General features: G+C 54.1%; 4 protein-coding genes across 6 annotated transcripts; 3 read left to right on the top strand and 1 right to left on the bottom strand.

Annotated features, from left to right (window-relative positions):
• Nucleotides 1-5,708: 5,708 nt before the first annotated feature.
• ACVR1C (activin A receptor type 1C) lies at nt 5,709-20,743 on the top strand (the record flags this gene model as incomplete). Of its 3 annotated transcripts, XM_080347256.1 has the most annotated exons (8): nt 5,709-5,937; nt 16,207-16,452; nt 17,171-17,401; nt 17,613-17,780; nt 18,345-18,501; nt 18,905-19,029; nt 19,291-19,421; nt 20,618-20,743. In XM_080347256.1, exons 1-8 carry the CDS (start codon nt 5,784-5,786, stop codon nt 20,741-20,743), a joined length of 1,338 nt encoding a protein of 445 aa, XP_080203382.1. In that variant the 5' UTR covers nt 5,709-5,783. The 3 variants fall into 3 exon arrangements, with proteins under 3 accessions (XP_080203382.1, XP_080203383.1, XP_080203384.1); XM_080347257.1 differs by lacking the exon at nt 16,207-16,452; XM_080347258.1 differs by lacking the exons at nt 16,207-16,452; nt 17,171-17,401.
• A 9,647-nt stretch (nt 20,744-30,390) lies between these two features.
• CYTIP (cytohesin 1 interacting protein) lies at nt 30,391-39,269 on the top strand. Its single transcript, XM_080347083.1, has 8 exons — nt 30,391-30,539; nt 32,278-32,327; nt 32,635-32,689; nt 35,224-35,326; nt 35,460-35,553; nt 35,823-35,892; nt 38,211-38,277; nt 38,794-39,269. Exons 1-8 carry the CDS (start codon nt 30,393-30,395, stop codon nt 39,261-39,263), a joined length of 1,056 nt encoding a protein of 351 aa, XP_080203209.1. The 5' UTR covers nt 30,391-30,392; the 3' UTR covers nt 39,264-39,269.
• A 6,304-nt stretch (nt 39,270-45,573) lies between these two features.
• ERMN (ermin) lies at nt 45,574-48,732 on the top strand (the record flags this gene model as incomplete). The annotated part of the gene is made up of 3 exons (XM_080346979.1): nt 45,574-45,817; nt 46,131-46,217; nt 48,296-48,732. The coding sequence occupies 3 exons, from the start codon at nt 45,574-45,576 to the stop codon at nt 48,730-48,732; spliced, it is 768 nt and encodes a 255-aa protein (XP_080203105.1).
• A 4,405-nt stretch (nt 48,733-53,137) lies between these two features.
• On the bottom strand, nt 53,138-68,765 carry GALNT5 (polypeptide N-acetylgalactosaminyltransferase 5; the record flags this gene model as incomplete). Its single annotated transcript, XM_080346866.1, has 10 exons — nt 53,138-53,278; nt 55,144-55,305; nt 55,989-56,069; nt 59,495-59,818; nt 60,015-60,132; nt 60,617-60,736; nt 61,085-61,220; nt 61,953-62,072; nt 63,515-63,681; nt 67,561-68,765. 10 exons carry the CDS (start codon nt 68,763-68,765, stop codon nt 53,138-53,140), a joined length of 2,574 nt encoding a protein of 857 aa, XP_080202992.1.
• Nucleotides 68,766-121,896: the final 53,131 nt, after the last annotated feature.

The following is a 121,896-nucleotide window of genomic DNA, read 5'->3' as shown; positions in this document are numbered from 1 at the left end:
GTTTTCAGTCTGTTCTCTTAGTCCCACAGCATTAGTCAGCTTATGCCAATTATGTGCTCAATTCTTTCCATTTAACTTTTAAGGTTGCACTATGTCTATCTATTTGTTTTAATTGTTAGCTGCTTTTGTTAAGCTGGTGTTTAAACTCATATTCTTCCGTCTGTTGTTCACATGTAGAATCATTCTTGTTCCGTAGTTATCTTGTGATTCATATATTTGAACCTGACATGAGGAGAAACTGAAGGAAGCATGAAAAAAAGTCTGTTGTGCACCTTTGTATTGATCTGTTGTGAACTGGATGCTGGCTCAGTTCTTCCTGCTATGTAAGTTAAGCGCACAGCGTGTTTTCCTGTGCTGTGGGTTTTATGGCTGTATTGAAAACTGAAAAGAAAAGAGTTGTTTTTTATGTAAGTCGGTCATGTTGATTGTCTTCTGCTCCAAAGAGCAAGTCATCCTGTCCTTAGGTCTGAGTGGGTCTCGTCCAGGAAATGGGTAGAGAGTCTCAGCTCCTATTGCGATAACAGCAGAAAAATAATCCGTGAAAACTACTCATATCTTCAAAGTGCTAAAATCTGGGAGCACCTGTTCCTTGCGGTCTCTGCACCCCCAAGCTGCTTTTCTTGTGCATCTGACTGTTTGTGGACCCGCTGCCCCGTCGCCTGGGTTGGCTGGTGGGTTCTCCTGTTGCTCGCAGGCTCAGCCCGAGCACCGTGCTGCTCTGGGGACAAGGACTGCTCACTGCTGCTGGGCCACACGCCGTTGTCACCGCTGTCCCCACCGAGGGGAGCCACGGCGTGTCCCCTCCTGCTGTCCCCACCGAGGGGAGCCACGGGTGTCCCCTCCTGCTGTCCCACCAGGGTCAGCCCACCGCGTGTCCCTCGTGCCCTGCCCCAGGCTGTGCAGCTGTCCCCGCAGGACGAGGTGTCACCCTCTGGGGGTGCGCGGCTTGGGGGAGCTCCGGGACGCATTAGCTGGAGGACTGCGTGCTGGAGAGCCGTAACCAGGGGTAACCACGTCTGGATGCCTCCCACAGTGCTCCCAGACCGCATATTGCAGTTGTTCACTTTCTCCTAGTTTCCCAACCAGAGAATGCAATGTTTTAAGGGAAATGTTGTCCTTGAGTAAAAAAAGGAGTCATGTTTGTTACTGGGCTGAAGAGTGCCTCATTTGGAAACTTCGGGAGCACGTTTTCCTCCTGCCTCTTTGATCCTTCTCCCTTTGACTCCTTCCCCATCGGCGCGTTCCCGCGGCGCGGGGCTGGCAGGGCTGGAGGGCTGGCGGGCGGTGTCTGCGGGGGGAACGAGCGCTTCCTCTCTGTGCAGGAATTGCAGAGTTTCGGTCGATGTTTGCACATTCCTCGTGGTGCCGTGGCAGGGCTCCCGCGGGGAGACGCGGGCATCGCGCTGTCCTCCCTCTGCCCTGGAAACCAGGGAAGGTCTCGGCAGCTTCTCTGGGGCAGCAAAGGGGTCACATTAGAGCAGAAACTGCGCGGATGTGTAATGTGAAAGCTTGAAATACATTGCCAGGCTGTAGAACTGTAAAGGGACAATGTTTTCCAGGATCCCTCTCCTGGTTGCACTGAGGTGAGGCGGCGGAAACAGCACAGCTGCAGGGAAATGGTATAATACTTTCACAGTTACAATTTAAGATCATCTTTCTGCTCTTTCAACAAAAGATTCTTGAGGTACACAGATGCTCTTGGAAACAGGATCGGGTATTTGTATCTGTTTTGAATGTTCTACCCTTTTTTCTAAATGAGAAATTAGCCAGTAGCACAGGCAGGTACACGGGGAACGTTGGGCTTCTGTTTTTGTAGAATTACATTTAAAAATGGTCTGTGTAAATCTGCTGGGAAGAGTCTCATCTTGCCATCAACCCAGACTCTGATCTTGTCTGTGAATAGATTTAGCTGCATTGCTTTTCTGCTTTTGTTTGTTTGTTTTCCTATGTAAGTACTCGACATTGGGCAGCATTAAACCTTGTGTGAGCGCTGAACCTGAGCGGACAGCCGAACGGGCTGGGCTGAAGGCTTCGCACCCACCGGGGCGGTGCTTTGCAGCTTTTTTAGAAGGAATGGTTAAAAAAGGCGACAATTCCAGTGCGGTAGGACAGACATACACTAGAAGTTTCTCAGGATGTAATGTTTTGGGTGTGCACGAGTTTTTCCTTCGTGTGCTCTCTTGCCTCTTCCAAACGGAACGCACTGTTCCCATCAGGAGCTCGCGTGCCTGTCTCTCTTGACTTCTGTGAGCTCAGTGTTTCCAAAGGGGAGAAGAATCATAGAATCATTCCTGTTGGAAAAGACCCTGAGAGTCCAACCATAACCCAACTCCAGCACTAAACCATGTCCCTAAGAACCTTGTCTATGTGCCTTTCAGACGCCCCCGGGGATGGTGACTCCACCACTGCCCCAGGCAGCCTCAGGCCCTTCCTTGGGCAGCAGGACAGGGAATGCCCGTTGGGCCATCTCGGTGTCCAGGACTTTCTAGTCTGCAGTGGGCATGAAAATTCTCTGGAAATATGGAGTTCAACATGCTCCTTTCTGTGGACTCGTGGCCAAATGCTTTTGCTCTCAGAAGCAATAATAATGTGGGTGGGTTGTATTGAGAATTTTGACCAAAACTTCGTTTCTTTTTGTTCTTTGCATAATGGCTTCTCGCAGAAGCAGCTCTGTGGGCAACAGCGTTGATTTCCGCAGCCCTGAGAACGTCCAGTTGCAGGCAGTAGGTTGGACAAGGCGGTTTCGAGGAAAAGACTCAGAACTAAAAGGAAAAATGAGATTAGAGTCTTTCTGTCCGTGATGTAGAACGAAAAAGGACGCCCAGCAGAGTGAAGTGCTGTCTGAGTCCTGCGGCAGGAAACGCGGCTCTGGGAGCGCAGCCCTTGCCGTCCCCGCGGGGCCGCCCGTCCCACCCGTGCCAGCCCGGCACCGCCGGGCACGTGGCGCGGGCATCGCGCGCTCTGGCCACGCGTGACCGGCCGAGCGAGGTGACAGACCAGCTGTCCCCTTCTCGCCCTGTGCTCGGGGGATACCCGGGAGCCGTCAGGACTTGCAGTGACGGGTTTGATCAGCCCCTCTCTCAAGCAATCAACCAAGTACCAGAGTATGGATGTAGCTGTCAGTTATGTACTGCAGATGATGTTGCAAAGGCTGTTTTCCATTTTATGCTCAGGCTGTGAGAAGGGGGGAAAAAAACAGTGCAATGACGTGTCTGAAACCCTGAAGACACTTGAGGCAGTCTTATATTCATTTCCTCAAGTAATGCTTTTATTTTGCAGTGTTGGTGACGATGTGGCTGTTTTTCTCCTACTAGATCTCTTATTTATTTGGACCTGATGAGTCTTGCTCCTGGCATCTCTTCTAGGACCGTGGTAATGTGTTTAAGGGAGAGATTTACCTGTTCTCTTGCTGGGTGATTGATTGTGCTCACTGCCGGTACCGAGAAGCGGCAGCGGCAGACAGCGATGGGGTCCTGGCGTACCTTGCATCCAGGACAAACACACATACGGTGCCAAGGAAGTTTGTTGTGGGCTGGGGCTGCAGATAAACACGACAAGCTGTTATTGCAGGTGGGTAGCACAGGATGAAGATTGTCATAAAGAGAACAAACAGTGTCACAGAAACAGAAATCAGGTTGGTGCTGACGTCTGGCAGGACTGCTCCCTCCTCTGGGTGCTGTTAGAGGTGAGTCGCCACTGCCGCAGCCCTCGGCCACCCTCCTCCTCCTCATCACGGGCACGGGGACAGTGCCTGGCACACAGAGCCAGGTGCTTTCCTGTAGACAAACCTCTCCTGGTCCCCAGCGTGGGGTGACATGGGCATGGGGACAGTGCGCAGGGTGCTCTGCTGGTCCCCAGCGTGGGGTGACATGGGCATGGGGACAGTGCGCAGGGTGCTCTGCTGGTCCCCAGCGTGGGATGCCATGGGCATGGGGACAGCGTGCAGGGTGCTCTGCTGGTCCCCAGCGTGGGGTGACATGGGCATGGGAACAGTGCGCAGGGTGCTCTGCTGGTCCCCAGCGTGGGGTGACATGGGCATGGGGACAGTGTGCAGGGTGCTCTGCTGGTCCCCAGCGTGGGATGCCATGGGCATGGGGACAGCGTGCAGGGTGCTCTGCTGGTCCCCAGCGTGGGTGGCCAGGGAGGGCATGGCGGGGCACAGGTGACAGCTGGGCGGCGCTGGCTCGTAGGGGCTGGCTGGTGGTCAGAACAGAGCTCTGCTGTTCTGGGGCCATCCCGGTCCTCATGGCTCAGCTTTTTGGATGTCCATTCTCTTTAAGAAAGAGCCTTCTCTTGCCCAGTTCCTATAGAAACAGAATGAATTTATACATCAAATTACTTCTTTTAATTTTTTTTAGTACCCTGGCTCCCCTAAGTAGAGCAGGGTTCAATCTTGCAGACGTAGAACTGACCTGAGAAGGTGTTCAGAATGTGTTTTGGGGACCCCATGATGGGATAAGAACTGTTCAAGTCAAAAGTTGAAGAGATAAGTCTCTCTGCTCTAAAAGGAGGTGGTGGATTGTTTTGATAGTTTGCTTGGGGGTTTTTGTGTGGTTTTGGTTGGTTGTTTTCACAGAAACAAAATAATCATATAAAGTGCACTTAAAGAAGGGCTGTCTGCAGAAATTGCTTTCAGCCCAAGGTGTCTTGGTTATCATATCACTGCTAACGTGGGCTCCTAAACTTGGCATGAAGCAAGCAAAAAACGTTATGAAGCGGGTGACGACAACAAGGAAGACAAAACCAGTTATTGTCACCAGCTGGCGTTTCACTGAGATTATGTGGCATTGGTTTCCCCCTCATCTTCCAAGAATCAATAAAGCCTGAAAAATGTAGTAGTTATTAAATGTTTCTAATTGATTTGGTGAAACATGAAGATATGGTTAAAAACATGCAAAGTTGAGAAGCCATCAGGCTTTTGCACCAAGAGAACTCGGGGGGCTGTTTGTGTGCCTGCAAAAGGTGCATCGTCTCAGGAGAGCAGGGGAGGAAAACTCCGTAGTTCCTGCCCGTGTCTGTCTGTCTGTAGGGTGATGTGTGCCGGGACTCGGCACCCTGGCGGTTCCTCAGGCTCATGGCCGTGGGCTGTGGCCCGGCGAGGACGTTGGGTCCTGGCTCCGGTGAGGACGTTGGGTCCTGGCTCCGGCGAGGACGTTGGGTGCTGGCTCCGGCGAGGACGTTGGGTGCTGGCTCCGGCGAGGACGTTGGGTGCTGGCTCCGGTGAGGGGCGGCTGCGGTTTGGGCAGTCAGCACCGCTGCCCGGAGAGCGGCTGCTGACAGTATTCACATTTCATACGTAATGAATGGAGCTGTGCCCAAGTATGCATCTTGGAATTGGGCACGAGCATGCATTTGTCCTGAGCCTCGTCTGAGGCGGTGTCTTGAGGCTGCGAGCTGGAGACTGGAACCTTCCGTCCACAGAAACCTCCTCTTGGGGCAGTCACTCTTCCCACCACACGAGAGCTGCTGTACACTTCCCTGTGACCAAGGGCCACCTGGTTTCAACACTCGTCACCTGTGGGTGTTGGGGACCTGTGCTGCCAGGTTCTCCTGTGACCGGGTCCCTGCGGCAGCCCAGGTCCCGCTGACCGGCGCGCGCCGGAGCTGCCGCGGGTGCCGTCGGTGAACCAGCCGCGGCCGACTGGCACGGCGCTGTGGGTCTGTCTGCCCGGGTCTCCTCATGAAAGCCGGAAACCTCTCTTTCAGGGCTGAAGTGCGTGTGCCAGCTGTGCGAGCACACCAACTTCACCTGCCAGACCGAGGGCGCCTGCTGGGCCTCCGTCATGCTGACCAACGGGCGCGAGGAGGTGGTCAAGTCCTGCGTCTCCCTGCCCGAGCTGAACGCCCAGGTCTTCTGCCACAGCTCCAAGAACATCACCAAGACCGAGTGCTGCTACACCGACTTCTGCAACAACATTACCCTGCGCCTGCCTGTCGGTAAGAGCCGCCCGAGCGCGGGGCTGTTCGAACGCTTGCGTGACCGCGTGGAGTGCCGCAGCACCGTGCCGAGGACACGGCCCAGAGCGCCGGGTCACGGGGTGTTAAAGGCTGGCGGTAAAGCAGTAGCTATTTTTTTCCCAACTTGTTTCAGACAGGAAGATCTAAACCACAGCTCTGTCTGGGGAAAAGTGAATTTCTTGCATCTCCTAAAGATGTTCCAAATGCTGTCTGTGATACCCTGCCAGGCATTAGCCGTGAAGACGAAAGGAAGTGTCCGAATCATAGAACAGTGAAGAAAACAGACTTGTAACCTCAGAGATTTTGTGGGCTGGAATATCGTAAGGGAGTTTGTGATTTAAATGGGCATTAATGCAGATGCAAGGACGATGAGGTTTGATGTACTGGGGACTTTCCATGGGGCATGGATCAGCAATGTATATCATGAGCATCAGCAATGTATAGCATGAGCAGTTGTGAGGGGCTGAGAGCTGTTAGCTGGTGTGTCACAAGGAAATAACGAAGACCTTGCTGAAGCTCTGGCTGAAGCTTTACAGTTGCAAACATCTGTACAGAATTCACAGACCCGCTTTAGACTGGGACTGGAGAGGTGTGGAAGGAGGGCTGGCCGTAGGTGCTGCTGTGAGCTGTGTCTGGGAAATGCCCCCGTGCTCCGGGACAGACAGGTGTTGGGGTTGGCGGTGAGGGTGGCCTGTGATGGGGCAGTCCTTGTCCTTGGCCAGTCTGTGTCACCGAGTGCACGTGTCTGCTCCAGGTCACTGAGCAGTTCCCACAGGTGACACTGGTGTGAGGGTGCGTGGGAGCCGGGGCTGCGGTGGCTCCGTGGCGGGCAGGACGGCAGAGGTGTCCCCTCTGCTGTGGTCACCCGGCCCGCAGGGTCTTCTGCCGGGGGTGAGGACAGCAGCGCATTGCTGGGGGTCTCTGCCCGATGCCGTTTCAGCAGTCCTCTTGGCCTGTGTTGAACTCTGGGGTTCTGCGGGTCGTTTTAGCAGCTTGTGAGGCAGCTTTTCCTGGGTGTTAGATTGTGCCATTGATTCCTGCCCAGCGGGGACGGGCAGGTGTAGGATTCCTGCTCCCAATTAGCGAGAGGGAGAAGATTTGCACTTCCAGGAGCTCTGTGTGTTGCGCAGCTGGTGCAGCGCTTGGCGCTGCCAGACTCAAAATTGGGTAATGAAGTTCATTCAGTGCTTCTTAAAATAAGTATTTATACTATTTTAAAGTTTAATTATTTGATTCTTCTTTCCAATTATTTGACTCTTCTTAAGCTGGGCTTTTTTGGAAAAGGTGTAAAATATACTACTCTACCAGATGGTACCTTTTTTATAACACATATACACTTATACTAGTGAGAGATGTTACAGGTAAAAAAGATGCAAATTAATACAGAATTTACAATTACTAATTGTGCTTAAGCTGCTATTGTATCGTATTGAAGAGCATTCAGAAGGCAGTTCCTGGGAGCACTTGCTCTCTCACCCAAGGCGCAGGAGGGCAGGCGGCGGCGGGGCTGCTGTGGTGGCCGTGGGGACTGTCACCTGCTGCCTGTCCCACCGGCCTGTCCGGGCAGCCAGCCGAGGCACCAGCCTTCCTTCGGCTGACAGCAGAAGCGAGGTACTAGTAGTTATCATGCTCTAGAAGTGTAGAAATAAAATACCATGCTTTTTTATTTTAAGTTGGGATGCAGGAATGTTGGGAGCAAAGGGGTGTTTGCAGAGAGGCGCTGGGGCACGTCTGCCATCCTGGCTCTTGAACTGGCGGTTGCAAACCCTCTGGTTTCATATTTCAGTACCAAAGAAAATTATTTAATTTTTGGCTTCAGCCCTTTGCTCTAAACATTTGGGGGAGTTCATGTTAGTCGGGTATTTAACAGTGCCGATGTCATTGCTTTGCTGGGACTCACTGTGCTTGGACGGTGCTGGTGTAAAGGTCTGTGTAACGTCACCTCTTGCCTGGTGTGTCACTGTTAATGTCACCTCTTCCCCCAGCGTGTCACCGTTAATTTCACTTCTTCCCCGGCATGTCCCTGTGTCCTGTTGTACGGCCTGGCTCTTGTCCCTGGTCCCCCAAGACAGGGAGCTAAACCACCGTGTCTGTTAGTGCCTCACCTAGCGCACTGGCTCTCCGGTCTTCAAAATACACTGGCTTTGTCAAGGTACTTATTTAAGCCAGCCCACCTCCAAGCACCCTCTCTGTTTAAAGAGTAATAATACATGTGGTTTGACGCTTGGTTCAGACGTCCTGATATGGAAGTTGAGCGTATCTCCATTCCGCAGATTCTAGTTTGGAAGCGGGGCATGCGGGATGAAAAGCTTGGCTTCAGGTGGGAGCGAATCCCGCAGCGGAGCAGGGGCCTGGGGCAGGTGCAGCGAGTGCCGGTCCCTGCCGGTCCCTGCGGCTGCAGCCGGGGGCACGAGCCCGTCCCGCCCGCTTCGGCTCCACCGTGTGCTGCTGACCAAGGGCTTGTGTTGTAGATGGGTCGGGGTGACTGGGCAGCAAAGTGGCTGGCGGCACAGGGACCTCTGAGCAGGAAGCGGTTGGTTTGTTTTCAGTGCCCGTGCGTGAATTTCCACAGTAAAGCTGTAGATGGCATCGCACGACTGCACGGCGGGGCCGGCAGCACCGCTCCTGGCTGCATCCGGGAGGCTGCTCTTGTTTTGAATTACGTTTGTTTTCTGTTTTCGTTGGTTTGTTTGTTTGCTTTTTACAATGTGTGAAAATATAAATATTTGTGGATGGATTAAACTTGGATATCTGCTTTTTCTGCACTAGTTGTTGGCAAGGATTTCATGACAGTATTTTGCATCAACAGGTGTCAAGTTTCAAAGTGCAGGACTAGTTTGCAGTAATTAGGGATTTTCTGTGCTACCCCGACTTTATTTGCAGGTTTCTGCTGCTTTCCCTGGGACACTTTCTGCCCAGCAGGTGACTCGAGGTGACCTTCCCCTGTCAGCGGGACGCCAGCTCCTCGGGGGACCTTTCTGTGAATCTCTGTCTGTAGGACAAATTGCCGCTGTGCGCCTCGGCGTGCTGCAGGCTGTTTGGAGGAGTTGCTAATAAGATCTTGGAGACTTCTTGCAGCCGCACACTTGTGTCTCACAGGAGCGCCAGGCCGTATTTCTGATCTGGGAGGCTGTGTTTGTGATCTGTGCCCCCAGCCCACTCGTGGGCAGGATTTGACCCCCCGCGCCTGGTTGCAGGTTCTAGCCCTGGAGCAGGCACTGGAGCTCCTGACAGCTGACGGGGGCTGTGCTGGAGGGGGCTGGTTAGCCCCAGGAACAGTAAATCCCAGCTGGGGAACTTGTTTCCCGTCCCTGCTCCAGCGCAGCAAAGCCGATGGTGGCTGCAGGCCCCTGCTCAGGTGGAGGCTGTTGGACCACGGCTGAACACGCAGACGCTTTACGTTTGGTGCAGATGCAGTGACCAGGACTTCTGGAGCTCTGGTGGCTTTGCCTGCGTGTCTGTGGTGTGTGGGGAAAAGTGTGTGCCTCTACTCATTCTGATCTTGTCTCAGAACACCCAGTGACGCTGGGTGTTAACCCTCCAGCTCTACAGACGCTGGGAATTGAGGCCGGATGGGTGCAGGTGAGTTTGGGAATTTCTTACAGGATTTGGGGCTTTCTGACCAGGCTGCCTGCAGGGACTGGCTGAAGAAAACCTCAGCCTCTCAGCGCAAAAACATGGGGATGTGCTCGGTGTACAGCCACTGCTTGTGATTCAGTGGGGAGCTTCAGCACAGCAAAGGATTCCCTGTAGAAGTTTAATTGTAAAGGTGTTCGGGTTTCTCCTTCAGTCCGCGCTTCCAGCAGGGCCGCGCGCAGCCGGAGCCGGCCCCTCTGCTGCCGCGGGCTGGCTGGGCACCGCAGCACCCGCAGCTGCACACAAAAATATGATTTCTCTGCTGTATTTGCATAATGGAAAGTGAGTCAGAGGAGAAAGGAGGCTTTATGGAATAAGGTTAAGCTAATAGCGGGATTAACAAACTGTATGATAAGAAATTTCCAGCTCTCTTCTTTATTCCTGTTGCCCAAACTGCACAAAGGCACAAATGGTCCTCGTATCACCTACAGTGGCGCACACTGGGCTGAAAGGAAGGGAAATATAATAGACTTACTAAGACCAAAATCCCTCGAGAAAATTTGTATTGCCAAGAGAAGTGAATGGTACCAATTAAACTAATTGTTGGGCAAAGATTCTCATCTTTTGTTGGATATTTTTTTTTTTTTTTTTAATATCATCTGTAAGTTTTGCATGAACAAATAATGACTGTTCATTTACCAGTTTGAAAATGCCTAAAGACTTTAATGCCCTTTTAGGAGAATGGTATACATGGATATGTTAGTATTAAAGGAGTCAGACACTACTGTACATATTAATCCAGAAAATGACAAAAATCATCCATCAACCAATAACTTTCTAAAGAAAGCCCAGTGTTTGAATACAAATAGCAGGCAGGTCTCTGGTAACTGCTCCTGGCCCCTGGCCCGCGCGGGTCCCAGGCGCAGGGACGCCCTTCCCTTCCCTTCCCTTCCCTTCCCTTCCCTTCCCTTCCCTTCCCTTCCCTTCCCTTCCCTTCCCTTCCCTTCCCTTCCCTTCCCTTCCCTTCCCTTCCCTTCCCTTCCCTTCCCTTCCCTTCCCTTCCCTTCCCGTTCTTCGCCTGTGGAACGGGGTGAACAGCTCCGGCTGCATTTGCCCAGCACAGGCTGAGGCCAGAATGGAGTTAGCGGGGAGGTCCAGACAATGGGCGAAGAGACCAAACACACTTCTTGTGAGCACTGCTGAAATGTGAGTGATGGATAAAAACAGGGAGGGTGGGGAACGGAGCAAAACAAGAAGAGAAGGGGAAATATTTTGATATATTTTTTTTCTCTCTTCTGTGTGGCCGCTCTGTCTTCCCTGGCTGCTGGTGTCTGCAAGGCACTGCTGCAGTTCAGCGGCCAGCATTAACGCTTGCTGTTACTACTCTGCGGCAAAGCGGTGCCAGAAGGTCACGTAGCTGACGCCCCTGGTGATGGCCCACGGGGACCGGCCTCCCGAGGCTCCCCCCGCAGCGCCGCTGGCCGCGTCCCGCCCGGCAGAGCTGCAACGCGGACCCCTCGCCCTGCACGGTTCATGGGCCAGGTCTGCGGGCTCCGGGGGGCTGGTGAGAGCGCGACCGTGGGAGCTGAGCAGAAACCGCAACTCAGATCACGTACGTTTGTCTCGCAGCCATATCCCCAATGGTTTACTGGAGTTTTGGGGTCCTTAGGCGGACCTTTTCCAGCTGATTTCTGAATGAAAGGAGTGATGGAGTGTGTGTCGTGGTGGAGGCTGGGGAGCATTTTAGACTCCAGTCTAAACCATGTATTTTTGAAATGGTTTAAAAGTATTCTGTACGTCTGACTAGAGCCCCGCATTAGCTGCAATCTATTTTCTTACTATATTGGAAAGAATACATAATGTTTTTTTCCCTGAGTAGCTTAGGAATTTAAACATGCATAGTTCAGGGCTTCCAGAAGTCTTAAGGTGCCCGTTATATGTCAAAGACAAAGCACAGGTTGTGTATGAGAACGTCTTTTCCACTGGAGAGGAAAAAAACCCTTTGTTTTTTTTCCTGCCTAGAAGTACTTTTGTTTACACAACTTGGAATATAACTATAGCATATTGTGAAAACGCTGAGTATTGCCAGATGTGCTATTTTTGTTTCATACATGGCAACACATCTTCAGCTTCCAGTCTTGATTAGCAAGTTATTGAATGGTACATTCAAAATCAGATTGCAAAATATGATGATTAATGGTGTCGCTGCAATGGTTTTGGGTAGTCATGAGGGATTTTCTTATTTCCCGAAAAGCTGAACGTTGCACAACTGCAGTGAACATTGCCACACTTGTTTGGTGTTGTTGCATTTAATTACTGCTGTACCTTGCGTGTTGTGTCACTCCTGTGTACGGCCTGTGCTGTGGCAGCCCCGGGACGCCCGGGGGGTCGCAGTGTGCCAGCCCAGATGTGGAGGGCTAGAGATGGACAACGGGCAGCTGTGGGGCGGAAATCACAGCTGGTGCTCCTCGGGTCCCCCGCGTGTGCTCCGCGAAGAACCGGAAAGGGCCGGAGCAGCTGCCGCCAGCCTTGGTCCGCACTTTGGTACAGACTGAAGCATGACAAGGAGTTTCCAATTGACTCTTTCCACGAAACTTCTCTAGACAGTCAGGATCTGTTCGTTTCCCAGGAACGTGGTGCTGAGCCCTGCAAACCGGCCCGGACGCCTCTGCTTCCAGTCTCGCTGCTGACTCGCCTTCTGCACCGAGCTCCCTCCACCTGGCACCTCGGAGGAGACCTGTAAGCATCCCTGGCCTGGGTTTGTCCTAACAGCTGTCACCGCATGGGTCACAAGGCTGGTGTCTGTTTGTCCCTCTGGAGCGGGTGTGACAGTGTCTGGGTGTTGCTGTGCCGGAGCTGCTTGCCTGCCCCCCGAGGGACATAGCTCTGAAAATTCAGTTCCGATGCCGTTCTCTCACAAAGCCTGCACTGGACATCATTACTCATGCAAACTGTGCTCATGCACGTTTTCAGTAAAAATGTGTGAAATCACTTTTCTATTAAAATTCAGTACATTTTTTTCTGATAAAAATGGTTTTATTGCTTTTTTTTAAAGGTGCGCTGAGCATTTTTTATGAACCTCTTAAAATCCTGCTATAAAACCTGTTTCAGCAGTTTCCAATGTACAATCAGTGCACTAAAAGTTACAAATTGCCTTGGCTCTCCTCCTGAAGCCCAAACCGCATTGTTGTCTCCCGTAATTCTGTTGGCAAATCTGGCAGCTGACCCTGGGTTTGCAGACCGTATGACAAGGCAGAGTAGACACAGCCATGTGGCTCTAATAGTAAAAACTCTTCAATAACGGGTACTTTGTTTGAGGCTCATCGTGAGCTGGGAGCGTGTCCTGCAATGCAAAGCGTGCCTGTAGCAATGCACCTTTCTGCACTCGCTCCTGGCCTCGGCGCTTTGTGCCTGTTGTCATCACCCGGTTGTCCCAGTGATGTTTTCAGCCCCGGGCTGCCAGTCTGGTGTCACGGCCCGTGCAGGGTGAGGTGTCACTGCAGCAGCGTGACGTGCAACGGCCTCAGGAACAGCTAAGAAAAAACAAGCGAAGTAATTTATTGTGCCCTTAGTGTACTTGGCTTTGCTTCATGTTCAAAGTATCTCTAGTGCTGCTTCCTAGTTTCAGGATCCTGGGAAGTTTTATGTATATACATCGGTATGTCTATAATTTTGAGATAAAACAAAAGCCAACAGTAACTGTTACTCTTTTTTGCCCGTACAGCTTTGCCACCGCTAACACCCAGACTGCAAGGAAACCGACTTGGAAGTGAAGAAAAAGGGAACAACCCTGGAGATGTTTCAGATGTTGCTTCTAGAAAGTGATGCTCTGGAACCGAGAGAGCTGTGAAAAAACAGGGAAGAGAAGGAAGAGCTGGAGGGACTGCGAGGGGCTGCAGGACAGCGAGGAGGGACGGCGGTGACCTGGCTGTGGGACGTGGGGGAAGAAGAGAACGGTGCAGGCGCAGGCTGGACTGGGACAGGAGCAGCAGGGACAGGGACAGGGTGAGCCCAGCGTCCCCACCGCGGGCTCGGCGGTGCCCGGGTGCTGCACTGCTCGCAGGGACTGTTCCAGCAGGGTCGCTCGTCGCTGCTGCCGGCGCAGGGGCGGGCGGCGTGTGCCGCTCTGCGCAGGCGCCCGTCCGAGTCCCTCTTCCCACCTCTGCTGTTCAAAGCTTCCTGATCGTTGTCCTTTCTGTACTGTTTGCACTGGCCAAACAACAATAAAGTTTTGTGTTCTGTTCATTTCATATTATGTTGTTTTTCGGCAATTGGTGGAAAGAACCGCCAATTTATAGCAGGTATCTTGTGCGCGTTTGTCTTTATCAGCTGCTGCTGATAGATGGTGACTGCTTAGGTCTGCAGGTGAGGACGTTGATTTGGGGGATACAGTGGCAATGCTGGGTTTAGGACACCCAGACAAGGACCCCTCGGCGTGGGACACGGTCCCAGCCCATGCCACGCTGCGTGGTGAGGTTCTTTGCAGCCACCAGCCCCGTGTCCCCACAGCCCCGCTCGGCCGCACCGTCCTGCGGCCACTGACTGCACCAGAGTCCCCGTGGCAGAAGGTACCAACCTGCTGCTTGTTGTACCTGCTGCAGGGGAATTCTCTGCTGTATAGTGATTAAAAACAGCTGAGGAAATCACAGTATATCGGTGAACAAGTTGGAGTTGCAAGGAGGAGTCCTGCTTGCAAATCCTCTTACAAATCTGCCAGATAACCTGTGAGTGTCCCATTGGAGTCTGTTAGAGGAAAAGCCCACGGGCAAGACAGAACAACTTTGTTTTCAGAATGGTTTGAATTGTGCGCTGTGAGCAGACATGGAGCCTTCTGTTGTTAATGTTTTATTTTCTCAGCTAAAGCATGTAGTGTTAAGATGTAGAGAGAAGAAGAAGCCACAGTTTCCTTTGCAGAGGTAACCGGCGCGTCCGAGTGACGGGGTGCACGGCTGGACAGGGTCCTTTGCTGTACTTCTGCTGTGTTCACTGGAGGGAGGTCACAGCCGATGCTGGGGCCAGCAGGCTGCTCACTCTCCAAATTCAGATCACACTGTACACATGGCTTAGCATTTGCCTAAGGGGAGAGAGGGGCACTTGTTTTCCAGAACAGCTAAGGGATGACTTTGCATGGTGTGGAGTCCATGACTATTCAATAGTCTGAAGCCGTTAGATCCACTGTTTGGTACTTGTGGATCTGATTGTCGAGGGTTTTTTTGGTTCATGTTTCTGTTTTGTTTTATCGGGGGGGGATTGTGTTGTTCATTTGGTGGTTGTTGTCATTGTTATTTGTTTATTTGTTAAGCTTATTTTCAATGTTGGGGGCAGTAAGGGATTTTTGTGTGTGTGCATGTACAAGTAAATACCTTAATAATGTATTCCTGTAGCTTCTTGATAAGCTTTGTACCCCTATACTTTTGAAGTGGAAAATGATCTGGGACAGTCGCCTTTCTTGACCCTTGTGATAGCTGCATGATTACAAGTTCCTGAAGTGTTCTGTCTCAGAAATCCTCTTAATGCCTCATTTACCATAACTTCGTACTCCCGTATGCGTTCAGGATTGCCAGGAACCGTATGTTGACCTAAAGAAAATGGGAAGAGCAACAGTAACTCCAAAGTGTCAGAAAATACTTAACATTCAAACTCATTTTCACGGGAACCAAAGGTCGTGCCATATTCAAATATGAAGCCTCTTGTCATCAACTGTGGCCACTTTGGAATGAAACCGTTCATTGCGTGCTGAAGTGACATAGTTGGTCAAGAGACCAGTTTCTGGCATAGCATTGTTTGTAGTTACTTTTGCTTTCTCTGAGAGACTGCAAATAATGAGATGTCGACATTAATACCTCGTGAATACGTTTAACTTTCCATTTAGCTATAGCTTTATGCAGCATGACTGTAGATAAGGGTAGCAGCAAACAATCATTGAAGCTTAAAGAACATTTTAAAAGTAAGTACCAAGGCCTCCTATTTGTTCTGAACTGTTTTGTCCTGTTTTTAAGGAATACTCTTTAAATGAATTGCCTGTGCCGGGGTCTTGCAGGGCGCTGCTGGTCCCGTTCCTGTGTCTCCTGCAGCGGGGAGCGGGGCATCAGCTCACTGCAGGCAAACACAAACAGATGGACACTGCATGCTCTGCAGGGTCCTGCTGCGGTTTTGGAACTGCTAGGAAATGTTCTTCAGGTGTGTGCTGTTGTCAATGGTACCGAGCGGTGGGGTGAGACTGCCTGGGACGCTGTGCAGGGCAAGCCTGGGGGTTTGGTAGCAGATCAGTGGATACACCACCAGTGCCCGGCAGGGATGGTGAGGCGTCAGCAGGTCTGAGGAGCCGTTCTGGGCTGGTTTTGGGTTGTTTTGGGGCTGTTCTGGGCCAGGCTGGCCATGGTCTGTCTGCCGCCTCGCCCCGGCTCTGCTGCCAGCAGCCGCACGTCCTGGTGTCCCCTTCCCCTTCCCCGGAGCTGCTGCTGGCACCGTCTGCTGGTGTTTTCCATGGTGCTCAGGGCTGACCAGAGCCCAGGTGACCTGCAGAATAGGCGGTGGGGGGGAAAGTCTCCGTAACTTCCAGAACGGTGTCTGTGCCGCTGCTGCCAGCCCTGGGGATCAGTAAATCTGAACGTGCTGCTGCTCTGCAGCCCTTCACTCATCGTCTTTTTCCTCCTTTCTGTCTCCCGAAAGCGTCGGAGTCCCCGGGCAGGGCCGGCGCGGGCCCGGCGGTGCTGGCGGTGACGGTGGCGGTGCCGCTGTGCGTGCTGGCGCTGGTGGCGGTGCTGGCGCTGCGCGGCTGGCGGCGCCGGCGCGGTGGCCGCGGCAGGGCCAAGCAGCTCAGCGTGGAGGAGCCGCTCTCCGAGTGCAACCTGGTCAGCTCGGGGAAGACGCTGAGGGAGCTCATCCACGACATGACGACCTCCGGCTCGGGCTCGGGTAGGTGGGGGCTGCCCTGCAGCAAATCTTCTTGGTGCTTAAACCGAAGGCAGACGTGCCACCCGGCTTGTAGGGCGCTGCAGAATGTTCCTGCTGGGCAGGGGGTGCAGTGGGAGTCTTGTCTCAGAGGCTCTTACACCGGTGACAAGTTTTTTGCCAAAGGAGGTTCGGGGCCGATACACCTGGCCACACATTCTAGCGGCAATAGGGCTTTGTTTGCTCTGTGTCTGTCAAACGACAGAAGTTCAACTCTTTGGTGAAGCTCTCCCATTCAAACAGTTATTCAGAAGGTTTCAGTGGTGAGACAAAGCGTTGCTGGCCGGTGTGGCGCAGCAGGTGAGGAAACACCCTCCACCGAGCCCAACGGTCAGGTGCCGCTCCTGGGGTTTTTATAGTCCTGCCAAAATAATGCTACTCCGAATTCCTGTTTGGAGCAGAATGCCAACCTTTTCAATACTTTTTCTCTGTTTCTGACCTCCTATCTACTACGACGCCTCTATTGCTATTGAGAACTTGTTAAACCAAAGAAATCCAAAATTAGGTGGGACTTCAAGAATCCCAGCTCATCAGGGTGGTGGCACAGCTGGTGTGTACGGCTCAGCTTTCTGCAACTAGAATTTTTATTGACGAGTGCAGTTCAGTGGAACATTAACTTTATTATTTAAAAAAAAGACTGGTGAACTATTTCACAGATACCTGTCTCTTCTTTTTAAACTAGGTTTACCCCTGCTTGTGCAGAGAACAATTGCAAGGACGATTGTCCTTCAGGAAATCGTAGGAAAAGGCCGATTTGGTGAAGTGTGGCGTGGAAAATGGTGTGGGGAAGACGTGGCTGTGAAAATCTTCTCCTCCAGAGACGAACGATCCTGGTTTCGGGAGGCAGAAATCTATCAGACTGTTATGCTGAGACACGAAAACATCCTGGGCTTTATTGCTGCCGACAACAAGGGTACAGTGCGAGTCCTGTGAAATCCTGGGTGCTTGTCCCAGAATGGCTTTCGCTGTCCCCGCTCCCGTCACTTCGACCCTTGCCGCGGTGCGGAGCTCTGTCCGGGGGGCGGCCAGAAGAGCTGTTTGTGTGCATGGCTGAGCTGGCCACAGAGCGGGCAGCGCTTGTCCTTTGTTTCATAAAGCTGAATGATCTTGTTTTTTCTGGGTAGATAATGGGACGTGGACTCAGCTCTGGCTTGTCTCCGAGTACCACGAGCAAGGGTCTCTGTTCGACTACCTGAACCGGGGGACGGTGACGGTGGCGGGCATGGTGCGGCTGGCGCTGTCGGTGGCCAGCGGCCTGGCCCACCTGCACATGGAGATCGTCGGCACGCAAGGCAGGTGCTTCCACCTCTCCTCCCGGTGCTCCAGGGAGCTTCAGAGGCACTTGCAAAGTCATTTGTGGGTGATGTGGTATAGTAAAGCATCTTGCAAACTGCTGTACTGCAGGAAACAGTCTCAACATAAGCGTACGACACACAGCATAGACAGAGAACGGGAACGTCATCTTCCCCCTTCCACTGGCTGTGCCTGCTCCATGTCTGCAAGTGGATGTGGGAGCTGCTGTGCTAACGGGGAGTGCTAATGGTTTGCTAAATTAACTTGGAGGAGGGTGAAATTGCAGTTTCTCTTTTTGTGTTTTATTCCTGAAATGCAAATATTGGAAAAAAAGTGCCCTCAAGGTCGGTTTGGTTTGGTTTTGTTTTTTAATGTGATGGTGTTTAGCAGAGCTTTCTTTAGTGAAAAACAGGCTCCAGTGTTTGGGTGTTGGTTTGTTTGTTTGTTTGTTTATGGGCTGTAGTAACGAAGTTGAATGAAACTGGTTTTGCTTCCTGGCTCATTACATTAAGATTCCTACGGTTGTTATCAAAACGGACAGCGCTTTCTGTTTGCGTGAACAGGCAAGCCAGCGATTGCGCACCGGGATCTGAAATCTAAAAACATCCTGGTGAAGAGGAACGAGAGCTGCGCCATCGCGGACCTGGGCCTGGCGGTGAAGCACGACTCGGTGCTGAACACCATCGACATCCCCCAGAACCCCCGCGTGGGGACCAGGAGGTGGGTTTGGGGCCGCTGGCCCGCGAGGATGGCGTCTCTCAGCCCCTGGCCCTGTCCTCCACCCGCGGCTCCACTCGTGCTCTGTGGGCCCCCGTGTCCCCTGGGCGGTGGGACGGCAGCCGCAGCCGTGGGACAGAGCTCTGTGGCGCGGCACCATGTGTTGGTCACCCCGTCTGCTCCTGCCGCGGTCAGGGCATCGCTCTGAGCAGTCACAGTGGTGTGTGGATGCGGGCAGCTGCAGTGTTGGGTTTGTCCCCCGCACCAGCTCTCCCTTGCTCAGAATTGCTGTCAGGAGTCCTCACCGCCCGGTGGGACCGGCGGGTACCTGGCCTGGCCTGAGCAGCACAGCCGGGGGCTGCTGTACAAACTCCTTCTAGCAAGCTGCCCTGTGTGTCCTTCAAAGGTACATGGCTCCTGAGATACTTGATGACGTGATGAACATGAACATCTTTGAGTCCTTCAAGCGCGCGGACATGTACGCCCTTGGGCTGGTGTACTGGGAGATCGCCCGAAGGTGCTCCGTTGGAGGTGAGGTTTCTGGCATCTGCACTTTGCAATGCAGACCACCTTTATCTTAAATAAAACAAAATCAATTAAAGGATCTGTGTCCTGCCCCTGCACGCTTCATTATGTTGACAGTATGTGGCAGCAGAAGTCTGTTGTGGAGCAGTTCGAGGCGGCCCCACGTGTTCCTCTGTTCTCCCACTGCTTGTAAAAACAAACAATCGGAGTTGATTCTGGAGCAGCTACTTTGGGTTTTATGTTACCTACACAATAAATCTTTCCTAGGAATCACCGAGGAATACCAGCTGCCTTACTACGACGTCGTGCCTTCCGATCCTTCGATAGAAGACATGAGAAGGGTAGTTTGTGAGCAGAAGCTCAGACCAAATATTCCAAACCAGTGGCAAAGCTGTGAGGTAAGAGCAGTTCTTCAGTTTAGTCTTATACAGAGTGTATTTAAACCAAGACAGGGTTTTGCCGTGGGACACGGAGCTCCACGTCCGGCCTCTGCCGTGGTTAAATGTGTTTCAGGTGTTGGCCCCTTTTTCAGCTTCCAGATCAATGCAGAGAAAAACTCTTTGCACCAAATGCTGAGCTCTCTGGAATATTTTAATTTATGGTGTTGCTGTCGTGCTGCCGTTCCAGAGGGCCGCCCGTTGCGCTCCCGGGTCGCGGTGCAGTCCATGGTGATGCGCTGTTCTCCGTCCTGGGTTGCAGTGCTGGTCACGGTGCAGTCCGCGGTGACGTGCTGTTTCCCACAGGCGCTGCAGGTTGCGGTGCAGACTGTGGTGCAGTCCGTGGTGACACGCTGTTCTCTGTCCTGGGTTGCAGTGCGGGTCACGGTGCAGTCCGCGGTGACGCGCTGTTCTCCCTTCCCGGGTTGCGGTGCGGGTCGCGGTGACATGCTGTTTCCCACAGGCACTGCAGGTTGCGGTGCAGACTGTGGTGCAGTCCATGGTGACGTGCTGCTTCCCGCAGCCTCTCCCGGGTCACGGTGTGGGTTGCGGTGCGGGTCATGGTGCAGTCCATGGTGACGTGCTGTTTCCCGCAGGTGCTGTGGGTTGCGGTGCGGTCCATGGTGACGTGCTGTTTCCCGCAGGGTCTCGCGGGTTGCAGTGCGGGTTGTGGTGCAAGTCCATGGTGACGTGCTGTTTCCCGCAGGCTCTCGTGGGTTGCGGTGCGGGTTGCGGTGCGGTCCATGGTGACGTGCTGTTTCCCGCAGGCTCTCGTGGGTTGCAGTGCGGGTTGCGGTGCGGTCCATGGTGACGTGCGGTTTCCCGCAGGCTCTCGTGGGTTGCAGTGTGGGTCATGGTGGGGTCCATGGTGACGTGCTGTTTTCCGCAGGCTCTCGCGGCTTGCGGTGCGGGTTGCGTTGCGGTCCATGGTGATGTGCTGTTTCCCACAGCCTCTCCCGGGTCACGGTGTGGGTTGCGGTGCGGGTCGCGGTGCGGTCCATGGTGACGTGCTGTTTCCCGCAGGCTCTCGCGGCTTGCGGTGCGGGTTGCGGTGCGGTCCATGGTGATGTGCTGTTTCCCACAGCCTCTCCCGGGTCACGGTGTGGGTTGCGGTGCGGGTCGTGGTGCGGTCCATGGTGACGTGCTGTTTCCCGCAGGCGCTGCGGGTGCTGGGCCGGGTGATGCGGGAGTGCTGGCACGGCAGCGGCGCGGCGCGGCTCACCGCCCTGCGCGTCAAGAAGACGCTCTCCCAGCTCTGCGCCCAGGAGGACGGCAAGGCCTGAGGCAGCTCCCGCCGAGGGACGGATCCTGCCGCTCAGCTTCTAACGTGTGATATCATTTTTGGTTTTGTCTACCTCACGCACCGTGGTTCAGTGTTTAAGCGCCCGAAGCAGAGCGCTGACATCCAGCTTCATATTTGGCCACTGGACGGGGCAGCTTCTGACTGTAGTTCGTGTTCTGTACAGCGGGTCTGTGACTTGCTGGGGTTCTGTCAGTGACTTAGACTCCAGGCTAATCGCAGAAAGGAGCTTAAGACACCACGACAGTGTAATGGTACCTTTTGCTATCGTGCTTTTTGTCTTAGTCCGGCCCCAGGCGTATTGGACGTAGCTGCTATTGGTTAAAGCCTGTTTGCAAGAGAAACCACGTTTTACCCTCAAACCAAGTCAAAGACCCAATTTAATCCAGATTTTTACATATTTTCATACAAGAATCTGAAAACAGGCTGTCAGTAAAATGCACTTTTAAATGCTATATTTACTAAGCAAATTTTTAAAAAATGGAAATTTCACTACACATGTATATTGTGAACAAAAGCATCTAGTCAATTTTTCATAAACTTTTATTTTTTGTTGTCTTGATTTAATATACAATATTATAGTTAGGACTTGTAGTTATCTTACTCTGTTCATTTTTTCATTGAACATATCGATCAAGGGACAATTTTTATTTTTAACAGTTGGTAGGAAAAATATAGAGGCAATACTTTTCCACTAGATATGTAGGGATGGAATGGGATAAATTCTACCTAAACTGAGAAAGTGTACATTTTTAAACAATGCTGTCTTGCCAATCTGTCACTGGTAACATTTCTTAGTGCCTTTGATGTTCTGGGGGAGCGTTAGCAAGTCGGCCCTTGGCAGGCGGGTTCGTTTCTGGGTGCACCGGCGTTCCGCACCGCCCGCTCGTGGGCTCGGGGCTCTGGGGACACGAGTGGCCGGAGCCAGCGCAGCGGTGTTGGGGTGGCAGGGTCCCGTTCGCTGCCGTCTGTCACAGCCCGGGGAACGGCTAAGATGGCGATTTAAAGTGCTGACGTCCTTCTACGAAGCCAGTGCAGCCTGCCAGAGGTTCTGTATGCATTTCTGTAATAGCGCCAGCTTGGGGAAAAGTATTAACGTCTCATCGTATTCCCATAACACTGTGAGCTATAGGAAGTGGGGTGTTTTTTTCATAACTCACTGATGTGGTATTTTGTGAATTCTGCCCCACTCCACACGTATGAATATAGTGTTCCAATATTTTTAATAGCCAAACTGATACACTTCATAATAATATGATTCTTTAAATGTTTCTAAATCCAGGTGTCTGTGGAAATTAAGCCCAGAGATGTCTCCAGAGTAGCAAAGCTTCGCAAAATTCAAAGTAGCACATGCAGCTCTGTGGAAATAAGCTGTTCACTAATTATGGTATTAAGATTGATCTTTGGCATGAAACCTCTTGAGCTGGGGCTCTGGCGTGCAGGAAGGGGTTAAACTGTGACCGGATGGGACGGTCAGCAGCGTCAGTGCTGCGTGTTCCATCCCGACACACACGCTTGGGACACCGCGGACTCTTCATGGCTGTTAATTGTCCCATAAATGGGCCCTAACGCCGTTTACCTGTTGTGTAAACCTGGTCGCTCCTGCTTGTGTTAAGAACGCACGCCTGCGCGTGTCTGTGGGCTGCGTGGCGGAGAACGTTGCTACCGACTTTTCCTCCAGCGTGCTTTCTGAGATGTAATCAAAGTCATCTTACAGGTTTAGTTGTTCTGCGCTTCAGCTGCACGGGGGAGCTCAGCAGATGTGCATTTCTGAGCGGCTGGAGGGTGGTTGTTGCAGCTGTGTGATCCAAGGAGAGATGCTTACTTGGGTATCCAAAGATGTGCAGACCTAAGATCCAGCATTTGTTCTTGTAGAACGTAACTTGAAAAAAATCCTTATGTTAAAAAGGAACAATCAAAGATTATTTTTTTAAGTGGGAAAAGGAAATGTTTTATCAATTGAAATAAACTCAGTGAATCTGCAGAGTAAGGTGTTTGAAATCAGCGGCAGTGGAGTACAAGTGATTTTAAGCAGTGTGCTGATTCGGGCCTGTTTCTCCAAAAGTGTTTAAGCGTGCAGGTGAGATGGACTTTTGGGAGGTCGGCGCTGGGCGGGTGCCCGGAGGAGGCGGTGCGGCCCCGCGGCGCTCGGGCTCTGTGCTGCCTGCCGCGGTCCTCAGGCACTAACGCTCCCTACCGAAAGCTGGATCGGCTGCCGTACGAGATGCAGGGTGACCGAGGGACACCATTAGCTTCTCTTAAACCGCTTTTAAAATGTGTTAATCTTTTTGCCTAAAATGGAGGCATTCTTCATGGGGAGAGTGATTGGAGTGCTCTCTAGGAATTTTTCTTCCATCTTAAATTCAGTCCTATGCACTTTTTATCCGTATTTTCCTTTGAATGTATCCATGCCCTTGATGTCTATCAGATAATTGTTCCTGGGGCTTCTTTCCCTGTGAACTGGGTTGCACGGTGGAGGAATTTGGTGTTGGTGCAGAAGGTCCCCTGGGTCTTTTGTTATTGAGAGGCAGAGGCACCTTTTAGCAAAACAGAGTTAACCGTAGCTGGGTCAAGGGGCTGCTGCTGTTGTGCTGGGATTGTTTGTAAACTGTGTGCTCCTTTGAAAGAGACCAGCCCCCTTATTTTAGTGGCCTTTTCCCTCAGCGTGGGTTTGTCCTGCTTGGATTTAAGAACAGAGGTTATGCCGAGGCCGTTGGGGTGGGTTGAGGAGGAGGAGGTTTCTGGAGAGGTTGCTGGTGTTCCTGCTGATCTTCATCTAAAGCACAAGTTCTTAAGCTCCTAGAAACTTTGAAGCTCAAAGATGCTGCAGACCAGTCACCACATTTAGCCTCTTGTAATTGATGCTTCTAGTCTGGGGGAGTTACTCATTTTTTTAATTAGCTTCTAATAACAGCCTAGAACTTAACACATGGAAAATGAACTGAAAGGGAAAGTTAATTAACATTTTCTCTAGCACCTATTTTTTGTTGTTTCCTTAACTACTCCTCCCAAATACCCCTTGAGAAATTCAAACTGTAATCTCTCTTGCACTTTACTACTTTTATAGTCATTTGCACTTACCCAAGATCGTTCCCTCCTGTAATGCTATAACGACTCCCGTGATGCTGTCATTGTTATGTCACTTCTATTCTTGGCAGTACTTTCAGGAATTATAAATAAATTAGTTTAGGAATGTGTCTGGTCCCCACAAGGGGTCTGGGCGTTGAGCAGAGAGCGTCTCCCTGGGCCCCGTGTGCCTGCTGCTCCAGCGGCGCGCGGGTCCCAGGCGGGGAGGCTTTTGGGAGAGACATCCGTGTTCTGTTTTACAGGCAGCACCTTCTATAAATGTACGGGGAAAGAAGCATTAAGAGGTACAATGCATTTCTACAGAATATAAGAAATGTGCAATAAGTTGTAACCAAAGGCTCTGAATGTATTTTTGGCATAAAGAGACTGAATGTATTTTGAATGTAGCTATTACATTTCTGTCTAAATCTGCTGTAGTTTTCAGTCCCCAAAGAGGAATGTGTAGTGTTTTGTTAGTCTACAAACCAGTCTCTGAGTTTTCTGTTTTTTAGAGAAGCATTAATGTTTTTTTCTGGAGTACTGTAATATTTTAGAGGTTAGTATAGCAGTACAATGCTAAAATTCAACCTTCATATTGTGAAACACCTAATGTAGTGTACACTGCAGCAAGTTATTTTTAAAACTGTTGCTGAGGTTATTGCTTGATATTGCAGCTGCCCTGGGTGTAAATAATTTGTTTAGATGTTGTATTTTGGATGTGTATTTTACATACAGATATACTTTTGGAAAGATGTGGCCGTTTTAATAAATTAAGCACACTCTGCCATTGTGTTCCTGTGAAGTGTAAAGCTGTTTGGTTTTTTGATGTTTGTTTTGGGAGGGGAAAGGGGTTGAGGGCTGTTTCAGGTGCCCCGCAGCGGACGTGGTGACACACGGAGCATCGGGCTCCTGCCGGTGGCCGCGCCGAGCCCTGCTGCGCCACGGGAGCCGAGCAGGTAGGGAGCGCGGTGCCGGCGCGGGTGGTGCCGGCGCGGGCGGTGCCGGCACGGGTGGTCCCACGGGCAGCGGCCGCTGCTGTGTGTGCCGTCTGTTCCAGCGAGGGCTGCGGGCTGGGCGCTGCGCCCAGCTCCCTCGCACACCCAGCACCCTGCATCCCGCTCCTGCGGCTGCTCAGCTGCGCGGGGCCGTGAATGCCCGTGAGGCTCACGCACGCAGAGGACTGCAGTTCTGAAGTCTTTGCTTGCTTGAACATCCCCCTTGCACAGCCATAACCTAGCGATTTAAGGCAGGCTTTATTCAGATTTAAGACATGTCAAAATGACGTCCACTACACTATAATCCTACCAAACAGTATCAAGCCTTTCATGGCTTTTGAAGGGTACTGTGGGATTTTTTTTTTTTCTTAAAAAGACCACTGTGTTACTTGAGAGTTGGGTCCTTCTGACAGTGGGTTCTTAAGCACACTCTCACTTTTTGGTAACCAGATGGTTCAGGAAGGTTTAGTTGCCAGGGCTGGTTCTGGCTGTGAAGTGCAGGTTCTGCTGCCGTAAGGTGAGCGGTGGCCCTGGGGTGGTGGCTCTGGAGTGGTCCCCAGCCCGGCAGCAGCGTCTCCAGCTGCCGTCCCGCCAGCCCCACGCCGAGCGGGTCCCCGTGGCCAGAGCAAAGCGCTGCTCCAGCAGTGCGAGGGATCCCTGCTGCCCTGGAGATCTGTTCCCAGCACTGGGGGAAGGAGGAGCAGCTCCCGGGAGCAGACGGGTGCTTTCCCATGTGGGTGCTGTGCCCCGTCCGCCCCATCCCAGCTGGGCAGCAGGCTTGGCCAAGGGCTTTCACGTGGGGAAAGGTGAGAAACTGCTCAGTGGAGGATTTGTGTCTAAAAGAGAAAGGACTAATTTTTAATTTTCTTGTAATTAGGTAAACCAGCTCCCTGGGAGCCTGCAGGAGTGGTCGGTGCGAGCCTGGCAGCGGCGGCGGAGAGGCGGCTCTCGTCCCCCGAGGCACAGGGCCGTGTCCCCAGAGCTGGCTCTGTGCTCCTGCCCGCAGACGCGTGTGCGGGCAGAACCCGCAGCACCGCAGCCCCGCAGGATGGCGCCGGGCGGCAGGTGGGTCTGCACGGGCTCTGCTCCGGGGAGCCTCCGGTGTTTTCTGTGCATTTAGAGCTGCTGGGTGACAGCGAGCGCAAATGTAACGCCTTGCCGAGACACGAACCGCTGCTCTTTCATTCGTAAGGATGCAACTCCCCTCGAGCTCTGTCGCTGGTGTTTCCTGTCTGTGTTTATCGTGCCGTGAGCTGAATTCATAGAAATGGCTGTAACTTAGCATGCAGTGCAGAAAGGCCTTGTTTTCTAACAGAAGTTCTTTATTAAGTTTAGAGATGTCTGTGTTTTTTCAAAGTGACTGAAGGAGGATATACATGTGTGCTAATCAGTGCAAGGAGCTTGGCTGTGTGTGCACAGAGAAGTGTGGGTCTGCTCGGGACCTGCCGAGCGTCTTGTTTTCATTCAAGTATTAGATTGATTCTTTCCTGAGCCTGATGGACTGTGGGAATTTAGGAAGATTGTGAGTTCATGAGAGCCCAGGAAATGTGTAGGTAGTCCCTAAAGAAAAGGAGGAGAAAATAGCAAAGATAAGCACTCTCCAGTCAGTAGGCTGCAGCATTACTATGCTACAGAGGCAGAGTTTCTTCCTCTTTCACTACGTGTTTGATTGCCTCTGGTATCAGTTTAATTGCACTGTGCCACGGCTGTGGCCGCAAGCCGGGGTGGCAGGACGCCGTTTCGGGAGCCTGCCGCGCAGCTGCAGGACCAGCCCTCCTCTGGAGACTGCAGCGAAGGGCCGCGTTTCAACTATTCACATACTGCTGCCCTTGCTACCAGCATGAGTACAGATCTGGCATATGACTACAGTCTGGCCTCAAAGAAAATGTAACGGAGACTGAAAGAAGCAGGGATTTTGCATTACGTTTGTGAAGGTTTTTCTGCGCAGGTTGCTTCCCAAAGCGTCTGTTCTGAACAGGCAGTTACCCGGTCGTGTGTCCATACAGACGCGTGCGCTCAGCTGTGTGCTGTGGGCACGAATGCACCTCCGTTCTGCGCTGCTGAAACTGAGCGGTGCCTTTGTCTGGGGTTTGTTTGTTTTGTTTGTTGGGGGGTTTATTTTCCTTATATGTAGTGCTAAGACCTTGGTATGCATTTGTATAAAAACAAACCGTACAGATATTGAGTGTATTTCTGGATTGTTGCTCATGTTTGGTTCATTGTAAAACATCTTCCTGATTTCCTTGGTAAGGTAAATGAGAGGTGCGGGGGTTTACTGGCTGTAAAAGCCACCAAGATGTTGGCTCGGGATTGTTGTCTTATACTTCTGCAAGGGTTTGAAAATCTGATATAAAGCTCACAAAAGCGAAGGCTGTGCAGAGGTCAGGAATCCAGCCGTTCAGGACATTTCCAACCCTCGGCAAGAGGCTTGTTATTCGTGACTCTTCAGAATCAGCCCTGTGCTTCACGTCCTCTGTGTTCTGAAGAAGCGGTATTTTGATGAGGCAAGCAGAGAAGAGCCCAGGGGACAGACGAGCAGCTCTGCAGAGGTGTGGGGTGACACTCCTCTGGGGCCTCAGGCCGTTAGTCACCGCATGGTTTACCGGCTCTTGTCCAATGGAAAACTGGGCAGTACAAAGGACTCGCTGCTCCAAACAGCTCGTGTGGTTTGTCTGTTTGTTGAAAATGACAATACAAAACCTTGTTTGAAAACCACGGAGACTGTTTGAAATCACGCAGCAGATTTCATTGCAGTCTCGAGGAGCGTTTGTGCACTGATAAAATCAGCCTGTATCAAAACGTATGAAGTTATTCAGATTAAACCAACTCACAGGAACATCCTCATGTTGCCCTTTTAGCCAGATCATGTAAGAACCCAGTTCTCTTTTCACTAAATGCATACAAATCCTTCCTAAGCCTGTGGTTCTCCATCCAGTTATTTTAATGCAAAACCAGTCCCTTAGTGTCACAACAGTTGTGGTTTCCTTTCAAAACAACTAGAAATGTGTAGCTCAAAGAAGCTGTATAAAGCAAGGAGAAACAGATGGAGTGGAGCTGGGGTGTCTGCAAGGGGGCGCAGGGTCTGGATGTGCGGGGGTCCCTCTGCAAACTGCAGAACTGGAGGGGATGGTGGGAACTGGGGTGTCTGTACAGTTGGGGAGCTCTGGGATGGAGGGCAGAGGTGGGGGTTGGCCAGGATCCCCGTGGAGGAGCAAAGGAGCAGCTCCCTGGGGTCTTCCGTCTCCTCCTTCTCCTCCTTCTCCTCCTTCTCCTCCTTCTCCTCCTCCTCCTCCTCCTTCTCCTTCTTCTCCTCCTCCTCCTCCTCCTTCTCCTTCTTCTCCTCCTCCTCCTCCTCCTCCTTCTCCTCCTTCTCCTCCTCCTCCTCCTCCTCCTCTTCCTCCTCCTCCTCCTTCTCCTCCTCCTCCTCCTTCTCCGCCTCCTCCTCCTTCTCCTCCTCCTCCTCCTCCTCCTCCTCCTCCTCCTCCTCCTCCTCCTCTTCCTCCTCCTCCTCCTCCTCCTCCTCCTCCTCCTCCTCCTTCTCCTTCTCCTTCTCCTTCTCCTCCTCCTTCTCCTCCTCCTTCTCCTCCTCCTTCTCCTTCTCCTTCTCCTTCTCCTTCTCCTTCTCCTTCTCCTTCTCCTTCTCCTTCTCCTTCTCCTTCTCCTTCTCCTTCTCCTTTTCTCCTTCTCCTCCTCCTGTCCTTCCTCTCCCCTCCGCCCTCGCTGGGCTGATGTCCATCAGTGTGGAGGCAGCAGGGCCAGGTGTCTGCCCAGCGTGTGTCAGCACGGTGGGCACGCTGGACACCGGAGGGCTGGAGGGACAATGCACTCATCACACCGTGCTGCTCGGCTGCTGACAGTAACAGCCTCTTAGAGGTTTCAAGTGCAAGAGAAACATAATCCGGCAGCACTGCTGGGCACCTATGTCTGCCTGGACTTGGCAGGCTTGTAGGGAGCTGGGTCGCTGGTTTCGCACCCACAGGGGGTTCCCGAGGAACCGAATGCACCGTGTTTGTTTGCAAGGGCTCTTGGTGGCTGTTGTGAAAGGGGAAGCGGCTTTGCGTCCCCGCATTACTCAGCTGCTTTAGCAAGTGCGCAGATGCCACCCTGAGGTAGCTCGCTGTTCCCAGGAAGGAGGAGAGAGCTTCCCCCGTCATACGCTGCTTTTTAAAATATTTCTTTTCTTTTTTTTCTGAACCAGCACCACAGAAGAGGTGAGACACACTGTGAGCAAGTCAGTGCCCTCAGCTTGTAGCATCCTGTGTGCTACCATTCTTACAGAATATTTTACTGTGGGAATTTTGCTTGATGGCAAGATGAGGCATCACCAGATTAAAAAAAAGAAGTGAGGAATATCTTCACCGAATGAGCAATCCAGGTACATTGGCGTGTGTGTGAAATACATTCCCCTGGTTGTACCTTGGGCATGGCGAAGCCCCTGGAAGGACAGGGTGGACACACAGACATGGCTCGTGTGCCATGGGGGAGCAGCCGGTGGCTGTCCTGTCTGCTGCGCCGGTGCCGTCACTGTCACCAGCGCGGGGAGGAGAGGGAGCAGCTCCTCCCGCTGAGGTGGTGCAGCCAGGGGCTGGGCGAGTACGAAGAGGAAAAGAAACTTACTGTGTCACAAATACGATGAAAATCAGCCATGCAAAAAAAAGGCAAACAAAAAATTCCTGTGCTAGGCATTAAACTTGATATATCTTTCAGCTGAATGGCTCGTCCCACCACGCTCATTGTTTCACTTGCCCTGGGTTTCTGCTGAAGATGGTGATGCGATCCGGAGTGCTCTGCAGGCCAAACCTGGGCTTGTTTCCAGCCTAAGAGGAGACATGGGTTTCTTTTTTTGAATGACACTCATTTCAAAACCTCATTCTGCTTGTTTTGCCATCCGTTACTGGAAAGCTGTTACGTTTTCTGCAGGTGGGGGCTCTGAGCCGCAGCTGGGCTCCCCCACGCCTCCTCCACCGCCCCTTGCAGGGGCAGAGCCAGCGCACAGGGGCCCTGCGCTTGCCTTGCTGTTTGTCCCCAGCCGGCTTTGCTGGGTGGGTCACTGCTCCCTGCCAAAACACAGCGCTCTGCGGGGGCGTCGCTGTGCCCCGGCTCCTGCTCCGGCTGCCAGCGCTGCCTGCTGCCCGCTCTGCGCCCGCTCAGTCACACCGACGCCGTCGTGCAAAGGAAACTTTATCTTCCCGTCTTTGAGCAATGCAAGGGATGCCGAGCAAGTGGGAGAGTCAACAAGTTGAATTCAGGCTGAAGCAAGTAGTGCTTTGAGGACAACATTGCAGAGAGAAGAAGCTGTTCAGTGAGAATTGTGTGCAGGAATGGAAAAATTAAGCAGATTTCTTTTCTTTAATTACCCAGCCTAATTCTTAACTCTCACATGAGCACAACACATACCGAGCGCCCTGGTGATCTGCTAGGAGAGATTTACGTAACGTGCACCTAAACCACAGTCACGTGGCTGGCTTTCCGCTCGGCGACTTGCGACCGCTCGCAGGGACCGGCGCGTTTGAGTTTCCTCAGCCATGCCACAGCGTTTGGCAACGCCGCCGTAGAAGCCCTCCCGCCGACATGGCTCTGCGGAGGCTCGCTCAGCAGGACCACAACGCCAACCTGGCGGGCTGCGGCGCCGGGGACGAGCCGGCTCTGCCCACGGACAGCCGCAGGATGCAGCACCTGGCCGCCGCCGTGGGGACGCTGCCCCGCGGGCGCAGGCAGGTACGGGCTCGCTCGGGGGCTGGCGGCTCCGCTGTGCCCGCACAGCTGCTTGCTGCCCGCGGCCACAGGGCCAGCGGCATCGGCCGAGGCTCCCCAGGGACCGCCCGGCTTCCCTGCGGGTCCTCATTTGGTGCTAGAAGGATGACCACCCGGGTTCCCTGCAGATCCTGAACTCATATGCTAGAAAGATGACCTCCCAGATTCCCTGCGGGTCCAGATTTCGGATGCTAGAAGGATGAGAGCCCGGGTTCCCCGTGGGTCCTGATTTTGGGTGCTAGAAAGATGAAAGCCCGGGTTCCCTGCCGGTCCTGGTTTCAGGTGCTGGAATGATGACCACCCGGCTCTGGGCTTGCGCTGCGATCCTGCGGCACGGAGCGGGGGCAGCTCAGAGGGGTCCTGCCTGCGGGGCTGGGGTGTGCAAAGGGCTTTTACAGCGCGGTCCTGCCCGGCTGCGCCGCTTCTCCATTCACAGTGGTGCTGCGAGTCAAAAGAGGCACTTGCTGTCTGGGTGTTCCTTTAAACTTGTGCTTACTTCAGTGTAATGGCCTGGCTGGGCTGCCCTTTCTTCTGCAATGCTGACAGAAAGCACCTACCATGAGCTATTGCCATTCAAATGGGGTATTTTGTACAACTGCTGGAGCTGGCTGGGCTGTCACTCTTCTCTGGGATTTTCCCCCACAACTGAGCAGCACATTTGTGCCCATTTCTGCTGTTTGCAACTGCATTGCCACAAAACTCTCCCTCGCTGTTGCTGTAAATTACCAGCTGGGCAACTCCAGCTTTGGTCCGTTTGTCTAGCGTGAAGAAGCCTGAATAGGAAATGTGTGAGACACATTCGAATCTGAAAGTATTATCAGAAAACTGGTACGTAATATCTGCGCACTTAAGGCTTGGGATGGGGTGGCTGTTAGAGATGAATTACAGCACGGGCAGTGGGCACAGACCGTACCCAGGGTCCCTGCCATAGCCTCTCACCTGCTCTGCGCGTTGTTGTCCGTGCGTTCTCTCCCGCTTCCCCTGTTCTCTCCCTAAGTACACCATGTTCACAAAGTCAGGTGTTCCTATAGGTGTCACACCAGGGCATGAGTTTACACTGCTGAAGCCTGAGATGTTTGGCTATATGGACTAAACTCCACAAAGGTTTTGGTGATAATGTAATTCCTTATCTGTGGGTCACTATTATGGGGAGAGTCAGTGTTTAACATGGGTCCTGGCTTTTCCATAGAACCCCCCGGGCTCAGGTGTTGCAATGCTGGCGCAGGGATGCGGCCAGGCAGCCACCACGAGCGGCTGCGGAGAAAGCCACCTGCAGTGCCCTGGCCTTCTCGTGCTCTCTGCCCTTCTCATAGCTGTGAGGTTTATAAATGCCCGCAGATTTGGGGGGAAGAGCACAAAAGAAAGGTGCAGGCTTGGCATAGCGGAGATGTGCTGCGCACACTGTGTAGGTAACAGATACAGCACTGAGGGGAATTACGGCAACCCCCGGCCTTCAGAACCTCGTGCCCTCACCGGTTTAGCATTTAGAAGAGTCCCCAGTGTTGGAGAGGGGCCCCGGCGCTGTGTCCCGTCACCGTGTGTCCCGGCACAAGAGCACGAGTGCCTGCACTTTGTGTTCTTTGGAGGTTTAAGCTCTCAGCTGAGCGAGGGAGAGGTTTTTCTCTGCACTGCTGCTTTTAGCCGTGTGCCTCGAAGAGCCGTGGACCTACTGACCCGCTGTCACCCCCATTTCTGGTTGCAGCTCGCGTTAGCCAGATCCAGCTCCTCGGGTGACTCCTCCAGGCCACAAAGGTATGAAGATACTCTTCTGTAATCACTGCTATTTACTTATTCTGCACAAAAAGCGTGCCCTGGGAGTGTTCCCGTTCAGCAGCCCCGGTGGGATGAGGGTGGATGCAGAGAGTGGTGCCAACACCCGGGGCGTGCAGGAGGAGTCGTGACATTTAGCTGGGGTGAGAAGAGAGAAAGCAGCACAGTGCGATGTGCTGGCACCCGCGGGCACGGAGGGGACGGCGATGGGGCTCCATCGTTTGGTTAGAAACACGGAGCGCGGGCAGCGCGGAGCCCGCTGTTCACACGAACCCTGTTCTTCTCGCAGACACCTCGTTGCCATACTGAAAGAGGATAAAGAGGCGTTCGGTTTTGAAATCCAGGTAAGACTTTAATGATTAGTTGATTCATTTAAAAATATTAATAAAATATGGTGCAAACTCTTAAGTGCCACAGCCTCAACATTAGTTTAATGCAGCCCAGAGCAGAGAAAGGTATCTGTCAGTTCCTCGTGGGATCTGAAGGGCTTACAGTAATCACACAGAAATAAGATGCATTTCCAAGGGGTTTTTTGTGGCAAAGGTCACAGATGAGAATTTCTGGCCTTCTCACAGGTCAGGGCATTGAAGGTAGGACAAACCTCCGCCAAATCCAAACCCGAGGCAGAGGCAATGCCATAAGTGAGTATTTTTGGGAGAATGGTATATAAGAATATTTTCTCATAAAAAGAAAGATTAAAAAACCCTCTCTCAAAAAACACCTTATACTGGCATTTTACTACCTCGTTTAACATATCTAAAGGCGTGTATTTTTGAAGCAGATGTACAGTGTTGGTATGTTTTTTAATAAATAACTGCTAAGCATGACCTTTTGGTGGCTAAATTATACGGGAAGAAATTCTCTTGGATGTAGAAGTCAGTAAATCACGAAACAGGAGAATCAGAATCTTATCTGGATTATTGCTACTACTGGGAGGCTTTTGTTCTGTGGGTTTTTGTGGGAAAGGCAACTCTCAGATCAGTAGGGCTGCTAAAGTCCTGGTTACAAGTGAGAAGCAATGGCGGGGCCAAAGGGACGTCGTTCTGGGGACAGCGGCGGCGGCCGCAGCGCAGGCTCTGCCTGTTCCCCGGCCCGTGTCCTTGGCTGCGGCGCAGGGCATCGCCAGAGCGCTTGCTGGTACCTGCGCACCAAGGGAAAACAGTGTTTTCAGTGCAATTCCTGTGTTAGGAAGAGCTTAACGTTTTCAAATGTTATTGCGTGACTAATGAGCGGGTAAGCGTTCCGCGGCGAACAGTGGAGAGCTTTCAGGAGGGAGGATAATGGAGTCAATTATTGGGCTTTTGTATAAAGTGTCAGGGCAGATTTTTGTTATATGTGACGTTCTGATTAAAAATAATTGTTCTTGGCATATTTTCTTCCTGCACGTGCATTGAGTGTGAGCGCTTCACTAGAAGGTCCGGGCCATGAAAAGGCAGCGTCTGCCCAATAGTTAGGATAAACTGTTATTTAGAAGCTGTAATTTCGCTACTAGGAGTTAAATTGAGGCAAACCAGAGCGAGCTGATGCGAAGCGGCAGGTCTACCATCTGCAGGGAGCTCATGAGAACTGCAGCCATGGCCGAACGCCAGAGCTGCTCCGGCTTCCCACGCACGCACCGGGGCCTGGGGCGGGGTGGACGCCGTATGGCTCCCAACAGGCCGCTCTGGTGGTGTCTGTCCCCTCCTCAAGTCCAGGAGTCCCCTCCAAAGCCACGGCCCCCTCCGCAGCCCGCGGGGAGCAGGGGGTGCAGCAGAGGCCAGTCCACCCTCCTGGTCAGAAGTGCCTGGACATGGCCACCTCTCCCCATGGCTCTGATGGGGACGTGGACACCCCTCTGGCCAGGAGGCTTCTGTTAGGCCTGACAGACCCCATCCTGCTTGTCCAGCTCGTGCCATTCAAGCTGGCCCAGTCTTTCGGGTTGGCAGGTGAGACTGGCCGCTCCAAAACACATCAAAACAGGCCAGTGTGGCCGCAGTGGCCCGTCCTCCAAGACCCTCCTGTTTCACCTGGGGCTCCTCATTTACCCCAGAGTTTTACTGTTGGTCTAGGGTTGAAATCACGGCATTGATGTGATTTGGTCAGATAAGCTCTGAATTCACCCCAGGCTTACCCCTGCTTGCTCCGTGCTGAGAAATGGGCGAATCTAACACGACTCCTGATATCTGGGCCAGATCTGCCTGTCAGAGGTTTTCAGGAACTGCAGCTTCAGTTTTAAGTTTGGGTAGGAAAATGTGGCCAGATACTGATATTTGCATGTAACTGAGAAGACGTTTCCTGTCATTGCAAGTTCTGCTCAGGTCAAATCACCTACTTTTGCAGTTTTCTAAACACGTCAGTGCTGATAATCTCATGATAGATTTATACTCAGAATTACTTAATGTATGTTTGAATGTATAAAACAAGATTACAGAGCACTTCTTAGGGGGTGCAGGGACCTGTGTGGAGAATGACTTTAAGAGAGCGAAAGAGCAGAAGTAGGTGCAACTCTTCTTGCTTTTCAGTTCTCCTTGGGAACTGCTCTGACTTCATGCAGCGTTCGCCATGAGCAGAATTGGTCCCTTGGAAAGGCTGAGTCCCACCCGCGACTGGGGACACGGAATGTCCCTGCAGCGAGCCATCCACAGCCGCGTGACGGGCGTTCTTCAGAACTGTGTGTGCGTGTGAAAACAACAGACAGGCACCTGTCAGGCGTCTATTCTCTATTATAAGAGTGCAATTTCTAATTGTTAGGTTATAACATTTTGGTGTTCTCACTTGTATGATAACATATTGTGCTCATCACAGCCTTCTTATTCAAAAACTGTGTGAAAAGACTACGAATTTTCAAATTGTTTTCTTGAGTTCAGTGTCAGTGACACTGTCACTTTGCTATTTACAGACTATCAGGTTTCCAAACCAGAATGATTACTCCCTGGAGGTATGCACTTGTGTCTGCAGAATCCAAGAAGAAAGTCCTGCCCATCTTTCTGGCCTTCAAGTTGGTAACTATTCAAGTTTTTTTCCTGCTGTGGGTGGCCTTATTTTGTTTTTCTCTGGATTAGTTTTATTGTAGAGCACGTGGAAGGTGTGTGTGTGCTGGGGATGCTCATTTTCGCCTCTGTGTATCTCCAACAGGCGACATCCTCGCCAGCATCAACGGCGTGAACACTGGTGGTTTTAGTCACAGGCAAATAGTCGACTTGATAAAGTCTTCAGGGAACTATTTAAGGTAGGCATCCTTCCCTCGAATGGGTTTTAGCTTGATAATCTCTCCTGCAGAAGCCGAGGAAGTGCCAGTGGCTGCTCCCTGGGCACCATGTGGTGCGGTGCAATGATGTGGTGCAATGATGCGGTGCAGTGCAGTGTGGTGCTGTGCGATGCTGTGGTCCGGTGCAGTGTGGTGGGGGTCTGTCAGGACCACAGCCCACCGCGGCAGCACAACTGGCAGCACTCGGTGCTGCTCTTTGCTTCGGTGCCAACATCGCCTGTTCTCTACAGGTTAGAGACTGTCAACGGGGCCATGTTCCTGCGGAAGATGGAACTGGAGACCAAGCTGCAGTTACTGAAGGTAATTAATTGGTTAATCCTTTGGCGAACGCAGAGGGCTGCTGTGGTTTCATTGCTGATGGGGCAGGCGGGTGTCCCCGGGGCTGGCTGTCCTGGCTGGGCACAGGCACACGGGTGTCCCCTGCCACCAGCACCTCCAGCCATGCTCTCTGTAATATTTTCTGTATGATTTTGGTAATTTTCCCCCCAATAATTTCTGTATCTCTCTAAGTATTTGCACCCTAGTATCTCAGCTGTGCCCAGCTGGTGGGCCATCTCCCCGCACCACGCAGCAGCGCGTTTAATGCGCTCTGTATTTAGCGGGGGGCAGGCGGGCTTTCCCGAGCGGAACTCAGGCTGCTGAGGGCTGGTGAGCTGGCAGCACCTCCCGCGTGCAGAGCTGCAGGTGCCCAGCCCTCCCGTGGCGGTGTCTGGGAGCAGCTTTTGGGGAGCCGGTGCCCCATGTGCCCCTGCTGGCCCTGCTGCAGCCGCAGAACCGCCGGCACTGCAAGCGCCAGGGCTTTCCGAAGCCGGAACTCCACTGACCGTGTGCCAAAACACTCCGCACAGGAGCGTGGCACTTTGAAAAGTGCATTAAAATTAACCTGGCTAAAGTAAACCTCATGCTGAGCGGGTTTGGCTTGCCAGAGCTGAGCAGCAGGACGGGGTTTGCCATATGTGCCATTGCATATAAAACAGAAGTCCTGCCACGGAGGCAGTTTCATGTTTAGTACGTTGCATGCTTAAAACAATGTTGATTTGCTGTGGTTTGCACAGCGCGTTGTAATTTGCTGCATGACATCCATGATGTGGGTGATTTAAACATCAGTCGTGGGGGCTGGAGGGTGAGGAAAGGGTGGAGTGTCCCACGTCCACCGCGCTGGGGTGCGGGTCAGTGCTGGGCTGTACGGCGATGTCCTGGTCACCTGCACTGCGGCCAGACCTCCCGGCTCTTCCAGACAGTGATAGACGAGCCAGAGGTTCATCGCTGTGTCGATGGGAAGGCAGCAGCAGGTGCTGCCACCCTGGCCACCCTCCGTGCTCCATGGCAGCTCCTTCAGCCTGGTCCCTTACAAATCTCTGTGAAATAACTGGTAAAGTCGTCAGAAATGGGCCACCCACAGCTTCTCCCCCTCCTTCCCAGGGTAATTATAAAGCAAAAATCTCAAAATCTTCTGTGAAATGTTTCACAAGGGGAGTTTTTAGCTAAGAGCTGTTTCCCAGAAGTGCCGAACCCCTGTGACAAGTGTTACCAGGTAAAGCGCGGCTGTGCGCCCGGCCCTGCGCTCTCACGCCAGGGCGGCTGCGGCGGAAAGGGCCTCATTCTGCTCGCAGCGCCGGTGCCCAGGCAGGGCGGCTCCAGCACCGCAAACCTCTGCGGGCACGGCGAGCCGGGCCGCGCGGGGAGCCGGCCCCCGGCTGCCTTGCCGCTGTGGGCTTAATGAGACGGGAGAAACCAGGACTAGGAAGTTGCTGCTGGTTTGGTTGGGTCCAGATGAAGATAAGATAAAAGAAAGTCTCTGGGCAACTCCTCAGCATCTCTTGAGTACAATTTCCTAGCTTTGGTTGAATCATGATCTTCTAGAAACTGCTTTATTTGGTACTGTGTAGAGACTATAGGAGCAAACGCCTCTGGAGTAACTGTCCTTAAAAGCGGCCCTGGGCTTCATTTTGTGAGTGGATTTTCCAAAATGTGGAAAAGGGAAAAGCTGTGAATGCAGCAGCAGGATTGCCCATGCAAGCGTGGCCCGGCCAGTCTGGGTTTAGCGGTGTGTGCTTTGCCCCGTGCCTGAGGTGCGCGGGGTGCGGGCTGGTCACCGGGGCAGCGCCCGCTGCCGCTGTCTCCGGGCAGCGCTCACCGCTTGGGCTGTCGCTGGGCTTTGTTGTTCTGGTTTGGTTTGGTTTGGTTTATTTTTAATCAAATATGCAATAGTTTATTTTTACACCAAAAGCTGACGGGAAACAGAGGGCAAGGAAAACACTACCAGCAGTGGGCTGGCAGGCAGCAGGTGAGGTTTTACTGGGGGCCAGGGGTGGTTTAGGGTTCCTTACTGGGGGCTGGGGATGGTTATAAGGCTGACGGCAAGCAGCACGCTCCCCAGATTCCAGGCTTCTGCTTTTCAAAGCCAATGTGCGCAGTACCTCAGGCACAGCATCCGGGATGCGAGTAGGAATGTGCTTTCTGGAGGACTTTGCTGGCTCTGGGAAAATGGTCTCAGCAAAAGGAGAGACAGACGGGTGCTTCCTGCGGGTGAACTGTACTTTCTGAATACGCTGTTTCCTTCACAAGTGTTCGGTGCTTCTGGGAACGTGTCGGTGACAGTGTGTTTCTCCCCACAGCAAACGCTGCAGCAGAAGTGGGTGGAGCTGCGCTCGCTGCTGGTGCAGGAGCAGCGCTTGCTGCACGGTACGTCCGCCTTTCCGGGGAACCGCAGCGCTGCCGAGTCCCCCTGCCCAAACGCGCTCTCATCAGGAAAAAGCAATTCTTTAATCTGATTCTCGTTTGCTTTCGTTTTCCCCCGTTAAGGAAGGCACGGGGCTGGCCCTGGGATGGGTTTTGCATGAGTTCTAGGCAAGGAGTTGATGTGGGTTGCAAAGTTCTTTCCATTCTTATTTTAACAGGGCAGAGTTTCGTTTGCATGTTTGTTTTCCTATGGGTGGCAGGAAGCAGCTTTGACTCTGCATGTGTGGGGGGCAGGGGGTTAGAGAGCACCCAGAGCCGCGACCACCTGCCCAGCAGGATGCGGGGCTGCTCCCTCTACTGAGATGCTGGGCACGGCATGTCCCTGTGCCACCACGGCATGGCGTGTCCCTGTGCCACCATGACATGGTATTTCCCTCTGCCACCATGGCTCAGCTCTCCTGCTTGCTGGTCCTGAGAAGATGCTGGTAAATAACTGTCCTCTATGGCTTCTGCTCGCAGGGGAGGTGACTGACACGGCTCTGCTGGGCACGCCAGAGCTGGAGGAGCCGTGGCCAGGTGGCTGTGGCACGGCGGGACCCCTCTGTCCGAGGAAGCCTCGTTTCTCCAGCGAGAGCAGCTCCCGCAGCCGGCTGAGCTCCATGACGCTGGGCAGCGAGGACAGCTTCTCCCAGAGCGGAGCTTTCGAGGACTCGGCCGCGGAGAGCCTGAGCCGCCAGTCCAGCGTGGACGACGACTGCTTCCTGCCCAGGGACGGGGACAGCGCGGGCGGCAGGTCCCCCCTGCGCAGGAACCGCAGCATCAGCCTGGCCAGCAGCGGCTCCATGTCCCCGCTCTGGGAGGGAAGCAGCTGCACCAGCAGTTTCGGGACCCTCCCGCGGAAAAGCAGGAGATCCAGTGTCCGAAAGCATCTTTTGAGATTCATTCCAGGCCTTCACCGGGCGGTGGAAGAGGAAGAGAGTCGGGTGTGACGTGGCTCGTGTCACCCCTGCCGACACGTGGGCGGCTGCGTGGGCTGGGATGGGGCAGCAGCTCCCGGCCCCACGGTGGGTGACACGGGGCGCTGTGGGGCAGCCCTCCCGCCAGCAGCACCGCTGCACCGGCAAACCTCTGGGGCTGTTAATTGTTCTAGTTTTCAATCTGAGCACACTGTGGACCTCTTCATTAACGTGAGACATGACTAACCCTGAAACGTGAGGAACCTGTGCAGAACTTCCTCAGCATACTTAGATGTTAATAACAGTTTTTAATTGAATGCAAAATTGATAGCTATTTATTTCCTGTTACCGAAGCCATAGTCTTCCAAAGGTCTTTAATAAACCAAATGCTTCTACTAAAACCAGTGACAGAGTCCCATTAGGAAGAGGACAGAGCCCAGAACATATGACAGAGGAGACCCCAGGCAGGAACATTGATGTGCTGGAGCGAGTGGAGAGAAGGGACCGGAGCTGGTGAGGGGCTGGAGCACAAGTGTGATGGAGCGGCTGGAGGAGCTGGGGGTTCAGCTGGAGCGTCTCCAGGAGCAGAGCCCTCGGCAGTGTGGTTAACCCCACAGCTTACCTGGTGTGATTCAGTAAATACGGGCATAGATGAGGAAAAAGAGACATTTTACTTCCCTCTCAGGCAACATGGAAATAGGCTGTTCCTCCAGCCCAAGCAACCTAATTGTGTTGTTCGAATGCAATTGGAAGAATTTAAAATGTGATTTAAATACCTGGTGTGAGTCATTCGTGTTTTGACCAGGCAGACCGTGCGGCTGTTTACCGGTCAGGTCTTGCTGTGGCAGCATTTCCTGGGCCTTTCAGAAACCTCAGGCTAAACCAGACAGCTTCACTCTGAGATGAGCCCCAAAGTAAAACAACCCCTTCCCAAAACGTCTCTAATTAATAGACGTTGCTAAGGCAGCAGAATCTGTACTGGCATCTGTAATTTTCCTTAAAAGGATGGAGTTGGAGGTCGTATGGTGATCGGGAGAGCAGCTCGCAAGGTTTCACGTGTGGGGATGATGTTGTGTCTGTGCTGCTGAAGCGAACGCCCGCGGTTCGTCCTGCCCGCGGTTCAGCGCCGGCCCTGCGGCGAGCGGTGGTCGGGTACCTGCACAGGGCTGAACCAAAGTCACCTCTGCCTGTGCTGTGGCTGCTTGAGAGAGCGCCAGGGCAGGGCTGGTCACAGCCTGCATCCTCTGCCTTGCTTTGACAGGAAAAAACAGGATTTAAAACACTCTATAAAGTTCCACTAACACTGTGTTTCTCGTGGAAATCAGTGCAGCTTTATGGTCCGAAGAAGTGATTTCTTTTGGTATGGAAGGTTAATTTGACATACCTTGGGGGAAAGGTGCTTGCTGTTAGTGTGGACAGGCTGAAGGAGTCTGGACATCCAGTAGGCTTGAGAAGGGCTTTAAGAAAGACCGAACAAAGGGTGCTCTTCCCGCAGCGGTCAGAGGATGCTTTGGTTGCTACAACACAACACGATGTGTTCGCGGCCCCGATCAAAAACAGGATGTGGGCGACAGGCGCCGCAGCGAAGCGTCGAGATCGGGTGGAAGGTGCTCCCGGGCAAAATGAGCAGCTCACACAGCAAAACCAGCCAGAAAGCTCTTTGGCGTGCCCCTGTGCTCCCCCGGAGCTATTCACCCCGTTGGTGCTGGCTCTCAGCTCTCTAGCCAGCCTTGCCCTTTTTCACGACTTTTGCAATCTCTCAGGGTTTTTTTTGCTGGGCTTTCTAGGCCTATTTTTTTTACCCATAAAACTATGAAACAGGTCGTGGCTTCTGCTGGAAACATTTTGAATTCAGTGGAAGGTCATTCTGGGTTGTATTGTCCTGCACAAACCCTCCCGAGCAGGTTAAAGGTGCAGCCCCGGCGGTGCTGGGAGACGTGAGGGTCTCTGTGCTTCCCTGGCTGACCCGTTTCTGCACGTCCTGGGTTTGCTCCGTTTCGGTTGCGCTCGGAGCAGGTGGCGATCCCTTCAGCCGCCGCTTTTCAGGGATGGCGGCGTTTCTGCCTTCGTGCACGCGGTTCTGCCCTGCTGGTTTCTGCTTTTGGACCAGACATTTTGTTTCTCGTGTGGCTGTTTTACAAGTTTTCAGGTGTAGCAGCTGGTTGCATCCGGCTTTCGTAGCACTGAAAAGAAGGTTGTGAAACGTAGTCATGGTGAGTGGCTGAGTCTGCTCTGGCACCGCGAGGCGAGAGGGGAGCACGAGTCATGGCAGATGAAGCCAAGGGTTCGTTGCGGTGCTCCCAGCACCACCTGCTGTCTGCCTCGAACTGTGGTTGTGCCACACACAGGTCTGAAAATGTAAAGAAAACTCTCCATAGGCACCCGGTCACTCACAGAAATGACTGTCGCAGTGATACCAAGTCAGCAAAATCCAGAAAAAGCCCATCCAAGTGGCCCCTGCGCTGAGGCCTCGCGAACTCGCTGCACAGCTGGCGGCAGCTGGCAGTGAATGGTGATGCTGGTGGCAGTGGAGGCAATGGCACTGGCAGTGGAGTTGATGGCACTGGCAGTGGATGGCGATGCTGCTGGCAGTGGATGGCAATGCCGCTGGCAGTGGATGGCAATGCCGCTGGCAGTGGGTGGCGATGTTGCTGGCAGTGGGTGGCGATGTTGCTGGCAGTGGATGGCGATGGAACTGGCAGGGGATGGTGATGACACTGGCAATGGATGGTGATGCCAGTGGCAGTGGAGTTGATGGCGCTGGCAGTGGAGTTGATGGCACTGGCAGTGGGTGGCGATGGCACGGGCAGTGGAGGCGATGCTGCTGGCAGTGGATGACGATGCCGCGTTGCTGCCGTTGGCAATGTCCCCTGCACCCGCGGGCGGTGGGGACAGGAGTTTCGCGCGGGTGGTGTCGGGCAGAGCAGGCGTCTGTCCTGGCACTGCTCTGCTCGGGGAAGCTCTGCTGCCCAAATTGCTCCTGTGCTCTGGCTCTTTCAGTACAGGCTGCTGCTGTTCTGTTTTTAAAAGCGCAGAGGCAGAAAGCAGACCACCTCCGGGCTGTGCAAATGCCATGTTTTCCTAGTCCTGCGCGGTGGTTTTGCCCAGCTCTGTTTATAAATAGCTGCCTGCGGTGGGAGGAACCCGCAGCCACTTCTGCCTCTTTCCAAGTCCACTGTGAGCTCTGCCTGCTCCGAGGTCGAGCTGGGGCTGCAGCCTCCCAGCAGCGGCCAGGCTACAGCCACCACGGGGACGGTGACAGGTGTGTGCCCGTGGGGTGTAACTGGCGTGCCCTGGCTGCCCCACTCCTGCCCGGATCCCTGTTGTTCAGAGGAAAGCGGCTGCTCTCCTGCAGCTGCCCCGGACCCAGGCTCCCCGGGCAGCAGCACCACGGGGACAGCAGCACCACGGGGACAGCAGCACCACGGGGACAGCAGCACCACGGGGACAGCAGCACCGCAGGGACAGCAGCACCACGGGGACAGCAGCACCACGGGGACAGCAGCACCGCAGGGACAGCAGCACCACGGGGACAGCTCTGCCGGGGACTCAGGCATTCCCACCTTTCCTTTCATTCCTCTGCTGGGTGAAAAGCCGAAATTCTGAAATTTTCTGTAGAAGAAGAATCCCAAGGTGTGGTTTTTCATGAACGTAAGCTACTTATCTTGCTGACAAAATGGAAGCGCTTGCTTGTAGGTTGTTGGTATGGCCCACAGAAGTTTTCTCTGGGTGTTCCAGTGAAATGTAATTCCCCCCACCCCGGTTGTGCGCAGCGGTGGCAGTGTTTGTCTCCAGTGTCACTGTGCCTGTCACCCTGCCCTGGCTTTTGGGTGGCACTGTGCCTGCCGTGGTGACCCCGGGTGACGTGCGTGCTGCTCCAGAGCAGCTGTGGTGACCACGCATGGTGCGGTGACTGTGCATGGTGCGGTGACCAGTGACTGTACATGGTACAGTGACTGTGCGTGGTGCAGTGACCAGCGACTGTGCGTGGGGTGCATGTCCCCTGGGGCAGCCAGGGGTGTGCAGGACCTGCTCCTGGGAACCTGCGACTGGGGCAGAAACTGGGGAGCAGAGAGGTAACGACAAAGGAGCCTGCAGAGCCCTGCAAACTCCCTGCAGAGCCCTGCAAACTCCCTGCAGACTCACTGCACACTCCCTGCAGGCTCACTGCAAACTCCCTGCCACGGCGGCATCTTCCTGTTTCTGTACTGAATTTAAATTGCTGTGGCTCTCATGATGTACTTCATCGACTTTCAAATCCCTGTTGTGTCCCAACGCCTCTGAAATCCCAGGTGCTGTTTCTGAAATTTTAGCAAGGGAAAAAGCTTGAATGGAAACTTCTTGCGTTAAAGGTCACACGGGAAATGATTTATAATAGATTCATGCAAATCGTGCTTCGACCACAAGGTGCTCATTCGGGAAAATGTGAATTGTTGAGAATTAGTTGTGTAGTCAATAAATGGCACCAGGAAATACCTGAAATCGTTTCAATACCTTTTTGCAATCAAGAAGTCAGGCAGGCAGGCTCCTGGGGAGATGAGGACAGGACCTGTCCCCGTCCCTGTCCCCGTCCCCATCCCTGTCCCCGTCCCTGTCCCCGTGGGAGCCGACACGGCTCCCGGCTCACCAGGGCTCTCGCTTGTCAAGCGCAGAGCCGTGTTTTCAGCTTGGGGTTATTTCAGATTGAAGCCTGGCCAGGAGTTTGCCCCGTGCTCCAGCCCCGGCAGGATTTGTGCCGGGGGTGCAGTGTCCGTACCGGGGGGCCGTGGCCCCTCGTCCCCATGCGATGGCCACGTCCCTGCCCTGCCCTTGCAGCACCGCCGGGTCGGTGATGGGCGCACTGGCCCGTGTGGGACATCCCGCCGTGTCCCTGCCCGGGTGCGGGTCTGCGGACACCCACCCTCTCACCGCTGTGACTTGCCAGCTCACTTTCAAACCTCATCAACCATAATTTTGGGGGGGGGTGACTTTTTCCATCAAAGAGTTGATTTTATATATCAATTACACTAAACTAATTTTCATAACAATGAAAAATTGTTGATTTAAAGATGCAAATTCACAGATGAACAAAGTCAGTGCAAAGGTGCTGGCTCCATTTCTAATCAAGGACTGAACTCAACAAGAGTATTTCCAAATCCTAAAGCCCAAAGATGTCGAAAATGTCGTATTGTACGAACACAAAAAGTCATTCACAGCAGGAGATTTCGCTCTTACATAAACCTGGCTGTGGCGCCCGGGCTGAGCCGGGTTCAGCTGCGGTCAGGGAGGAACGCCGCGTGCTGCTGGGCCGGGCTGCTGCTCCCTCTGCAAACCTGTCCCCGCTGCTCCCGCCAGCCCTAGGAGCCACTGGTCATTGCTGGTCCAAGTGTGAATCTCACCCCTCGCCCCCTGGCTGTTCCTTTAACGAGAGCTCCCGCTGCCCTGGCCAGAAGCTGCTTCTGCCAAGGCGGTTGTGCTGTGGGCATGGGAAGCACTGGGGGTCCCGCTGGGGGTCAGCAGGTGACCTGTCACCTGGCCGGCTCAGCCTCAGGGACCTGCCACCTTGGCCCACATCTCGTCACAAAACGTCACTTTGGCTTGTGCTTTTGGTTTTCATCTTCTAGTTCTGCTCCCTGGGGGCTGAGGCGCCCAGATGTGGTTCGTTAGCAGGTCACTGCAGGTGCTGCACATCTGGTGGGACGTCCCTGCCCATGGGACGTGTGCGGTCAGGCTGTGGAGCGGTGCTGTGCCATGTGCAGGGACGTCCCTGCCAGCCGGCCCCTGTGTCCCCTCACCAGGACAAGAGGCATGCGCTGTCCGCAGCGGCACGGCGAGGTTTGTTGGCGAGGTTTATGGCATACCAGCCCGATGGGGAATGTTAATCGCATCAGGTGGCAGCAGTGCGGGAAGGTGGTCACCCCCCGGGGATTAGAGGTTGGAACAATCGCAGTCCCTGTGACCAGGCAGGGACACAAAGAGCCATTGTGCTGGGAGCACAAAATCTCTGCTTATTACCGCGGGGCTGACATGCTGACAGACCCGCTCTCCAGGCCAGCACAAAAGCTTCCTTGCTTCAGATTGTTTGTTTATGTAAATTAAAATGCTGCATTTAATTATGCAACGGGAGGAGCCTCAGCAAGAAGCGAGGTGCTGATTGGGTCGCCCCGTGGCCAGAGCCCCTGGCAAGCGCCGGGGACATCGGTGGTGCCACCGCGGTCCCTGCTGTGCCGCGGTGCCCGCAGACGGGGACGCGCGCGTTGGCCCTTGGAGAGCGGAACCAAAGCGGGGAAGAGAGGCGGGTGAGGAGCAGCTCCCACTCCGGGTGCAGGAGTGTCCCCAGTGGGGACACGGCCCAGCCCTCGGCATGACAGCAGTGCCAGCAGCATCCCCGGTGCCCGAGTGCAACGGCAGCGTGTCACCGGAGAAGGGCCCGCTCCAGGTCATCAGTGCCACCGACGAAATAGCAAAATCTGTCCGGACGGTTCCTTACGCCAATGCGGAAACCAGCCCTGACGCTTCACCTGAGAAAGAAAATTGGGAGAAAAATAGAAATTCATTGGCACAAGACATAATTCCCGGGGATTTGGATGGAGAGAAGCAATGCGAAGGTAAAGTACAAGGCTGCCCCTAAGTGTTTGGAAAGGAAGACTCTATTTTATGTATAGCCTTATGAATAACCGATGTACTGTGTGCATCAGTCAGAAGTCCTGAGCTATGGCAGTTGTAACAATGAGTCAGAGCAGTTCAGAGTTCAGGGACAAATTGGAAGTAGCAGTACACAGGATGCGGTGAGAACTGTGACAAGAAACAGGCAGTTTTCAAATCTGCTCTGGAACTCTGCTGCCCACCCGCACCTGTTCAAACCTGATTATCGTCACTAACCACTCATTGTCCGTTTCTTGTGCTTTGTATTTGCTAAAGAGAAGCAAGAGGCAGCCGATGGGCCGCTGCAACAGGGACCAGCTGCTGTCCAGGACTCGGGGACCGGTGGCCAGGAGTCGCAGGAAGGTAATGAGAAACGCTGCGCAACGCGGGGTTCTCCTGAAGCACAGCAACGAGCAGCCTCCAGAGGCAGCGGCACACAGGTGGTTATTGTGTTTTGTCGAATTTGGTCAGGCCCTTCTGTTCTGGAGAGCGGTGACTCATGTCTCACCAGCAGCGCTGCTGCACCTCAGCCAGCACAGCCGCAGTGTCTGCCCGGGCTTTGAGCACATCACCGGGATTGGGGGTGGGAGCCCAGCAGGGTCTCGGGTCCCCAGCAGCCCCCGAGGCTGGGAGATGCTTTGTCTTCTGCTCCATGCAGGAGGATGACTTCTGTAACTCAAAAATGTGTTGCCTCCAAACCCAAACTCATTTTCTGGCTGATTCACCAAGTACTGGATGCCCCGGTACCCAGAAAATTGCCTGCTGAACCTCTGCACCAGGGGCTCTCCACTTGTGTCTGGGTGAAAATGGGAAAGACCAGGTTCTGCCCATCCTGGCACCGGCCGTGCTGGGTCCCTCGTGTCACCCACTGGGCTACGTTGTCAGTGTTTTCTGTATGTCAGCTGCCACATAAATATGCAACCTGTCCTCAGAGAAGAGTAGATTAACAACACAGAGTAGCTGTTGCAGTGCTGGCAAAGCCAGTGTCATTGTATTTAGCTCTAGAAGATGTACGGGCCATGCCTTGTACACAGAAACTTCACTTTTATTATGAAAAGGAAAAACTCTATGAACATTTGTCATGGGCAAAATAATATTCCCTAGAGCTGCAGAGGTTGTGAGGAGGCGGATCGTGATGGAGGCTTTCCTACTTGGAGCTGACATCCATATTCCAGTGGTGTTGCTTTATGAGTGCACAATAAAACCTATTAAACGCTCTCGCAGTCCCCCTGCACTCCCCTGCCCCCCAGCCACAAGCACTTTATCTCTAAATTGCAGGCAGCTTTTTAGTACCTAACCAATTTAGTCTAATTAATACTCGGGACCCCACAGGCGAAATGTTGAATAGACCATTTGTTGCGGCAGGAAAGCATGGTTTAGGGCAGAGCCGTGCCAAGCAGGATGAATGGGAGTCAGCCATGTCAGCCTGCTGGGCCACCGCGCAAGGGGGACGCGTCCGGGCGGTCGGCACCGAGCACCTGCGGGGACACGGGCCCCCGGTCCCACAGCGGGGCTGCCCTGGGGGCAGGGGGCTCGTGGAGTCCAGTGCCTGCCCAGGGCGGTAACCAGGGAGCTGGGGAAGCTGTTTGGGAAGGTGGCACAGCAGGGACACTGCAGAGGGACACTGGCCAGCGGGGGACCTGAGAGGGCAGGGGTGGACGGGCTGCATGCAGGGAGGGACAGTGCTTTGGTCCTGGGGCACAGGGGATGCTGCAGTGCCTTGGTCCTGGAGCACAGGGGATGCTGCAGCATCCCGGTCCTGGGATGTGGAGATGCTGCAGTGTCCCTGGTCCTGGAGCACAGGGGATGCTGCAGTGCCTTGGTCCTGGAGCACAGGGGATGCTGCAGCATCCCCGGTCCTGGGATGTGGAGGTGCTGCAGTGTCCCTGGTCCTGGAGCACAGGGGATGCTGCAGCATCCCCAGTCCTGGGATGTGGAGATGCTGCAGTGCCTTGGTCCTGGAGCACAGGGGATGCTGCAGCGTCCCCGGTCCTGGGAAGTGGAGATGCTGCAGTACCTTGGTCCTGGAGCACAGGGGATGCTGCAGTGTCCCTGGTCCTGGAGCACAGGGGATGCTGTGCTGCTCCTCCCTCCTCAGGGCTTGGCTGCTGGCATCTTCATCACTTGTCCCTTTAACACCGAGGAGCAGGGAAGGCTCCCTGGGAAAGGCGGTGTGAAAGAGATGGGCAGTAAAAAATGCAGGGGCGGGTAGCTGTAAGCAGTGAGTTTGAGCCTGTGCGAAGCCTTTCTGAAGCACGTGCAGGCGCCCCGGTGCCAGGGTTCAAGCTGGGACGCTCCGCACCAGGCAGGCTCTGTGGGACGGGTGCTCGGGTGGCAGGAGCTGCTCAGTCACCAGAGCGATGCTACCCCAAGAGCAGGGGCAACGGGAGCACTGAAGTGACGCTGAACGTCCTCACCCCACTCCCTCTGTGTTGCTGCAGGGCCGGGCAGTGCAGGGACGCCTGCGGACAGCGAGGAGCCGGAGCTGGGGACAGTGGCCAGCCCCAGCGGGGACACCGCGGGGACCCTCGGAGCCAGCGCCGATGGGAGAAGGAACGCAGCCAAGGAGGAGGAGGACGAGGAGGAGGTGGAGGAGGAGGACACGGAAGAGGATGAAGTTCAGGTGATCGAAATCAAGAAGGAGAACGGCGAAGCGTCCTGCCTGGAGCAGCACGGCGGCAGCAAGGAGCCATCGCCCCCCAGCAGCCCCGGCTGCGCCGCCCCGGCCGAGGCACCCGGCGAGCAGCCCGGCCCGGGGAAGAAAAACGACATCTCCAGACACAGCTATTCCAGATACAACACAATCTCCTACCGCAGGATTAGAAAAGGAAACACCAAACAGCGCATCGATGAGTTTGAATCCATGATGCACTTATAAACTGAGGTGGGGAATTACTTAATGAGCCGAGCGTTCACTCTGGTTTGTGGTTTTCTGTTTTGGTTCCCCCATTGTCTGTCCACACAACATGAGGTCACTGCTTTTTTTCCTTTTTGTATATGATTTCATAATACACTGTGAACATTTAACATCTTTGTTTTGACAGCGGGCAGAGGCATCCATAGCGCAGGAAAATAAATAATCAGTTTGCTAATTATCATACCATTTGATTTAAACTTTATCCTCTTGTTTTCTATCCGACGTGTGTAACTATGTTCACACCATAGGATGTCTTGAGCTGGCTGGGGCTCCTCTGGCTGCCGACATGTGGTAAGAGCTGTGCCGGGGCCGAGCTCAGCCGGGCCACCAGGGCCTTGGCAGCGATAGAGACGCTGTTTGCAGCCGCTGCTGTGCTGTCCCTCTGTGCTGGTGGCTCGCGGTGACAGTGGCCACCACCTCCAAATTGTGCTGCTGGGGCGGAGATGGTTTGTGTTCATGGAGAGATGCTGGTGTGCAGGAATTAAACAAGGTAAGAGGGCAAAGAGGTGGTGACACGGCCCTGCTGGGGAGGTGGCACTGGTGACACTGGTGGCACTGGTGACTGGTACTGGTGACTGGGCCGGCGGGGGGACAGCAGCTTAGACACCGTGTGTCCTGCCCGCGTGTGCCTCTGTGTTCACCCGCTGAAACGGCCGCTACTGGAAACCTGTATTTTCCAAATCCCACCGGTCTGGACTCTCTTACATGTCTTCTCAGTTTTTTGCGCTAAGTTTACATGCAAAATGTTAAAGATTTTTTTTTGTGTCAAAGCCAGGCAAGTTTTAGGCATAACTTCTAAAAGCCTTTGTGTGACATTATTGTTGATGCAGTCTTTTTCTAAACTATTTGACAGACAGATTTGTCTTGAGTCGGGACTGAGCTCTGCACGGCACCAGAGAGCGCCTGGGAAAGCTGAGGGAGGGGAGGTGAGAGCAGTCAGCCCGCGACTTCGCCGCAGCGGCTCCTCCAGCCCTAAGTGCTTTTTTTAAGGATTAGTTTCACATCTCCAGCAGCACTGAGTATCATTTTGACTTTTCTTCTTCTGCATAAAGGCAATTATTTATTGGCAACGTGAACATCATAAATGGCAATTCTGTATTGTACAGCCCAGACACAGCCCTCATTGTACCATTCAGACTTGTTTATTCGCACTTTGGTTTGTGTAAGTTCAGAGCTCTGCTTGTGCGAAGTTATACTGCGGGTTTGTTTCTCGCTGACGGCTGCCCCCCCGCAGCGCTTCCCGTAAGGGTGACACATTGCTGTCAAAGATGTGCCCGTGGCCTGGGCCGGCCAAGCTGGGGGTGCAGAGCTGCTCCAGCTGACCTGCCGCAGCGCCCACCATCTCCTCACCGCGCCGTCCGGCCCCGGTTGCGCTTCAGAATGTGGGTAACTCATTTGCTTTACTGCAATTTAAAAGGTGTGATAGAGAGGAAAACATTAAAATACCAAAGCGACATAAAAACCAGAACTGAAGCGAGTACTGTGGGTGTCACGGAGAAGCCGGAGGTTTTAGGGTGTCGGTGGAGCAGGCGGGAGGTGTCTGCCCTCTGCTCACGTCAGCAAAGGCAGGGGTTGTTCTCATTTTATCGTACATCTATAACAGTCATTAACGTTGGGTTTATACCGCAGGTGACAGCTCGAACACAGCGTGCCGGCTGGGCGGGTGCGGGCATGAGACGCTGGGTGCGCATTTGGAGCCGCTGGGTGAGCCCCCAAAGCCTGAGCATCCCCCGGGACAGGGCTGCTTTGGGCAGAACAGCGGGGGGAAAGTCCGTCAGGAGGTGCAGCTCTGGGATGTGGTAACCAGACCCAGCCTTAGCCCAAAGATAATTTCTCTGGGTTTCTGCAGGGGCGGAGAGGGCTGGGGGCAGCTGGGGCCGGACCCTTCGGGGGCTGTGACACCTTCCCGCTCTGGCAGTGCCGCGGGGGCTGGACGCCCCGGAGCTGTTCTGGGACAGGAATTAAACCCTTTGGCAGAAACGTGCCAGTTGCCACAACACGTGCAGCGCCGCAGGGCACAGCGCCAGAGCCGCTATTGCCATCGCCTGCACTGGACGGGCACTGGGCACCCAGAGCACAGCCAGAGCCGGGACCTCCTGCCTCTGAACGCCCAGAGCACAGCCAGAGCCGGGACCTGTAACTCTGAACACCCAGAGCACAGCCAGAGCCGGGACCTGTAACTCGGAACACCCAGAGCACAGTCAGAGCCGGGACCTGTAACTCTGAACAGCCAGAGCACAGCCAGAGCCGGACCTGCCGCCTGTAAACACCCAGAGCACAGCCAGAGCTGGGACCTGTAACTCTGAACACCCAGAGCACAGCCAGAGCCGGACCTGCCGCCTGTGAACACCCAGAGCACAGCCAGAGCCGGGACCTCCTGCCTCTGAACGCCCAGAGCACAGCCAGAGCCGGGACCTGTAACTCTGAACACCCAGAGCACAGCCAGAGCCGGGACCTGTAACTCGAAACACCCAGAGCACAGCCAGAGCCGGGACCTGTAACTCGAAACACCCAGAGCACAGCCAGAGCCGGGACCTGTAACTCTGAACAGCCAGAGCACAGCCAGAGCCGGACCTGCCGCCTGTAAACACCCAGAGCACAGCCAGAGCTGGGACCTGTAACTCTGAACACCCAGAGCACAGCCAGAGCCGGACCTGCCGCCTGTGAACACCCAGAGCACAGCCAGAGCTGGGACCTGTAACTCTGAACACCCAGAGCACAGCCACAGCCGGACCTGCCGCCTGTGAACACCCAGAGCACAGCCAGAGCTGGGACCTGCCAGCACTAAGGCTGTTCTGCAGCCACGGTCTGTGGGTCACCCGACAGGAACCCGGGCAGGAGAGCCCCTGGAAAGGGCGCGCGTGGGTCAGAAACAGTTAACACACAGTGCTCGGAGGAAGAAACTTCATCTATTACCATTTATTCCCTTTTCAAAAGTTTTTTAAAACAAAACAACCCAAATGGGGCCTCCAACCGTGGCCGCTTGCGCCGCGGGTCCTTGTTGACGGCAGCACGGCATGACGGGCCATGTCCCTCCCGCTGCAGCACTTTTCTCTTCAGGAACGCCGTGCCTGTCTCCCGCTGCCAACACCGCCCCCCCCGCGGCTCCTTCCTGCCCCGCGCTGCCCCTCCGCCGGCCGTGCCCCCTCCCTTGCTCCCAGAACCCAAACCCGAGGCGTGACGGAGACCCCGGTGTGTCCGTGGAGATGGCAAAAGGCGCGGGCAGCTCGCCGGGAGGAGCAAGACGCCTATTGCCACGGCTGCCGGAAAACACGCTCCCGTTTCTAGCAGGCGGGGTGACGGGTACAACCCAAACGCCTGTGAACGGCGTGCGAGAGCCGGGGCGCAGCTCACCGCCGGCGCCCCAAAGGCACCTGCGGGCTGGAGGCGAAAGACGCCAAGGTGGAAGTGAGCATTCACACCACCAGGGAGCCGGGTACGAGTGACAGGCCTGGCCATGGGATGTGACCGTGACATACGGCCACGCGGTGCCTGCTCAGTGACAAGTGAGTGGATGTCAGCAAACAGTGTGATGAACTCCATGGTCCTGCTGAAAGATGACAGCACAAACAACATCCGTGTCATTTTCCTGATGGTGGCTGCACCCGAGGGAGAGAAAACCAGGAACAGGAGCTGACAGGGAAAACTCTGTTGGGCTGGTCAGTATTTTGCAGACTGAGCTGCGCTTTGCCATCGGCGCTGATCCGCCACCTGAGAGGTAACGGTGTGTCGGGGCCTTCTGAAGAACCAGAAGAGGTACGAGGTTTGGTGACGGCAGGACGGCGGAGGCTCCGCTGAGACCTGCGTGCGACGCGCATCATTAAAAGGCGGCTTTTTCAATACGCAGTCGATGCCTAATGGAACCCTGATCCTCATCTATCAGAGACAATGGTCCCACGGGGCAGGATCCTGCGGCCAGGCCCAGCGCGGGCACAGCGGATGGATTTTTTAATGCATTGGTCAATAAACCTCCGTTTTCTCAGGCCCTGGAAGAATAAGCAGCCCAGTTTGCTGTTGCAGACTACAGAGCCCTGGAAACGTTTCTGTGGCTTATGCTGTTGTCCAGGGGCAACTGATGGAGGTTTGCGACTTCAGAAAATATTTCCATTCAATAATACAGAAAATGATTTACGATTTTGCCAAGGTGTCCCACGCTGAGAGAAAAACACACCTGGTTCAGCCATCATTAACCCAGATGTGCTGCTCTTGGTATTCTGATCCCTCAATATGCTGGTTTAAGTTACGGATTTCAGTTATCATCTGGAAATGAACTTCCCGTTTTGCAATTGCTGTCCCAAGTCGCACAGATGCCCTGGCTGAGTTCACAAGATGAAAACACAGTGTCTCTGGTTCAGCTGTGCTCCCTTCAGTCCGCATAGTAATTGCCAAAGCGCCACTTTTGGTACGGATTTGCAGAGTCACAGGCATTTACCCTCAGGGCTTTGTGAGACGGATCCGCTTCCAAGCACGTTGGTGGCTGGAGGTGCCCGGAGATGATGTGGTCAGTCTGCAGGGGAGAAAGAGAGGGCTTTAGTTAGGCTTGGGCTTTAGGCAGGCTTGGGCTTTAGGACTCACGCAACAGCAGCTCTGTTTTTCCATCGAGAAAGCTCGATTCTTTTTGGTGTGCCCTCTTTGCATTTTGCTAACATGTAAGATCTCCCTGCTGACTAACAGGGACGTCTGGGTGGGACCCAACGCCTGCGCCCAAGCCAGGATCCCCCCACTCTGTGCTCCCTGGCTCTTCCGGCCCTGGAAATGGACAGACTGGTTCTCTCCCTGCCCAAATGGCAATTCCCGTGCAAAGGATCTCACTGCAGATGGTATTTGCCATACAGGGGAACAAACAGCTGGAGACTGATTTTCATGTTGTGGAGTTTCTTGGCTGATGAACTCAAAGCATATTTACTGCGCTGAAAAGGATGTAAGGGAATTCAGCAGTGAGGTCTGAATGCTGGGGCAGCAAACCGGGTTATGAAAGAATGCAGAGTCGGAGTGATCTCCGTCCTTCCGCTTCTCGCACCTGCCTTATCTCCTTAACCCTCATGGCCAGCGCGGCGAAGCTGCCCATGCTGCCAAAGGTCAGGGACCCCTGTGTCACCAACAAGCGCTACCGCATCTCTTACAATCAGCTGGTTATCTAGATGAAATACTCCTGAAATGACATCCGGAGGGTTGCCTGGGCACAAGTTGGGTCTTTGTGCATACAGTAAATGCACTTCACGTCATTAACCCAACGCAGTGACTGTGACAGCAGAAGGCAAAGCACCGTAACCCCTTTGTCAGCGTTCACCAGCCGTGGAGCCTTCACACTCCTACTGCTGCCACCAGTAACGGCTGATGCAACTGTACGGACCGGGGCCACTTGTCCCCAGGCAGGTGACAGTGTCCCCACCTCAGGGCAGCCAGACCCGTCCCTGCTGCGGCCAGAGAACACCAGCTCCACCTGACCTGTGGCTCGAGCCGAGCCCGGGCTGGCGCAGGACACAAGCGCTGCCCTGCTGCCCGGACTCCTAAGTGCACGACTGACAATTCTCATGTATTTTTCACAAAACGCCCACGGTGAGCCTTGGTGCTGCACTGATCTGGCTTTGAAAGGAATGGGGACTTGCAAATACTTGCCTTCATTTTTGCTTTCTTAAATCAAGAGTATTTTTCTTAAATATGAAGCAGGCCATTTCATAGCATTTTGGACAACTAATTAATTACACAAGGCTGACAGAGAGACAGTTGCAACTCTCTTGCTTTTTGCAGTGCAAGTAATAAACATAAGTAACCATTCTTTTCCTCTCCATAAATGCTTTCTTTTAAAACACCACTGAGCTGAATGCCAATCAATACAGAGTAATCCCCATGTAAGTGCTATTGATGGTTTCTACGTAAAACCGGGACGTTTTGTTACCGCTGCGCAGGCAGCAGAGCCCCCGGAGAGAACGGCTCGGCACGACCCGCGCATCCCCAGCCCCGTCGGGATGTGCATCGCTCGGACGGATGCAATGCAAGGGCAGGCACGCGTCCCTGTCCCCACGGGGACGGGCAGGGGTGCTGGGCCACCAGTCCTTAACTTGGGTAAGAAGACAGTTTGGCAAAGCCAGACCAGAGGGATGGGGTACACTGTCCTGAGCAAGGACCATGGTGGGGCTGCCCTCGCTGTCCCCAAATGGGGACCAGGGCCCACGTTGGGGTGCCCTCACTATTTCCCAATAGGGACCAGGGACTGCGGCGGGGCTGCCCTCTCTGTCCCCAAACAGGGACCAGGGACCACGGCGGGGCTGCCCTCACTGTCCCCAAACAGGGACCAGGGACCACATCAGGTCTACTCTTGCTGTCCCCAAACAGGGCCGCGTTGGGGCGCGCTGGCCCGCGCTCACTCACCATGTGGGGCTGCAAGGTGACCAGGGAGCGGTGCAGCCAGGTCAGGCTGCGGTTCCGGCCGTGGCAGCGGCGCAGGCCGGGGGTTCCCGCGGAGCCGGCCGGGCAGACGCAGAGCTCTCGGTGCTGGAGCAGCCGCAGCCACGTGTAGTTGAACTGCTGGTGCTGCGGGGACAGAGCGGCAGAGCCGTGACCCCGCTCGCTCCCCGGAGGGGCCGACAGAGGCTCTCCCCACCTCCTCCTGTCCCCACCCGGCACCGGGGGTGTGGAAAGCCGAGATCCACGGACAGACCTTCCTTTGCTATGGGTCTGCAGAGCTGACAGTCTCAGGACAGCCCCAGCCCAGACCCCAAATCTGTGCCCTGTTCCCCCTGCCCTGCACCCAGCATCGGGGTGCACATGGTTAAACCCCCGTACGTGACAGACCCCGACCCACGGGCTGGCATGGGCAAGAGCAGCAAGAAAATATCAGGAACTGCCTAAAAGTACAGCCTGGAAAGGGAGAGTTGGCCACAGCGGCTGCTTCCCACCTGGCGACCGTGCGGCTGGAGGTGTTGCAGCAGCACACGAACACAGGCTGGGATTTCCATTTTCTGCCCATTTTCACGTGCAGGCTCATGGCTTTATCCAGCTTTCCCAGCCCAGCTGGACTGGCTGCTTCTGGGGCTGCTGCTCGGCTACAGGCTTTGCAGACAGGCAACTCCTGCCCCCGCTGCTCCCAGGCACCGCCTGGCCGTGTCCCCGGTGGGAAGGACTGCGCCAGCTCCCGGGGAGGGGACAGCCACCATGGCGAGGTACAGGAGCTCTATGCCACGCACTAAACCCGGCATCACATATTCAGTACTTACCTCGTTGTTAACATCACACGTCTCCAAAGCCAGAGTGGTGTTCTCCACAGTGACACACCTTGCCACGGCTATGTTAACAAGCTAGAAAACAGCAAAAACACACACAGTCAGATGTGGATTCCCAAGAAAGACGAGGGGCTGTTACACTGCTGTTAACCTGCTGGATTCACGGGACACTGGTTAATACTGTCCAGTTAACTGAGCAAAGCAGGAATGATGTGTAAGAGTCCTTGGAGGGGTTTGTAAATGCTCATCTGGTCCCTGACACATGTTTTTCTACATGAAAAGGGCTTGAAACGAGCCCTTTCCAGAAATGGCCAAGGCTAGATGAGACACATTCTTTTTTTGTTTTTTTTTTGACATAGCTCATGTTCCTGTTTTGCAAATCCCCAAAACAACAGCTCCCAACAGTACCAACTGCAGAATCCCTTCCTGCTACAGCATGGAGGGGACCAGCCACCCGCACAGCTGCTGCGGCAATCGCGTGGCGGTCCCACCCCGGCTCGGGGTCCCATCCCCGCTCTGGACAGCCCAAACTCAGCTCTGCGGTCCCATCCCAGCTCTGGACAGACCCATCCAGCTCATTACCAATCCATGTAACTATTCAATACTTATTATCATAACCTCTGTATCCCTTATCCTTAGACATAAACCACTGATCAAGTCTGAGACTAAGTCTGGCTCCAGCCACAGGCAGACTCATCTCTGAGCAGTTCAGAAAGCAAGGGGTCTGTTCTGACCCTCCCAACTCAATGGGAAGGTCTTCCTTACCCTTAAACCATTGACTAAGTCTGATCTCAGGCTGGACCTGGCCACACCAAGGCTCCATCAGGAGCTCAGAATGCAAGGGGAGCACTCTGAACATCCTGACCCAACAGGAGCTTTTCCTTACCCTTTGCATCTCTGGTCTGTGTAAAACATCCTAACCTCAGCCCAACTCCATTTTCCTCTGTATATTTCTTCCATGCAGTAATTAATAAGGTGAGCCTTGCCATAAAACCTACTGAACCTTGGCAAAGCCCTGTTAAACTTTGTTAAACTCCATCAAATCCACTGAACCTTGCCAAATTATTCTTTTACCTCACTGAAACACGTTGCTGCCGCTGTCTTTCGAGCGAGGTGCATTCCGCTCATCTGTGACAGCTCCTCCGACAGCCCTGGCCGTGCATCAACCTCTCCGATCCCTTACTAATGTCACTCCTTCTTTCGGAATCCCTGAAGAACTTACGAACTAATCCCGGTGAATAAATAGGCTATTCAGCAAACAGTTACTCAAGTACCTCTGGACAGCGTTCAGCACAGCTGGAATTTGCAGAGCTAGCTGAAAAACAGATTTTCTGCCCTATTAAATGTTGAGAATGAAGATGAAAGAGTGATTCAGGTGGCCTGAATCAGGACAAAGCAAGGCAAAGCAAGGTATTTCCACAAATACCTCCGAAAAGCTGAGGTTCGGTTCAGCTGAACCAAAGGTCTCTCTGTATAGTCCAACTGCTTTGCACGGAATTTGACATGAAGTTTTATTGCTCTGGTTGGAAACAGAAGAGCTGAAAAAGTGAATATTTTTCAAGAAATTTCCTGTTCTCAAGACTATTACCGCTAATTGTTTTTAAGAAACGTCACCAGAGCCCATGTGGCAACGAAGCCCTCAGTGTAACCCATCCGGACGGCAGCGCAGGGCCGGGGCTTTGGCCACAGGCCAGTTCTGTCCCTTGGGCGTCCCCTCGCAGCTGCTTGAGCGGTGACCGGCCCTACCGTCACAGCGGGACTGACAGCCGCGTCCAACGGCTGCACAGCTCCTAACCTGCTGAAGCACCAAACCAGCGGTGCCCTGCAGGTGTGCCGAGTGCCCCGAGGACGCGGTGTCCTGCCATCCCTCGCTGTCCCTGCGCCATCCCCAACACCCAACAGAGCTCGACGGGTCCCAAGGGATCCTTCCCGTGACACCTTTGGCCCTCACACAGCCAAACGCTGCCGGGCTTTTTGCTGGCCCCAGCAGGGTCGCGGCACCGGGAAGCCGTGTGCCTTGGCAGGGACGGAGGGGACAGGCAGCCCCGTCCCCGCTGCGCGGCCACGCCAGCCCTGCGGGCCTGGCCAGCACCGCTCCTGCCACGGCACCGGGAGCCGGGGCTGGCGGGGAAGGCAGCAAACCCTCTGCTTTTCATTCCTGCCATTGCTGTAACTTTGCCAACAAAGCAGACATTTCACTTCTGCTATTTCAGTTATAACCAGTTTGCAATCAGTGTTGTATCTTTTCTGAGTTGAGTATTTGAGGTTTTGGAACATTCAAAGCAGCAGCCAACGTTCTGCTGAGGCTCAGGGCTGGGCCAAATTCAGAACCTGCCTTTTACTCTTGTTTGATTCACCTTGTGATGCTGGTGAAGCAACAGCCGGGAACGGCTGCATGAGCAGGTGCAGAGAGCAGCAGGAGCAACCTGGCCAGAGACAGCGCAGGTGACACGGAGCACGACCCACTGTGCCCCCCGGGACCCCCAATGAGAGGGTGACAGGGGCAGGACAGAGCGTGGAATCCAAATGGACTTTGAGGGGTTTCCTGCCACCTTGTCCTCACGGCAGGGATGGCGCTGCCAGGCTGTGCCCAGCTGAGCAGCACAAGCAAACGCGGATTTGTGCTGCGCTCTGCTGGTGGCACAGCCCTGCTGCACACACAGCCCCGCTGCACACACACAGCCCCGCTGCACACACACAGCCCCGCTGCACACACACAGCCCTGCTGCACACACACAGCCCTGCTGCAAACACAGCCCTGCTGCAAACACAGCCCTGCTGCAAACACAGCCCTGCTGCAAACACAGCCCCGCTGCACACACAGCCCTGCTGAACACAGCCCCGCTGCACACACAGCCCTGCTGAACACAGCCCCACTGCACACACACAGCCCCGCTGCACACACACAGCCCCGCTGCACACACACAGCCCCGCTGCACACACACAGCCCCGCTGCACACACACAGCCCCGCTGCACACACACAGCCCCACTGCACACACAGCACTGCTGCACACACACAGCACTGCTGCACACACAGCACTGCTGCACACACACAACCCTGCTGCTCACACAGCACTGCTGCACACACACAGCCCCGCTGCTCACACAGCACTGCTGCACACACACAGCCCTGCTGCACACACACAGCCCTGCTGCACACACACAGCCCTGCTGGCTGCCCCAAAAAGCGATTCCACTCTCCTGCCGTGACCAAAGAGCCGTGCAGGGGAAGGATGCTGGACCTGCCATACCAGGACACATCCCCTGGCCCTGGCTGCTGTTCCAACACTGAACTGGCTCTTCAGTGGGAAACCATCTCTTAGAATTGTGACCTTACAAAAACACTGGGGAACCCAGACCACCGTGGCACATTAAATATTCAAAACTGTTACCCAGTGCCCAGGAAGCAAGTCAGAGACACGCTGGGATGCAACCAAGTCCCTGGACAGTCCCTGCAAACACATGTAATGGAAGGACAGCAAGGGGTTTGGGTACGTACCAGCCCGCTGGCTTTAACCAGGGGAGCGTCGAGGTCTGGGTAGACATTCTCCAGGTACCACTGGAAACTTTTGCACTGCAGCTTCTTTCGCAGTTGGATTTGTTGAGTCAGGTCGCCGACGTCCAGGTTTTTCAGGACTAAGTGGTACGCGTGGCCGTAGAACAACTCCTTGTACTCGTCCAGCCAGACCTCGGCCACGCGGGCCAAGTTCCTCTCCACCGTGCTCACCCGGTCTTTCGGGAAGGAATAAGGGTTGTCGTTCCTGAAAATGTGCCCGACTCGGGAGCACGGAACGATCTCAATCTCTCCCCCGCACATCCATACCTGAGGAACAGAGGTTGCTTGGACAGAAACACGGGGCAATGTGGAGTGCTGGTTTGCGCCAGCCACAAGAGAAGCAGAAAAGCAACTGAACTGCGGGAGGGACGGGGTGTCCAGCACGGGCTGCCATGGGGGGACCCTCCTGAGCCTCGAGCCCCCAGCCAGGCTGGCGGGACGCAGGTGTGAGACAGTGACATACCTTGAATGAAATCTCCATATTTTCACCTCCCCAGACATCCAGTCCTGGGTCGTACATCCCCAGCTCAAAAAAATACTTCTTATCGATGGAAAAGAGCCCACCCGCCATGACCGGGCACCTGGAACAGAGAAGCCACACAGCATATCAGCGGGCGAGGACATGCCCGTCCCTTCCCCTGGCTGTGATGAGAGAAACAGTAAGCCGCCGCGGCTGCTAAACGCTTGGGGACGCGCCTGAGCCCGCACTTACAGGAAAAGGACCCCCCGGCTTGTCCCTTCACTGCAGGCTGACAGATGCAGCAATAAAACAGATTATATTTGGGTGTCTTCACCCAGTCTGAGAGCTGCGGCGGGGCACGGAAGGGAAAAAGACAACGGACCGTTCCCCTGGCCCCGGCAGCAGCGGCCAAGCACCAGCAGTGCTGCGGGAGCGGAGGACGGCTCGCTGGCTCCGCCGGCTCTGCCGAGGTGACTGCCCACAACGCGCGTCGCCTGCGCCTCCGCACCACCAAACAACACTTGGCCTTGAAGGAGCCTTTCTTGCCAGATTATTCACAAAGAGAACAAGCTGTTCACAAAGCTCTCGTGCTTGCCTTTTTTTACCTTATTATATCAGTTTCCTTGATTTTGTTTCTCTCGATGACCTCTTGTGGAATCTGCTTCCATCCAAAATTCATTGGCCAAGTAAAAATCCCACGCTGAAAGTTGTCCACGGTCATGTAACTAAACAGAGAAAAGATCGGGATGAGTAATTCTGAGTCACATTCCTGATTGAAATGTCACCCTTAATGAGTGAAGATGAATATCTGTACGTAATTAAAACAGGATTTTAACAAATTTCATCAGGAATCCTCTTCATGCACTAAAAGTCATCAACAAGGAAAAGCTGTGTGCAGTAAGCGGCCACGTCCAGCGCTAAGGGTCATTTGTGGCGTACAGCGACACTCCGTGTCCCTTGTGAGAGGCGGCTGGGCCAGCTGGGCGGTCTGGACCCACGTGCTCCTGCCGCTGAGACGCTGGCGGCCCAGGAGGGTTTGTCGGGGATTCGGGGTTTCCCGGGCGCGGCCTCACCTCATGTCCTTGTCGCTGATGACCTCGATGACGGGGCAGGCGACCTTGGCGCGGCTCTGTCGGACCCTCTCCAGCAGCGGCTCCAGCCAGCCCACGTTGCACTCCACGTGCGAGTCCAGGAACGTCAGGACGGCGCCTGCGGCAGCAGCCGGGCCAGTGTCACCCTCGGGCGCCCCGTCCCCTCCTGCGGGCTCGGGGTGCTGCTGGCGGGGCCACGGCCTCCCATGGCGCCCCAAAGCCTCCCACCCAGAGCCCAGAGCACGTTTCCACCGCAGAAATGGCTGTTTGGGTGCCAGTGCAAACAGCGGGGCCGCGGCGGGAGGTGCCGACTGCCGCTGGCCAGGGCTGCGCTGAGGGGCCGGACAAGCCCCAGCTCACCCACCCCTCAGCCCTCGTGCTTCACACACCAAAAAGATCATAGAATCGTAGAATCACAGAAGGGTTTGGGTTGAAGGGCCCTTCCCAGCTCCCCAGTGTCCCTGCCATGAGCAGGGACATCTTCACGAGCTCAGGGTGCTCAGAGCCCCATCCAGTCTGGCCTGGGATGTCTCAGGGATGGTTCATCCACCGCCTCCCTGGCCAACCTGGGCCAGGCTCTCACCACCCTCACGGCAACAATTCCTTCCCCATGTCTGGCCTGAATCTCCCTCCTTTAGTTTAAACCATCACCCCTTGTCCTGTCACAACACACCCTTCTAAAAAGTCTGTCGTCATCCTTCTTATTGGCCCCTCTTAAGTCTGGAAAGGCCACAATAAGGTCTCCCTGGAGCTTCTCTTCTCCAGGATGCCCTCGGTTCATGATGGGGGACTAAACTCAGTGCTGGAGACGGGGGGTCCTGAGTGGGCTGTGAAATGGCTTTCGACCCACCTTTGGCGATCTCCGCCCCCGCCAGCCTGGCCCGGATCAGCCCGTGCCTCTTCTTGAGACGGAGGATCTTCACCTTTGGGAACCGCAGCATGTACTGGGCCAGCTTCTCCTTGAGGTACTCTGCAGGGGACAGCGTGAGGATGAGTGACCAGCTCATGATCCAAACCAGGTATTGAATGGCTGTTCAAAGACTCCACAGTGACTTGGTTTTCTTCATTGCACTATAATTGCAATTAAGATCTGGTTATGAATTATTTTCTTTTGCCTAAAAAACAATATTTCCTTTGTGCTCTACAAATTCCATGATATTAAGCACCACATTTAAAGACTTAGCCTGGGTTTGAACTGCATGAGGGCTTGCTGTGGCACACCTCTGCTTTCCAGGTTGCTTTTGTCATGGTTTCCTGCAGCTATGGAGGCAGCTGGTGGTAAATTCTCAAGACAAAGAGGGATGAGAAGGGTGGTCCGGGGGACTCGGATGCCATGGATGGTTTCCCTCCGGCAGGGGAGCCCGGGACCCTCTGCCCCTGCGCTGCGGCTGCTGCTGCTCTGAGCGCTCGGGTCACCCACCGTCCCCTCGGGTCACCCACTGTCCCCTCGGGTCACCCACCGTCCCCTCGGGTCACCCACCGTCCCCTCGGGTCACCCACCGTCCCCTCGGGTCACCCACCGTCCCCTCGGGCCTGCAGCTCCCTCACCCACAGGTCTCTTTGCTTTTCCTCACCCACGGGTCTCTTTGCTTTTCTCCAGGAAAATGTAACTGTTTGCATTTAAAAGCCAGGTAAGAGCCTTGAAAGGCTCCAAAGGTGAAACGTTTGCGGAGATGTTTGCTGTCGGTTATTGCTGCTGCCCAGATACAAAGAGAAGCCACAGGGAGAAAGTAAAGAGGAAACTTGAAAAGACGCTTTTGAGGGGAAATGGTCTGAACATGTTTTCATGACTATTTCAAAAGTGAGCAGACTGAGTCTTTCTCCTCCGTTTTGCATCTAGTCTCAGCGCACCGTGGGCTCTTTGCATGCGTGGCAGGAGCTCTGAAGTCGGTCTGAGACAGCACTTTCCCTGAAGGACCAGCAGTTGGAAAACTACATCATTCCCAAATTCTTAAGGGCTGAGGTCAGCAGAGAGGCAAAGCATTACACAGCAGAGGCTGGACGCCATCTGCAACGCCTGCGAGCACCGTGCAAAGCCACGGTGTGTGCGCAGCTGCCCGCTCCCCACCGCTGCTCCTGCAGCTGCCCCGGCCCCTGAGCAACCGGGGCAGGGCACGCGATGCCCAGCTGTGAACGTGGCAGCTCTTGGAGCGAGCGAGCGGGATGGGGGAGATGTGAATGACAAGGCCCGGCAGGGTGAGGGGCCAGCGCCGCTGCTCGACCCCCCACAGCCACCCTCCTGCCCTCTGATCCCCCTTTGCAGAGATAACGGCGCCGGCTGGGGATACACCTCAATACAGCAAAAAGAAAATGTGATTTCTCTCTACAGTTCAGAATCGAATTACAGAGAACAAATTGTATTTTGGCCTGATGTTATATTAGTTTCATAAAGGCAGAAGAAGCTTCACTTACCTTTAGTGCTGAAGTCGTCCACCAAAATGAGTTCTTCGATGAGGTGCGGGGGAGATCTGCTGAGGACGCTGTGAACGGAGCGGAGCAGCGTGGACCACACTTCATCCACGAAGCACATGATGATGCTGGTGGTCGGGAGGTCGTCGTGAACCCGCTGCTCCGAGCACCTGCAACAGCAACACGGGCTCACAGGCACCGGCCGGTCACGCTCCCAAAACCCTGCGGCTTAGGGTTTGTTGGGGAAACACGCAGGGAAGAGGAATTGCCAGATGTGAAATACAGAGGTGAACCCCTGCAATGGGATTTTGTCAGGAGAGGGAGCAGAGGGGTGAGGGGGGAACTCCACACAGCTCTGTGGGATGGGGAATGCTGGCTTTTTTCTAACAGGGACCCCTTTTTAACACTGCAGCTCAGGTGACAATATCCCCTTTCCACGAGCAAACAGTGCAGCCAGCCCCAGGCCAGCACCACCGGCCTCAGGGACTCCTGTGGGAAGGATCCAGTGATGCTCTGAGCACCCACAGTGTTTGGGATCCCAGGATGCATGAGGCAACCTCACTGGAAAGAAAGAATTGGTCTGATGTTAAAAATGCAGGAAAACAGCAACTTGACAAACATGCAAACAGCAAGAAAGAGTCGCCCAGTCCAGCTTCTGCACCTAACGCAGGGGAACGGGGAGCTTGAGAAAACGTTCAAGCATCCGAATTTCACGTACAATGACACTGACGGGTCCACTCCTCGAGCATCATGTATCCCACTCCCTAAGCACCCACACCCCCAGGGACACCCCAGCCTGGCCGTGCCCCGAACCCATGCGCAGGGCTCCAAGCAGCTGCTTTGCTCGCCAACAGCCGGCGACACGCACCGGCGATCCCAGGGAGCGATAAAACTTTTCCCAGCTGTGAGTTGGTCATCTTATTCCGTGACAGCCAAAAACGCGGCAGTTGGGTCAGGCCTGTGCCTTCAGCATTTGAATAAAAGGTCGAGCAGCAGCTTGTCTCATGTCCCATTTGCAATGCAAGCTCCGCTGTGCTGCGGGGAGCAGCGCTCCCCGCTCTCCCATCGCTGATGGATCTCCAGGCTGCGGAACCTGTCGAGCCCTCCCTCCCCTCCCCAGGCCTTACCCTGGAACACCCACGCGTTGCTGGGATGCTCTCTCTCCTGTCAATAAGCTGAAGTCTGAGCGCAGTTTGTGCCTCTTGTCCTTCCAGGGCAGCCCTTGCAGGCGGGACGGGCACCAGCCCATCTGCGGGTGCACAAAAGGAACTTCTCGGCAATGAAAACAGCGTTCACTCTGCTCTCAGCAACAGACAGAACACAGAGAGCATGCACAAAAGTGACTTCTTGTGAATGAATGGTCCCTTGGGTCCGGCTGGTGCCAGCTCAGATGGACGTCAGGGCACGATGCAGCTCAGAGAAGAAAACCCAGAGGCACTGCAGGGCTTCGCAGCTCATCAGAAGTGCACAGGGTGAGCGAAAACAACCTCGGAGTTCCTCTGTGTCTCAGTCCTTGGGACATGTCTTCTCCTTCCACAGCCCGGTGAACCTGGGGCAGTGCCAGCACTGGCTTAGCCAGGAGGTGACGGGCTGTCTGCTATGGTGTGGTTGGGACCAGAACGGTCTGGCTCGTGGTGACGGGACCTCTCTGCCGGGACACCTGTGTGACCCCACAGCACCGCTCACGGGACTTCTCTCTTTAGCCCCTCCAAATGGGGTGCTGGCCAAGGCCTGCGCGCACCCTGGGCAGCCACGGGAAACCTCACACCAGGGAACACCTTTCGCTCCCTTCTTACCTAAAAAAGTCAGATTTCTAGGCAGACAGCAATGCATTTGTTACTGTTGAGCCCCAGCAAAAGATACTTCACAATGCCCTGAGTTTGGGCTCCATACTTTGCTAACTAGATACATATATGGACATGTATATATATTTATATATGCATAATACTTACTATATATAACTAATATAAGTAAAAGTCAAATCCTTTTGAAATTCCAGCCCCAAACAGGCTTTTAAACAAAAATCTCCCACACTCGTGTTCTGTTGACATCACCCTGAGAGTGTGGAAAAAGTAGGCTGTGAAGTTGCTCTGGGAAGCGTCCCCTTAGCCGTGCTGGCCCCGAGCTGGGAAGCAGCCTGGCACAGCAGAGCTGAGCACGACACGGGGTGCCAGCCCTGGCCCCTCCGCTGGCAGGGGTGGCCGGGGTCCCCCCCGCGGCTGCCACCTCACCCACACCCCACCTGCAACAGCTCCTTTGCCAGGCCAGGAAATCTGGGTCCTTGTCTAAACCCGGATAACCCGATTGTCCTGGAGGAGGTACAGCGGCAGCCTGGGGAGCGGGCAGAGGCACGCGGGGACCAGCTGCGCCGAAACACGGGCCAGGGCTCCTGAGCCCTTTAAAGCGGCTGCAGCCGTGGGGTGGTGCAGCCTCGGAGAGATCCTCCTGCACTTCTGCAAACACCCACACGGCAAGCAAAGCCCAGCAAGCGGCCACATTGCACACGGACAGACTGACGGCAAGTTTCCTGTTGGCCAGATTCCAGTGGTCCAGCCCAGCGCTCCAGCATGGATAACAAGAGGAACTGGAGTCTAAACTGGCAGAGACTGGAACACTCCAGCGAAAAGGTAATGTGCTGTTTGATCACCGAGAGCTGCCAACACCGTTGCTGTGAGCTGGCCCTGATGGCCCAATTTCTGCCGTGCCAGCAGGCTGAGGGCAGAGCCAGCATAGGGAGCTCGTCGTGTCCCCTGCCCGGCGTGGCAGCATGTGTCCCCAGGCAGTGCCATCAGGGGCACATCCGTTTGGCCAAGGCGTCCCCATGACGGCCAGGCAGCAATGCAGTTCCTCCCGGGCAGGTGTGTCACGCTCCACAGGCAGGTGTGTGATGGATGCACCAGAGCCGGGTGTGCGCAGTGGATGCACCAGAACCAGGTGGCTGCATTCACCAGCGCTCCCAGGAGCTGGTTCATGCTCCGCACGCCAGGACTTTGCTATCAAAGCCCAAACACAGCGCTAGTTTTGAGCTGCACACAGGTGTCTGCAGCTGCATCCTCCACCCCCTTGCCCTGCCCCATTTCTTCCCATGCAGGGCCTCACCTCGGCTCACAAGTGAGCACCGACTGTGCTGCGGCAATGTCTGTGCACTGGCCTGTGTGATGGGGGATGACTCGTGGCACAACTCCCATCCCATCACGCCCATCACCTGCTAATGTGGGAAGAGGGACACGCGAGGGTCTCTGCATGAGGCAGGTCTCTCACCTGCCCAGGGGCTGAGACATTTGTAGTGGGAAAAGCTCAGTATGAGATAAACACTGAGATATGCAGAATCAGTGGTGCATTTTGTGGGGACAACTGTAATCAAACGACAGTTTTCCAAATCAAACCTCTGCATCCCTCTCTGTGTGTGACCACAGCTCCGAGTCTCCCAAGCCGCCCCTGTAGAGCGGGCACCAACCTCAGGGCTCCTCCGTGTGAAGGATCGCTGCCATGAGCATCCCGCACCGCCTCGGCTGCAGGCCCATGTGCCTGTCTAATCATGCCAGCGCTCAGCGCATGGCTGTGTGTCCTGGAGAGGCTTCTGGAGCCCCAGCAGCCCCTCCGGGCAGCGGACGCTTTGGGTGCCCTTGCATCGAGGGGAGGGCAGCGGCAGCTCGCAGGGGTGACGGCACCTCAGGGTGCTGAGGTAATCGACAGGGTGCGGGAGCCTCCAGGAACCTAATCCACAAATACTGAAACCAAACAGTGCTCAGTGCCACACCTGATAAACCACATAAAGTGTTTAAACACAAACAGGCCTGAGCCCCATTGCCTGCCTTGTGTGCCCCAGCCTCTTTGGAGAGCAAGGCTTAGCAGCTTAGGACGAGCTGCAAATTCGACCTCGTTTTGCATTTAATAACAACCTGCTCTTACATGGAAATGCAAAATCCATCTCACGGCTAGCACGCACGGAGTGAAGGCCTCAGTGTGCCCAGCAGCCCTCCCCAGAGCCACCAAGCAGGTTCCCCGGGGCACGGCACAGGTATCTGTGCAGGGAAAGCGGATCTTACCCGGCAGGCCTGGTGTCCGCGATGGCTCGGTCCACGGGGATCAAGTCGCTGAGGTAGACATTAAAGTTTCCTTCTTTCCATCTACTTTTTGCTTCTTCTTGTTTGTCGTCAGGGACTGCAACAGGGTGCCCAAACTGGCCAGGAGCTTGCGGGTCTCTCGGGGCAAGCGTCACATCCACGGATAAGACCCTGTGTGTCCCTGGGCTGCCACCTGCCTGTCCCTGCCCATCCCTGCCTGTAGCAGGCAGCTCGGGAGCTGCTCCTGGTGTTGTACCCCGTGTCCGGCTCCCGCCATCCCGCACCAGCCCGGGGATGGTGTTCGCAGCACGGGCATCGTCATTTTTGTTGGTGAGCTGCTGCTCTTTGTGCTCCTCTTGCCTGTTTGTGAAGTTGCCCGCGGAGTCGGATCCAGGGTGTGGGACTGCTGGTGTTATCGCCTCTTTGCTAATAAGGACGAAGTGATTTTCGGAGGAAGTTTCTTTCTTTCGCACCTCCGTTTGCTCCTGCCCGCGCAGTGCGCCCGGCCCCGCGGCCCGGGGAGGCGGCCCGGCCGTGCCGGCGGCTCGCTGCGGGCTCCCGGGGGCGGCGTGTCCGGGTCCCTGCGCCCCCTTTGCCCCCAGCCCAGCGCCCTGTGCCGGCTCGGGGCGCCCGGGAGCCGGGGAAGGGGGCTCGGGGGGGGCCCGCGGGGCTTCCCCCCGGGCTGGCGGTGCCTCCTGCAGCCCGGCTCTGCTCCCGGCGGGGCCCGGGGCAAACTCCCCCGCTGCCTTCCGCGGGGCTCTGCTGACCGCCCGCGCCGCTGCAGCCCCCGCCCCGCCCCGCACGCTCACAGCCGAGCCCGGCGGGGCCAGCCGAGCCCCCGGGGGAGCCGCGGGCAGCTGCTCAGCGCCCCTGCCCCGCTGACCCCCTTCCCCGGGGTCGGCGGGCGGGGGGGTCGGCGAGCGGGGGGGCTCCCGGGGGACCCGTGTCCCTCCGGCCCTGCGCCGGAGCGCGGCGAGGTGGGGCCGGGGACTGTCCCCCGGAGGCTCGGGGCCGCGCAACAGCCGCTCCCCCCCGCGCCCCACCGCCTCCTTCAGCAGCCGCCCGCCCGCCTCGCCCAGGGAGAGGCGGAGCGCGGCCATGTCGAGGAGCAGCCAGACCACGGAGGCGGCGAAGACGAAGGCGAGCGCCCGGCCGCTGCCGCGGAACAGCCGCCGCAGCCCGCTCATCCCCGGAGGCCGCCCCAGGCTGGCAGAGAGGGCGGCCGCACGCCGAGCCCGGAGGGACAGAGAGGCCGGGCCGGAGCTCCTCCCGCCCCCCCGCGCCGGGAGCCCGAGCTGTAACCCAACACCGGGGACCCGCCCGGCCCGCTCCGCTCCGGCCGCTCGCACCTCCCTCCCGCTGCGCCCCCCCCGCGTCCGCAGCCCCGGCCGCCCCCGCAGCCCCGGGGGGGGTTGCGCCGCCCCGCGCTGGGCCAGAGCGCGGGCAGGCGCAGCAGAGCTGTAATGGGTTATCCCAGCACGAGTGGGGTGCAAAGGGTCTGTTTTCGGTACGCAGCAGGTCTCCGGGTGGGTGGCCGGGCAGCCAGGCCAGCCCGGGGGATAATGCGGCTGCAAGCGGGGCTCTGGTGCGGTGGGGCATTGCACAGGGCTGGAGCGGGGAGCGTGGCAGGGCTTTGCGTGGCAGTGCTTTGCGTGGCAGGGCTTTACGTGGCAGCTCTCACGGAACTCCGTAGGTTAAGCCTCTCCGCTGAGTATGTGGATGCTTTTCACGTGCCCGCTGCAATTACAGGGCACCCGAGCCAGGGCTGAGCGGCGGAGGCGAAGCGGGGCTGTTGGGAGGGGGGAGCCGCGGCGGGGTTAAAACGAGAGCGGGGGGAGCACCGCTGCCCGCCCCGCCCTGCCCGGGGCGCAGCCTCAGCCGTGCGGTTTGTGCGGGCAGGCACAGGGACCGGGCGACGGCCCCGCTGCGGCCCGGGGGTACTCGGTGCCACGGGAGCGGCTTTGCAGGGAGTCCAAGAAACACCCCCACGGCAGCCCCACTGAGCCTGGCCGGGGCTGTATGGTCACGGTTGTGGGTAACACCGGAGTGCAGTGACCCCCATGTCCCCTGGTGTCCCCCGGTGTCGAGGTGCCAGGCTGTGCAGAGATAAAACCTGGTGAATCGCCTGCAGCAGCTGTTCTACAGACGTGATGGCTCAGGGCAGCCTGTGCATGGTCAGGATACTTGGGTTGTTCTGCACAGGATGAAGGTGTCAGTCACAGTGAGCTCTGTGTGCTGGGGGGGGTCACACAGGACCCCCATCACTGGGTTGCACCGACTAAGCAAAACCATGGCTCAGGGGGGCTGTGCCATCCCACTGCCAGCCTGGCTGCAGGGACCCGTCACCAGGAGACACCGGCCCACTGCCCTGCCCGGGACACTCGAGTCCCTGTGCAGTGTCCCACCAAGCAGCTTCTCTCCATTAGTGACTGCTGCACAGCCAGTGAGTGGGGACAACTTGGCACAGTTCGTGTGGCATCCTGGCACCTGTAAGCACAATCGGGTTAAGGAGATGTGAGATCAGTTGTCATGTGGGGGCAATGGTTGTGAAAACTCAGGATATGGGCACTGAAGTGAAAGGAAAAAGCCTGAGCTGGCCAGTATTTTGCAGCTCTCTTAAACTCTGGTATTAATAAATTTAAAAGCAATTCACGGTACCCCAAATCACAAAGAAAGAGATTTTTTTAAATAAAAGGCTCCAACCCACTCTAGTGCGTATGAATATCGAAAGGAAAAGAAATGAGTGGAAAAAAATACATTCCTATTAATAATTTAAAAAATAGTAATTTCAAAGTCCAGCCTATGGTTATATTGTTAGATTGAAAACATGTCTTTTTAAAAGAAATGGCAATTGCCTTGTTTTCCAAGGCTTTTCTTTGTGAAGCGAACTCCCCTCAGACGTGGCAGGCAGCTCTGGTTTCAGCAGGGCTTGCGTGTGCGGACGGTGCATGCTCAAGGGCTTGCAGTAAGGGAGTGAAGGATTAGGTTACAAGAGGACTGTTAAAAGGCGAAAAGAAATTAGTGGCTGTTTGAGAGTAAGGAAGCTTGGAGTAAAGGTTGAACTTAAATGAAATAATACCTGTGGTTTAGAGATGAAAGTTTAAGATAAACCACGGACTGTGGGTTCGTTCACCACACTGGCACTGTGTTTTCATTTCTATTTTGGTTTCTCCGCTTGCCGTTCCTGCCCGCCTCGCCCAGCACTGCTGGGATCCTGCTCCAGCACAGCTGGCACGGCCAGGGTCCGTGTGGCCTGGGAGAGACCAGAGGTGTCCCATGGCCAGGGTCCCCATGGAGAGACTCAAGATATTCTATGGCCAGGGTCCATGTGACCTGGGAGAGACCCGAGATATCCCATGGCCAGGGTCTGCATGGCCTGGGAGAGACCCGAGGTGTCCCATGGCCAGGGTCCCCATGGAGAGACCCAAGATATCCCATGGCCAGGGTCCATGTGACCTGGGAGAAACCCGAGATATCCCATGGCCAGGGTCCGTGTAACCTGGGAGAGACTCGAGATGTCCCATGGCCAGGGTCCCCACAGCCTGGGAGAGACCCAAGACATCCCATGGCCAGGGTCCCCGCAGCCTGGGAGAGACCAGAGGTGTCCCATGGCCAGGGTCCCCATGGAGAGACCCGAGATGTCCCATGGCCAGGGTCCCCACAGCCTGGGAGAAACCCGAGATGTTCCTCTGAGCTTCAGCTTCCTACCTCCACGTCACGACACAGTCGTCACTGTTTTGGTATGGTCAGGCATTCCCTCAGCTAACTCCGTGCTTTGGCTCTCCTCCTTGGCAAGTCTAAGTGTTCCAGATAGTTGAACAGATTCCTTGACACAAGACAGCTGCTTTTGTAGGGAGGAATTAATTTAATCAAGGCTACTCCATCATTAAAATAATCTGAAGTGTCAGATGGAAAAGCACAGAAGCAAGCTAACTTGAAGATGAAAACTCAATGGTTTTTCCAGCCAGAAGTGTTCCAGAATATGAGGTAACGTTATAACAAGTCACTCTGGGTCTCTGTATGATATTTCATTAATGTAAAAATATATTGTCCAAAAAGATGTCAGGAAGGAATGATTTCTTGCTAAAGCCTGGCTGGCTTAATAAATTGTATTTCTGTTCTGGAGCATAAGAGACCATGCAGAGTGGAAGACAACACAGTGGTCCACAAAGGGTGAGATTAGACACGTGGTTAATCCTACCATGCAGAATAGAAAGGCCCTTTTGGCTGAAAATTGTGCAAATGTGTAGTGCAAAACCCCATGGAGCTCTTCCTCTTGCCACAAGGCAGGATCTGCTGTATCTTAATTACTTGATTACTTAATTACCTTTCCATCATAGACCACCACAGTGTACGCTTCATGGGCAACCAACGTGGATACTGCTGAGTTTCTACTCAACTGTGAGTGTACACGAAGGTTATACATCCTGCGTGAGTTTTCACTCAGTGCAGTGCTTGCCTCCTGAGCCCAGGAGAGCCGAGCTTCCTGCGGCCTGCCGTGTGCTGGGGCAAAACCCGGCAAATGGTCCCTGGTGAGAGCAAAAGATACAGACCGGGAAATGCTGCTGGGAACACAAGTGAGGGGGAGAAGGGCCTCGTGCAGAGAACCCGGCATGGGCTGGTGCAGGTGAGCGGTGTTGGGTGCTCTGTGCATCGCAGGCATCGAGGTGTCCATCACATTGAGGTGTCCATCACATTGAGGTGTCCATCACATCGAGGTGTCCACCACATCCAGGTGTCCATCACATCAAGGTGTCCATCACATCCAGGTGTCCATAACATCCAGGTGTCCATCGTGTCAAGGTGTCCATCACATCCAGGTGTCCATAACATCCAGGTGTCCATCGTGTCAAGGTGTCCATCACATCGAGGTGTCCATCACATTGAGGTGTCCATCACATCGAGGTGTCCATCGCATCAAGGTGTCCATCATATCAAAGCGTCCATCACATTGAGGTGTCTGGCACATCAAGGTGGTTCACATGCTGCCGCTGTGTCTGTGTGTCCTCTCTGATGCCCTGCTGGCTTTTCAATCTGCTGATCAACTGATGGGATTTGGCAGAGGTGGATGTCAAACTCCAGCCTTGCAGTAGCGGGCAGAGTCAGTTATTTGTGTTGGCAAACATTTGTGCTGCAGAAACAAATATCTGCTGTCCACATCGTGGAGAACTTAGGAAACACTGGATGTGGAATCCCCTGGTAGCTGATCTGTACTGCTGAGGTATTTGGTGATTTTCTTGGAGTCTCCACACACAGCAATTACAGTCAGACGAGAATGGAAACCTTGGCTTTGAAGGAAAAGTTTATGGTCATGTTCTGCAGGAAAACCCCAGAGCTGGAGATGTAGAAAATGTGGAAATATCAGGCAGCTGGGTGCTTAAAAATCGGAAGGAACGAAAGTTTATGGTTCTATTTTGAAAGGTTTCCAGATTTTTAGGCTGACCCCATTATTCAGGGGGCGGGTGATTTTGGGTGTGCGATGGTGGCAAAGCTCTACTTTTAGCTGGCTATTTGCACAAAGTACGATTGAGAGCAGCTTTCCCCCAGTTGGGGCTGGTTACGTAATAAAAGATTAGAATAGCCAGTTCTGTTTATTTTTTGTTATAAATAGTGCCCCAGATTTGAGCAGCTCCCAAGATGACACACACCACTCTGTGCGCTGCGATGCGGGAGGGGTGGGGGATGCTGGCGGTACCCGGTGCGGGAGGGGTGGGGGATGCTGGCGGTACCCGGTGCGGGAGGGGTGGGGGATGCTGGCGGTACCCGGTGCGGGAGGGGTGGAGGATGCTGGCGGTACCCGGTGCGGGAGGGGTGGAGGATGCTGGCAGTACCCACGGGGGGAGTGGGGCTGGGAATGGAAACAGCAGCGGGGCCGGGTGATTTGCATAGAGGTCATGTTTTGCTAATATGTGTCTTGTAGAAGCAGACAGCATGTAAAAGAGGATGGTTAAAACCTGACCCAGCAATGTTTTTAAATTTCAAATTATGCATAAAGTATGCATTAAATTAATTAGGGAATTCATTAGGAAGAGAAGAGTAAAGAAACTAGTTAGCAGTGTGCAACATTTAGTAATGTAAGCCATCTTCTATAATTGTTATATATAATTTGTCTCATAACATTATCCTTTGATAAATTATTGCAGCATAATATGATATATGTAGCTTATTAACAGTTTCATTAATTACTATTAGAGGAAAGACACTCTGAAATCTGGTACACATAAGAACAAATGTTGAAGCAGATGGTTGAAATTAGTGAAATGCAATTGGTTGCTGAACCCTTTTACCTAATTACATTATTACGTCAAAATAGTTAAACTAAACTGTCAAGTTGTCGGCAAAGCGCTGGGATGTTTGGGGGGCCCCGGGCCCCACCTCCCCGCGGGCGCAGGGACCCTCTGGTGCTGCACGGGCCCCGGTGCCTGCACGGGGGGACAAACCAAACCCGGTGCCGGGGCTGCCGGGGCTGGAGGGGACGCCTGGAGCGCTGAGCTCAGACAGAGCCTGCGCTGCTGTCTGCTGGGAGCCAGGACGTGTCGCTGGAACCTGTATAAAGACGTTGTATGTGTTGCTGTGAGAGCGCGGGGAAGCGAGGAGCCCCAACCGTGGCATCGGTGCACCCAACAGACTTTGTTCTGTAGGACCCAGACACCGGATGCGCTCGCACTGCACATTTCTCCTGATGCAAAGAGATTTACAGCAGCCTTTTGTTCAAGCTTTCCTTTCGTACATGACTAAATCGAAAGAAATATGAAGCATATAAGGTCCGTGTGTCCGCGCAGTCCAGCTGCCTTTCCCAGGGTAATGCCCTGAGGAGGCTGCACCGTGAATGGAAACCTTGGCTTTGAAAGAAAAGCCTGGTCCAGGGGCTTCTGCTGGGTACGGCCCAGCCTTCCCTCGTCCCGACCCGCAGAGCTGCCCAGAAGGGAGGGTCACCTTCTGCAGAGGGTTGTGAGACTTCAGCAGCTTTGAGCTCAAATTATTATCAGAAGCGTCCAAATTTGCAAGAAAATTGCAGAATAATACAGCCACTTAGAATCGCTTCAAAACAGGGTATCTCGTACAACAGGATAGAAAAGAAATTACTTCCAGAACTATTAAAGGAGGAAATTTAGAAGAGAAACAACATTGCAATGAGAAGGACACCAGCATGTGAATTCTGATAGGACTGATGTTTTCCTTTTTTCTCTGTGGAATAGGGGGACCCCCAGCCCTGCCTGGGGGGTGGCTGCAAAGTGGGGGAGCCCAGCCCTGCCTGGGGGGTCTGTGGAGCAGGTCCCCCTGCCCTGCCGGCGGGGCAGACCCCAGCCGTGTGCTGCCATGTGCCACGGATGGTGGTCCTGCCATGAATGCATTAGCAGGAGAGCTCAGCCCTTCATTCTCAGCCTGATTAATGCATGTGCGGACCCAGATTTTTGTAAATATGTACTTCTCTATGTGCTCAGCTCACAGGGCTCGAAGCCAGTTCAAAATAATTATATAATATTTGATGTACTTGACAACTCGCCTCAGCTATACGTTATTTTCTGTGTCTCCTGCCTGAAAGGCTAAAGCCATTAATAAATACATGGCAAGTGCTGGTTGTGCAGAACAAGTGCAGGTGTGCAGCCGTGTTCACCTGTGTTTGCCGTCACTGTGGACATTAGCACCAAAGGCAACTTCCCTCTAATATTTGCATGAGCGGGACTGGGCACACACGTGTTAGTGAACGGCAAACAGGAGGGGACCGGGATGTGGCTGACCTGTATTGGCAGCAGGAATTGAAACAAATCTCTCTGTTTTGGGGGTGGCTGCAGGGACACCCCACATGTCTGGGCACTCGTGATGTGATGGGCAGAGCCTCATGGGGGTCTCCTGCTCCAGCGAGTGGGGACCAGGACCTTGGTGTGCAGAGACCCTACTCCTGCCCTTTGGCTTCTCCCTGACATGCCAGCGACGCTGGATGAGACTTGCCAAAGCTGTGCGAAACACTGGAAATAAAGTCTGGGGGCAGGCGGAGGGAAGGGCTGGTTGTTCTCCGAGTACACGCAGCCCGTTGCTGGGAGTCTGGTAACATCAGCTTGTAGCGCTGCTTATCTTTATCAATGTAAAATCCAAGATAAGAGCCTCCCTCCTGAGTCTCAGCTCACTCCTTCAGCTCTCTTTGAGGGACAATGTTTTCCTGTTTGGGGACTAAAGCTGCTGGGTAAATATTTTAAGATGAATCACTTCTTGTCCTAGTTTCTGTACACAGGTTTTTAAGGCTGCGTGTTTGGTCGCAGCTCCCCGTTTGGGTGGCGAGCAGGTGGCTGCATAAAGCTGGTTTCTCCTGCTTTCTGCACAGCAGCACTTTTCTAGTGCAAAGTGAATATTTAGGAATTTGTAATTTTTTTTTTTTTTTTGTTACCATAAATATTTCTGAGAAATGCTCTTGAAATTTCTTTATCTATTTATTTATTTGGTTTTGGGTCACTGCAGGGCAGGCAGAGCAAGGTAAGGTGGGCAGGGCAGGCAGAGCAGGACGCCTCTGCACAGGTACAGAGAACGCTGCTCTGTCTGAATGTGACCCCAGCTCCTCTGACATTGACTTAACTCTTCCCTTAACTCTTCCATCTCTCCTGGAAGACACGAGGCAGCGTGTGCTCTCTATCTGCAATTGCTCCTGTAATACGTTAATATTTAAAAGGACTTAAATTGGTAAAGCAACTGATAGCAGCAAGTGTATATTCCTTATATAATATTTTAACATGAGTGATCATGGAAATGGATTAATCTAAAAAAATCTCCTATGAAATTCAGGGTAACCAGGCGGTCATTGTGCTTGACAGTCCCATCCCAAGAATGAGTGACGATGTTTTGTTAGTTTGATAACCATGAAATGATATGTCATGTAAAGCTAGTCAGCAGGATCGCCATAAGGCAGTCTGTCATTGTCTCGCTGAGCGATTCACATGCATGATGCATAAGGAAGTAAAAATTATCAGTAATCTATCGCGAGGCAGTGAAGATAATCAGTAACACGTAACGTACTCTCCTTAGACTCGCCAATCAAAATGATTTCCTAAGGAATTTTACAAGCACACAGGTTATTTGGAAATGAATTCCTGGTCTTGTTCCTTGGGACATCCAAACTCAGGTCCCACATGTCCCCATCACCCACCGGTGCCTGTAGGAGGGAACAGGCACATCAGGCCTGTGCCGCTGGCCCTGCTGCCTGGGAAGGGAGAGGAAATAACTGGGATTTCATATTTTAAAGTTGTACATCATAGCAGTGATAATAAACTGAAAAACTGACCCTTCCCGCCAACGTCGGTCAGGGCTGCAGATACAAGGATGTTTTTGGGTGGTACGTGGAGGCAGCGGCGTGCCAGAGCAGGCTGGGGAGAAAGAAACAACTGCAGGTGTGGAGAAACTGAAGCAAAACCACTGCCACAAGTTTTCCATCCCAGGCAGCGCCGGCGGCGGGCCGGCAGCCGTGCGGGGCCGCAGTGCGGGCACCCCGGGGGACGCAGCCCCGGGCAGCGCTCGGCCGGGAAGCGCCGCTTCTCCTGCAGGAACGGGGTCACTGACCGGGCTTTCCTGGCGGGGGCTGGGGGGATGCCGGGGGCCGGGGGGGATGCCGGGGGACCGTGCGCAGCCCCGGGGCAGCGCACCCGCTTTGGACGGGGAGCGCTCGGCGCGGCCCTTCCGTTCGCCGCAGGGTGGAGCCTTCGCCCGCCGGATGGGCCGAGCCGGGGCTGAGGCCCCGGGGGTTCCCGCGGTACCTGGCGGGGGTGCCGGCTGTGAGCAGCATGTCCCGTGTACCCCCGGGACTCCGGTGTTGTCGCCTCCCGCGGGGCGGGACCCGCCGGCCGGGGCTGCTGCGCGGCGCGGAGCTGGACGGGCTCTGTTCCGGCCACCGTCCTGCTGCCTCCTGCCTGCCTAGTGATTTTTTCCCCCTCCCCTGGCCCTGAGATGAGTCACATATGCCTTGCTGGCCCCCCACTAAGAGACAAAGTAACTCAGCTGTTTCCAAAGTTTAACGAGTTTGACTTTGCAAGCTAAAAGAACAAATCTTCTGGCTTTTTAGTTATGCGTTTTTAAGAAGCTCAGCTTCTTAAACGGCAGCTCAGCCGTTCTGAAGCCAGGAGCCGCAAGAGCTGATTTCTGTGCACAACGTTCAGCAGCTAACACCACCAGCTCTTAATGCCCCGAGTCCTTACCCCCCGTTGTGTTCCAAAATTGCACATCCTGCAGGTGTGGAAATGACGTTCAGTCTCCTGTCCGGGCTGCTGAGGAGTTCTGCTCTGCGTTCGAGTCTTCCCCATGGCCGCATCCAAGGAGCGATCCCCGTCCCTCAGAGGCTGCCGCTGTGGAGGAAGCTGGGGACCCTGAGGACAGATTTGTCACACGCCCGCAGCCCAAAGGCTGCTGCCGCCCTCCCACACCTCTGCCTTCTCCCCAGGCTCCCAGAAATTCACACCATGTCAGGAGCTGGGCAGAGAAGCCGGCTTGGGTGGAATCAGGTGTTTCAGCCGGCTGGAACTGGGGCTTTTTCAGAATACGTGTGCGTTTTAGCTCCGTTTTTAAAGGAAAATGAGAGTCAGACTAAGAACACATGGCTTAACGATGTATCTGGAGATGGTCATTTGCTCTATTTTGCACCTGAATAAATTTAAAGGCACAGCTGAAATTAATTTAACATGTCAAATCTTCGTTTGAAATGTAATCTACTGTCATGTGGATGTTATCAAATCTGTTAATAATTAGAAGCTGGCACCTCAGCTTAAGCACAGCCGCTAATTCAATGTCGTGGTGTTCAGCTTATTTCACAGCGGAGCTGGAAAAAAGGGCACTGAGTTGCTGACAGCAGATCTTTTGTATCCATTTAAACAGATTTGTTTATCTTTTCCTTAATTAAAGTGAATGTGATTTAGGCACCTTTTATGCCTCTGGAAGTGTTTTCCTTTAAACATAGTGTTAGCTCCATAATAGAGACTGCCTATGTGGTAATTGATTTAGTAGAATTGAAATGGAACTGAAGCATTTAAGAGCATTTCTCTCCTTTTTCCAGGAGACCCAAGAGGAGGCTCCACCAGCCAGCAGTTCAGCACCAAACAGCACAAACCTGGGGGTTCGTGGGCTACTTCCACCACGCAGATAGGGGACTGGAAAATGAAGGCACTGTTATTCCACAGAAGTCCATCAAAATCATAAAGAGCATAATTCACAATAAATTCCATCCTGTTGTGAACCCAGAACCCAGCAATTAAATGATCTCTCAGTTTTTTAAAGAAGTCTGTACCAGTTGGGTACTTTAAATAATACCATATGTAATGTAAAATGACTATCTTAAAAGCGCAGCTGTGCTGCCATGGCTTTTCTCTCCAGAAGGGTTTCGGGTTGGCCAGGATGGCTGGAGGCATCTCCGGGGGTTTGCAGACCCACTGCCACGCTGCAGCGGCCTCAGAGGGGCGGATGGGGAGAGGAAATGTGAAGCTCTAAGTACAAAGCACGAAAAAACCACAAGTGCTTAATTTCTCCCTGAGCATCAGAAGGCGCGTGGGAGGGGAGTGGGAGTGTGTGGACTGAGTCACCCAACATAATTTCATGTGTTTGGGTTTTATTTTAACTACCCACACCGGAGGTGTTCAGGAAATGTCCCACCTTTGTGCTGCTGCCGGCGCTGCCCTCCGGGGACCAGCGCGGCCCTGGGGACACGGTGAGCCTGCCCGCAGGTGTCACCGCACACACCCGAGCCGAGGGCTGGGGACTTGTCCCGCACGTCATCTGGCCCCGTGCCGGCCCAGAGGTTTACTAAGAAGGTGAAATTACAGAATAAATGGGTGGTTTGTTAATCACAGGCACCTTTACATCAAAAGACTGCTGTATATTAGTCTGCATCTGCAGGTGGGCTTACGCTGCGACTGTGCATGCAGGACACGCGGTGAAGACTTCGGTGTGAGAAAGAGAAGAGCAGGGGTGAGGGTGCTGTCCTGCGCGTGTGTCCCCCGGGGCAGGCTGCCATGTGCCAGCCGTGTCCTCGCTTGAGGTACCACAGAACTGCTGAGAACCCCGGCAGCGAGAGCCCCTCGCCAGGCACACACGTTCCTTCAGCCGAGGGGCTCAGAGCTGTTACGGGCAGCTCTTCCTCTGCTTTCTCTGCCGGACCAGCCTCTCCTGGCTTTGCTGGTCACTCTGTCGCTGGGGAGGGGGAACTGGTGGGAGTCGTGGAGGAAATCAAGAGCTGCCACGGCAGGGTGGCCCCTGGCTTCAGAGGGGCTGAGCTGCAGAGGCGAATGATGCTCTTCTTATAAACGCATCATTAAAAAGCCAGAAGATCAGTTCTTTTAGCTTGCAAAGTCAAACTCTTTAAATTTTGGAAACAGCAGAGTTACTTTGTGTCTTAGTGGGAGACTAGCAAGGCATACCTAACTCATCTCAGGACCAGCGGAGGGGGAAAAATGACTAGTTAGGACGTGGAAGTCTGGGAACGGACTAGGAAGTTGGAACAAGCAGGCAGCAGAGAGCATTATTAGCTCCAAATTCATCTCGTTCAGGGCACTTAGGAGCTCTGGCAACAAATTCAGACTTGATGGGGTGCACAAATGATCTAAAAATGCAGAAGAAAATTCAATATCATAGTATCATCTTCAAAATAAAAGTGCTTGATTTCTGAGCCGAACGCGTGGGCCGGGGGCAGTGACTGACTGAATGTCTGGGGCTTGCACTGAGCTTATTGCTCGTGTCCCCAGAAGTCCCACTGAGGGACGGGCTTCTGCTGCTCATGTCTGTGCTGAGGCTGATTTTCACAACACTGGCTTCAGCTCAGCTTTGCTCCATTGGCTTCGTTTCTTCTGCAAAGTGCATGGTCCCCAACAGCAGGGACTACGTACATCATCCCGGGAGCCTGGAGAGGAAGAACTCCAGGCCTGGAATATCAGTGCGATGCTGTCCCGAGCTTGTGAGCATATGGCAGAGAAGATGCACGATCATGAGTCATTGAGAAACGTAATAAAAATAGGTTCTGGTGCTGTGCACAGAAAATAGCAGGTACTAATGAATGTGGGTGCTTCGTGGCGCAGGGGAGCAGCAGGAGGGGTGCGCAGGCAGGGGGTGCGCAGGCAGGAGGGTGTGCAGGCAGGGGGGTGTGCAGGCAGGAGGGTGTGCAGGCAGGGGGGTGCGCAGGCAGGGGGTGTACAGGCAGGAGGGTGAGCAGGCAGGGGGGTGTGCAGGCAGGAGGTTGTGCAGGCAGGAGGGTGTGCAGGCAGGGGGTGTACAGGCAGGAAGGTGTGCAGGCAGGAAGGTGTGCAGGCAGGAGGGTGCAGGCAGGAGGGTGTGCAGGCAGGAGGGTGTGCAGGCAGGGGGGTGTGCAGGCAGGGGGGTGCAGGCAGGAGGATGTACAGGCAGGGGGGTGTACAGGCAGAGGGTGTGCAGGCAGGGGGGTGCAGGCAGGAGGGTGTGCAGGCAGGAGGTTGTGCAGGCAGGAGGGTGTGCAGGCAAGGGGGTGTACAGGCAGGAAGGTGTGCAGGCAGGAAGGTGTGCAGGCAGGGGGGTGCAGGCAGGAGGGTGTGCAGGCAGGGGGTACACAGGCAGGAGTTGTGCAGGCAGGAGGGTGTGCAGGCAGGAGGGTGTGCAGGCGGGGGTGGAGGATGTGCAGGCAGGGGGTGTGCAGGCAGGGATGTGCAGGCAGGAAGGTGTGCAGGCAGGGGGTGTGCGGGCAGGAGGGTGTGCAGGCAGGAGGATGTGCAGGCAGGGGGGTGTGCAGGCAGGGGTGTACAGGCAGGGGGGTGTGCAGGCAGGAAGGCGCACAGGCAGGGGGGTGTGCAGGCAGGGGGTGTGCAGGCAAGGGGGTGTGCAGGCAGGATGGGTCCCAGCACCAGTGTGTCTAGAGAGTTGTCAGAAAGGCTGGGAAGCCCTCTGCCCTTTCAGCTGAAGGGACTCTTCCGATATTTTCTAATGCTGTTTGTAACGAATATGCAACAGAGCAGGCACTTTGTAAAATTTCTATTCCACAGGAATTAAATTAATTTTAGAAATGGCACTATAACAGTTTTCCTGCCTCAGGGACCATTTGTTTTAAAATCATTAAAGATTTTTATATGACACCGCACTGACATTTGATATGAATAAATTAAGGGAATTAGTATAAAACTGTGTTCTTTCTTTGTAGACCTCTCAGCACATATTTGAACGCAGGGGCACTCGGGAAGTGGAGCCTGTGTGAAGGCAGCCGTGTCTGTGTGTCCACAGCGGCGTGGGGAGTGTCCCCGAGGTCCTTAGGGACAGCAGGATGGCTGCTGGCTGGGGCTGTGCGGCTGCCAGCAACCCTGCGACCTCCTCCCGCCTGTCCCTGTGCCCTTGGCCCTACCGATGGTCCCAAACCCCTGTACCCTCCTCCTCCTGCCTGTTCCTTGTGCCCTGGACCGTACTGACAGCCCCAAACCCCTGTACCCTCCTCGTCCCGCCTGTCCCTGTGCCCTTGGCCCTACTGACGGTCCCAAACCCCTGTACCCTCCTCCTCCTGCCTCTTCCGTGTGCCCTTGGCCCTATTGATGGTCCCAAACCCCTGTACCCTCCTCCTCCTGCCTGTCCATGTGCCCCGGGCCCTACTGACAGCCCCTAACCCCTGTACCCTCCTCGTCCCGCCTGTCTGTGTGCCCTGGACCCTACTGACGGTCCTCAGCTGGGAGCAGAGCTGCCGTGTCCCCAGGACGCTGCAGCAGGGCTCGGCAGTGCCGGTATGCTGAGCTCTATGATTCTATGACAGTTGCCCCTCAGCGCATTCAGTGCTGCTTGGGAGATCAAACCAGACATTGATTTTAATTTAGGAAATGGTCTAGTGCTGACTGGAGCCTTCTTGGTGCCATCAGCCACTAGACGAAGTTTGGGCTTCATGCATGCAAGCAAGAAAATAATGTGCAGTCAAACCAGCTCTGCTGTTTGAGGTTGCAAGAAGCAGCGATACTGCCACGGGAACATAACCTGGATTCAGACTTCAGCTAAGAAGTATTAAAACTTCATTTGTTTTACTCATTGAGAGGAACACTCGGTGCCCGTGGTGTTTAACTTCTGGACACCACCTGTGGGGCTGTCACTGCATCTGGGAGTGCCCAGCTTGTCTGTAACCCCCGTTCTGCTTGGGTCTGCTGGAAAGGCTGCTGCTCTGCTTCCTGCAACCCCGTAATTCCTCACTGCAATCTGATTGCCTCATGCACATTGCTGAAACCAGCAGGGGAAATGAAAAGCCTCAGAAGGTATGTTAAAAGATGACATACTTTCTTGTGTTCTAACCCCACCGTGTGATATTTAAGCAAATTGCATTATTCCGTTGTTATTTTCCTCTATGGACTCGTGTGGTCAGGAGGGTCACAGGGCAGCACAAGCTGGGCTGTGAGAGCCCCAGGGTCCCAAACGAGGACAGATGATGGAGAGCTGGGCTGTGGGAGCCCCAGGGTCCCAAACGAGGACAGATGATGGAGAGCTGGGCTGCGGGAGCACCAGGGTCCCGAACGAGGACAGATGATGGAGAGCTGGGCTGCGGGAGCACCAGGGTCCCGAACGAGGACAGATGATGGAGAGCTGGGCTGCGGGAGCCTCAGGGTCCCGAACGAGGACAGATGATGGAGAGCTGGGCTGCGGGAGCTCCAGGGTCCCGAACGAGGACAGATGATGGAGAGCTGGGCTGCGGGAGCTCCAGGGTCCCGAACGAGGACAGATGATGGAGAGCTGGGCTGCGGGAGCTCCAGGGTCCCAGCCGGGGACAGACAATGGAGAGCTGGGCTGCGGGAGCCCCAGGGTCCCGAACGAGGACAGATGATGGAGAGCTGGGCTGCGGGAGCCCCAGGGTCCCAAACGAGGACAGACGATGGAGAGCTGGGCTGCGAAAGCCCAGAGCACAGAGAGCAGGGTGTAGGGACCGGGGCGCAGGGTGTAGGATGCAGGACCCCAGACGCAAGGGTGCAGGATGCGGTGTGCAGAGGTGTAGGGTGCAGGGTACAGGCTATAGGGTGCAGGGTATGGGCAACCCCTCCAGGCCATGGCAGGAGCTGGCAAACCCAGGGAAGGCTGCGGGAGGGTGGCTGCTGGCATCCCGCGGGGACACCGCGCTGTCCCGGGGCTGCAGCCCCGTGTGTCCCCGTCACTGCAGCCCAGCCAGCGAGGACGTGGCCCAGGGGAGGTGACGTGGTGGCCGTGGCTGTGGTGGAGGTGACACAGTGGCCAGGACCCCTCACCGTCCTGGCCCCAGGGAGGCAGGGGCTGCGGGAGGTGACCCCGGCGCATCTGGAGCCCGGAGAGGAGGGGAAGGAGAAGAGCTCGTGGGCTTTGCTGCTGTCATCTCGCACTTGTACAGCAAAGTGCTGTTAGTAATCATTTAAATGCTCTGGTTGTCAGTCACTGCTCTTTCTTTGTAAATGTTACTCATTTCATAAATAAATCAAAACCTGCAGACCCTGGGTTTTCAGAAACTTGAATGCTTTTGTTAAAATTGTATGAAGCAAATTCACAAACACATGATTTATATTATCTCAGCACAGCACAGGAGATGATAGAATATACTATTTAAATTAACTTCTCTCCCAACAAATGAAATCAATTCTGTTCTTGGGTTACTTTTCATCTGCCTTTTGTCTTGTTGCTGAATCTTTTCTATTTCTTTCACTCATTCATCTATTGTGCCCTTTCCTTGATCTGATAGCATTAAACATATAATTAAGTCATAAAGGAGGGAACTGATGAGTATAGCAGATGGTAATTGCTTCCTACATTTGAATGAAATGATATGCATTGCTACAATTTACAGCTCTCGCCTCATATTTTATTCAGGAACCTTTTATCTCTTTTCCTGCAGAATTATTCTGCAATAAATTTAGACATCTTATCAATAGCTTGTGTGATAGTAGCAGAAACAGGGAAAAACTGAACTTTGTGCATCTTAATGTTTAAAATAATTTTCTACAATAATTGAATTATCTACCAGCAAATATCACGTATAGAACCTGAGTGACTTGGCTGTTTTCCTTTTGAAAGCTCACCTTGTGATTAAAGAGAAAAATCAGCTCGAATGATTACAAGTTATTGAATTAGGAGGTGCTGGGAAGCTAATAAAGCCGCGTCTCTTTGGGGGAGCCTTATTTTTCAATGCTCTGAGGCTTCGCTGGCTCGGAGGTGCCAGAGGAAGGGCAGGCGGGGGCGCCCGGAGGACACAACGGGCAGCGTCGTGGGAGCTCCCGCTGCAATGCATCTTTCTCCATGCTTAGAATTAAGAGGAAAACATGTTTAAACTTATTTCCTCTGCAAACTCAGACGGGCCGGTCTGGCTGGGCCCGGCGCAGGGACATGCAGAAGCATCGGCGGCTGGAGCCGCGCGGCCCCATCAGGAAACCTCGAGTAAAGTCGGTTTCTTCTTCTGTCTGGTCCTTTCGAGTGAGAGAGTTTATCACTCACATGGAAAATGGAATAGGCACATGGCCCAAAAAATGTAAGTGAATGAGAAAAGGAGTGGTTTGGGGAAGAAGATCCACATTTTGATACAATTCCTTAAAGAGCCAATGGGGTCATGGGAGAACAGGCACCAGAAAATAATTACATTGATTGGTTTTAGTTAGATGGACAAACTGTGGAAAAAAAGAAGCATATTAAAAGTTACCTTTTTGGTTTTAAGTCTAAGTTCAGGACTAAAGGTCCTTAGTTCTGTTCTATTGTATTGTATTGTATTGTATTGTATTGTATTGTATTGTATTGTATTGTATTCTATTCTATTCTATTCTATTCTATTCTATTCTATTCTATTCTATTCCATCCCATCCCATCCCATCCCGTCCCGTCCCGTCCCATGCTATTCCATTCCATTCCATTCCATTCCATCCTATTCCATTCCATTCCATTCCATTCCATTCCATTCCATTCCATGACAGTTGATGCCAGTTTGGCTTTTGATGATCTCAAAGGTCTTTTCCAAGCTAAATGACTGGGTGGTTCTGTGCAGGGCTGCTGTGGCCTGGTGACAGCAGGGACACAGGGACACCCTCCTGCCTTTCCCAAGGGGTCCCACCAAGGCTGCTCCAACAACAGTGTCAATATTCCAAAATTTTCTGGGAAAACATGGCTTCATCTTTCCTTTTTTGTGCGTGCTGAGGCAGAAAGCACACAGCTATCCTTACAATACTCCAGCCGCGAGACAGCACAGGAGGAAAGTCCCAGGCTGGGGACAATGCGGAGCAGCTCTGCAGACACCCCGGGCACCCCCAGCACAGGGCAGGGATGAATCCCGGTGGGTAACAAGGCAGCATTTCTGCTGACGTTTCTCGAGATGGAAATGGATGTGGCCACACATGCTCATGTCCTTTTTTTCACAGGAGATTGTTATAATAGTATGAAATGCAACAATATTGGCAAGAATCGGGTCTTTATGTCATTTCCCCCATCATCTTTATTAGGTTAAAAGCGTGATGGATAGAAGCAGCTCCCCGGAGCCGGTGTTCTGGCTGCAGCCGGGCAGGGTCACGGCCGCTGTCAGAGCTGCCTGGCTGCAGAACAGCCGCAGCTTTGGGCTGGGGGGGCTGCACCAGCAGCAGCAAGCGCTGCAGCCGCAGGGCAGCGGGCAGACCAGAAGGCTTTCCTTAGGATGGAATTTCTGCCATATTTACCCCCCATCAGACAAGTGTAGCAACTTCCACTTGAAGCTCCTATTGCTCCAGGTGAATTCTCAGGACTGTTTTACTTGCAGCGTGAGCCACTCTTGCAAGTCATTGCATTGCAAAGCCTGTGTGTCCTGAGCGTACGTGGCAGCAAAGCCACCAGCTGACACCACGCAAAGCATCTTCCCATTGCTTTCCTTCTGTGGAGTGGGGCAAGAAAGAGCTGTCAGTGGTAATTTCCTGAGCGTTTTTTAAAAACCCGTGACTCCCTCCCTTATTAGTTTTAATAAAGAGTCACTGCTCCCTAAGCTTGCTTGGAAAATTATTACCTATCAGCAAGACAGAAGACAAACACAGGAGCTATTGACAGGAGCGCAGTGAGCCCCGGTGCCGGCTGTTCAGAGACAAGCAGTACCTTTTTTCCCGCAGCGCCATGCAATTAAGTTATTTTTGAAGACTGGAGCTGTGCTGAACCCCGGGAGCTCAATCACAGCAGCAGCCGACGTGTGAACCCCCCCGTCCCGCTCCTGTCCCCACCCAGGGGACACGCTGGGTCCCTGCAGCTCCCAGGGAACATGCTGGGCCACTGCAGCACCCAGGGGACACGCTGGGTCACTGAAGCACCCAGGGGACACGCTGGGTTCCTGCAGCACCCAGGGGACACGCTGGGTCACTGAAGCACCCAGGGGACACGCTGGGTTCCTGCAGCACCCAGGGGACACGCTGGGTCACTGAAGCACCCAGGGGACACGCTGGGTTCCCGCAGCACCCAGGGGACACGCTGGATCCCTGCAGCACCCAGGGGACACGCTGGATCCCTGCAGCACCTGGCCACACCATCCCCTCCTGGGCCACCCGTCTGTGCCAAGAGCACCGCAGGCACAGCCTGGCCCTGGGCTGGGGGAGACTTTGCGACTAGCGATCTGCTGGGCCTTCTCGCTGGCCAAGTGCATGTGATGCAGCATTTCCACATCCTCAGAGACACAGCAAAGGATGTGTAACCCTGAGCCTCGTCCCCAGCAACCGGTGCCAGCGCAGATGAGGAAAGCCCACAACAGGAGCGGTAACACACGGCCCGCGGGAGCCCCGGCTGTGCTCTGTGCTGCCCCGTTCCCACCAGGACACGCGGGGTTTGCTGTGGCAGCTGCTGCAGACACGTCTGTGGGAGAGCGGTGCAGGGACAGGGACGGGGAGCGATGGGCAGCCCCCAGGAATAACCAACAACCCCCCAGGAAGGAACAATAACTCCATGGGAAGGAACAATAACCCATGGGAAGGCACGATAACCCATAGGAAGGCACAATAACCCACGGGAAGGCATGGTAACCCCATGCCAGGGATGAGCAGGGCAGAGGGACACCCCGCTTGGGCTCTTGGTTTGGCATCATTGGGCCAGCTCCACAGTGGGGAATGTGCAAGGCAGCTTGTACACCAGGAGTGTTTATGATAAATACTGGTTTTGTCAAAAACAAAATACGAGGAAATGCTAAAACGCGCCGGTTTGCTGGGTTGGACGTGCCCAGGCGGGCAGCCGCGGGCTGGCGTGGCGCTGTGTCCCAGCACCCCACCAGGGCTGCGCAGGCGCCGGTGACGTCCCCACGCTGTCACACAGCCATTACCACGCAGGTGGATTTTAACACGACACAAGCGATTCCCAGCATTTTATGAAATTTAGCTTTTTCTAACCTTCAGCTCAGGAAAAATATGGTCATAATGTAGAGGTTCCACTGTTTGTAGGGAAAGGAGGGCGACCGGAATGATTCGGATTTTGGGACCCGATAGACTAAATTTAGAGTTGTGTGTTGCCAAGCTGCTATTGATGCTTGAGAGTTTCCAATTGCTGGTAATAGACTGGGGAAAAAAGATAATGTGTTTGATCGATCAGCATGGACAAATTTCATTTAGGGGATCAATAACAGTTTATACTTGACAGAGCGGAGGGACCACATTTATTTTTCCCTTTGATTGAATAAATGTTTTCAATGAGACTGTAAATGTAAAGCAATCCTAACCATTTCTTAACTTGAGGCACAGCTTCCTGCTCCAGCGTTATTGCCAGCAATGTGTATTTAAAACTAATATACAGCGCAACGGATAGCCAGAGGCTGGAGCTGCTGAATGAAACTAATGTGCAGTTTATTAAAACAGAAGACACGGAAAGTGCACGGGCTGGTTTTCCTGGCTCCCAGCAACATGAAATACCAGAAAGAGACATCACTCGGGCGTATTTTTCAAGGGTGGGTAGAAAAGGGGAGATTTTTTTTCTTGTATCAAGCATAATTCCTTCGAGCCTCCGGGATATGTAGGAGGGTGAACACGCAAGAGAAAGCAGCTACATCTCCACTAACATATGTCTCCCCTTCTCCCGGCAGCCTCCATGTCCCCATGCTCTCCTGCAGCAGCGGGGACACGAGGCGCTGGGCTGCCCGGGACAGGCTCGGTCACCGGCACCGTGACGTCCCAGCACCGCTGTGGGACCAGGGTCCGGCTGCTGCCCCGGGACAGGCTGCGGCCCATGGGAACCCGTCGGTGTGCTGGGAACGCAGCAAAGCCCTGCTGCACCGCGGGAGCAGCTTTGGGGTCCACAGGTACCACTGTGGGTGACGTGGTGACAGCCCACCTTGTCCCACCTGCCCATCACCTGGATGCCAGCTCAGAACCATCTGTTCTGCCCGCTCAGCAGCGAGTGATCCAGAACCTTCAGAGCCCCAGGACCCCCCGGGAGCAGAACTGCTGGCCAGACCGGGGACACATCCATCCTCGTCCAGCGCCTTGTCCCCGCTCGCCGGGCTGGGGCACAGGACACCTCCCAGGGGGCCTGCAGGTGCAGCTGCCTGGGCAGGGGAGCTCAGCATTTCACCAAGTTTCTTTTTTAATGCAGAATTTCTCCCCTCTTTTTGTTGTTGTGTTTTACGAAGTCTCTCTAAGAGAGGCTTAAAATCAAATTTGGCTGGTGGCAGATAGTAATTAAGTTCCAGATGACACAGATGATAACTTTCCCTTGCAATATGGAGCAAATGCCAATAATAAATGCAGCTAGTTCCTAGCTCCAGATGCATCAGATTGTTTCGTTAGCTGACTTGCTCATCAAGGCGAGAGAGCTGAAATAGCGAGAAACCTGCTTCAGAAAGGGATCTGCGGCCCGATGACTATTTTAGGCACGCAGCTTGGAATTGTTTAAAATGCATATTGTCTGTGTACATTTCAATAAGGCAAATGCCAAGTACGAGTGCCGTAGGGCTCCTCGCATGTCAGATGATTAAGTCTTCAAGACTTGCAGCCACAGGGTCGGTATCGATGGTACTTCCAGGTCGCTGTGTGCGCAGCGAAGTTAGAGGCGCTGGTTGACCTTTTGGCAGCACTGCGGGGTAACGGGGCTTCGTCAGACAGAAATAACAATTGCTAATTTGTTTTTGTGAGGGGCATTTATTTAAAAATGCAAATATATTATAACATATGTGACTTAAGGATATTCAGATGGCAAAGCAGAATGTGTTTCTTCCCATTCCTTTTCCCCAGTGAATTTCCAAATGAAATGCTTAATGGGGGAAAAGGGAAGGGATGGAATAAATAATAATAATAATGACAAAGATCACTTACCTTGTTCTCTTTACAATTATCTAGTACGTTTTAGTCAATGACGTGCTCTATGCCAAGAGTTTTCTCACAACTGAACGAAGTTTGTGATATTAGCAAAAATACGCAGTAAACTGCTTGTCAGCCTTGTTTCCTTTCGTGCCTAATGTCTAGTGCAAAGATAAAGCATGTATGACCTTATTTTATACACGGCATACGGTACGGCACACAAAATCGGGAAGCTTTCAAGAGTCTTCTCTCTTTCGTCTTCAATAAATTGTAAAACCAGACCTTTTAAAATCCTGCCTATTGCACTTTGTGGTGACCTGACTTAAATGCAGAAGCCGTTGGTTGACTTCATTTTTATCCTTGCAGGAAGAATAGTTGTTTATAAAACTCAACAAGCATAAAAAAATACGCTTCAGGATTATAAATAGCATTTGAAAAGGTTTTGAGATTATACGCTATTGCCTGAAATACTACAGGGCAAAATTCTTCATCTTTATTCAGGTAAATGAGGAGTTTTGATCAAGGAAGGACAGTCAGAGCTTCAGGATGTGGCCAATAATAACTCAATAAATCAGCAGAGATATGATCTGATGGTGTTCAGCTTCCTTTCAACACATAATCAGTCAGCGCTTAATTGTTAGAAGTTGTATAATTACAGCAGTGCCACGCAGGGGCTGCGCATTCTGTAATACTATAATTTCCTGTATTTTAGTGGCAGGGCTTCATCAGCAGCGAGCTATCAAACCGCAGCTCATCAGACGAGCTGGGATGTTAATGCGCGATTTGTAGGTGTCTGACAAGCCATTTAAAGCAATGTCTGGAGTCCTTAAGACATTGAGCAGGCAAAATAGAAAGTATAGCTATTTATGCATGTATTTATATAGATATTTAGAAAACCAGTCCTGAAGTTGCGAGAACTAAACACACAGACAAGCACGAAGGGATCAGATGAAATAATGTCACAAAATAAGGGGGTGATCACAGGCAATCCAACCCGTCAGCGCAGCGCTGCGTGTAACCGTCAACGCGCAGCTTTACACACCGCCCTCGCCATCCTCAGAGCCCCAGAAATGGGCTTTCTGTGGTGACCTGGGCAGGACCAGGTTTCCCTTGGCTCTGTCGTGGTTTGTGCCATGCGGGTGGTGTGCGGTGGCGGCTGGGGAGCAGCTCTGCTGGGGACAGTGACACGAGGGGCAGGACCCTCGCGGGTGTCCTGCTCCTGCAGAGGACGCGGCTGGAGAGGTTTAGGAAGGGGAGACTCGTCTCCATCCACCGCTGGCCGTGGGCTGGCTGTGCTTGTGTAAGATGTTTTAATGCAGCAGATGGTGTGCTGTTTTGGAACATGTTTTCTTGTTTCTGGTCCACTTTCCTCCGTGGCTCCCGGTGATATTTTTACGTATTCATCAGAGCAGCCAGAGCTGGATGTTTCTGACACTTGTCTTACGTTGTGCGCGTGTGCCGCTGTTGTGTTGTACCGCACGTGTGCTGATGACGAGCGGGAGGGACAGGGAGGTGTTCCAGCGCACAGCGTCGCACCGCGCGGGGTCACGTCCATGGCCACGTGCTGCTGGCAGGGACAGGCTGCACCAGCCTCCTCCGGCTGTGCCAGCGCAGGCTTCGGCGTGCAGCTGGTACTGGAGCAAGAGGCCCAGCACCGCGCACAGCAGAGTTCTGAGATGAACTCACCGTGCCGCCATGTCCACCATTGTTAGAGGGCATCTTCCAGTCCTTGGAAGCAAGTGCAGTGCCCGCAGCGCGTGTTGTGCGGCACAGGAGAAGGTGACACTGAACTGGAGCCCTGCTCTCAGCCACCATCTGCTGCTACTGTGGGACACCTGCCGGCTGGGAGCAGCAGCACCATAGGTAACCCACCATCAGGAGTCAAGTTTGGTGATAACAGGGTTTGCCCAGTGCCTTTGTTGGAAGCTGGTCCTGCAGGAACCAGAAGTGCAAAAGCATCATCTGTGTCCAAGCGGGGGGGCAGGTGCTTTCCCACGGCCCTTGGGAGGGTTTGGAGGCAGGCTGGGCTGGAGAAAACCTCTCCAGTTGCTGCGGTCCAGGCAGCCCCACGTGTCCACAGAAAGTGTCGTGCAGTGGCTTTGCACGTCCCACACATAGCAACTTGGTCCTTAAATGTGCACAGGCTCTGGAAGCCTCCATGAAGGACTTCAGGTGGCTCTGAGGTCTAATGGCTCTGATGTTTAATGCACCAGGAGACTCCCTCCACAGGCAAGGCAGGTGGGGAGCAACCATCCTAGAGAAAGCCTGCAAAGTGCTGAGCATGGCTCCGGATAGTGTGGTGACCACACTGTTTAATCCCAGGGTTAGTGGTTCAAGAGATGAGGTTCACAGCCAGGAGTGCACACGGGAGTGTGAAAGGTCCCCAGCCCCGAGGAGACACGTGGGCAGTCGTCTGTGCTACTACTGGTTTCAGCGTCCTGCCCTTCTAAAATCAGAAGGAACACGGATAAGATTAGTTTCTTTGTTCAGCCCTGGAAAGTGCTTGACCTTCTTCTGGCCACGGGGCTCGACGTCGAGGGGAGGAGGAGCGGGGCTGCCAGGAGGGGTCTGCCCTGCCTCGCTGGGCACCAGCTCCTCCCGGCCCAGCTAAAGGCGAGGCTGTGAGGGATGTGCCCACTTCCATGATCAGGAAAGGTCCCTCTTCCACTGCCATAACATCTCTTCTCCGCGCCATGGCAGCCGTGTCCCTCCGCACCCCGTGCCAGCGCGGAGCGATGACGAGGGGGACGGCGGGCAGGAGCGAGGTGTTGCCGTTCCGAGAGGAAACCGATATGCCACGGGAAAGGAGCATCTGCCATTTTGTGGGCACTTCGGAAATTGCTGTGACATTTGGGTGACATTTTACTTTGTGCTCTGACCAATCACCTCCTCCCTGGTAGCATCAAACAGCAGCTCTGCTGCCAAGTGGTTAGGAGGGAGCCTGGGGACCAGGCAGCTCCCGCCGGGGGTGCAGGTGCGGTGGAGGGTGCCTGTTCCCGAGGAGACCGTGCCAGGTAGGGACAGGGGGTGTAGGTTTATGCGTCACTCATAATGCCTTGGAGAGCACATGTCCATGCCTGCTCGTGTCCCCAAGGAGCAGCGTTCACCCACGTCCCCAGGGAGCAGCGCTGGCCCTGCCTGGGGCTGAGCCTGGTCTGGGCTGAGCAGACGGCCCAGCGAAGAGCTGTTCATGCAGAGCAGGGCTGGGCTGTGCGCAGAGCCTGCTGCTTGTGCTCACCAGGAGGGTCTGCAGAGCGGCAGGAGCTGGAGGGGCTCCCCTGCCTGCCAAATAGCAGCGAGAGCAGCCCGGGAGGCGTGCAGCCTGCAGCTCGGCTCCTTCCACATGCACGTTATTCTCCATGAGAAAAATGTCACCGGGGCTGAGCAGCTCTGTCCCCGAGCCCGCTGCTTGCCACGTCTGCATGCGGTCCCTGAGGAGCGAGAACAGAGATGCCCATGGAGGAGGCACTGGCTGAGGTTTGGGGCTCCCACAGCCGCTGGGACCAGGCTGGGGGCTGGTGCGGTCACATCCTGCACCCCAGCACCCAGCAAACACACCGAGGGGGATTCACCAGGTCCCAGGAAAGCAGCCCCAGCGGCAGGAGCTCTGCTCTCCCCAGGGCACGGGGGGCTGAAGCGTCACTGCCAGCATGTGCTGCCATCCACGCCCCTGCGGCTCTAAGCAACCAGCAACCCATGCTGCAGCCAACATATCAGACCTTGGGACAACCTGGCAAACGCAGCAGGGCCGTTCACATCCCCTCCTCACCTCAGAGCCTGAACCCGCCTCTTGGAGAGAGGAGCAGCTCCCACATCCCCAGCAGGGCCGCTCCCTGTCCCCAAACCGCCCTCTGCCCGCAGCACCCACCAACCTCCGGGAACAGCTGTTGATTCTGTTTGGTCTGAAACCAGAACCAGACTGATATCTTTCATGAGCTAGAAAGGAGATTTAATCACTTGCTTTATTGCACAAGAAAAATCTTGCATTTTGCTAATGCTATGAATTAGCAGAAATTAAAAAAATAGGGCTGTCCACACATTGCTTGAAAATTGTTTACAGCAAATAATGAACAAAGCAAAGCATATTGCTGGAGGCCTGGTTGTTGAGACACTGTATCACATTATTAATTAAAATACGAGTCAGCTTTTTCCAGTACTCGTAGCCTGTGGGTATCCAATGTACTCCACTTGATTGAATCAGGTAGTGGCAGCACAGGCATTTTTTATTTTGCGCTGGAAGGGATAACAAAAACGTAAAGCTGTTTTCTGCTACTTCATTTGAAAAATATTATTTTGGAATGAAGGTGCAGCAGCTGCCGCAGCCAGGCGGGAACACCGCGGGGACGCACTCCTGCCTCTGCCGCGGCATCTAATGCGGGGCTGCGGCCCCAGCGTGGCCAGGCGCATCCCCAGCAAGGCAGCCGTTTCTGTGCCACGGGGGCAGCGGCCCCTGGCTTGGGCATGGGAATTAATCCGAGCAGGAGAGCCATTTAGCTTTTAAAGGAGGTTTGCCACTTCTTCCCTTGTGAGGAGTCAGTGAATGGCGAGGAGCAAACACAGTTCTGCCTTTGCTTAGTCAAAGGGGTCTGCAAGAAGTCAATGGGATACCAAGGAGCCTCAAAATGTGCCCTGTGCTTTGTGTGTTCCCGCTGGTAGGGACTGCGACCAGCGAGCAAGTGCAATTAGAGAGACCCCGAGAACCTGCCCCCGGCCACGCGCTGCAGGCAGAGCCGCTCCGCTCTCACTGCGGAAAGCACCAGGGCAGCGTGGGACAGGGACAGCACCGGCCGGGGACACTGCCCAGGGCAGCGCAGGACAGGGACAGCACCGGCCGGGGACACTGCCCAGGGCAGCGCGGGACAGGGACAGCACCAGCCGTGGACACTGCCCAGGGCAGCGCGGGACAGGGACAGCACCAGCCGTGGACACTGCCCAGGGCAGCGCAGGACAGGGACAGCACCGGCCGGGGACACTGCCCAGGGCAGCACAGGACAGGGACAGCGCCCAGGGCAGCGCAGGACAGGGACAGCGCCCAGGGCAGCGCGGGACAGGGACAGCGCCGGTGGGGACACCGCCCAGGGCAGCGCGGGACAGGGACAGCACCGGCCGGGGACATCGCCCAGGGCAGCGCAGGACAAGGACAGCACCGGCCGGGGACACTGCCCAGGGCAGCGCAGGACAGGGACAGCGCCCAGGGCAGCGCAGGACAGGGACAGTGCCGGCCGGGGACACCGCCCAGGGCAGCGCCAGACAGGGACAGCACCGGCCGGGGACACTGCCCAGGGCAGCGCAGGACAGGGACAGCACCGGCCGAGGACACTGCCCAGGGCAGCACAGGACAGGGACAGCGCCCAGGGCAGCACAGGACAGGGACAGCACTGGCCGGGGACACTGCCCGGGACAGCGCAGGACAGGGACAGCGCAGGACAGGGACAGCGCAGGACAGGGACAGCGCAGGACAGGGTACCGCCTGCTGCAATCCGAGTGCATCCGAGATAAATGCAAACGTGCAAATAAAGACGGGGTCAAGACATGACGTGATTTTGATGAGATGACACCATCCTTGCACGAGGCACCCGGGGCATTTGCAGACCTCAGCGGCTCAGCAGGGCACAGGGAGCTGCTCTGTTCCAGCACATGCCTAGAAATGGGTTCTCCATGGCTCTCCAGAGCACCCAAGTGGTTTGGGAGCCCACCCAAATCTTTAAAAAGGACTTCACACCTTCGGTATTGTTTGAATGGCTCCAGGCCTCGGTACGCAGCCAAACGGCCGGGACCGCGGCTGCGCGGGCTGAGCCGGCCGGGGCACCAGCAGCCTGGTTGTAGGAAACGCTCCCCTTTCAGTCCAACGAACTCATTTTTGGTCCATTCTGGTTTAACTTTTCAAAACCTTCCTGCCAGACTGCTATCTGTACTAATAAGGATTTCTTGAAGGATCTCCCAGCTGACACAGAGTATTTTCTACTACACTTCCCCTTATTTCCGTATTGCTGAAGCACTAGCACTATTTTAATATTGCTTATATAATTGCTTAATTATTCATATTTATCTTTAAAGTATACAATAAAACATATAGGATGGGCGATGTATCAAGTTGGCATCGCTAGAGCAACCTCAAGTTATGGAATTTCCTGACTTTTAAGTGCTTGATCTTGCAACATTAACATTGCATTACCACTGGGGTTTTTTGCATTTAATTTTATAAAGGCCAGGGGGAAATAAGCTATTTTTCTGCTGCCCATATTTGAAATCCATGCTTAAGTGCACATTGGGTCAACCCCTAACCAGATGTAAGTACACAGACAAGTTATTGGATTTCCTGATGATGAACAGAGAACAGAAAATGCACATGTCTGGTTGCAGAGAGATTTGCATAAAAATGAAGATTATGTACACCTGCGTATGTAAAATATTGATGAACAGAACCAAGTGTATGTATGTAAAACCCACAACACTTTCAGATGAAGCGGTGCAGAGCTGTTCCAGACCCAAGCATCTCCTCTGCGGGAGAAGAGCAAGAGGAGGAGCTGGCAGCCAGGTCCTTGTTAGCCGATTCGATTTCCTGGCACAAAAGTCAGCTGGGAAGTTGCAACAGCCTCATCTGTCAGTCGGTTCAGCATTGGGTTAGTAAGTGCACTAATTGCTGCTTACCTTCCATATCCAAGAGGTTTTGGTGCTGGGAGCACTGAGAGCAGGACACCCAGAGCAGGTACTGCCGCAGGAGGGGGGTCTCGGAGCAGTGCTGGTTCTGGGGATGCGGCCACTGTCTCGGCTGTGGCTCCTCAGCACCAGGCTCTGGGGCCAGGTGGCCACTGCAGCTCACACAGCATTGGGAGCCCTTCCAAGCTGGGTCTAGAAGCTCTTGCACACTATTTCATTTGGGTGTCTGTGCAAGAGGTGCAAATGCAGGGAGAGAGGAGGGGACAGGGCAGTGCTGTTGAAATCAGACTGTGCACTCTCCCTGTACTCACCAGCCTCTGGGGCTGGTCCTGCAAACCCCAGAGCTGGACCAGAGCAGCATGGAGAGCACTGAGACCTGCCAGAAGCCAGGACACCCGCCCAGGGGCTCTTTATCTGGGAGGTGCTAATTGCAGGTGCTGATCAGCAGGTGCCAATCAGAGCCCCTTGCGTCAGCTGGTGCCCCCAGCACACAGGGCAGTAGCAGGCACCGTGCTTTGCATGGCAGTAGCATGTGTCCCTGCCGAGCCCGGGTTCCAGCAGCGAGGAGCTGCTTCTGGAGGTGCTGAAGTCACCTCTGAATTCTCAGATACGTACCAAGACACTCTGAGTCTCATAAACCCTCCAGCCCAGCCCTGCGTCGCCTCCGCTCCCTCCCCAGCATCCCTGCCGCGCACAGGCAGGGCCAGCGCAGCTTTCGGGGACACCCCTGTGCCCGTGGGCTGCCGGGACCCCTGCGGGCTGGGACCCCATGAGGTGGGTGCTGCTGCCACCCTGCCTGCTGGGCACGGCGGGCTCCGGCTGCCAAACCCCGGCTGTCCCGCTGCCAGCACGAGCGGTGACCACCCGTCTGAAGCTGCTGCTTGGTGGCTTCTCCTTTCCTTGCTCATATCGCTTGGCTTGGGATTTTGTTCTACCCAAAGCGGAATGTTTCCAAGTTGATTTCTCACCGGTTTTATGTTCCCTTCAATTTAAAAAAACACATATAAATAGCAGAAGGTATATTTCTTGTGTACACAAACACTTTTCTGATGGCTTCATTATTGTGTGTGAAATTAAAACAACATATTGATGATAATTTTAGCCTGCTTTATTGTTAGTGAACAAGGCGAGCGCTGCCAGATCTGCTTATCCTCAGCTCCGTGCTGACACAGGGACCAGGGACAGCAGCTGGGCCGGGCTCCCCCAGCATCACTGCGGATGGAGGGCGGGAGGTGCTTCCCTAGAGCTGGCTGCTCCCTCTGTGCTGAGAAGGACAGCGAGGGGACATGGGGCTGAGGACACAGGGCTGGGGACACACAGACATCACTGCCCTGCGGGGCCCTCGGAGGCTCTGCCTTATTGGCGTGACCGAGCCCATAAGTGAGTTACAATTAATTAAGCAGCATTTTTAAATTAAGAAGAACCTCTCCCGCAGCAGGGCAGCCTCACGCCATGGCAACCAAGCCCTTTGCATCACTCAGCCCTGCAATGTGGCTTCCTGGGAACGAGCATCGCGGTGCTGACAGCGCAGTGTGGGGATGCTGGGGCGCTGGTGGCACGGTCCCGTGGGCCACCCGCTGTCACGCTGCCTTCAGCCGTCACCTCTGCTGCCCACAGCGGCTCCCCTGCTCCCCCTGTGCTCCCTGGTCCTCCTGCAGGAAGGAATCGGTGTCTCCATCTGGGTCCAGACCCTTCAGCTGCCATGGGGAGGATGAGGGTTGTAGGGACTCATGGCAGGCAGCTGGTACGGGAAAGAAAGTACATATTGTAAAGGGACCTTGCAAAATAGTAGGCTAGCAAATACCAGTGATAACTATTTTAATTCATCTCGTCTGACATGAATAGGAACTTTCTCTTACAACTGAATATAAATAGAAGCTGGACGAAACATTACTATATGAATAAATGAATTAATCAATCAATGACAAAAACATACGATGTAATCAAAAGATTTTTCATGTTAAGATTAATTTAGTGTAATACATGCCTAAATATTACATAAGGCCCCTTGACATTGAATTATAAGTGTTGGGGATGGGAAGGGCTGTGCAGCGCAGGAGGGTGGGCTGGGGCTGGGCAGGGGTCGCGGCTGCGGTAGCTGATGCACGGGAGCTGCTGGCCCCTCGGTCTGGGGCAGTGGTGCCCCCGGGGCCGTGTTCCCCCCCGGGGCCGTGTTCCCCCCTGGTGGGCCATGGGCCAGGCCCTGCAGACCATCAGCCCTGCAGGGTTTGCTGCGGGCGGCACAGCACACTGCGGGAGCACCCGCCGTGCTGGCCAGGGCTGATCGCCCATGGATCGGTCCTTTATTCATTAAGAGCACATATTTTCTACATATGTTCCAGGTGGACTGAGGGAAAAGCTATATAATATTGATTTATACTGCAAACGAGGGCCACACATTTTGGGCTTTTCCCTTGCAAGCGCAGGAGAGGCTGAATATTCCTGCAGGATCGGGTGCTCCCTCCCCGGGAAGCGATGGCAGCTGAGAGCTCTCGCTCCTTCCAGAGCTGGCGTGTAAGGCTTCGCCTGCACAAGCTAATTAATCTAATGAGGCAACTTCTCTTGGTATGTTATGTGTTCTGTATGCTTTTTCCCAGCAAATGATCACACATCCTAAAAATATAATCTTCATCCTTCACTTAAAGTTATGCTTGGAAGTTGAGGTTAGACAAATTCAGGCTCAAAAGAAAATGTAATTTCCTAGCAGCAAGTATAATTAAACATATGGAGCAGTTACCAGGGGAGGCAGCACACCCCCGTGGCTTAGTCATTAAAACCTGATTATATATCTGTCCGACAGAGCGGCTTGAACTCGGCTCAGTGGTGGACACTGTTGGCGGTCAGGGCTTGTCCCAGCCCCACTGCACCAGGGGCTTGTCCCGGGGACACTGAGCTGTCCCTGATCCCCGGTGTGCCCGGTGCCCACGAGCAGGGCCGGCTCTGTGGGGTCCCTGCCTAAGGTGGGGGCGCACCTGCCGAGCCCCCCGGTACAGCCAGCAGTCCCTCCGCACAACAACAGGCCCTGCGCTGGTCCCCAGAGTGTCTCGGAACGTCTGGGCGATGCAGGAGAGGTTGCAGGGCTGGGGAGCAGGAAGAGACCATGCAGAGTTTATTTTTTGTCAGATTATACTATCAAGGGAAGAACCTTTTGATTTTGCATTTATGTTGTATATTGATTTCCTTTAAAACAGTGACATGGGCTATTGCTAATACTTGTCTAGTTAATACTTAATGGCAACTCTGCTCTTCCAGACAATGAACCAATTTTATAATGTATGTAGGAAAACATACTTCTGTACATCTAATACTCTGTTTTCTTTTTCTTTATTTCTAATCCTGATTTGTGTAGATTTCAACTGCAAATATGGAGTGATGAGGATCAAATATGGTATCCCAAGAGACTCGTGCAAGGTAGATGGATGTCGGACTTATTCTGCGGGTGCTGCAAGCGACAGAAGCCGGTCTCATTTTGCAATAGCTTAGATGGGGCCACCATGGCTAAAGTTTTTGCAACACATTTCTTCACAGAATTATCTGCAGCAAAACTCTTCCCCTAAAGCTGCAGGGAAGCCAAGATTTTCACATAGCCAAAAGCCATTGAGTGAAAGCACCACACGAGTGAAAGCATCCTTCGTGAAGAGGGATGTCTGCTGGTGCTAGGGTGTACAGGGGCTTTTGGGAAGGAGGAAGGTGATGCCCAGGAGCAGCTGCTGCAGAGCTGGCCCCGCCTGCCCTGGGGACGGGTGTGAGGAGGATGATGGCCAGTGCCCAGGCAGGAGGGCACAGCACAGCTGCACCTCCGCAGAGCCCCGGCCGGGCTGAGCGCTGGAGTAACCCGCCGTGCAGCACTGCCCTTCAGCCGGGATGGATGGCTCCAGATGAAGCAGAAACTTTCTTTTTCTCGCTGGTAAATTTGCCAGCACCCGTTATGATTAACATGAAATTCTCTTTCCCGTCTGCAATGTGCTTCTGCTAAATTTTTCAAACTTTTTATGAAGCAAGGCGGTTTGGATGGAGCCAGCGGGTGCGGGGAGGGAATGGAAATAAGGAGAATTGATCCGCGGAGAGCAGGAGCCGGCGGTGGGAGCGCGGAGGGATGGAAGCAGAGCAGCCAGGAGGGGGAGGAAGAGTTCTGTGCTTGGGGACAGGCGGGGACGCTGGAGCCGAGCCCTGCGCGGGCCCTGAGCCCGGGGGGCTGCGGGGGCCGGGAGGGCAGGGACCCCGGCAGCCCCACGGGACATCCCCGGCAGCTCCACGGGACATCCCCGGCAGCCCCACGGGACATCCCCGGCAGCTCCACGGGACATCCCCGGCAGCCCCACGGGACATCCCCGGCAGCTCCACGGGACATCCCCGGCAGCCCCACGGGACATCCCCGGCAGCTCCACGGGACATCCCCGGCAGCCCCACGGGACATCCCCAGCGCTGGCTGCACACATCGCGATGAACCTCCCTCGGCCCCACGCTCACCTCCCAGAGTCCCACTGCAGCTGCCTCACTGCTGGCACTGCTGGCACTGCTGGCACTGCTGGCACTGCTGGCACTGCTGGCACTGCTGCATGTCTGGCACTACTGCATGTCTGGCACTACTGCATGTCTGGCACTACTGCATGTCTGACACTACTGCAGGTCTGGCACTACTGCAGGTCTGGCACTGTTTCAGGCTTAGTCACTGCTGCAGGTTTGCTGCTGCTGCAGGTTTGTCTCTTCTGCAGGTCTGGTGCTGCTGCAGGTCTGTCACTTCTGCAGGTTTGTCGCTGCTGCAGGTTTGTCACTGCTGCAGGTCTGGCACTGCTGCAGGTCTGGCATTGCTGCAGGTTTGTCACTTCTGCAGGTTTGTCGCTGCTGCAGGTTTGGCACTTCTGCAGGTTTGTTGCTGCTGCAGGTTTGTCACTTCTGCAGGTCTGGTTCTAAGACAGGAGACTGCTGAAAGGTTTGGGGCCATATCAAGAGGCAGTTCCCACTGCAACACCCCAAATCCTGCTGTGCAGTCCTGGGACTTTGGGGAGACCCTGAGAGACCTCAGCAGTTTGGTGTGAGGACAGTCACCCTGTTTTCCCATGCTCATTTCAGATGCAGGCAGTGAAAACTGGTGACACACAGTGTGGTGCAGAAGGACAGGTGAGGGGACACGGTGGCTTCAGGCACCCAGTGGGACCAGCTGCACCTCTGCTGGTTTGTACAGGGTGCTGGGGGATTCTGGCGGTAGGTGATGCCCAGATCACACAGCAAGCAGTGCCGGCAGGCACGGACAGCAGCGGTGCCAGCGGGGCAGGACAGCCAGAGCTCTTCTTCAGGCACATATGGATGTCACAAGTCCAGAGGTGACGGTGCTGGGGTCCAGAGGGGTCTGGCTGTGCCACTGGGACCTGGTGGCCTCTCGGGGGGAGGAGCAAAGTACACGGCCGGCACAGGCAGGAATTGCTCGTCCAGTTGCCTTGCAAAAGCGGGTCGCAGTCCTTGCACCTCCAGCGCTGGGCTGCAGGTGCAGAGCAGGTAGCAGGAGGTGCATGGCTTTGCTTTGCACCTGCAGAAGGAACCAGCATCACTCTTTTGCAAATTCACCCCATAATGAGAAACATATGTTATAGAACACGATTTTCTACAAACCAAGCATTTGCTGCATAGTTTATGGTTAAGTCTGAATGTAGTCACAGCTGTCATGGGAATTATGGGTTTCTTGATTTTCATAATTAAAAAGAGAGAGAGGAAAAGCAGGGAGAAGGAAGCAGGAGCCCGAGCCTGGTGCTGTGGGTGCTGCCCACCACGCACAGCGGGGGCTTCGCTGCGGGAAGGAGAAATTCTCCTCTTGGAAATTCACTGAAACGTTTCCTATACTGGTAGGTTATGCAGGGAACACTGTCTGCCGGATTCGGTGGTTAATTAGGTAGAAAATATTCCAAATAAAAAACCAGATTCTGGTTTTGAGCTCTTGGGAAATCATTACTGACTAGTGACCTCTCTTAACCTGGATAAGGTTCATGCAGGAGACGTCAAAGCGTGAAGCATAGCAAATATCCGTGAGCATGTACAATTACAGGTTTATTAAAGGGAAACAAGGACCATATGATAAATGTAAAGGACTGTTTCATGGACACAGTAAGCGGGTGTGTTCAAAAAGAGCCAGTCTGGCTCCTGCAGGGCTGTGGAGCTGCAGCCGAGCTGTCCCAGTGGGGCCGAGGTGTGGGACAGCTCTGCCATGTCCCCGCAGAACGGGCCGTGTTCCACCTGGCACGGCGAGGACGAGGTGGTGCTGAGGAACACATTCGAATCTGCTGGGCAAGGGGCTGCCTGGGGAGAACTGGCGCACGTGGAGCAGCACAACGCCAGGGGACTGGGGCTTCTCCAGCAGGTCATCGCCCTGGGGCAGATACTGCAGCCGGGGTGCCGGGGGGCTCCCCAGGAACACCCAAGAACATTTACACAGGGCACTGTCCTCCCTGTCACCCCTCGGTCCCCACTGCTGAGGCTGCGGTGGTGCCATGGGCTCTGCGGTGGTGCCGCGGGCTCTGCGGTGGTGCCGTGGGCTCTGCGGTGGTGTCGTGGGCTCTGCGGTGGTGCCGTGGGCTCTGCGGTGGTGTCGCGGGCTCTGCGGTGGTGTCGCGGGCTCTGCGGTGGTGCCGTGGGCTCTGCGGTGGTGCCGTGGGCTCTGCGGTGGTGCCGCGGGCTCTGCGGTGGTGCCGCGGGCTCTGCGGTGGTGCCGTGGGCTCTGCGGTGGTGTCGCGGGCTCTGCGGTGGTGCCGTGGGCTCTGCGGTGGTGTCGCGGGCTCTGCGGTGGTGCCGTGGGCTCTGTGGCTGGGGCAGCGGCACAGCGTCGCTCTGTGCCTCTCCTGCCTTCCCCGCTATTACAGCTCCCGGTAATTAATAATGTTTTCATGAAGGGCATTTTCCTTGCATTGGGAAACAACCGCAATCACATTGGCTGTATATCAACCAAAATACAAGTCACCTGGGGAATAAAGCAAAGATGTAATTGAGAATCCGCTCTTTATCACTCTTTCCAGAGTTATCGAATGCACGGCACTGATACTTTAGACACACGCTGTTCTCAAGCACTTGGTTCACTGTCATCGGATAATTTTTTTAAAAGGAAATAAAACATTTAACTACTTTCAAAAGTCTCTTTGACTTTCAATCATGCGCGTGTTGCTTATTAGTGAGATGAATTTATAGGTAAGGTGCTAATCTTTTATAATCATCCTTTTATAGGCAGATGCCATCAGGTTTGCATAAGTAGTGACATTAACCATTATAGCTTTAAGTAGAAATCAGAGTGCAGAAATGTAAATAACTACTGGATTTTAATATGTAATTAGTGATGTGAAACCTTAGTTACAATGTTTAATTACAAGAAGTGGGTATGTTTCACCACACTGGTTCCAAACTGGAGCACTCTGGTGCATCTGGCGCGAGCGGAGCCGCCGGCCCCGAGCGCTGCCGGCATCGTGCGCCCTCCTCGCGCGGCTCACGGCGCGGCTGGGGCTGCGCACATTTGTGCAATTGGATAAGAACCCGAGAACCAAATCCTAAATCCTATCTGTCTGTGGGGATTAGCCTGTTCAGCTAATTCGCTGAGGCGGGATTCTGGGTTATTCGACTAGTCTGTCAGGCTGCATCCTGGGGGAAATCAGGCGGCATCTCTGCAGCCACGCGGATCAGGGATGCTGGCAGCACCGCGGCAGCCGGGCTGCGGCACACGCAGCGTGCCCGCCACAGGAGGAGCGTGGAAAGCTCTCACACTTTGGTGCCTTTAGCCCAGTTACAGGGAGATTAGCAGTTTATTTTTTCCACCTTGAAGCAGCAGCCCACCTCCCCTCCCCTCACCCAGCCAAATGCCATAATGTTTTATGGAATCTCCAGTGTCACCTGAGAAAGGCTGCTGATAGACGCAGGGAGGAGAGGATGGAGTAAAAGAAGTAGACAAATAAAGGACAAGGGGCAGAATGCTGCTTGATTTATGTAGAGCGTCCTCAGGAGAAGCTGCCCTGGGCAGCAGGGGCAGCATTGCAGGATTGGGCCTCAGGTTTGCACGAGGAATTTCCCTTAGAAACCAGAAGGGAGGAGGAATTGGGCAGTAACAGCAAGAGGAAAACACATGACTTCAGACACAGCTGGGCAAGAGAGGCCCCAGCACCGTGTCCCACTGACGGCCACTGGGTTGGGTTGAGTTTGCAGGATGCTGATCCCTGTTCCTGAAGTTCAGAAGTAGTTGCTGGGAGTTGAGCAATCCTTCAGCACTCATTAATGCTGATGGTACCCGATCAAAGGCCAGATATTAGCTGTGCAAATACAGGCAAAACTCTTTTGCATAAGAAACATCTTTTAAAAGTTGCAAACCTCCCCAGCACCAGTGGTGGGGAGGTGTTCATTGTGTCATACACATTAATTCAGCTGGCACATTACAATGTTAAACTAAATGACATTATTACAAAGCTGTGCTAAGAAGTGTTGACAGGTCCATATGGTAATTTTACAATGTATAATGAACACACAGACTCCTTTCTTGCAGAAATTTATAGTTCAAATCTATACCCAGGATATCCAGTTTTATTTCCAGAAACTTAAATTGACTTATTACAATGTAGTGAATGTATAAATTAGTTCCAGTAGTTAAACTGAAGCATTTCCCTACAGACTCAATTAGATTCATTAATCTACTGTGTAGACCTGTAAACGGTCCATTGTTCTTTTCCCCCCCAAAATGTCAAAAACTATTTCTCTAACTATAAAATATTTCCTACAAAAACTGGTTTAAATGGTAAGAATTATTTAATATTAGGAACCCAGATCCACAAATTATTCCAGCGCCCTTGTTCTTCTTCAAAAGAAAAATAGGGTTCAGCCCTCACCAGATAATTTAGTGGGACAGAGGCTGAATTCACTCTCCTATTAAGCTTAAGTCCTGCTGACACAGAACTGATTGCTTTCCGCCCTCATCCAGGAGAATAAACCGCCTGGAAAGGGGATCCTGGTGTGTTTGTGTAACCTACAACGTGTTGCTTGGCACGTTTATGTACAACCAGATGTTGCAGAGGGTTGGGCACAGCGTTGGCGGGGACAGCGACCGATGACAAGACCCCGACCGCATCCCGCAGGCACCCGGCTCTGCGAGAGCCACAACCTCTGTTCACAGCCCAGAGAGATGGTCTTAAGAACATCGCTTCCTCAGAACAAAATGGGCTTTATTCAGGGCCCTGGGCGCGGCTCTGCCCCGGGTCGGAGTCGCTTCCTTTCTTGTTCCGCTGCACAAGGGGACTGATTATTCACCGCTTTGTGGAAGGGACACAAAACCAAGATCCAGGCGACCAACAACGTGTCTTTTATTGACGGGGCCTCATGGAGCCAGTTAAACCCTGCAGTGACAATCAGAGAGCACCCTTCCCCAAAAAGAGGGGTCAGAACAAGCCCACGTCCCAGGGGAGGGAGCGGGTGAGCTGCAGGGCTGGAGCTGGGAGCTGCAGCACCAGGGGAACCTCTGCCAAAAGCTGAACGTAAAACTTGCACAACTTGCTTCCACGTGGGAACAATGGACAATTCAACTTTAGGAAAAACGAAACGTTGGCATCACAAAAACTTCATGCAGCATTTGCAAGAGAACACACAGAAACAGGAGGGAGGGGAACGCGCAGCCTGGGGTGCTGGGGTGCAGCCAGGCACTGCCTGCTCTGCCAGCAAATGTGATGACAGAAATGAAACCACAAAGTGTTTTCTTAACGACTGGTCACTCACACCGGTAGGTAGAAATGTTGCTTCTTGTGGAGCAGGAGTGTGACCTGGCTCTGGGAACACTCACACATCAGACACTGGTTTCTCGGAGGACCCATGACGAGCTGTTTTGGGACATTCACAACAATGTCCTCAGTTGTCCTGAGGCCTTTGGTCCTACCCTGCCCTCTGAGTTCAGCTTTAGTGCTGAAAAATATGAAGACGTTTCACGAACTTCTCTGGGAAAACCTGGAAATCTACATCAAGACCTAGAACCTTGCACTAGAAACAGGTGCGAGACACCTAACACAGAGCGCTGAGCTTCCAGGGTGAGGCCAGCCGTGTTCAGCAAAGGGGCATGAAGAAGAAATTCCTGGTGCTCCATGTCAGTCTGGGTTTGGATCCCTGGATGTTTCCCATGTTCAGCTGCGCTGGGTCTGGGTCCCTCCTGCTCCCCGTCCCCTGGCCGGGAGTGGGGGCGCTCGCCCGGATCCGCACTGTCCCTCTGGCATGGGAACGCCGAACTTGCCATGACATTCCCCACATGCTGACTTCAGCAGAGGATTCAGCCACCCCGCACGGACTGCAACGACAAAACCAAAATCCGGCTGTGATGGAGGAGAGTAAATTGCATCGCCTTCCCACTCATGAATTAGCGATGAAGTTGCCTGATCCTGATTCTCAAAGCTTTACCGCTGTCCATGCACAAAGCAGAAGGATCACCATGTGATTCTTCAGGTATGAGGTCAGGTTTGCAGCATTCATACTCATAAAGCTTTGGCTCTGACTTTTAATCTGAGCAGATTTTATATGGCAGCCATTGAGAGAGAATAAATATGGGATGCTAAGATGTCATTTATCATACCGTCCCTGCAAGCATGACCCTGCTCCCGCACCCCTGCGCCACACACAAGCATGCTCTGGTTCCAGTGCAGAGGTTGCTTGCAGACAGACTGCAAGTTTGAGGATTGACTTGTGCTCTTAAAAAATGTGTGGCAGACACCCTGTTTTCACTGGGTTTTTAGTATCTAAATAGTCCGCCCAGGTCCACTTGGCTTCTTTAGAAATAATTACCATCAGCAAGGAGAACAGCCTGCTGCAAACAGCGTGAGACCGCGGCAGAGCGAACATGTTCCCAGCCCAAAGCCGAGGGAGGGGAGGCAGTTTGGTGTCATCAATCGCACCTTTATCCCGGGAGAGGTTTCCAGCCCATCTTGCTGTGCCCTCCAGCTCTGCAGATCCTCTCCTGCTCCCTCTCTCTCACATCAGTTTTCCCCCAGGGCGATGGCATTTCCAACGCATCTTTGTTCTGCTCCCAGGACAGCTCTGCCCGTGCCCACGTCAGTGACCTTGGGCACTCGTGGGAATAGTGTGCGGGTGGAAATCCCAGCGGGACGCAGGGCCCTGCCATGGGAAAGCCGTGTCCTTCGGCTGCTCGTGCCACTGCCACCGACGCTATCACCGCTGTCACTCAGTTTTGCCTCATCATCAGCCAGAAAGCGACCTGCTGGCTGCAGCGGGGATTTTGTTGTCTGTTTGTAAAGGGTGCACCTGTTCTTCATTTCCCTGTATTTCCCCTCCCCTTATTTGACTTCAAAAGTCTACTGTGTAAACCAAGAAGTGGCCATATGCTCATGAGGGAGTCACTTGTGGCTAAATCTGATCTCTCCACTTCAGCTGGCTCCACAAAATAAGAAGTTTCCCAGTTTTCGTGGCAAAACAGAGAACAGACTGAATTGCAGCAGCGAGGTGCCAGAGGGACGGGAGGGTTGGATTTGACACTGAGGGAACTGGGGAAAATCCATCTGCGGAGCTGCTGGGACAAGGCAGGACGTTCCCGGGGGCTTGGCTGTGGCTGGGTGCGTGTGGAGAGGACGGGGTGCGGGGCTGTGCCCGGGGGTGCCGCTGGGGGACACCAGCGCCTGGCGGGGACAGCGAGGCACGAGTGTCGCCTGCAAATGAAACCCTGTGACTCAGTGTTCCCAGCACGGGCACCGTCACCGGGGCTGTGCTGCAGGGCAAGGCAGAAAATACCCACTTTGTCTGGCACTGGGGGCGTTTGGGTCTGGCACGAGGATGGTGGCTCTGGCAGTGAGGAGTGGCCTGCGGGACACTGGCATAGCTCCTGCACAGCTTCTGTAGTGCTTGCAAGCTGCAGAGGCCTCACAGAGTCCTGTTTCCAAATTGTCCCATTTGGTGGGATCAGACTAGATGGTTAATTAATCCGTGTTTCATTATCCCCGGGTTTCAGGGGGTCCCAGTCAGCCCCAGCTGAGTTCCACCAACATATCCATGTGGCACTAGTGGGACCTGTGCCCCTGCCCAGCCCTGGTGCTCAGCCCTGCTCTGATGATGCTCTGGCGATGCTTCGGTGCCAGCACCACCTGCTCCTGCCCACCCTGCTGCTGCCGACACAGACCCGCTGCCAGCACAGGGCCTGGGGCAGGTTTTGGGGTGTTTTGTGGCCAGACGCTGCGTGTCCCCAAGCCCTTGCCAGTGGTCAGCGCAGCTGGTCACCGCGGGCACGGTGGGGAATTGTGCTGGACAGGGGGCACAGGGTGCACAGCACATCAGCGTTGTTCCTCTCCAACTAAAGTTATTTCTGCAATGGAAAGAACCCGAGTGCAGCCGCTCTGAGTCACTCCCCGGTAAAAGAAAGTGACCATTGAGGGAGCGGAGCCGCGCTGCTCGTGGAGCCCGCTGCAGCGCCACAATGGGAAGATTGTGGAGGAAGGATTTGAAGCAAATAAACTGGAAAATATTTAAGATAAATGTGAACAGAGTGATGAGGCTTCTTTGCTTGTTTGTTTCTTTCCCTGGGAGAAGCCAGAGCAGAGTGAGAGCAGCTGCTGAGCTGCCGGGGAGCCCCGTGTCCCCAGGGTGCAGGGGCTCTGCCTGTGGGTGCCAGGGCTGAGGGGCAAGGGACCCACCGGCTGGCTGCCAGTCCTTGGCAAAAATGATTATTTTATAAATAAATAAATATACAAATATACAAGCATACAAATATATAAATGTATACATATATAAATATACAAGCATACAAATATATAAATGTATACATATACAAATATACAAGCATACAAATATATAAATGTATACATAGACAAATGTGCATGTATATGTGTGCATTTAAGGGGCTGTACCTGTTCTACAGACGCACCCCTGTAAGTGTGGTATTTAACTAATTTAGCTGTCACGAGAGCACATGCTGGGCAGTGACCCTGTGGCTGTCCCCACGTCCATCCTTGGGGTGACCGGGGTGGCTTTGCTGTCCTGCCGTGTCCCGGGGCGCAGGGACTGCCAGGGAGGTGTCTCTGCCTTTGGCCCTGCCCAAGGGTCGTGTCCCAAACCTTTCGCTGCCCGGGGCTCCCGGGGCACAAGTGGGACGTGGGGACAACTCCAACACCTCTGCTCACATGGCAGAGCCATGGGACACCTCACTCCCAGGGGAACCAGGGGCCATTGGGTGTCCAGATGTCTGTCCACAAGATGTGCCTACCGCTGGGATCTCACCCACCGGAGGGGTTACAGCCTGTCCTGGGAAGGCTGCACCAGGAAAAAGAAGTGATGGGACAGCACCCTCAGACACACGGTGTGAACTGTGGGCTTGTCCCGTGCAAGGACAGGAGTTGGACTCGATGATCCTTGAGGGTCCCTTCCAATCCAGGACATTCTGTGATTCTATGACACAACTTCCAGTTTAACATGGGCACCCAGAGCCAATGTACACCCTTAGTTATCTGCCACCTGCCTGGCTGCAGAGGGCACAGTGACACACTCCAGACTCAGCCCTCTGCCAGAGAAGACGAGTCCCAGCGAGCAGCATCTGTCCCCAGTCCCTGTGTGGCGAGGAGGGACCCTCCGCACTGCCCGGAGACCCGTGGCTGCCCTCCTGGTTTGTGACAACAGGCTGAGCTGGCTGGGTCCTGACGTCAAAGATACGGCTTTATCAATGTCACCTTTATGTTAGCAAACAGATTAAACGCTCCTAATATCTCCCATAATGGCATTCTGCATGGTCGAGATCACATTGGCGATAGTATATTTGATACAGTTGTAAACCTTGAAAGAATAAGGGCTGCCTAAGAGAATAGCTTTTTCTAGCTTAAACACATTACAGTTGCGAGTGTAAATCACTTGTCAGTTGATGGCAAATGTAACAGTGTTATAATCGGAGGAAAAAAGAAATAAAGTGCAGATAATCTTTTTCGCCATTTTGCTGGCAGCGTCGGCGGTGGGAGACTGACAGCCCTTCACTTGAGTGGCAGGTGTCCTTTGAAGCGCCTGTGAATCACTATCTGTGCAGACTGTTGAAATGCATATTTCCATCCTTATCGTAAAGGAATGGATGGGCAAGATAGGTGCTGTTAACATTGCAAATAGCTCCGGAATTATTCATTGTCAGCTCCCGGCAAAGAATAGGGGGAAAGTTTTATTATTCACCGCGCACAATAGCCGGATGCTTAATGATTCCCCACTACCTTGGCAGGATTGTCTGCCGACTTGAGGCGCTCGCGGTGGGTGACACAGGTCTGGCCAAGTGTTAGAGCAAGATCATACGTCCCGGGCCCATTTTAATTTCTAATACATTAATCTTTCCCTCGCAGATGCACAATGAATATTCCGCAGCCCCTTGTTTGTCAGGAGCTGTCTGCCTTTCATCTATTCAGGTGGTTTCATTGACTCTGAAAGCACTTCAAAGGCCTGATCAGTCAATGACAAGTGTGGCACAATAGCCGGGAGCCCCGCTCCCCCCGGCCCCGCCACCCCGGCCTCTGACGGACATGCTGACACCCGCTCCCCGGGGACGCCGGGTGTCCCCAGCGCCGGCCCGGCCTTATCGCGGGGACCGGCGGCAGGAGGACGTATCGCACCTCCCCAGCCGCCGAACCCGACCCGCGCCGCCGCGCTCGCTCCGCCGGCCCCGCGCCCAATTAAAATGGATTAAGTTGGCTTAGCGCTGCTCTACAAGCAAGCTGCACGCACCGCACCATTCATTTTTAATTTTAATCCTTTGTCTCGGCCTGCTAATTACGATTGTTTTAAGTTCATTATCCCGACGCGCACATTGTAAGTGGCGGGGTCTGCGTGCTTGTAAGCTGTGTCCTCACTTCTCCAGGTAGTGACCCTTGAATTGTTAAACGAGCCCGTGCCAGCGCCGAACAGCACACACCGTGATCTGCGATTCACTCCTCAGCTCTCGCTTCTGCCGTCTCTAATTAATTAAGTAGCAACCCCTCCACAGCAAGGGGGACAAGGACCATGGAAGAAGCCTCTGGGGCCGGGCGGGGGTGGCTGGGACCCCCCAGATGAGCTGGGGCTGCCCTTGTCCTGATGGCACAGCAGAGTGGGGTCCATCCCAGCACAAATCTCATCCCTGGGTGTCGCTGCGGACCCAGGGCTGTGTGTGCCACCATGTGTCCTCACAGGGCACCGCTCTCTGGTCCTGGGGGACAGCTGGAGACCCCCAAAAGGGGCAGACCCATGGAAGCATATTCACAGGACACATCAACTGTCCGTTGGACTGAGGACATTTCCTCGACTTTCCCCGGTATCCCTACATTGGCTCAGAACCCCACGTGTCAAAAAGCGGCCCAATTACAGCTGTTTTTTAGGAGACCGTCTCCACGCGCAGGCAGGAAGGACTGGCCATGGTCACACTGGGCTGGAGGTGACGGGAGGTGACACCGTGTTCCGGAGCCCTCGCAGCTGCCTGGGGCTGCAGAAAGGTGTCAGATGCCCAAAGTGGGGTCGGACGCCCCCGGGCCCAACGCTCGGCTGGCTCTGGGGTGGGGAAGCTGCCAGATGTGCTGTCTGCACCAGCTCTGAGCTTGGTCAACATTAACCCATCGGTGCTGGGACACCCCATTTGTTCCTTAGTGAGGGAGAACAAACATTTAGCATCCTCCCAGGTTTATGCCAAGGACAACACCTGGTGGCACCAAAGCCCTGTGCAGCTCCAGGGATGCTGCCCTCTGCCCTGGCTGAGCACCCCTTCACCCCGAGGGCTGGGGACCCCCATCCTGCTCCCTGACCCCAAACGCCCGCCAGCCCCACGCAAGGTTGCACTTTACTAACCCTTCACTGGCGGTTTCTCTTGCAGGGCTGCACTGTGATTGAGCAGGCACAGGCACACAGGGCTCGGAAAACCCCTCTGTTGAGCATCGCACCGAGCCTGGCCTGTGCTCTCAATAAAAGCTCATTAAGAAAAGATTATGAACATATAACAATACATTTTAAGTGTGCTGCAATGATCCATAAAATTGGTGTGGCTAATTAGCAGATCAAATCTCTATGAGAACTGGATCACTTTAATATCCTTGGGTAGTTTAATTCTGTAGGTATTTTACTATCCACACATGTTTAGTAAAATTAAATAACAGTATAAATGTTCAGTGGGATTAAAACAACAGTAAAATGAAACCAAACAAAATGAGTTTATTTTGTTAATAGAATAACAGAGAATCCCAATGTTGATATAACATTGCACAAAATCTAGAGCAAACATACTCTGAATCCCAGTCTCATTTCACATGTAATTAACCTTTCTCAATCAAGCTCAGCATCCCTTCTACCTCCTCCACAACGGCTGCGCACCCGCGGCTCCTCCTGCATGGGGAGGGGAGGCGGGCGGCGCTTTGCAGGGCTGCTGTTCCCCATGCTGGTGTTGGTGTCAGTGTTGGTGTCGGTGTTGGTGCCGGTGTTGGTGTCGGTGTTGGTGTCAGTGTTGGTGCCGGTGTTGGTGCCGGTGGTCGGTGTCGCTGGAGATGCCCATATCCTGGCAGCCTCTCTGTGACAGCGGGGCCTGGCAGAGGCAGGGACATGCCACTAATGTTTACAAATGTATAAAGGGTGAGTGTCAGGAGGATGGAGCCAGGCTCTTCTGGGTGACAACCAGTGACAGGACAAGGGGCAATGGGTGCAAACTGGAACACAAAAGGTTCCACTTAAATTTGAGAAGAAACTTCTTCTCAGTAAGGGTGGCAGAGCCTGGCCCAGGCTGCCCAGGGGGTTGTGGAGTCTCCTTCTGTGCAGACATTCCAACCCGCCTGGACACCTTCCTGTGTAACCTCATCTGGGTGTTCCTGCTCCATGGGGGGATTGCACTGGATGGGCTTTCCAGGGCCCTTCAACCCCTGACACTCTGGGATTCTGGGATTCTGTGCTGGGAAAGTCGGGACCCCTGATCAGTTCTCCAGGAGTTCATGTTCCCAGCACACATCCTTCTCCTTGGGGAATATACTTTATTTTTTGTTTTACGGTACTCCAGATGAGCGTCCGGACAGAGATGCTCCTGCAGGGGTTTGAACCTACACTCCCCATGCAATTCAATCTCAACAAAATCTGCCTGGAGTGAGACATCAAAAAGAAACAAGGCTGATTTTTTTTTTTTTCCATTTTACTTTGTTTGATAACACAAAAAACCCTGAAGAAATATTTTAGAATCGACCAAAAGACGAAGAACACCTTAGCTTTCCTTCCATACAAAATGTAAATGGTTAAAAAGCTTTTATTTTGTTTTGTTTTGAAGGCTTTCTACCTCTCAACTTATCAAATTGCGCTTTGACAACTCTAAGAGAATGAATCTTGAAACAGAATACCATGTTATTTTTAGTTATCAATAGCTAGCTTTTCTGGAAAACACTTGTGTGTTCAGAGCCCAATGACAACTGCAGTGAATGAAGAGGATAAAGCCAGGGCCGCATGTGTCGGACCTACATGTACAGAAGAACTGAGGCAGGGAGAAGGTGCCGACCTGCTCGGTCACTCTGGCCCAAGGGACACGAGTGGCAGCAAAGTCCGTCCCTGTCCTGCGCCCCACGTGTTTGGCCCTGGGGGTGGGCGACATGGGGGGTCGGTGTCCCCAAGACCCCATGAAGTCCCCGCGAGGGACCCGCGTGATCCACGAGAGATGGGGCTGAGCCGGCTGGGGCCTCATCCTGCTCATCATGGCTCTTCATGGCAAAACGTCCTGGGCACCTGTCCCCGGAGCAGCCGCCTCCCAGCTTGGGTGGGGTGTTTTACAACCTACTCTCCGCTTCTTATTCACGCAGCTGAGGGTTCTGTGACACTAACGTGAGAAGTCGTGCTGATGAACAGGTCTATTTATTTAAGTATTTTTTATTCCGGTCTCCTCAGCACCAGCAGCCCTCTGTTTGTGCTGCTGTTTATCAAGAAACACCATGTGAAAGTTAATAATAACATAATTTAGAGCAATAATTACAATTTTATTCAATAGCTATGGGAAAACACTGAGTTGAATAATGAGATAAAAATGAGTGTCTCAGTCCTAACAGGACATTAATCAACATATTAACTGTGTAGGCAAACTGATTTGAGGCTGTTACAGCTTAATTTGTCTCAAAATCATTATTTTTTATGTATTGCATAATGCACTTTAAAATATGTGTTGGAGTGATTATATGTAAGCATTACGGTTGCACAGAATAGAGGCTACGCTTTATTCGGCCATGAATTACAACTTTTTATTGCAGCGGGTGCCAAGTCCGCGCTGTTGACACTCTGGCATTTGGGAGCCGGGCTGGGATCAGACTGAAATCTTCTACTCTATTTCTTGCCCTCTACAGAATATATTTTTTCCTTAGCATTCTGGTTCCTGGAGCGTTTGAATGAGCATGTTTGATTTCTCTGGGCAGCATCCCATTGGCTGTGGGTTTTTTGGCGGCTGGCGGGGACGAGGGACGTGCGGGACAATGCCGAGCGCTGAGCACCGCGAATGTCAGATGCCAGACAGGCTGGATGCCGGACAAAGAGCAGCGGTTTCGGCATTGTGAGCGGCACAGAGCTGGCTGCGCATCCACGGTTCGGGAGACAATGATGCTGGAGAAGCTGAAAGGCTGGTGGGAACCAGGATGGGACCCTGACGGAGAGTTTGGTGGGATTCTGGTAGAGAAAATAAACGCTGAGTTAAACGTGCCACCTCTGGACAGCTGTTTTCTCTACCAAGCGTCTGGAGCCTCATTTAAAGTGCTGCAGAACACACCTGTTGTGCTCAGCCATGAGGACTTTTTCCTTTGTATTTTCCCATTCCCCAGGGATGTTTGTGTCCATCCAACCTCTCAATCCACCGTTAGGGGTGCAGGCCCTACACAGACACCACACGCCAGCACCGGGCCACCTCGGGGTGACATTGTCTCTGCTGCTCCTTGAACTTCCGGAGCTTAGCTACGGTTTAGGGATCTATTGTGATCTTTTCCCCGGAAGGGCTGGGATTGTTGCCAGAAGCACACGGGCACACACCAGCGGGGCTCAGAGGCCTCATACCCTGAGCAACCCCCTATGCTCGGTGGTCGTGTCCCCCGTGGTCCCACGGGACGGCCGGGGCTGTGCTGGCTGGGAGTGTCGGGGAAGGGACTGAAACTGTTCATCAGCTCAGCCTGAATCTGAGAAGTGCTTTGAAATGGGACACGCTACATTTCACAGTTGAGCTTCTGAAGTGTAAGAACAGAGCCAGGATTCCTCTGAGGTGGCGGGCAGGAAAAATGCCCACCCTGGCACCAAGCGCTGCCTTTTCGTTTTGGCTGAACTGAATGGTTCAGGTTGAGCCAAACCACGCTCAGGAAAGGGAGAGAACAAGCTTCACCGCCGTTTGGCCCAAACAAAGCAGCGCTCTCTTGTCACAATTTCTGTTTTTATTGTACAGTTTCCCCAGCAGCGCCAGCACAACCCAGCGAGCTGCAGCCCCTTGGCCAGCGGGGACCCCAGCACGAGGTGCCGGCACAGCGCCGTGTGCGGCTTCGGGTCCTGCCCCAGCACCAGCGGCTGAGATCCCTTGGCCCAGCCCATGTCCTGCTTTTCCTTATCCCATTCTTTTCCATTTCCCTTCCTTTCCCCTTAATACCAAACCCCAAAGCCTTTAAAATATTTGCAGGTTGCTACCATAGGTGACTACCTCTAATTATTTCCACGGTTTAACTTCCCAGCAGGAGGAAGCGGGTCTTACCAACCTGGCTGCTCCAGAGGGAGCACAGCACGGTGCGGGGGCAGCAGGAGCCGCTCAGGCAGCCGGGACCATCGGCCGGACGCGTGTTCAGCAGCGGCCGCTGTCACCGGGCTGCGGGCTCGTGGTGGCGTCCAGCCCGCGTTGGTAGGATGTGCAGTGGCCGTTTCATTTTTACAATAAAAATTAATATCAACAAGAGTTACAATTCCAATTCCTCAACAATGTATGCACACAGAAAGGGTATCAGCTAATGTGCAGCCCTACAATGCGTGAATGGGCTTGCAACCTGTGAGTCTGCAGCCAGGACAGTGACGTCCCCCGCTGGCCCTGGTGCCAGGGAGCACAGGGACGGCAAGCAGAAGCAGGCAGCTACTGCAGGGGTGTGCAAAGGCCAGATTCCGCTGTAAAAAAATCTCTGCTGCGAGGAGTTGATGCTTTGCTGCTTTGAAGAATTCCAGAACTACAGCATGTTCATGATCCGTCCTGTTAGCCCTTTTGCCGGTGCTGTTGAATGACACTGACAGGCACTTGGCAGAACTCTGCTGCATGGCAGCTGGGGACAACAGAGGCCACAGCACCACTGTGACACCCTCTGCTGCAGATGTCACCAACCCAGCAGCTGTCAGGGCAGCTCTGGGATGGAAACATCACTGTGTGCCCTTAGAATCATAGAATTGCTTTGGTTGGAAAAGCCCCTCAAGATCACCAAGTCCAACCGTTCCCCAGCCCTGCCCCGTATCCTGAGAACCTCATGTCCGTCTGTCCAGCCCTCCAGGGATGGTGACTCCAGCACTGCCTTGGGCAGCCTGTTCCAATGCCCCACAGCCCTTTGGGGAAGAAATTGTTCCCAAGATTTGACCTCCCCTGGCGCAACTTGGGGCTGTTTTATCTCGTTACTGGGGAGAAGAGACCAACACCCTCACTTGGCAGAAGTGAAATCAGGCTGTAATAAAGAACACCTGGTGGTGCAGTTCCTGCAGCTGTGGGCAATTCAATGGCTGGTGTGAATTAGCACCTGGTTTTAAGTTCCTGTGTAGGAGCAAAGCTCAGCCCTTCTCCTGGGGACAGGGTGGGGTGCAGGGGTGTCAGTTTGTGGCTGGAAGGGTTTGTTCCTGAAGGAAGAACAGGTGCCAGGAGTGTGGCTGAGGGCTGGTCTGCACCAAGGCTGAGGGTGGGTCTGGCCTCCTGGGTGCTCCTGGTCACCTCCCTGCTGTGGCAGAGGGGCACGTGGTGCTCACTCAGTGCAGAGCTGGGCTGAGGAGCGGGGTCACCGAGTGCCACCCCGGAGACACCCCAGGGGTGTCCGAGGGTTGTCCCTAAGGTGCATTTTCTCCAGCTCTGGGTTAGTTTCACGTGTTTCCCGACCCTCCCTGGGTTGGGCGGCACATCGGGGCGCTGCTGCCCAAGTGGAGTGAACCTGAGACCCCGACGGCTGGGGAACCCGTGGGCTACAGGGGTTGGGCAGTGGCACAGGTGTCCCCCTGAGCCACACGTCCCTCCCTGCCCCGTTCACCAGCCGAGCCCATTTGTCCCCGCACAGCAGCCCACGGGACACCCTGCCGGAGCAAACCCAAGCGCTCCCTCCCCTCCCCTGGCCCGGGGCGCGAGGCCACCGGCTGCGCTGTGTGACAAATCCAGGCGATGACAGAAACATGTAAATCTCCGGTATTATCGGCCCTCATCGGAATGTCTGTACAAGGTACACAAGTTGAAGGATTAAGTGCTGGGAGAGGTCTGGAGCTGGGGAGGTGCTGCGGGCTGGCGTGACGCTCTGATTAAGACACTGACAGAGTGCACAAAACCCCATTTGTTGGCGTGACATGTCAGATGGATGAAGAATCAGTCTTCGTCTGCGCCAGTTCAGTTTTCTTTCAAAAAGCCTTTTAGATCAGCTGCAGGAAAAACAAGGAGGTAAGTAGCCCATTGATTTAATACAAGCAACATGCAAAGTACATAATAATGAAAATCAAAATCCTTTCATTGCATCAGTAAGGGCAGCGAACAATGTGAATTAATGCAAGCCACATTTCCCTCAACTTTTACCTCCAAAAGTAGTTTGCATTATATGGCTAATTCTCCTTCCACCCATGACTAAATTGTGTACTGAGCTTTACTTTTGTTTGACATCAAAAAGTAAATGATAGAAAATTGGATCCAACAATATGTTCTGATTATTCTTGCACTATGGAATATTCTCTCAATGTGACAAACCGTGTTTATCCCACTAGGGAGAAAGGGGGAGGGATACCTTTGGATTTATCGGCATGAGCAATGCCATTAAGTTAAATAGCCATGTTAGTATTTAACACCGTCAATGATATTTTTATTTCTCTTTTTCATGATTATTAAGATTTTCATTTGTAAAATCTTAACTAAATATAGTTTTGGTTTGGAGAAACAAAAGTCATTTTGGGAATGGGTGCTGTAGAAGAGAAAGCTACTCCATCCCTCGGGGCCCCCTCCCACCACGTTACTCTTCACCTCCCTGGGGACTCATTTCTTTGCGGTCTAGGAAATTTCCCTCTGTGGCCATTCTGCATATTCAGGTCTATAAACTGCCACACAGGACCTGTTACCAACTTCTTTCATAATTTAGCCAACCTTAGCTGTGCAGCAGAAACACCGCCACACAATCTCACCTCATCATTAAGGAGGTTTTTTCACATATTCAGCTTTAATTACTTTTCAGCTTGGACAAGGCCAGCAGGCTCCCGGCTCCACCAAGTCCCACCGGGCACAGGGCCGGGAGGGACAGAGCTGGAGTTCCCTCTGCCACTGCTGCCTGGGGAAGCCTGGGGGCTCTGCGGGGGCCGGACCCCTCGGGGGACACCCAGAGCCCCCCGAAACCAGCCGCTCGGGCAGGGCACCTTCAAGTGCTGGTTATCCTGGGGAGGAAACGCTTGGTGAAAAAAGGACTAAATTAATTCATAGTTTTATCTGAAAGGATAAAAATCCCAGGTAACGGTAAGAAATTCCTTTGGATCCAAGGAGAATCCAGTGAAAATGATGTTGAAGAGAAGACAGTTGTCAGGAAGGTCACATAAACGCTGAGTTCATGCTGGTACAAGTGCCGTGGCAGCCTGCTGAAATACCCACCGTGGGTTTCTGCGTGTGACACCAGCCAGTGGCGCCTGGCACACACTGGAACGTGGCTGTGAAAGCTGCACAGAGAAGAGGGGGACGAGAAGAGCAGCAACCCTTTGGTCCTGCTAACGCCTGCGTGCACTTACAGCAGCACCATTTTCTAAAAGAGATCCTATCGCAGCTATTCATACCCCTCCAGACTAGTGCCTGAGTTGTGTGCCCTGCTGCAGGTCCCTGTTTTACACAGTGCTTCACCCCACACAAGCCAGGGGCCTTAAAAAATCAGTGTACAGCTGTCGTGCTTCATTTTGCACTGACAGGCTCCATCCCTCATCCACATACACACTCTGTATATTTTACCTTGCTTGCCTCACTTTTTTTCCCAAAGTCTTCTGGCCAGAAGCCTGACGTGCACAAAGAGAAGAAAGGAGTCTGCTCTGTGTCAGCAGATGTGCAGAGCGATGCTGGGGACCCTTCACCGCTCCTTTTGAAGCCTGTGCCTGGATCTCCCCGCAGCCCCGGCTGGAGAGAGCCCTGTGGCACTCCTGGATTGCTGATACGGGAGGAGATGGTATTTTGACAGACCTGGAAGAGTCGATGGTAATTGTCACTGAATTCAGAATGGCAGTTGCGCAGTGAAAGAGCACAGGAGACATTGCTTAAAATACTTCTGATGTTTAAAAATAATAGATGGGGTTAAGGAAGAGTAGGTATCCTATTGCAACATATTTAACCTCTGATATTAAAGTCAGTTAATATTTTATTATGTGGCAATTTCACATTGCTTACCTGTTTCTACACATTTAAGAAGAAAAATATAGCAAATAGTATTGAGGGACTGTTAATTTCCAGCTACCTCTAAACCACAAAAGCGTAGAAAGGTAACATTGTCGCTGAATGCTTCTGCAAAATACTTTGACTTCTCAGCTAAAGGTTCTCTTCTGCTTCCCTATAAAATCAATGTTTTCCTTAAAATTTGGAGCTCCTTTGAATTGTCTTGGGCGTGAACAGAAAACCTCAGCACCGAGAGAGCTGAGCCTGACTGCGCAGTAAATGTCATGACGAATTAGCCGTTTTCCTGAAGCCTTTTCTCAAACTCAGTCTTTGAAGAAACCTGTAACCACATGAATTTCTATACAGTTACAGACACAAATGGCGCCTGGACGTGCAGCGCCTCCCGGGGCCGTGGGATGTTACGGGGATGGTGTTGTCTCATGCTGCAGGAAAGCTGCCCAGCACCCTGGGGAGACCCACTGCGGTGACCCCCTTCAGCCGCGCCCCACGGCCGGGACCCGAAGCCCAGGGGCACATCTTGGTCTCAGGGCCGCGTCTCTTCCCGTGGGCAGGGTCACCGGAGAGAAGCCCCCGGGCCATGGAGCGCGCCCGCAGCCCGGGAAGCAGCCGAGGAGCCGGCGGCACAGCGGCCGCTGCTTCGGGTGCTCCCGGCGGCTCCTCCGGCCCCGCGGGTGCCCAGCCCCGGGCGGGCGGGGCGGCTCCGGGCAGCACCGCGCACCGGGGGGAGCGGGGCCGCGCTGCCGGGGGCATTGCCCGCCGCCCGCTCCCCGCCGCCCGCTCCCCGCCGCCCGCTCCCCGCCGCCCGCTCCCCGCCGCCCGCTCCCCGCCGCTCCGCCGAAAGAGGGCAATGTTGCCGTGCGGAAGCGGCGGGCGGCCGCGCCGGCTCCCCCGCACCCCCCGCAGCCCCCGCAGAGCCGGGCGGGCGGCGGCCGCCCCGTCTACCCGCCCCGTTTCCGCTCCGTCCCGCCGCTCTGTCCCGCCGCTCCTGGGTCCCGTCGCCCCGGAGCGGGTTCTGCCGGGCGCAGCGGCCCCGCTGCCCGTAGGTTTCGCTGCCGAGCCGTTCTCATCACCGTCTCGGCTGCCCGCAGCAGGAGCCCCGGCCCGGGAGCGTTCCCGGCCCCTCAGCCGGGCAGCGGGGGCGGCCACGGGCCGAGGAGCCACCGGCTATGCCGCACAGCCGGGACACGTGTCCTGCTGAACCCACGGACACGGCTCTGTGCGAAGCATCGCACACGCTCTGCTGCTGAAACGCTGGCCTTTCCGCCTTGAGGCAATGTCCATGGTTCACAGGGAAAATACGGATTTTTATAAACCAAGGTGTTACTTCTCTAAGAGCGGAGATGGAAGGTTCCTTTGCCACGCTCGTGTCCCGAGCAGTGCCGCAGAGACGGAGCGGGGCGGTGGGGCTGGACAGGGGCAGCGCTGTGCAGGTGCGAGGGTTAACCCCGCGGGGGGGACCGGGGGTCCCGTGTTCCCATATTTAACCGGGCATGAAAGGTTTAAGGCGAGTGTACTAGCCCATGGACATCAATAAAAGCCGCCGAGGAAGCTGTGTCTGCTGGAGGTGGTTCCAGGAAAGCCTTATTTAACATGGACTTAGTTTACCATGAGCTCTGCTTTTCATTTCTTGAGTCAAAGCTCTTACACCAGCCGTCTCATTTCTGCTGCCTCTCCAACATCTGTCAGTGGCTGTACCTGAGAAAGTCTGTTATTAAAAGAATAATAACTGTATTGCATGTTTCTGAATCCAGGACTGTATTTTCTATCTCAAATATTCATTAAAAGTATAGATTGTATTTTATTGAAAGTGGCCTTTAATGAATGGTATTCTTGTTTGCGTACAAGAGGTAGCTTCCAGTGCAATTCTCTGACAGTAATTGTGGTCTGAATAGAGACTGCACAATAACTGAGTGCAGTTAATGGCTA

The sequence above is a fragment of the Nesoenas mayeri genome, assembly GCF_963082525.1.
Source record: "Nesoenas mayeri genome assembly, chromosome: 6".
NCBI lineage: Eukaryota > Metazoa > Chordata > Aves > Columbiformes > Columbidae > Nesoenas > Nesoenas mayeri.
Note: the sequence above shows the minus strand (reverse complement) of the source record. Positions and strands in the feature narration are given on the sequence as shown.

Bases quoted from the DNA above. Each gene is read 5' to 3' on its own strand.
- CYTIP (XM_080347083.1), top strand. From the start codon at position 30,393: ATGGCTCTGCGGAGGCTCGCTCAGCAGGACCACAACGCCAACCTGGCG. The intron at 32,328-32,634 runs GTATGAAGATAC...TTCTTCTCGCAG, and splicing joins GACTCCTCCAGGCCACAAAG to ACACCTCGTTGCCATACTGA. The intron at 32,690-35,223 runs GTAAGACTTTAA...TGCTATTTACAG, and splicing joins CGTTCGGTTTTGAAATCCAG to ACTATCAGGTTTCCAAACCA.